This window comes from Lampetra planeri, chromosome 1, assembly GCF_965212315.1.
Source record: "Lampetra planeri chromosome 1, kcLamPlan1.2.h2, whole genome shotgun sequence".
Taxonomy (NCBI): domain Eukaryota; kingdom Metazoa; phylum Chordata; class Hyperoartia; order Petromyzontiformes; family Petromyzontidae; genus Lampetra; species Lampetra planeri.
The window spans coordinates 30,556,184-30,700,362 of NC_136107.1; the positions used below are offsets into that span (position 1 = coordinate 30,556,184).

The 144,179-nt window shown below is 44.1% G+C and overlaps 1 protein-coding gene across 1 annotated transcript; it reads right to left on the reverse strand.

Moving 5' to 3' along the window:
- Window positions 1-10,749: 10,749 nt before the first annotated feature.
- Window positions 10,750-103,180, reverse strand: LOC144721108 (ankyrin repeat and fibronectin type-III domain-containing protein 1-like). The gene is made up of 16 exons (XM_078598493.1): window positions 102,206-103,180; window positions 72,637-72,768; window positions 60,953-61,205; window positions 57,138-57,348; window positions 51,246-51,440; window positions 47,831-47,944; window positions 46,379-46,476; window positions 44,235-44,325; window positions 42,494-42,604; window positions 26,342-26,441; window positions 24,450-24,582; window positions 21,171-21,287; window positions 18,692-18,907; window positions 14,633-14,799; window positions 12,023-12,179; window positions 10,750-11,727 (listed from the first exon to the last, which is right to left on the reverse strand). Exons 1-16 carry the CDS (start codon window positions 102,292-102,294, stop codon window positions 11,488-11,490), a joined length of 2,424 nt encoding a protein of 807 aa, XP_078454619.1. The 5' UTR covers window positions 102,295-103,180; the 3' UTR covers window positions 10,750-11,487.
- Between the last annotated feature and the right edge of the window lie 40,999 nt (window positions 103,181-144,179).

Sequence of the window (144,179 nt, forward strand, 5' to 3'; positions counted from 1 at the left end):
TGTGATTGCATTAATTTCCTTGGTTCAACACTAAATATGGAATAGATACAAGTATGTAGAAAGTAGACATATTACGTAAACTTAATGTGTGTGTGTGCCTGTATACAGCGGTAGTGCAGCAGTTAGCGCGTTGTGCAACTAACCCGGCCACCAGGGTTCGATTCCCGCTCACGGTCAACACCAGTGACAATTATCTGATACAGTCCTGGGCATCCCCTAGGTCGACTCAGCCATAAATGAGGACCTGGTGCGATGTGTAACATCGAAACGAGGGAGACGAAGGCGGCCGGGCGTGCTGCTGGCCACCCACCCCCTTCGTGTGTCGTGCCGGCCTTCATAGGTGCTCGCTAACAGCACTTGCCTCAAGTCTGTTAAAGGCTACACGGGGGATCTTTGTCTTTGTATACACACACAGACACACAGTTATCTCTTACGTACATAATGTATACTGCACACATTACATACGTAGCATATGACTGATCCATTGATGAGTGACAATGTCGGCACCGCACTCTTTATTTATGAACTAAAAACAAAACTAAGGGTTCGCAGTCAACGTTGACCAACTCAGTCGAGAAGAGAGAGAAAAACACATTATCCCGAGACATTCCTTCCCGTAAATATTTTGATATTCCGTACGCAATAACCTAAACGTATTTTATGAATGGAATAATTGACCATGAGAATGAGACAACTGGCGAGTGTGACGAATGTTTGGGTTATACAACCCCCACTCTGTACATGTGCACAAGCTTGGCACGACTTGTGGGACACAACGTGGAATTTTAGAAATTTGGTTCGCAACAGAGGATTGTTTTTGTCTGAGAACTCTCTGACTCGATACAATCACAAACAGTAGGAAATGACAGAGAGGAGGAGGAGGGAGGGAAGGGGTGGACAAGGAGCATGGGGAAACATTCATTCTTGGAGTGCAAGAAAATTGCAATCGTCCCGTTGCACACGAGAGAGATGAGCATTTCGCAGGAACGCGGAGTCAAAATAAAACAAGCGCAATGGCGTTATACTGGCCATGAAGTGGATGTAAAACTTTCACATGTACAATATATATGTGGTGTGTGTGTGTGCATAGCGGGGGGCTACGTTGTCAGCGGAGGGTTAGGTTACTTAGGTAAAATCCATTGTTGCGTGGTAACTGTGCGTTTAACACCTCGTACTGCCCACATTCACCGACCTGCACTGACCATCGTGGCGAGTTATGGTCCGAATAGCCGTCATATGACTCCAGCAGCACCGGGAGGCTCTCATACAGCAGCGGAATGACAAACACAATGGTGTGTTCTCACATCCTCTTGCGGTAAACTCAGAACACCTTTAACTGCCTTGAGAACTTGCACTGGGTGACCGTCGTGCAACTATGTATTGTCGTCAGCTGCAAGCAAAGGCCATCGGAAACATTTTGAGATAATCCAAATATTTGGAGACATGCAGCAGTGTGCATACGACAAAGCGTTGCATTCATTACGAAAATTCGTTTCTTACCCCTCCCAACCCCCCCCCCCCCGTGCCCCTCCTGGTGACACAGGAAGGAGCGGGTTACTAAGGGGCCAGCATCTGGCCACAGGGACGGATCGTGTGACCGCCCTGCTGCTGCTGCTGCAGTGCGCACTCCGCACCTGTTGCTGCCTCTCTCTGCTGCCTCTCTCTGCTGCCGGCTGCTGCTGCTGCTGCGACAAGCGGCCACCGCGTCCAGCCGTGCGGCAAAGAAGCCCAACCCAGCAAGCTGCCGCTGCGTGCGCCGCTCTCATTAGGGCCTCTGCGTGCGCGCCCGCGTCCCTCGTGAAAGCTGATCCGGCACATCGTGACCGCAAGCATCTGGTGGTTTTCACGGGTAACTTCCAGGAAACCTCAGCTGCCCCGTAAAAGCAAAAATCGACGAAAGCAGTGAAAAATGTCGTCCCCACTTTAAAGTTGTTAAATGTTGATTTAGTCAGAATTTCGTGAACGATGTCTCATCACAGTCGGTCACACTTAAGTCTTTGTTGGGAAGTTGTACTCATTATCACGCCGAATGGGTTTCATCCACTCCTTGCCCTCATTGACAAATATTAATAACAAATCTCATGGACAAAATGAACGCTGGTTGTGGGCTAATAGCCTTCGTCACATGAATATTGTGGGATTGTTTTTGGTAATGTGGATTCGGAGATCCTGTGATACACATCAGCGTAATCACACTGGGACAGTAAAGGTCCCCATTAGCCCGGGCAAAGTTTGCGATGAAGAAGATTCGGGGAAACACTCCTTTCATAAATTAAAACTATTGGGAAGGTACACACAGAATGGATTTGCCTTTCAAAACAATGTGTTTTATAGCCAAGGAATATCCACAAATACAAATCTTACTCTCATATGTGAGTTGCTTTATACTCACAAAATGAGGATTGCCCTGATAAATGACATTTGTTACATGACACAGCCTTGCCAGAGACTCAATACGTTAAATTAAAACCGTATGCATTTTAAATAAATATATTTGTTAAATATTCACAAAAAAAACTAAATTCGTTTGATAAATCAAAAAGCTTACATCTCCTTCATATTATATCGCACGAAGCTGCCGGTTGTCAGTATAAGAGTTCATACAAATACTCCAAACATTACAAGTTTCAATCAACCTGCTCAACAATAAATACAAAATATAAATCCTATATATATATATTCTTTTTTATGGGCCATTTTAGGGATCATTCTTACCAAAGAAAATAAAAACAATACGTGACCACGGGTATATGTTTTTGTTCCTAGTGGTGCTAAGCAAACACAAATACAATCGTTGTGGGGGATAAAAAAAAAATTGCATTGTGTAGGTAGGTAGTCAATCAAAATAAATATATCCTTCACTTCTAAACATCGTGATAAATAATAAGTACATGCATGAGGCTTATTTCATGCTTTGTGTCTTAACGCATTTATTTCTATATATCTAACATTTTTTTCACGTTTTTTTTTCATCTTAATCGTTAGATATTCGTTGTATGACCAAAACACACGAATCACAGCCGAGACTGGGCCGACCCACTGTGTGCTTTAAAAAATAAATAAAAACCACCATCAAACTTTCGTGGTGATTTCCTCCAGATATGAGAGTGGCGAGTCTGGCTTGATGCTGACACACAGGGTAGCCGAGTCCCACGGGTGAGCCAGGGACAGAGGGCAGCAGTGCTCCTGCAGCCACAACGCTTCCTCAGCGCCCATCGTCGCCACGAGGCTAAAGTGCTCCACGTGCTCCTCCAGGAAGCCTGGCGGCAGAGGCTCCTGGGACTCCCCGCTCGCGAGCTCCTCAAGCTTTTGCAGTGCTCGCCGCACGATGTCCTTGGCGGTGCACGTGCTCGTCACGGGTATCTGCGGGCGCGGGGTGAACACGTCGCTGTGACTCGAGGGCGGAGACATTGAGACTGCGAAGCCCCCTCTTTGAAGGACAACTTTTTGTTCGCGCAAAATTAACGTGTGTCCAGCCTCGTCGTACGCACGCATGGATGCGATGTGCAAGGAATGGGTTTCCGATTTAAAAATAAACGGTATTTAGCGGTTTGGATGGGCAATTTTGTGTCTTTTTGGGGATTTTCAGATTTTAGAATATTCTACAAAATGTAATAATTTGACATGCGTTCGTGCTCACAAAAGTGACATCACCCAATGCCACATGGTACAACGTTGGGTAGAAAAAGGTGTGAAAGTGACGTAACATGTGAGGTGATGTGATGTTTTACTACGATATCCAAATATCGGGAGCACATGCCTACAGCATACTTTTATGTATGAAACCACGATTGGAATGAAATATCATCCAAAACAACCGACAATTCTGGCCAGATTAGACATTTTAGAAGATCCGGTAAAATAAAACCAAAAAATGTGATTGAAAGGAAAATAAGACGGCACAGGAAGTAATGCCACTAACGTCACATCGCGGCCATGCTTGTCCCACCAAAAGCGACTCCTGTTAGCACGAACATGCTTACATTATCACGATATGTAAGCGACGTAAAAAATAATTGAAAATCCACCCCCCAAAAAAAATCAATAAATGTCCTTAAAAACCCTAAATGTTTAAAACGGAAAATCATCCCCACAATGTAGCGTGTGGACGTTTATAGAGCCCGTCCCCATACACGCAAACCTATACACCGGCCTCGTTATACAAACAAAAAAACAACACCTCACTAGCAGTGGTGGGCAAGCAGTGTTAACGATGAATATGGTGAGTACTTTTATTGTACCTACATACATATCGCACGTTCAAAGTAGGGTTGATGGTTATCTAAATACGTACGAAAACAAAAACACGTTGTGCAAACAAACTTGCCTCGACGGAGTCTTCGACGGTAAATTCAGAGGGAAGCTGGAAGGAGACCCTTTGCAGGACAGCCGCCTCGGACCGTGGGAAGTATTCCATCCCCTCCGCCGTCTCCGCGTCGCAGGCCTCGGCTTCTCCTAGCCGCTCGCACACTTTCCGACCGCCATCGTCGTCGTCGGTGTCGCCGCCGCACGCTTCCCCCGCCGAGGTGGACGGCGCCGACGTCCTGTCACCGTCCGCCCTCTCGTCCTCCGGAGCGTCGACGCAGTTCAGCCGCATTACCCGCTTGTTTTCCCGAGCCGCGTGGAAGGCGGCGATGAGCTCCGTGTCCTCTGCGCGGCTCTGCGCGAACACGACGCTCCTCCATTCCGCCTCCTGCTCCAGGTAGCACGGGCCCCTGAAGGCGGCCTGCGGACCGTCTCCCGCGGCGCCGCCCCGGCGCTCGGCAGCGCCGCGTTGACGCGGGCAGCGGCGGCCCCGGGCCGCGTCCGCGTCGGCCGCCGCTTCGGGGCCGTCGAGGTTCATGCAGCCGAACAGCCCCTCCAGGTCGCGGGCCCGCGAGCCGCCCTCGGCGGCGGCGGCGGCGTCGGCCCGCCGAACGTCGTGCGCCTGGAGGACGTCGGGCGCGGCGTCGTCGAGGTCGTTGCCGCGCCGTGCCGCGCCGCCGCGGTCTGGCGTGGACGCGTGGGCCGCCGGGGCCGTGTAGAGCAGGTCGAGCTCCTTGGGGCTCTGGGCGCAGCTCGACTCGTAGTCGCTGTCCGTGGGGAGGAAGACCTCGGACAGGCCGTCCTCGTCCGACGTGCCCTGCAGGTCTGGCAGCGCGTGGCGAAGGTTCACACGCGCGGGCGTTAATCTCAATGCGGTATAGAACGAAGCAATTGCGGTGCCGGTATACTAAGAGTGAGCACTCCACGGTGCTCATCTCGGTCGGCAGCCGTTAAGAGAGCGGTGAGTTTCTCTATTTCTATCCAGATCAAGATGTCAAGATGTCAACGTGGCCACTGAGGCCAACGGACCTCACCAGCACTTTTTGCCCTCCACCAGACCGACAGTTTCGTCTCATCCCTCTTGTGTTCAACCATCACACCGCAGCTCATAACAACATGCTCGCTCAACACACCGCAGGTCACAACGCTTCCCCTTTATTCTGCTGCGCTCCTTTCCCAAGTTCGTATAATGTTGCTCAAATCACCGACGTATTAGCTGCGTTGTCTAACTATGTCCTCAAAAGTGCCGTTTGCTGGTGGGCAATAGGGAGCATGTTCTCAGCAACTGGGGGCTTTGAAAAAGGGAACCACTTTCCCCAGGTCTGCCAATTGCAGAGAAGGAGTGAGTTAATATCAAACCCAGGGCTGAAACCAAAACCAGACCATAATAATAGGTTTTTACCCTTTCAACTGGTACAAAAACTGACACCTTTATAGAAGGGATCATGTTTGCAATAACCACAACACAAGCAGTCAAAATGCAAACAAAAAGAAACAACTCTGATAATGATAATGATATTCACTGTCCTTGAAGTTGATTGGTCCACATCCGAGACAGCTTTTCTTAGAGCTTAGTCTCCATTGGTGTTGGACCAGATGACGCCAAAAGGCGTACAACCCCAAAACGAGACCGGCGAGGTGGGAGCGCGACGGGCTGTGGCGCTGTGCACACGCGAGGCGAGGTCACCGTTGTAGGTGGTGCGGCGCAGCAGGTCCGGGGAGGGCGACGGCGAGGGCAGGTACTCCATGTTGGACGACGTCGAGTTGGGCTTGGGGATGAGCACCTCCTCCGATGTGCCGATGAGCCAGCGGATCGGGACACCGCTGGGCGGCTGCTTGTAGCGCGCATGCTGCAGGACGTTCATGATCCAGCGGCTCTCCTTCCAGACCTCGTCCACTTGCTGCAAAGAGCACCGTCGCGGATGGCAGTGAGCGGACGCGATGGAGCGGCGTACACACACGCACGCATTCCTGCAGATCGACGTGTATATAACGTGCGCGCTTCTGTGGAGAGGATGCTGCCACGGTGGTGTAATGAATGGTTATCACGCTGACGCCAGTTTGAATCGATCTCCTGGTGTGCGGGCAAGTTGAAACAATGAAGCAAGTTCCACCCCCCCCCCACCCCTTACTGCCTCTATCACCTCCAGCAGCGTAAATGATTTCACCACAGTTATTCGATCGGCAGGTTTCACGTTGTATGGTAAAGTGCGGGACCTCTTTCAAGACATCAAGCTAGCGTGGAAGACAACGGAGCAAACGCACTCGATAGGGACTCTCTCTAGTGAAGGCCCGTCTGCTCGGCAATAGCGTGAGCAAGAAATTGGGGGGCTGAACTTTACCTTTAACTTCAAATGATTGTTTACACGTGCCTTTTGATGGCTCCGTAATTTATCGTATTGCCTGCAAATGTAAGTTTGTATTCTCTCATTGTGCAACGAATGAAACAAAAGTACAAATAGAATCGATGGAGTAGAACTCTCCGGTGCGGTTTCGGGTTGCACCGCGTGTGTGATGCTCCGCACGATGTTCGGCGTTTCGCTCCATGTACTGGGAGCTTCTTCAGGAACGGAAGAATTAGCGAAGCATGGTCAGGAACTGAAGAATCTCCCAGTACGTTGAGCGGAACATCAAGATGAACAACAAGTGGTACAACCCAAAAACACAGCTGTGCCGCACAAACGCGAAAATCTATGGAGCAGTACTAACCCCAACGTCAACTCCCAATCAAGATCTGAAGTTGTAACCTTCAGATTGTAAGACACTATGACTACTGTGTCACTTGGCTGCTCACGGAGTACAACATTCCTGCTGTCCCGTCCGTCCTCGTCGACCCCCTCTATGTCACCTGTCCCCCACCGGCCCCCTAGTGCCCACGGGTCCCCCCAGGCCTTCCTGCACGCGTCTCCCCAATATCTCACGGCGGCGCACGCGACCTGCACAAAGTCCAGCACGGCCTGGTGTCGCTGCTTGGCCACGACGAGCTCCCCGTCGGAGAAGGCCTCGCGCAGCGCCTGCTGCGAGAGCAGCAGCTCCAGGTCGAGCAGCGCCGACAAGCAGCAGTAGCGCGAGATGAAGGCCCGCTCGAACGTCAGCAGGTGCACTGGGGCGACACGGCAGCAAGCCCGTCGTTATGCGAGGCGTGCGCTGCACCGACCGAGGTAGCGCGACGCGGTGACTTGGTGGAGAACAATGCGGTGCATGCTAAGGCAGGTTTAAGCAGTGCCTGATTCTAAGCGGTTGGCATCGATGGCTGAGGTTGGCGTTTGTGGCTGGGGTGGGGGTGGGTTGGGGGGGTTTGGACGACCTCGACATTACCCCCCCCTGGGTTTCAGCATGTGCCCACCAGGCATGTATCAATGTTGGCTATAAGAATCAAGTCATTGTTGTGAATGTTGTGACTCGATGGGCTGCAGGGGTCAAGTGAATCCATGACGTAGGATGCAAAGGACTCCAAAAAGTTGATTCCAGCAAGCGATGGCATCATGAGCATAAAGATTAATTACGATTTTATACATTGTTCCATGCCAAATACCAACCCCATAATTATTATAAACAACAAATAAACCTCCAAGCTGAAGGTTTATATTTATTTTTTATTGAAGTAAGCGTTTCTCAACGCTATTTTGTTAACCTATATAACTGTTTATGTTGTCATGGTAACAACATAATACTCTGGGTACTATATTTAGCAAAAATAAATTGTTGCTATAAACAAACCGAATGCGAAACCTAAACTATAGAAGTGTAATTTATTGCTATAACGTTTTAACTTTAAATGAAGCGTTATGGCTACGAATAAACAAGTCAATAGATTAATTAATAACTAAAAAAAGTATTTGAGAAAAAAAATCCCACCACTGGCACGCCTGACTAGGACTCACATTTCAAACTCACAAGACAAGTTTGTTTTTGAAGAAGAAGACGAGAATGCAGAACGTGTGCTCCTGCCACATCATCGCAAACAAGCCCTAACTCAAATAACACCAGAGTGGTTTCGTTTAAAAAAAATTAATATATATCGCATTTGGCTCATCAACGGGGTAATTCCACGTGGGACAACCAGCGTTTATAGACCACTATTTAGCTCACATTAGAACGCTGTAGACTGTGCAGACATTCCCCCCCCTCTCCCAAAAGAAATTAAGCCGCTGGATGGAACACTGTGCACTCTCCCTGCCGCGAGCAAAGGGGCAATTCAGGGAAACCCAGAGTTTTTGTTGACATCATCTGAATCACCGCTCGTTATCTAAAAAAAACAGCGTGACGAAGAAAGAAAAGCTCTATAGCATTTCTCGATATTTGTGTGTGCGTGTCAGCGGTGGTGCTGTGGTTAACGCGCTGCGCTACGAACCCAGAGACCCGGGTTCGATTCCCGCTCACGGCCAAGACCAGTTGCGATTGTCTGAACCAATCATGGGCCTCTCCTAGGTCGACTCAGCCTCAAATTACTACCTGGTCCGATGTGTAAACATTGTCATTGGGGAGACAAAGACGGTCGGCCACTTCAGTCTATTAAGGCTACATGGAGGAATGTTTGTCATTGGTGACACAATTGTTCGCTGAAAACCGGCGCAGCAATTCGAATCTTTACATGAGAAGAAACCACAATGCATTTCTTCTAGAAAGGGTGGTTTTGCATACTGCAAGAAGGCCACGAGCTGTTTGTATATGGAGTGTGTGTTTATGTGCGTTGTTGAAGCTTCCCAGCGCGCCCGTTGAAAACTCTGCTTTCTTGAACCTCCTTGCCTCTGTCCAGCCAGCAGCGCAAATCGTTTCACCGCGGTGAGCCGATTTGGCCGGACGCATGTGGCGGGGTAACGTGTGGGTGCTCCCCACCCCTTCCAAGACATCTGGCCAGGGTGGAAGAGTAGGCCAAAAACTCTCAACAGTGACTCTCTAGAGCTGCCTCGAGTGAAAGCCCTTCACACATACAGTGGCGTGAGCAATCAATTGCAGATCTGCACCTTTACCTTTATGTGTGAGTTTATTTGCATAATATATGCTTCAAAAACATTATGCTTATACCACAGTTTCAACTGCGTTACTGAATGAAATGACTATTTGAAGGATGAAGTATATCCCATAAAACATGATTAACGTAAATCACACATGACAGAAGCATTTTAAACAATCAAACACCTCTCAAATGTTGATTTTGATGCATGTGCCCAATGCCATGGTGGAGGTTTAGAAGGATGAGACTGACAGTTTATATTAATACTTCCGTGCCTGTGTGTGTGTCTGCGTCTCGTCTAATTAGAATCCTTTAATAACGGAGTATACCTTGACGAGCACACACCTTGCAATTTTAAAATAAATGATTGTTCAAAATAAATAATGTAAAATGTTTAAATAGTGTGGCAAAAAAAAAATTACAATGAAAATTTCCGTGCTGTAAATCGACGGTGGTTTGCTTTGCTCTTGGATGCTAACAAGGATTGTATGTGAAGGTTATCCACCACAGCAATTAACATTCAACAAATTAAGTGTTCGTTTCTGAAGTAACTTTTCATTTCCTTCAAGTGATGCCAGGAACAGCTAGAGTAGAATTGATGCAACTCCCACTTGCATAGTTGAACTGCAATTGTAGGTATACAATTTTATTTACATTGCCACGTAAAATATATACGTGCAGACTGTACGCTCGTGGAAATGTAACCAATACCACGTTTTATTATTCTGTGTGTTTAGACTTTGCCAAAAATAAAAACGAAAAGTGCAGTGGTTTGAAATAGCTGAGATGCCTCGCATAAAGGTGTTACTGTGGTCTGGTTTACATAGCACAAGGTATGGTGTTAGCCAGCAAAAGGTGTGCATAACATTATTAAGACTGTGTTAACATCACAGCCCTGGCATGTAGGGTAAGGAGAGAGTGAGGCCATGCAGGTAATTGTTGCCATGCAGCCTTCGGTAATTTTGACCGAAGAATAATGAATGAAAGAATCAATCGTTGTTCTGCGATGTAATTTGTCACCATCAAAATGTATATTTATAAGCCACCCAATCCTACTGCCACAATCTCACTCCTCGGTGACAGTGACGTTCTCAAAAAAAGTGCACACGCTATGAAGAATGGCAAATTAATTAATCACGTTATTAAATAATATGTGCGCTATTTAATTAAAAAAAATGTGTTTAAACAAAGTGAAGCGTCTATTGATGGGACCGTCGATAGTTCACAGTAGCTGGATCGACCGCTTGCACGTTTTAGGTCGGAAAACAATGAATTGCAATCCACAAACGGAATTATCCAACGCTGAGGTCAACGTTTGGCTCGGCACACTGAGCGCCCGTCTGCCGTCACACCACCGACAGAGGAGGATGATGCAGCACCCGCGAGTGGCTGGAGGTTGCTCGCGCTGAACCAGTGCCTAGGTTACACGCAGCAGAACTGTGCTTCAAAATACAAGATCACCTCCCCCCCGCCCCCTTCTTAAACTTGGTATTAAGCTAATGCATAAATACACGCGCAAACACGCAGATTTGGCAGTCACGGCTCCTTGCCTTGCTCTGAAGGTTTTTAAGGTGAAACACCCGGGGCTCAGAGATGCAAAAAAAGCCCCATTAAATGAGACAAAAGTAACGAGACACGTTCAACGCACCTACGGGCCCCTGACTTGACGATGAATCTCGGATTCTGCCACGTGAGCATATGCGGTGTTTCATCTCAAAAGTGAAATTGTCTCTCCTAATCGACTGTGGAGTTTGGCTTCATCGCCATTGGTCCTAGGGAGCTGGTGATGGGAAAGTCCACGTTGTTGTGGCAGGCATGAGTCGATGAAAGGACACGCACTATTTACTTCCTACGTTGTGGTAACTCATGATATCGACCCTGCCTAGGAATTAAAGATGCAACTTTCTGATTGCCAAGCTGAGCCAGAATCAAACCATGAAACTCGGGCCTCACAAAACAACTGAATCTGGCTCGGGGCCATGCTGGGCCAGGGGTGGAGTTAATAATGCTCGTCGTATGTTGCGAAAGTCAGCACGCTTGAGCGTGTGGCGCTGATGTCAAACGTTGATTGTGTGTGACGTCAGCGGCACATCTCGGCTTCCCCAGTGGAAATCAACAACAACTTGGCGCTTGCGGAGACGTGCCGGGCTGGCCCTGGCATGGCCAGGTTGTGCAGTGGAAAAAAAGAGGTGTAAGCACAGCACCACCAGGCCAGACTGTTACAATCAGATTGGCATTGCGTGGATGGGCCTGCCTGTGTGTGGGCGACGACGCGGTTCGATGGACGCGACCCTACCGATCTCAAAGATCTGCAGGGGCAGAGCGATGAGGCCTGAGAGCGTTGGGTATGCGTTGCTCTGGCCCGGGGCAACACAAACGTCATCCGAGGGAGGCAGGAGGAGCATGAACGACACCCGGTCTCCAAACTCCAGCACCTCCTGGTTATAAATGCGGAACTCCTTGGCCTGCGTACAACAAAATACAGAGAGGCAACCATTTATTACAGGTCAAAACAAGGAAAAACAATCATGCATGCGCATGGATTCCAAAACGCTCTCCGATGCGCGTTTGTCCTCGGAGGTGTTTAATTAGCGAAGATAATGATACCTTCTGAGCCATATGACGTGACAATGTCAACACGGTGCACGACGTGCGATGTCACGAGATCATGTCGTCATGATACACACAATTACATAATCGGGAGACACGAACGTCTAATTGAAGGTTAGAAGTAACCGGAGCCGTGTCGCGCTCGCGCACCTGATGTGGAGATATGTGCAGCTGTTTCAGGAGGGCCGACAGCGCACAGCTCAGCTGCTTGAGGAACACGTCTTGGCTGGAGCCTGGGCCCCCGAGTCCAGGGCCACCTGCGATGTCCACGGGTCCCGAAATCCGGCTCAAACCTTCCCACTCCTCACTGGGACACACGGACGAGGCAAGAAGCTCCCACTGCGTCCGCATTCGTTGAATTTCCGAGCAAAAGTCAAAAAGTGATTTCCTGCTCAGATGAGCGGCGATGTTGAGCTCATCGCCTATTTGGAGGCCTAAACCAGTGCCAGAAATGTTACACTTCTATGGTGGGGGGCAAGTCCATCCATAGGACATCCACTGTTGACTTCTCCCACAAAGTGGTACCTAGTTTGGTGATCCCCAGAGGAACGATGGGCTAAGTCAACCCCGCAACCAGGATTTTAATTCGCAACCTTCCAAACGGGAGTTGCTGGCTCTGTTGCTGCTGAGTCGCTGAGCTGGGTTATTCTTAACATCTCCTCATCAGATTTATCCAGGATAAATAAAGACTCCGATTAATGGGCATGTTCATTTCATCCATTCATTCATTCACGGGTGCATTTGATTCATACATTCACACAGTTGTTTACAGAATTCATTCTTTTTTTGTTATTCGTAATGCAATCCATTTATTTATGCATTGTGTGTGAATGCACTGTGAATGCATTATTTATATCTTGTACATTATTCATGTGTGAAATTACTTATTCATACACACGGCACTTGTTATTTATTCCCTATTTATTAATTAATTCAGCATTGCTTAGTCGTATTAAAATGCTTCGTTACTATCAGATAAACTAACTGTTTAATCATTGTTTACATTGCTTTAATTTGTATGCTTTTTGACCCAAATGTGTAAATTGTAAAATATTTTTTTGTTCATTTCTGTATATAAATATTTCATTATGGCCCCATAAAATATACAGCGAGTATTCTTTGGGTCTTTTGGTAAAGTCATGTAGATAGGTTCAAAGAAAATTACAATCTATCTACGTGACTTTACTGAAAGACACGAAGAATATGAATTCCTGCAGTCACGAGGGCTTTAAGTCAAGATTTATACAGCGAGTGTTCAGCCAGTTAGCTGACGTCACATTACAACACATACAAACTAAATTCCAGGACACGACGGAACATTTACAAGACCGTGGATTTAGTATATTGTTCATGGGATTCTGCCATGGCCTAATGGTGAGCACAATGGACTTGGTGCAGACTGGGAAGATTTTAAATTCCCTCCCCTCTAAACACCAATCAGTGCAAATGGACGGCAGTACATTTAGTCGATCGGCAGATCACACGCCGTGGAATCAAGTGTGGGTACTCCCACCGATTCCCAGATGCTATGGCCATCGTGGAAGAGTAGACCAAATTACCAAGTGGAGGGCCTTTAAGAGATTCCTCGAGTCAGGGCCCCTTTCCGCCAGCACTCGCATGAGCAAGCAAACGCAGGACTGAACCTTGACCTATTATCGATCAGATAAAGTACGAAAAGAGAAAAATGGGTTTCTCACATTCGCCAGCTATAACTGTGAAACGCTGATCCACGGTTTAAAAAAAATTTAATCTGCAATCCCATGCACGGCGGAGGAGCGGTGAGGCTAACAACATTTCTGTAAAATGTCTAAATCGTGCTCCCTGCGGGCTCATCAGCCAAGCATTGCGCACAGCAAGAGCCAAACCCAAATTAATTCTCTTCGACAACTTGACTCAGTGAGGGAGTGGGGGCTAAGATCTCCATATACTCATTAACCAGCTGCTTTAATCTGCAATAAACTCCGTCGAAAAGCAGTTGCTCTGAACGCTGCCACTCAACGCAAAGGAATTGTTTTGCTGTCTCTGAATTTTTTGGTGCTTTTGTAACTGAAGCCCAGACATTTTTGCTCTTCTGCTGTCGATGCCTGGTCTCCAAAACAGCCACCTCTACTGAGCCCGAGCCTTTGGTGTGCATCAATAAATAGGTTTTATTTTTATGCAGACACGGTCCCTTACTTGGATATTTTGGCATAACGTGCGCTATTTATTTTCCAAATATTCAAAGCCCAGTTTCTAGTTTTCAATTTGAAAGCTAAAGCAAATAAAAACCGCAACGAAAATTCCTATAAAAAACAGATTTTTGTTTCAACCCACCCCTACCCCCCACCCCAATTCATTTTGTACCACAATTATGATCTGCGTTCGTATTGAGCATTTCGATGTTTTTTGTACTACAGTTCGGTTCCTTTAAGCCGCCGCCGGACGCCTTGTTGACAAAAGAGGCCCTTGTTTTTTTGCGAAACAAAAATACGAACAGTGCCTCCATTAGTCAACATACACCACGTTCACAAGGGGCGCCTTGTTTCAAAATGACCTCTGTAAAAATCAAGGTTTGCTCCATCAACATACATTGTTGTACTCCGTGAGGGCCAGGGTGGTGTGTGGCCACGTCACGTGTGAATAACACAACAAACAACAACAACAAAAGTTTCCCACCGGATGGCACAAAACCCATCATCGCCGCCACCGCCGCCAATCATCGTCGCTCTTAATTCCTCGTGGAAGCGCACAAGGGGGGGCTGGGGAGGGCGCCGCACGTACCGAGAGACGTGGGGATTGTCGCGAACCTTGAGGTGCACCAGGCTGTTGGGGATCCGCTGTGGCACCAGCACCTTGATCTGGTCCACGGAGCTGCACAGCTTCAGGTATCCCAGGTAGAGGCCGGGCGGCAGGGTCTGTCGGCTCGCCCGGTGGTAGGACAGCTTGTCCTGAAAGGAGGCGGGCGACGGCGTGAATCGGCTTTGTGCGGCCGGCACGGCTGCCCGTACGCTAGCGCCTGCATTCTTTACGCATTAGAGCTTCCCAACCCCCCCCCAAACCCCCCCTCCGCTGGACAAAAGAGATTGTATTGTATGTATAGCTCCTTAGCGTTTTTTTTTCTCCCATAGCAATAGGACGAATCCATCTGTGCAGAATACAAATCTTTATCGGTTTAGTTTGTTGCGATCAACACTATACTCGAGGGCACAAATTATTTTCAGTTTCAGTTTCATTTCAGTTTCATTTATTTGGTATATCCCTGTGAGCCATTCGGCTCTTGAATCGAGTGCAACCGCAACAAACAAAAGACAAAAACATGAACAAGAAAATATCTTAAAGTGACTATGTGACTATGTGCAAATAGAAAATCCAGGAAAAAACAGCAAAATGATGGGACGCTGCCATGGTTGCTATGGTTACCACAATGCACTTGCAACCAGAGGGCCAAAGGTTCCATTCGATTTCGTGGTGAGGCAGTTTAAAAGGTTGGTTGCAGTTTTCTTAAAACCCCCAACCTCTGTCCACGCAGTAATATAAAAATGTGATCCCCATTTAGTTTATAAGTAGGGAACGTATGGTGAGGTAAAGTGTGGGTATACCCAACTCTTACAAGATGTCGAGCTCGCGTGGAAGGGCACATAACATCCCCTCTAGGCCCCGTCTTTGCCTCCCAAACGAATTACAACCTTGGATTATGAAGCCCCTGGCTTTATGTTTGCGTCATCATCACAGACAAGCAGAGTCGAGCTCACGGTGGGCGTGCTGATGACACGGCTATTGTTATTAACGACACATGCAGCCCGTGTGGTTTAGAGCCCAAAGTGGTGTCACTCAGCACCGTTTGTTCACTTGTACAACGTGTGTGTCCAGTCACACAATGGAGCACTAACGTTAACGACACCCCTGCGTGAATGGCGGCAATACATCAGTGTATTTCAATGACACGTAAAAAAGGGCCACCACAGTGGTTAATGAAATACTATGAAAAAAATATAGTACAGCGCTGCTGTGTTCATATGCCAAAAGAGTGCTATTCTAATATAAAATAACCATATCATAATAATACTACTACTACTACTAGTCTTTATTTACCTAGGAAATCGCCCCTGAGTCTTCAGGATCACTTTCAGGAGGGGTCATGGGGAGGTCTTCATTCAACAGTGAATAGATCATGACTGCTGCTGCTGATGATTTAATAAAGCAACCCCCTTTGTTCATCCTAGAAAACCTGAGTCTTAAGGGTCTTATTCAGGAGCGGTGGATGGGTGGCCCAGAGGTCATTGAGCTGAGCCGGCACCGTTGAGGACCTGGGTTCGAATCCACGCAGCCATCTACGATTGAACCGGGTTCTCAAGTGAAGTGAGTTGATGGTGTTAACCTGGATCATCAATGACTGGCAATAGATTTCGTTTGGCCGCTTAATGTGGCTAAATTCCAACGCTGACAATTAAAAATATGACTTTTAGTGTCACGGGACATTCGCGAACACGAAGGGCTGCACTGTTTTGCGAGAGATACAATGCATACTTTGTCTGATGATACAACGCCGATAGACTACAATTGGGGAAAATATTTAAAAACATTTTTTAAAGAGGATTCTACTTCGGGCTGTGTTGTCAATTCCATAAACGAGTGCTTGGTATGTGGGAAGACACCAGAGTACTTTGATATGAATACAAAATATCCAGACATTTACATTCAGGAATCTCTGGCTACACCGACATTTGTAGACTTGCAACATACAAGTCTACACCAAGTGGAATTGTCAGGAGGTCCTCCATCCAAGTACTAACCAGGTTCATCCCCGCATACATTTCAAGGTTTGAAGAGACACGGCACATTCAGGGGTAATTTGGTCAGAGGCTCATAATAAAGTTTTTGGGTTAGATCGCGTTATTTATGAATGTGTCGTAACCCTCCACCACCCGACACGGCCAATCAGTAAAAAAGTGTCACGTTGACAAAAGACAAATAGTTCACTACTTTAGCCCACCGGTGTGTTGGCCGTGTCGGGTGGTGGAGGGTTACGACACATTTATAAATAACGCGATATAACCCAAAAACGTTTATTATGAATACTATTGGTCGCGAAAGCCTACGTGTTAAATTGGTCAGAGGCTGCACTATTCCATCATTCCCCTCTGGGTCCACAAACTGATTATCAAATTGTGGGAAATCAACAGCGGGTCATTGTGTGTAGACGGATACCCCTTGAAGTGGGAATGTGGAATGTTCACCACCGGTTCGGGTGAACCGGAGGAGATGAGTCACACAGCCCCAATCGTTGTTTAAGTATGCGGGACACTTTGACTTTCAGCTCAAGAGTTTCGAGCTTCATGTGACAAAGTAGCCAACAAAAAAGTCACAATACTGAGTCATGCACGAGGAATGTATGGGGGATGTAAAAGGTACGTAATCCATAGGGAAGTCAGTGGTAAACGATAGATTTATTTTTTTTAACACCCATAACATTAAATTTACTGAGATGAACAAAAGCACTTGTAACCGGCACAGTATACGGCAAAGGAGTTAAAGTTGCAAGATCACATCACCCGTTTGGGAGCACATTCCCATGGAAACAAACTGACATCTATTTAAGAATTTTAATTGACGAGTGTATGTTCAAAAGATGAGTGTGTGAGGTTAAACGTGTCTTCCATTTCATTCAATGTTCTGATTTAAAGACCCTGCAATGGCAATAACAGACATTTGTCCTGGTAGGGATAATTGTTATTTGACTCTATGACCCCGATGTGTGCAAATTGCCTTTGACGGGGCCTCTACAAAGGGTTTCCAGGAAAAGCCAGCGGTGTGATTACAGTTTATACAAAAACAAAACACACAATGGCTGACAGCTAGCATCCTCGGTGTGATCATCACTGCGTTTATAGTTCATGGAACACTTTACGTACATTAGCATTTGCTAAATAAAATAAATCTATTGTTTGAAGTATGCAAGCCATGGTTATTCATAAGAAAAATATACTCCGACTGGGCACCACTTTCAAAGGACTCTACTATTAAGTGTTGTGGGTGTCGAATGGCCCAGAATACTTTTTCTGTCTGTTCACAGGTATGTGGTGGCCACGCGTGCGTTCCTCTTGTTGTTGTCGTCGCTGTGCGAGTGTGTTAACTGTGCTGGTTTAATTGCGTGTATGTGCACGCGTGGCTTGTTTGTGAGTACACATGTGTGAGAAGTTGTGCAAATTTGCAAATAAGTTTCTCTTGCTTCAATGTGAGCACACACACTAGCAAACCTGTGCAAGCTTGGTCGTGAGACTCTGCGAGGACATTTGCGAGGACAGTTTCGGTACGCGCATTTGTAGACGTGGCACAGTTCGTCAAGTCAGCAATCGAACACAGGCACTTCTTGGCGTGAGGCACAAGCGTTTGCTCACACCACACCATCCTGAGAGCAGTGCGGAGCTTGCCACGTAACCACCCCGCGTGCCACACCGCACTTGCCCTTACGATCTCGTGAGGCTACTTCTGCTTTGTCTGTGTGTGTGGGGTGATTAAAAACATTTTTTTTTCAAATTTTATTTGAGCAAGTAAGGCCCACGGAACTATACAGCTCTTTCTCAGAAGCGACCTGGCCACAAATGACAGCACAACGAAGTGGCTTGTCACGTGGAAATTTCAATTCCCTGAACGCGTGCTTCTAAACGTGGAGGGAAAAACCGGAGGACCCGGAGAAAAATCCGCACGACCACGGGGAGAGAGAGAGAACACGCAAACTGTAAATATGCAGCAGGCGCCACGGTCGGGATCAAAGCCACGACTTCCTGCATCCCAGGCGAGGTGGTTAGCATCTCGCCACCGTGGCACCCAGGGAGTCACCTGGAGGGTGATGAGCAGGATGTCGAGGGCAGAGGGCTCCTCGGGAGTGGAGAGAGACTTGCGCTGGCTCTGGAGCCGGCTCACGTGTTGCCAGCGCCCGCCCGGCAGCCCCTGAGGGGCCTCGACCTCCCGGAGGGTCACCAGCAGCGCGTTGCCGTGCTTGTCCTTCACCAGCTCGTGGTACGGCTGCCCCAGGTCCTGTGTTCCTATCAGGTGCTGTGGAAATGGGCAGGGCACGTACAACGCATCTATTTTGTGACAGGTGAAAATGAATAAATAAAAACAAGGCTGCACGCAAGACAACCCCTCTGTTTAACTAATGTGCCTTGAGTCGTTTCTTAAATTGTTTGTGGAAGGGGTGCATCAAAATGTATTGATGAGTTGAATAACATGGATTATTGCACGCAGATCACGTGCCTAAGAATTGAGATTTTGTCATTCGAGTACGTTGCAAGTCGTGGGTTCATGTGAGGCCCACATGCTACATTCGCAATGTAAAAATAATAAATTATTCTTGAATCAAATCGCTACCCCTGAATCATGGCAATCCATTAAATCGCTGGAGAAACATGGCACCCAGGGAATACAGTTGTTATTATTGTAACTATACAGTGTCATAGATGTACTGCATAGGTACCCCACTGATCTATAACGACACCTGCCACTTTCTTTTCAATGGGTGATGGCTCCGTAGCTTAGAAGATGACAAATAAAGGAGGGTGGTAGCATGGACAGAGATTCGCAGATCCGTGATTCACACACACACACAATATCTACTCCAATGTTGCAATGTCTTCCTGTTATTTTAACGGGCGGGTATCTATAAATACATCAACGTGTATAATGTTATGTAAATCCACGTTTGACATTCGGTGCCTCGGAAACCATAAATAAATATGTATATAATGAGGCCATATTTAAGGGCACGGGCATATCTTTTTTTTCAGACAGAAAAGTCGCCAACAACACGTGCCTTGCAATCACGCATCGTGCCTTTTTACAAGTGTGGAAGACAGTGTCCCAACATAACAACGCGCCCAACACACAGGGCCAATGCCAAAGGGTGCAAAGGAACGTATTCACACGAATGTACTTTATAGTTTGGGTATATTTTATACATTTACTTAGGCTGCGTGAGTGGCGCTGTGGTCCAGGTGCTGGGCTCGCTATTGGAAGGTTGCAACTTCAAATCCTGAATTGGGGGGGGGGGGGGGGGTTGATGCAGCCAATTGTTTTTACTGCGCAGGTTTCCATGGATGTGCTCTGGCATTCGAAATGTATCGCTGTCCATGGACACCGCATCTAACCTGGACCCAACGAGTCCCCAAAGTATAAGTAAGAAAAAAGTGGCGCATTGAAGAAGACCTGACGATGCAGGTAGTGATGAGAAGGAAACCGGCACTATTTGGACACACACGTGTAGGATGAACAACAATAGGAACATCAAACGTGCGTTGTTGTTAGTGAAAAAATGGAAGGAACAGGAAAAAGAGGAAGACACAAAACAGAGAATGGCTTGACGAGATTGGTGCCAGAATGATGTGGCAGTACTTGAGCATATTGGCACAAGACAAAGCGGAAAGTGGAAATAAATTATGAAATGTGCATTAGAAACCTACGGCTATCTGCACATGGAGTGTGATGATGATGCTCTGATGCAGTTTCTGGTTGTCCCTCGTGCTGTTTGGTACGATGTCCGTCCGGCATATTCAGATCCTGAAGAAGCTCCCGGAACGCGGAGCGATACGTCGGACATCGTGCCCAACGACAACACGCGGTTCAGCCCCAAAACGCAGCCAAGAGAGATATTTCTCTTGGGTTCATGAAATCGTGTGAACTTGTTATTCCTTCTTCCGCAAATCGAGAGAATGACCCTCGCAACGGAAATGTAATAGTTCACAACCGTTCGCTCGGGGCCATCCACGGAAGTGAGCGCCCACCGCTTCGTTGACACCGTGACATCGACAATCAGCTTTGCAGAGAAATTGAATGGATCGTACATGGTTTGAATAACGCTTTTCAACGCGCAACGTTTGCCTTCGGCGGTTTTTTAATCAGCGGTGTTGAAGCTAGGGCAAAAACGCATTTTTCATACTGGACATGAGTCGAAATAGCGAGTTTCATCCTTTTTTGCCTTGGTTTGTGTCTGCAAGTTTCGGGTAACACTTCGATTAACTTAGCCGGTTTTTAATTGGGTAACTCCTTGTTTGCAACACAATTATAAGCGTTTCGTTCCTACTGAATCAGAATCTTAATTTACTCTGGAGAGATCCGCTGAGCTGTGAAGCTCACAGATGTCCAGTAACGTTTGGTTCATCACGACGAGAGTTTTCGTGCTCCCCTCCCCCACCCCACTCGCATCTCAAAACCCGACCGTTACGGTGGCAGGGGGCGAACGGACAAAGCCGACAACGTAAACGCCCTCAACGTTAAACAGCGGCGGAGATGGAATAAAAAGACGACAGTGCTCCAACTTCACCTGCATCTGCGAGATCGCCAGGAGTATCCTCTGGCGGGACTGCAGGGCGGAGGAGGCTGAGTAGAGGGTGTTAGCACCGTGCCGCAGGCCCCGCACCTCCTCCCACATGCAGGACAGCTGCAACGACCGCAACTTGCTTTCGAACCGACCGAATGATAAACGCCGCCGCAAAAGCTCCCGCCCCATCGCAACCACGACACTTTTTTGCTTGAACCACGATGGTTAGTTTAACACGTAGTTGTAGGCTTTCACGAGCAGTAATATCCATAAGAGGTTTTTTTTGGGTTAGATCGCGTAAATATAAATGTGTCATAATCCTCCACCACGCGACACAGCCAGTAAGGTTTGTCACGTAAACAATGCGTGCCAATTAGTGACTACTTCAGCCCACCGGGGTGTTGGAGAGTAAACCCACAACATTTACTATTTGTGTATTTACCTTTCAACACACCGGTGGATATCTCAACAAATCTGGCTGTCGCCTGATGAGGCTGATTGTTATTACCAGCAGAACGTCATATTCGACTTGGAAATGTTGTGGGTTTACTCTCCAACACACCGGTGTTGCTGTACTAGTAACGAATTGTCATGTTTTGTCTACGTGACAAACTTTACTAATTGGCTGTGTCGGGTAGTGGCGGACTTCACGACACATTTATATTTATGAGATCTAACCCAAAAAAATCGCTATTATTGAACCACAATACCTTGCCGATCTCGTTTTAAACCACCACGCAAACTACGGTCATCCTCGCAGCAGCGGCTTTTGGCTAATCATTGAACAAAGACGGTCACCGCATCGCCCGGCTCCAGACGCGCTTCTGCGGCCGTCAGGAACGCTCTACCGTCTGATATTAGGAAGCCACTGAAAGTATGCACAAATCTCGATTGAAAACTCATTTGTTTAGAACTGCTTTTTGTGTTTACTTTGTTGTGCTTCCCCTGCAACTCTGATTAGCATGGTTGCCTACGTAAGGTGCAACAGCAGTTCAACATACATACATCGCATACTGGTATGTGGCATCGTTTGAAAATTTGTATTGGTATTGCAATCAAATGCACAATGCACTACTCTGTACCTATCTAACGTGTCTCCCAAGATGGTTGCAATGGCACCGACATTAAGCCCACGTACTACAATGTTCTACCACGTGGTTAGCAAAGTGGACTTGCAATCCAGAGGTAGCCGGATCAATCTCCCTACTTGACAATTGTCAAGTTTCTGAAACCCGCTCTCCACTGTCCACCCCAGGAGCATAAATGCTGGATAAAATGTGGGTACTCCCATTGGAGTGCTAACACCAATTCACGAACTAAAAGCTACTGTTATAATTATAGAGATGTGTTCCATGACATTGTTTAGTGATCACTTTGACCATGCCAATGGCATATGATGTTCGACTATTACTAAGTGTTTAAGGGGCTCTTTAAATGCTTGGAAGCAGATGGCACAGATGGCTTAACGACTCTCGAACACACAGAGCCCTCTATGAGTAGCAGGCCCCCCCTCCCCCTCCGATTGCTCTGAAAACATCGCAGGAACACATCCTGACCACCGGCACCACTCCCTTCACAGCATCCCAAGCTGCAAGAAGTAAAAAGGAATAATTTACTGCGTCCACATGTACACAGGTGGTATGCTGCACTGGTATAGTGGTTATCACACTGGACTTGCTATCCAGACGTCGCTGGTTTGATCTCTCAACAATGGACGGGTTTCTTAAACCCCACAGCCTTTGTTCCGCCCAGCCGCACAATTGGGTGGCACAGTGCGGCGAGTGGCAAGTAGTCTGTGACACGGTAAAAAGAAATTTAACAAAAACACATTCGGCCAGTGTGGAAGATATGGTCAAAATACCCTCCAGAGGGGCTCTATCTCTACAGGGGCTCTGTAAAGCTCCCTCTAGCGGAGGCCCTTTCGCCAGCAGTGGCATGAACAAATCAAACTCAGGGCTGCATCTTTTGCCTTTTTTATCATCAGCTATACATCCAGCTAGTCACACCATTTGGTCAAGTGGGCCACTCCAAAACCTCCTCCGGATTGAGCAGACATGCTCGGGCTGATATTGACAGTGACTGCTTGAGAATTGAAGGATGTGGGGAGAGGGGGAAGTGGGTGGGGATGGGGGTTGAGGGTTGGTGGGGGGGGGTACTCTGCATTTTCCTGTTTAATGATCTCTGGGTGAGCCACTGTGCAGCATTGGAGTGGAAAGCAATCGCCAGTGAGAGGCAGGCGAGACCCAAGCTCAGATCACTTCAAAGCAATATGATTAAAGCCTGAAAGAGTTTTTGGCATGGCTGCAAGTACAGACTTAGAATAAAACATCTCACTGATTCAGCCTTCAACTGAACTAAATCAATCCCATCTGAGACCACCGTGAAGGCGCGGTTCAAAAAGAAAATAATTCCCCCCCCCACCCGCAAATTTTTTTTTCGCTCCTTAATCACGACGACCTAATTTTCACATTTGACTGAAAAGAGGACCGTGGGGTTCTACGAGTGGGGCATGCAGCCAATTAAACGGAAGCATTTAGCAATCACACAGGGACTCCAAATGAATGAATCACCACCGCGACAGAAAGCAGAATAATCTGTAGTTTATCGGTTCCTGGTAATTGCACGGTGGGTTTTGTTGTTGTTCGTCAGTTTTCTTGAGAAGTGCCCTTGAGGTTTCTTTGCCACCTTTGTGCGTGTGACAGCAGCTCTGGAATGCTCAAGTCTCCAACCGGATCGTTCATTGGAAGGGCACACTTCATTATGTGCTTTGGAGGGCTGATATTGTTTAGAGAGGACCCAGCGTGCCTGCCATGAGTGATGCCCAGTATATAACAAAACAAAGCCGCACACTCTTCATGTTTTTTTTTACAATTAACATACACCACCGTAAAAGAAATATGTTATATATGACATATAAACAGTTTATATGCATAATAGCCAGCGAGTAAATCTCATTGCATGTCTTTCCATAATAAAAAAAAATTATACGTTTGCAGCACGGATTTCCTGGATTGGTTAAGGTATATTTATTTAATCATAAAGCTTCAAATACAACTTGACTCATATTCAGCCTATAGATATAAAATGTGTACACGTATAAAGAGGGACGTGGTGTAACGGTTAGCACATTGGACTTGCAATACTTATGTTGCCAGTTCAATATCCTGGTGTGGCAGATAAAACATAAATAGACAAAGTTTCTCAAACCCCCCCCACCCCACTACCTCTGCCCACCCAGCAGTATAATGAGAAGATCCTTGATATATGAAAACAGATACTCACTTTGGTGAACCACAGGAAGTCTTGGTTGAGCGGGCTGGGGTAGGAGTCGTCGATTTCCACCACCGGGATCTGATCTTCGTGTGTGACGAGGACGGTCTCCCCCTGGTAGAACACCGTGGCGAGGTAAAGCCCCCTGCACGGCAGAAGGACACGGGCGGCCCCGCAAGAAAATTTGGATGCCCGAGGATTTGGCTCGAGTCACGGCCATGCCAACCAAGGAGGTGCAGCGATGATGTCGGCTCGTGTGCAGGCTGTTAGGCATTCACATCGCAGAACCGCAACAACCACGGCGGTAGCTTGGGGAGGGGGCCTTCGTCCAGCAGCAGTAGATGAACTATTGCTGATGATAATGATAACGACAGCCATGCAGCAACCGGCACACTCTCACATTATACCCGCATTTAATGACAGCAATGACACATGACGATGTGATACGTTAATTTACTTAAGAATGTAAAGTTTATATCTATATATGTATCACAAAGTAGGAGTGCATTGATCCGTGCCCAGCCCCGAGCATCCCGCGTTCCTCAATCCCAAGGCTGCAAAGAATTGACAAGATGAATACCGTGGTGAATGGCGGTTTCTCACGTGGCTGCAGTGGTCACGTCAATGAATGACGTGCAACATACGGGCACGCACACCGAAACATACATTGGGGACCGTGACACGGCCTCGCTGCAGCGCGTTCACCGCTGGTTGCAGAAGCTCAATGGTTAAAATCCAGCGCGATGCTGGGGGTCTGGGCATGAACCGTCGCACACTTACTTTGTGATGTGTATAAACTTGACATTCCTCAGTTAATTTAACATATCGCATCGTCATTGGTCATTGCTGTCATGGAATGAATACCCCCGGGTGTGTTAACCGTAAAAACTACGTGCCGTCTGCCTCAGAGTGGACGTTAAATATCCCATGAGGTCACTGCCAGAAGTAATCCTTTGTGTGCTGGCGTCATGGTTCAAATTGACCAAAATGTGAAAAATTACCGGCAAATTGCTCAATTGGAATATATATTTATATTCTGCAATCATCGCCCCCCCCCCCCCCCCATTGCTAATCCTTGCCAGGACCCCATGATCAGCCTTGATCTATCCACTGCTGCACAAAAGCTCCCCCAAGTTTCCACCTTATTTCCTCGAAGCTGCAATGCGACAATCGCCAAGTTCCTGCGCTGATTTCACCACTTGGTCTTGTTGGTGGATGTGGCGCACGCACACAGACGTGACTATTGTTTGAATGTCTCATATTTAACTGTACATCTTGCTACTGTTTTTTTTTTCTTTCTTAAAGAGAGGCACTGGGATAGAGTGTGGCGCTGGGAATGCAACACTTGTGAACCTCCGGTGATCCATTCAGGGACAATGCAGCTGTTTGGATCGTGTGGTCAGCTGTCTCTATGATGGATATAATACCATAGCAACCACAACAGTACAAATCACAGCATTAAACATGATTTTTTTCTCTCTCTAACTAGCAACTCTCCGGTTCCATGGTTGTCTAGCGGTAACGTATTACGATCGTGCGTTTAACTAAATGTTGTTATTATTATTATTGTTCCATGTACTATTGCCGGAACTTCTCAAGTAGATGCGGATGGTTGTGGGGGGATTGTGGGTGGAAGAGAGGAGTGGCAGGGACAGGGCGGTAAGGGGTGTGAGGGGAATGGGCAGAGGGAAAAATAAATGTGAAACAAAATAACAGTTGGAGCACGAGCTACCATACCGATAAACCCGGCTGCATCAGCTAAGGAGCAAGGACATCGGTTGAAACAGGCAGCCTTGTGTAAACGTGACAAAATCAAACATGCACAATCACACGCACAGAGCCAGAGTCAACCACACACCCACGTCTGGGCTTCAGCCTCCAGAGATGTAATTACAGTAGTTTACCTTTTCAGACTCTTGACAAACTTGCTGGTTGACTGGAAGAGATACTTGAGGCTCTTGGATACGGAGTGTTTACGGCTTGGACCCTGAATCTTGGAGTTTTCTGCACAAAATAAGAAAGCAAGCAATTATTGCCTCATTTCTCCCTTTCATTTATTTAATTTTGCCGTGGTTCAGTCGCTTTTTTTAGTTTAACAACTTTGGAGTTGTCGCGCTGCTGCTACTGCTTTTGGCAGAGACAATGCGCTGCTACATTTTCTACTAAGTGATTTCTATGCTACGAGCCAATTGAGTTTTGTTTGGAGGCTAGCACGAGCGATACGTGAGCCGTTAGACAAGGCACTTTAAACTGGGTCTTTTTTTTCTTGAAAATTGGTGAAGCTTGCAGCCGATAATTTAGGTGAAATAACATTCAGCATTAATTACATTGGAAGGAATTAAATTCGCTGTAATAAATACTAATGCAAGTGAACTACAAATGGAATGCACGCATTTAGTGTGTTTTGTAATTACTGCACATTAATGCCACAGCTGTAATAAATCACCTTAATATTGGTAAAAAAAAATGAAAACAAGACATCAATTGAAGGTGTTGTTCTTGGTAAAAAAACATACACTTTTTAATTTGCTATAAACAAAATTGTGCAAGGAACACAAATCAAACGATTAAATACACAATTATCCGAACTTTCATCAACATCGTTGGATTATGGACCTCACACTGATTATGTTCAGTGAAAAGAAAACATGATTACGATTTTATTAAGTTGTAATGAAAACATATAAAGTAGCGCATAGCACAGTGGTTGTTGCTCCAATGTGGTTTTAATTCCCCCCCCCCCCCTCTTGGTCTTAATAGAGTTCGATGACAGATCGTCTTGTTTAATTCGGGCTTCATTAAAATATATTTACAAACATTCACTGCACAATTTGGACTCCTCGATTGGCACAGGGCAAGCGGCGGTGATGCACCTAGCCCAATGTGTTTCCCCTGTGCCCTGAACGAGTCGAACGAGATGGCAAACAAATCCATAAGCAAGGCCTACACACATCGAGCAGGCCTTGGAGCTCACTGGTGGGGCTGTGACCCACGATCAGTGTCCCTTATTTCACAGCGACGAGAAGATAATGCTGTGGCAAAACATCATTCAATACAAAAGTATAAATCGGAATGTGAACAAAATGTAAAGGAATTAAAACATTGGTTACTATGGATATAGTCTAGTCTTCTGAAAAAATAAATGCTTCAAAATATATTTGTTCTTCAAGGTATAGGGTGCAGCCCTGGGATTCCTATGCCACTGCTGGTGGAAAAGCCTTCACGAGAGAGAGCGAGCGAGCTCCAGAGAAGCCTTATAGAGGCTGGCCCGACATTGTGGAATACCTGTGAGAATCCACGCTTTACCCCACCACATATGACCTGCCGGTTGACTTTGGTGTACCCACTTATACTGCTGGGCACGCAGAGGTGGGAGGCATTTAATAAACTCACCCATTGTTTCAATTTGTGAGTGCACTGCGAATGCATTGTGCTCATCATTACAGCATGGCTCAATCCGTTTACAAACGGATTAAACACTCTGAACAATACCACGTGGACAACTTTTCTACGGCACGAACATTTCGGAAAGTTTAGCCCACCAGGTCCTGATCCCATCCACAAGTGGACGAGAGATGAATCATGCCGCGAGGTCACTTCACCGCGGCTGGTGCCGCGCGACGCTGTAACTCAAGCGAGCGGAGGCGGGCACTGACACGAGGAGCTCACTCTGCCGTGATGGATCGCGCTGCTCACGGCTTGCACGAGGAAGGCCGAGAGTCGAGAGTGGCGGCGTCCGCCCCAGCGCCCCGCCGTTTGTTGATTTGTCACCGAGCATCATGATGCGCACCGTCGCTCGAGGCTGACTGCCAAACGCCGCTTGTTGACACTTAGAGGTGTCACTCGTGCACCACACAGATAGCCGTGTGGTGCAGATCGCCTTCCATGAATCGGCGTCGTCATCAACAGCCACGGTCGATCGACTGCTGGATGACGGCCTCTCCAAGCCACGCAGCAGCGGCTTTTGGCTGCCTATCGCACGCTTTCAGACGCGCTTCTGTGGCCGTCTGGAATGCTCTTCCTTCAGATATTAGGAAGCAATTTGAGCTATACGCTTTTAAATCTAGATTGAAAACGCATTTCTTAAGAACTGCGTTTTGTTAAGTTTGTTGTCCTTCCGCCGGACCTCGGATTAATTATCTCGGTTGGCAAAGTACGGTGCGAAAGAAGATCAACATGCATACATCTCAAAATCATTTGATGGAATTATCCACTTAGCACCTGCACACACGCTGATTTAATTGCTCAAACTCCTGGGTGGCAACTTTGTAGACACTTTCCAATCATTGGCTGCCAACTCCATCATTACATTTGACCATCATCCATCATCCCTTTTAGGGATGTGTCTTTCCTAAGCGCACTTACTTTGCTTCAGCATTTCAATTATGTCTTTGGCCTGCATATGTTTTTCGAATAAATGTGTTCCTCTTTATATCACTCGATGTAATTCCAAGCATGGATCCCTCCATGTGTCTTTGTATAATTTTCAGTTTTGTACATTTTTTAGGTAGTCAATTAACTTTGCTTTGTTCATATTCATCCTTAGCCCAATTTTGCAGTCTTTTTAACGAAGTTCTAACATTTTCTGCAGTTCATTCCCACTGGAAGTTAAAATCACTGTTACCGGCAAAATGTGACATGGTTATATAACGTCACAATTTTAATGGCGTATATCATTATTGCTCTTTGGTTCTTTCGGTAAAGTCACGTAAAAAGAAAATAGTTATTTAATTTATTTTCTTCACGTAAAAAGAAAATAATTATTTAACTAATTTTCTTTTGACGTGACTTTACCGAAAGAACCAAAGAGTAATTCTTGCAGTCACAAAAGCTTCAAATCAAGATTGTTTATCATTGTTATTCGTGTAACTGACAGCACGTGTGCTCTATATGCATTACAGGCTGTAATTATTATGAAAACCGATGGCAGCAGTGTTATTATGAGTGAACTGCAGTTGATAATCTTACAAGTAATTTATAATCATAATGGAAGTACAGTGGAGCACAAATAATACAATACTAATGTGAAAAACAATTGCAAGGTTGTGGGAAACAAATTTCATGATAATCATCAAATTGTGATATTTGGTATGGTATTCTATCTTCAGTTTAACATGTAAGCATTCACAACCAATATTATCCATCATAGAGGTTTTGGGTGAGATCGTGTAAACGTAAACGTGTCATTAAACCCGCCACCACCCGACACAGCCAATTAGTAAGGTTTGTTACATAAACAAAACATGCCAACTTGTTGCTGTCCAACACACCTGTGGAATTTTTGTTTACGTGACAAACCGTACTCATTGGCTGTGTCAGGTGGTGGCGGGTTTAACGACACATTTATATTTACGCGATCTAACCCAAAAGACCTCAATCATTATATCTTCGTTGCAACCTGAAGCTAAAATAATGGCACCTTATCTGCATGAGGCTTACATGGAACAGCTCTTCCAGCACTGAGTGTGGCACCGGATTCTTTGTGACCAGAGCCAATACAAAGATCCAGTCACACAAAAACCCTCTAAAGAGAATATAGGGGTGGAGGGAGGGGGAAAGTATATTGTTCGGAAATGCAATGTATACAATTTGCATACCTTCATTTAACGCCATGTTACCTAGTAACTTTTTGGAGCTTTCAAAATGCATGTTCACGTAGTATTTTATTTTATGTCTATTATTACAAAATATTTCGCTGAAGGGATTCGCAATGCGTCTAGCATTATTATACAATCCAGTGCTAGAGTTGTTGCATTCTTAAAAGTTTCACAATTGTGTCTCAAGCAAGTTTCCCAATAAATGTTACAAAATGAATCAACTGTGCACGTTTTAAACGGGCAAGAGTTCTGAAAGCTTAGTTTTCTATATTTTGACATGCCTTCTGGCATCTGCTTAAGAATGCTGCGTTGTTTTTATTTTGCCTCTCCAAACCTTGAATATAGTGCCTTGATAATCGTGCTTACCCATAAATCATGGACTGGTCGAGAAGGAATAAAATTCGAGCATCAACTCACACGTATACATTGGCATATTATTACATTAAAATAAAATGCGTTACACACATACATCAGTTATATGGTGGCCCAGTGATGAGAATAGGCCTCGGCAAGGTAAGGTAAATTACCTTTTTTACCGGGTAAAAGGGTAAAGGTAAAGAGTAAAGGTTTCGACATGCCAAGGGGTAAGGTAAAGGGTAGGGTAAAGGTAGCTCAGAAGAATTACCCGGTAGGGTAAAGGTAGCGCAAATAATTACCCGATAAATACGGTGCCTTGTTTACCACTAAAAGCTCCGTGGTGCAGTCCGTGGCCTCAATTTTAAATTGCGATAATTGATGTCGGACCAGATGGAGACGGTCCACGTTCTTGAGGTCGAGGTACTAGAGGACGAGGTCGAGGATGCCAGCAACGGCATTTTTGGGGTCGCTGCGAACAGCAATCGAAAGAGGCAGCGGCATGCGTTCCCGTGGGAGCACACGCACCATTGGATGGAGGGTGATCCCCATGTACAGCAAGGGCACTGCTGCAAGTGGTTTTCCACCCACACGAACGCGTCGGGGTGGAAAGCCCACTTCAAGAAGCACAACGCGCTCGCCCCAGGCAGCGAGGTCGGGACGTCGGCGTCGGCTGCCTGAAGGTTCCGTCTAACTGGGCCGGAGCGGCGCAGGATCTTATTGCCTGTCGTTCGTCCGAGGACGATGGCAATGACGAACTTGATCAGGTTGTTGATGAGATCGCCATCGACCAAGATGACTGGGACGAGGAGGTTATGGAGGACGGTGTCGTCGACAGCCTCAACGCCCGATTAGAGAGTATTATATATGAATAAAGCGCTCTACCTTATAGCATTTATCGTTATAAACCTTTTTCATGTGTTGTACCCCAGTAATTTCCCTGTAATCGGGTAATTTGTATGGGGAAAGGGTAAAAGGTAGGGTAAAGGTAGGCTCGTTGCTTTTTACCTTTTACCTTTTACCTTACCTGCTGCTAAAGGGTAAAAGGAAGGGTAGAGCGATTGTATTGTGGTAAGGTAAAAGGTAGGGTAAAGGTAGTCTTGTTTTTTTTACCGTTTAACTTTTACCTTACCTTGTCGAGGGCTAGAAGCCAACAACTTGAGTTTGATACCCAGTCATGGGAAAAATCAGTGGTGAGTAAAGTCTGAACTGGTCCTAGGCCTTACCCCTTTCACCAACATGTACTGACCAGTGTGGTGAAGTATGGTCAAACAACCCCCATGACTAACAGTGTGGGGAGGAATTCATCCAATCAGTGGATTGACACGTAATTCTAAATCACCGTTATTATGTGTATATATGTACAATATAATGTGGAAAATGCATAGCTGGACATTCACTTGTGAATAAAATATATCATTTTAAAACTGCTTATATATGTGAGTGTGTGCCTGTGTATGTGTGCATCACCCTCCGTGTTTATGTGTGTGCATGTCTGTGTTTGAAAGCATCCCACACATTTGAGCCCCTTTGTTGCCACAGTCAGTGGAAGTGTAAGAGCTTGCTCTGCAATGTGGCTTAACCAAAATAATGGCTTTAAACTGGACATATGCATAAGTCTCCCAGTCAGGAAAAATTTAACTTTGAAAATAAATCGATGGTCATTTGTCTCCACGCTTTTTTGGCTACGTTTTCCGAAATCGTACATTTCATGCGATTCTGCAGTCACCCATCTACTACAGCTTATCTCAGACATGCCTTAGTAAAACACAGCAATAAAATCGATGATGACAGGTCGTAATAGCCTTGGAAGGCAAAACATACATACATACACACAGCCATGTACAACACACACACACACATGTATACGGCCACTGAAGACGGTTTTCATTATCTTAAATAATGTCAGACTTCCCATAAAAATTGCTTCCAACAGTTGGAAACAGACCAAAGGCAAAATAAAATATCAGCCATTGGAGAAAAATGTAAGCAACTGAATCCAGCGGTAAGTACGTATGCATTTTAAGCTGTCGTTATGATGATCATTACGATGGTGACCGTGATGATGATGATATATGCATCGTTAATGCAACTTGTTATTTAGAATGCCAGGGAAGAAGAAAAAGTGTAAAGATGACTCTCATGGGAATGTGTGGAATTCCTCTTAAGTTTTCTCAAAGCAGAGAACGCATTCCGAATGCATGCTTGCTAATATGGCGTACACTTTTCAACCTCGCTAAGAGTTATGAAAAAAAACGTTCAAAAGGGTTAATAAGTGCTGCATACATATCATGCACATTGATATTTATATCGTGGTTACGGATTACTGTTTGTATAAACAACCTGTATAGGATTTGTTTTATTTTAACCTTTGTTTTCTGAGCAGCTTAAATAACATTATAATATATTTTTTTTGCATTTTTGTAACCCGTAGACAATACCAGAACTTCTAAACCTTAAATGGGAAAATAACAATGTTTGGTGCATATGATCATTATTGAAGATTGTACTCTAATATCCAGTGTGACGAAAACATGATCTAGTGCACTCGCAGATAGGATTTAAGACACTAGTTCAGTAATTTTTGCGACGTTATTTATTCATAATTATTCGGTATACTATTTCATGGTCTCATAATTTGAACTAATGATTGCTGATGCACAGCTAAGCATTCGACTAATAATTGGCTTGATGAAATTGGGGATGAATGGGGTATTGAGCATAACGAAGGTAAACATTTAAAATGTGAGTTTATCACACCGGAGCAGAGCAAAACATATTTATTAACCGCCCGGCTGAATGAGAGTCTTTATGCCAACAAGCAGAGAGCTCGTCGCGCTGCAGCGAGTCAGCGGCACACAAGCAGCCTCCTTACAAGATGAGATTAACAGAAATTGGTCCGCGGAAAAAGTCTTATCATTAAGGAGGGGGGGGGGGAATAAGAAAAAAGTGACAGACAGTGGAGTCTTTTCAAGTGGATAAAACACTCCCTGGTGGAAACGACTGCTGATGAATGCTCCATGGCTGCAGGCCACGAACTGCGCGCTTATTTGCTTTAAAGAACACGGCTCTGTGCAAACACGTTTTTCACCACCTAGGCCAGCAGTTACGCCTGCTGGCCACACAGGGACTCTTTTATTTTGAGCTCCGTCGACAGGAGAAGGAGTTGGGGGGCAGGGGGGGTTGGGTGAGCGGGTTTACGGTTTACGTTGGGGGAGATGTGCTTAGGTGGCTTTGGTTCCTCGTACGGGGCTAGTGTCAGCCCTTGCTTGTTTTCTTTCTCTTTATTTTATTTTGTTTCGCGAACCTCCTGTGTATTGGTGGCATAACAAGCCTCTTCCGGAGTCGTCTTGGCGCCTGCCTTCAATAAGCAGTTGTGGCCAAAGCTACCTCGGTGCTCAGGCTGTGATGATGTCACACGCGACACAACCACGCTGTCAGAAGCAATCTGGCCGCACGGCATTTACAAACTCTAGAACTAACGTTGCATTCAATCAATATTATAGAGCAGTCTACTGGCACGCAAACTTATCCCACCCACGCAAATAAGCAGTTGGGTTTTAGGCTTTTTCCCCCCCTTTCAAATCACTCCCTGTTCTGTGTTTATGGACAGTATGTGTTTTTGCAACCATACCTTGCATTTTCCACTGGCTTAGGACCATTTTTCGTAAATTATATGGATAATCGCTTTTGACATAATTAGATGGCAGTACTACTCGGCCCTTTATTGCTTATTTCTCAAAAAGTCACTGTTGAATTGGCCTTTTGATACCCATAAGGGTTTGTTTACTTAAGAAAAGTTCCATTATTCATGGGGTTACTACAAGTGACCGAGGGAAAGGTGGATATTGCTAGGTGAGCTATTGATCACAAAGAGAGTGTGCATTTGCCTACAAATCAGAGCATTTCATATTCAGTAGCGGTGACATTTCTCTGCTGTCTAAGTCACAGTTTTGTGGTCTAGCAGGCGAGCATATGAAGAAAAATAATAATTGAACACAAATGTATTTGACGCTACGTAATTTGCTCAAGCCGCTCATCTCTCTGTTGTTGGGCTGTACCGCGTGCCGTGGCTGTGCTGTTTGGCACGATGTCCGATATTTTGCTCCACGTACTGGAGAAGCTCCCAGCGTGTGGAGAAAAACGTCGGACATCGTGCCAAACAGCATGGTCTACAACCCAAAAAATACATCAGAGTTAAGCAGCTCAACTCTGAAACCTGTCTACCCTATGTTGTACAATAATACAGTTAACACGACTTGAGTCATATGCACTATAAGAGTTTTAACGTGTATTTTTTATATTGAATAAGCAATATGTTATTTAAATTATAATTATTCTTCTTCTCAAAACGTCAATCAATACCTTTACTGTCTCTTTAAAAGGTATATCTACACATGGGATATTAGAGTGACAGAGTTTAAACCTTTCAGTTGAAAATATTGTGGAATAAAAATCCGGTGTGATTAATAGATTTTTTTTTAGCAACATTTTGGAGAGAGGAAAAGCTCAACTGGCAGACTTTCCAAGGTATTTTGGCATTTCATGTAAAAGTCTAATTAGGAAATTAGGACTACATTTATGCTATTCATTATTTGTAAATAGTAGCAGTAAATACCATCAACTAGGGACAAAAGCCCTATTATTAAAGCACATTTCATTTTTTTTTACTTAGAAATATGAAAATCATCACTGACCCTTATCTATCCACTGCTGCATGATGTCCTCCCCAAATGCAGCCACCCCCCACGGCCCTGTGATGTAACGATCACAGTTCGTGAACGTGAGCTGATTCTTACTCTTTGTTTTTTTTCGGTAAAGTCACGTAGGTAAAAAATTAAAATAAATTAAATCACGACGTTTCGAAGACAACACAAGCTTCCGTCTTCAGGTGGAACCGTCACCTGAAGACGGAAGCTTGTGTTGCCTCCGAAACGTCGTGATTTAATTCATTTACATGTTTTACCTACGTGACTTTACCGAAAAAACCAAAGAGTATAAATCCTTGCAGTCACGAAAACTTCAAAACGAGAATTATGAGCTGATTCTGCTCGCTCCCCTTGGCAAACGTACTCTCACGCGTGTCCCTCTCCTTTGGTTGCAACTCTGTCGTTAGTTTTGACCACCTGGTCGTCATTCCTTCGAGCGACGCATCCTGCCCAAGCATCACTAGTCCTAACGGTCAATGTGATTTTTTCCTAACTCACATATATATTTATATTTTCCTGAATCCACGTAGTCCTCTCCCAGTCTCTCAAAGTTATTCCAAGCATGTACATACTTCTTTAGGCACATTGGTATTTGCCTTTTTTATTGTTAAGTTCAGATGTTTAATAGTGCCAAATATTATATGGTCGTTGGTTTGTGTTGTTTTTTTATATTCCCTGGCACAGTTTATGAAAATCGAAGCAAGTTAAATAGCTCCTGAATATGTTTGCAATTGAAGAGCAATGGAGAAGTTTATTTATGACCTGTTATTATAATCAGATAAACTTGTTTGGCTTTAGGATGAATAAATTCGGTTATAATAAAAAACAAACATATATCTTGACATTTAACTTTTTCATTATTTTAGCGAAATATATTTAAGAGGCTATTTTATGTCCGATTGTAAAAAAAAAACCTACACAAAAGGAAAAAAATTGCGACGACAAAGATTTGGTTCTGTTCGTTTCTCAGACCGCTTGTTCTGGCGAGGGTCGTGGCAGCAGCATGTTGAGTCATTACAACTTGGACAGTCATTCACAAGTGCATTGACAAAGATTTGGTGAAACTAGAATTGTGAAAGGTTCATATGAAAGTGACACTTGTCAGAAATGTTCTACTGTTTAGTGAGAGAGAAATATCCTTAAAATCATTATACCAAAGCACCAAATTGCGTGCCTAAATATACAAATCTAAATCAATAAAGACTTTGTCACTGCATCATCAAGAAATGTAAAAAATGTGCCTTTAATAATTCACATGGTATTTCACAATTCATAAGTGACCTGTCAACAAAATTACCACACTGACTGGGACGGAACTCAAAAGCCATCAATGCCATTGTGCATCAGTAAGCATCCACTTTCGCCATGTCGTGGAATGCCAAGAATGTACACTCATTTGTTGTGAGAACATTATTGGGCGATGTCGCAGCCATTGCGCTTACGCCGAAATGCACCTTGCAGAAGCTTCCTCTTCACTCTGTATCATGCGCGAGCTCAGGCAAGACGACTGCCTTCCAAGCCAGTCCAAACGCTTGCACACACACCAGAGTCGTGTGCCTTGGCATGAAACTTGAAGAGGAGGAGGAGTAGGCGATGGGTGGAGTAGGGGTGCGGAGGGGCTTTAAGGGGGAGCAGGAGGGGTCAGCGTGGCATATCGAAGAGCTGGAGGCTGGAGAACGGGTGGACGACTGCCTTCCAAGCCAGTCCAAACGCTTGCACACACACCAGAGTCGTGTGCCTTGGCATGAAACTTGAAGAGGAGGAGGAGTAGGCGATGGGTGGAGTAGGGGTGCGGAGGGGCTTTAAGGGGGAGCAGGAGGGGTCAGCGTGGCATATCGAAGAGCTGGAGAACGGGTGGAGGGGGGGGGGGTCCCTAAACCGCAACACTCTCGCACTCACTGCCGTCTGGCCATGTCGCGTGCCAGGACAAGACCCTTGATTTGTTGGGTAAATATTATGAAGCAGGAATCAATAGGCCACCAGTCTCGCCTCCAAATTTGAGGCGCCGAGCAGCCGAGCGGCAGCCGCCCGAGGCAGCGTCGTGCGTGCGCGTTGGCGTGGCCGGCACCACGAAACCTTCCTCTGCCCACACAAATGGATGCGGGTGGGGGGGGGGCAGTGGCTGGCGGCCCCATTTCAGCCCAACGTTTCGAGCCGATCGGCGCGGGGCGGCACTTTTGTTTGTCTTTCCCCTCTCCACTCTCCTCTTTGCGCCTGAATGAGCGCAAACATTTGTGCAATGGGCCTGCAGTAATTTCCAAGCTCTGCTTCAGGTTCTGTTTTACTTAGATGTCAGATCGACGCAGATAAATAAACCTGCTATATAAAAAAGAAAAATTTGTTTGAAAAACAAAAAAAAACACGCCAAAAAATATTGGGGGTGGGGGGAAGGAAAAACTAAAAACAAGAAGGGGGGAAACAAATCGAGAAAGATTGCCATCGTAATTTGTATGCTTTTATAAAGATTTTCGTTGTCGGTGCTTTTTTTTATTTTAGGAAAAAAATAAAACGTTAGTGATTTTTTTTAAGGTTCAATTGTTTTCTCTCCTTCACGCACAGTGCAGTGATCGTGGTGGATAGAAGTGGAGTTGCAGCCCTGACATGACTTTCTCGTGCTGCTGCGGGTGGTGGTGGAAGAGCCTCCACTAGAGGGAGCTATAGCGTGTCCCTCTAAACTCTAAAGAGTCAGACACATACAGAATATAAAATACACATTTTTTCCACGAATGTCCTAAAGTTTTACAAGGGAATATAGTAAGGTGGTCAGGTTCCTTCAGATACAGATTCTTGGCATTAAAAAATGCCTTTGTACCTTTTAAAACATCAAAACCCTGCCTACACCTTATCATTGATATTTGGGTAAAAGCCAAATAGTGCACGAGGTGAAGTTCTTACAGCTTTATCACTCGATTTATTTGTTTAAGTTTGAAAACGTGTGCGAATGTACCTGAAGTGCAATCAGGGCTCCGTTTCTCAATGTTATTGGCCAATGCTTAATATGTGTACACAAACCACAGCCATGCACTTTGAAGGGGTGGACTGTTTACACAGTAATCACATCAAATATCATGGAGTAAGTATGTAAACTAAGAGAATTGCATCATTAATCATTCCCTTTGGAGATTAAATAGAAACACACGCGCGTGCACACCGCACACACACACACGCGCACTCCTGGCCACTTAATATTAATAGCGCATGTAAAACTGGTACAGAATGTTGTGGTCATTCCACATTCTAACATATGACTGCTGCTGGGATCTGGCTGGCTGTGGAAGGGTATGTCTGCAATCTAGCATCTTGTTAGAGGTGGCGGGTTTGGAGGATCACACAGGGAGTGTGACAATTATGTGTGAAACATCCGCACAGATCGGTTGGCAGGTTTCCCACCCTATCGGTGTGCAGTTTTCTCCAAGCATTCTGATTTTTTCCCCACAAGAAAACAAAAAAAAACTAAACACAAAAAAAAATTGGACAAACATCCCCCGCAGGTCCCTATTGAAAAAAAAATCTTGGAACACTGTGAATTTTTTTCTGAGCAAGCAAATAAATTGAAATTAATATATGTTGATTCTGTTTCTCTGCATTTTGCCCTATACTGGGCTCATGGTGTGAAAGTTACTGTAATGTGTGTGTGGGTGGGTGGACCCACCACCACAGAGAGTGTCTTTATACAGTCTGACACGACATGACATATTAATAAAGTAATTCATTGTAACAACACAACTCGCCTCTAAAATAAGAACAAGTTATTACTCTACTTACTTGAATTATATTATTAGTTCATGGATTAAATAAATCAATGCACTGTTAAACTGAAAGTTCAGACTTTTTAAAGCGGTGCACGAGAAATGAAAATAATAATAAATGTGGAAAAAATACTTCTGTAATATTTAAAAAGCTTTTAAGTCTAGCAAGGCAGAAACATTGCTGCCTAGATGTCAAAAACTATGCAAATACATCAAATAGGACATGAAATACAAAGTATATGTTTAAATGTTATTGCTTTGTGGATAAACATACCAGTGGTGTTTTCGTAGTGGCTTGAAAGTGTTCGCATTTAAATCGGTTTTGTGCGAGTGTCAGGCATTTCTGAGGCTATTTAACTACTGAGGCCTACTCTAGGCCTCACCCATCCGTGTAGATGTGTCATTTTCTCAAATGTGATGCTCAATATTATCTAAAAGCAAAGCAGATAAAGGGTGTATAATTTAATTTTATTCTCAGTAGACGTATTCGCTTATCGTGAAATACACAAATGCGCAAAGTTTGACTTTGGACTAGACGCCATGGTATGGATTCCCTCTGAAATTATTGTTTTAAACCAAACTGAAACGAGTTCAGGATTGATGTTTTTTTCTGCAGATTTTATGAAAAAAATAACTTATCTGATTGAAAAATACTAAACTTTGTTACTTTCACCGCTTCAGCCCAAAATGCCAACGTTGGTAACCTTTCAAAATAATGGGTGTGCTTCAAAAATATGGGCAAGCATACTGGAGAGGTTTTTTTTTTCTCCAAAAGATGAATTACAATTTCTTTCCATTGCATGTAATAGGTGTGTTGTACGTGCAAGGGGCAGTCCAACTGTTATGAGCGAAGGATATTAAAAGTTTGCACAAAAATACACATTTACCGATTTATTTTTCGATAAAATGGGGGAATTACAAATGATCACTGTTTGATTCATAGTTGACATGAAATACCCTGGGACATCTTGATTCACAAGGGTAGACTTACAAACTAACCTGACTAAAATGGTATTAAGGAATACATTCATAAATGCGCAACTCGAATTGCGCAAGCTTACATTCACAAACAGATAATGCATCTAAACGGATTATCTCACCTGCATCGATAAAGGATTATCAACATAATACAGCAGTCACCTTTTATAGAAAAAAATATGAGTGCACGGCAATCATATTTTTATCTTCAATGTGCAGAAAATGTTCACGTAAATGAGAACTTTGGTTGTAATTTAACTTCCCGTGGAATGACAATTGAATGGAGGAAACAGCCAACGGTGTCCAACCGTGGTGGCGAAATGTTAACTACCTCACCTGATATGCAGGAGGGCGTTGGTTTGATCCCGACCCTGACACCTGTATATTTGGAGTTTGCATGTTCTCCCCGTGGTCGTATGGATTTTCATCCGGGTCCTCCGGTTTTCCCCTCCACATTTATAAATAACGTGCGTTTAAGAGTATTTGGCTGATATAAATGTCCACAGGATAAGCCACTTCGTTCAGCTATCATTTGTGTTCTTAGGTTTTTTCGGTAAAGTCACGTAGGTAAAAAATTAAAATGAATAAAAGTAAAATAAAATAAAAAAAAATCACGACGTTTCGGAGGCAACACAAACAAAAGTGTGAAACAAAAAAAAACCTGGTAAAACAAAACTGGCTGTCTATCAGCAACCTGTAATAGTTGTCTGTCAAATAAGATGGTCCAAATAAGAACAGCTAAATCTTTTTTGCATGGTTAATCACATCTTTCCAATGATTACTCAGTTTGTAACCACCATCACGGTTGAAATTATGTCTGTGTTTGTATTTTTTTTTCACACTTTTGTAGTCACAAACCGCACCTCTCCATAACAAAGGCTCAGTCTTTTGTTATGCAGTCTATTCTTAGCTTTAAGCCTCACCTTACCATATTAATAAAAAGTGTGCCGTTCCTGGCCATTCCCCCCTCAACCATTATATATACGGAGTGGTATCTCTTGTAATTTCTCATTTACTTGATACAGCTGTCGTGGCTGTGACGGTTCCACCTGAAGACGGAAGCTTGTGTTGCCTCCGAAACGTCGTGATTTTTTATTTTTATTTTATTTTACTTTTATTAATTTCAATTTTTTAACTACGTGACTTTACCGAAAAAACCTAAGAATATGAATCCTTGCAGTCACGAAAGCTTCAAATCTAGAACTATCATTTGTGGCCAGGTCGTTTCTGAAAAAGAGCTACATAGCCTTGCTCTTGATTTCTGCGTAAGCGTTAAAATCCAAGTTAAAGTAAGGGAGACCAAATAATAAACAGAATAAAAAAGAGACCAGTGGCTGCCAACCTGTTGCTCATCGTGTAGCCACTACAAGACTCCTATCAACGGTGTAGGTTTAACATTAAATTATTTGAATAACCTCTACATTTTACTCACATTTAAGTGCAATTACCATCCAAGGCGTTTAGGGAACATGTAATAAGTTAATAACTATACATCTTCAATTTAAGAATTACATTTTACCAACACTTAGAAGAACAAAGTTACTGGTACAGTTTATTTATTTATTTATCTCAGTCCCTTATCATGAATATTCACCAGTAGTGATCGCCGAGTGTAGAAGGGTGAAGATATTTTCTCATGGGAATTAAGAATTCCTTCTGTTTCTTTGTAAACTGAGATTTCAAAAGAATTCGAGAGAAAACGCTCGCGCAACATGTGGATGGGTTGAGGCGGGCAAGTGCACGCATTCATTGATTTCTATAAAACGGATAAGTATAACGATTAAGAATTGTTACTGTACACACAATGCAGCAACGCTTCGTATTCCTCTGTGACCATACCTCAGAATTGCCAAGATTTCAACAATAAAAACACCACCACCGTCACCACAAGGCAACAAACCATTTCTAGATAGAGATAAAGCATCTCTATGTCAAGGGAGAATCCCTGTTGGTGGTCCTGAGTCACTGGTAAGAAATTAGAAATTCCCATGGCAGGGGAAAGGATTGCCAGATAACGACAAATGTTGCATTTCTAGAAAGTGGTCCTCAATTCATCCATCCCAGAGGTATGATGGCTGAATTAAACTTAGAACACTTTGCTTTTCAATTGAGCACGCTGTCATATCTCCACCAAGCTGGATTACAATATTCATGAATGGAAGTATATTAGTTTTTGACAATGGAAAGCAACCACAGTGCAATGGCTACCACACTGGACTTGCAATCCAGTGGTTGCCGATGCAAACTCTCCCGGAGTGGCAGCTGAGACAACGGTGCAGGTTCCTTAATTCCCACCGCCTGCGTCCACGCAGAGCGGTGTGTATGAGCACGGCACTGTATGTCACTCGGCAGGTTGCGTGTGGTGGGGTAGAGTGTGGGTACACCCATCTCTTCCAAGACGTCTGGCCACCATGGAAGAATACATCCACACCACCCTCTAGAAAGGCTCGATCGTGCCCCCTCTAGTCAAGACTTTTTCGCAAGCAGTGGAGTGAACAAGAAATTGCAGGGCTGTACCTTGAGCTGTATCTATAAGATACACAGACGGTTGATCACAGTGGAAGGTGGGAGAGCTATATACTTTCCCCTGATTGAAACTGACTTGCTTGTTTATGTATGGAGGCCCCTCAGGATGTGAAACGTGTGTGACCTCCGCAAGGCCTGCTCACCTCGAAAGTCCCACTGCTGCCGGGCATTCTTGACCTGCTTCAGGAGGTGTTCCAGAGCCTCCGTCTGATGTCCGGTGTCCCGGACCTCCCGCCCATCGCACTGCCGCCAGTCTGTGTGTATGTGTGTGCGCGCGTGTGTGTGGGGTGGGCCCAGCGTACCGGAGTTAAAATGCAGCCTTCAGAAAAAACTAGAAAGCATGTAATGATCTGTTGATTCGTCAATTGATATCGATTATTTTGCTCATATGTATGTATGTTGAACTTATTTTGCACCGTACGTAGTCAACCGTGCTAAACAGAGGTGAGGAGGAAGGACAACAAACTAAACACCAACAGCAGTTCGAAAGAAATAAGTTTTCAATCTAGATTTAAAAGTGCATAGCTCCAGTGGCTTTCTAACATCGGAAGGAAGAGCGTTCCAGACGGCCGCAGAAGTGAATCTGAAAGCGCACAATGCAGTGACCATCTTTGTGCGATACTTACACATTATATACAAGTGTTACATTTACACCGATTGAGCGAACAAAACTGTAAGTTTAAATTAGATGGTAAAATTAGGCAATCCAATTAAGTGAGTATTTCATTGAATCGGAATATATCAAATCGCTGGAGGGATTAATTGTTTCATGCCTTCAGACTCGTAAGAACAATTTTCTATGGTGATACCCAAGCAAAAAAGTAGATTAACTCAAATGTCAAATATCAGAACAATACGGAAAAAAACCCGACATAATACGCCAGGGTGTAACAGATAACATTTCAAATTTACACGTGGTTTTCCTGTGAACACCGAAAACCCCCCAACAGATTATGACAGAAACACTATATAGTTACAGAACACATTCGTAATTTTAGACTTACAATTCCATTCAAGTTCTGAGCTCTAACAGTTTATTTTTTAATAAGGGGTAATGTATATTTCTAGGCGTTTTGGGTTGTAAAAATATGATAAAGGTGCAGCTCTGCAAATACTTGCTCATGTCAATGCTGTTAAAAGGGCACTCCACGAGAGGTAGCTCCAAAATATCTCATACTCTTAAGAGTATATTTTGACCTACTCTTCTACGCTGGTCAGACGTTATGAAAGAGGTGGTAATACCCACACATTGCCCCACCACACGTGGCCTGCTAATCCACTGACTGGTGAACCCATTTATGCTGCTGGGTGGATAGAGGCAATGAGGCGATTGGGCGATGGGGAAGGATTTAAGAAACGTGTCCACCGTTTCAACTGCCGCGCCTGGAGGCTTCTGGTTTGCGAGTCCAGCTTGCTCACATTTACAGCTCGGCGAACATCCCTTGGGTAGCGAGAGTAGCGTGAATATAATGCCATGAATGTTATTAAATGCCTTCACTGTGGCTAGTGCACAGCAAATGAAGTGTGGTCATGAGCAATGCTGCAGGGAATTGTTGCATCACAGGGGTTCCCACTAATGTGTGCCTGTTTAATATAGCTGTGGAACTCATCAGAAAAGTTGCGCATACTAGATGTGGCCTAAAGGAATTCGAAATAGGATACTAAAAGTGCACACAGAAGAGTGATTCTTCCTTCATATGGCAACCGTAAACAACAAAGCAATTAATGTATTATGTTGCATGATTAATGCATAACAGGGGGCTTCTAAATAAACCTAACATTAGGTTGGTGTGGAGTTACTGAAAGTGTTACTGTCCCCTGGCTGTACGCTGCAAAAAGAGAATGTCACAACATTGATGATGTTGCTGTTTGTTACCATCTTACCCGATGGGATCGCAAAGACAGGAAGTGAAGTCTGTGTGGGACCCCATCCTTTCATGTTGTAAGCCATCACGCGCACGTAATATTCACAGCCCTGAACAGGAGAAAACGTGAACATTTTATATTTTGATTCAATTATATCTATGTGTGTGTATATATAGTGTGTGTCGTACAAGCGATGTGTATTTAAAACAAATTCAACTTAATATTAAACTATGGCTCTTATCCAAATAAATAATATATACTTGTGTAGTTATTGACAAACATAAATCGTCACGTGACATTCGCCCGAGAAAATTACAACCAATTAAATGTCCCTCATTAAATGGCGTGAATCGCATGCTTCGAGCGCGCACAGTGAAACACACTGCACCGCCTCAACGTATAGGAGCATAAACACCTCGAGCCTGGAGGAGGACCAAGTTAACATTTCCAAAAGTGTTGGCGTGGCGGCCTTTAGCCTCTGAGAAATCGTGGGCGGCTGCGGGACACTACGAGGCTGTGTACGGCGCCCAGTGGCCACACCGTTAGCGTGTGACAAGCAAATCATTTTCTTTGAGCGAGGAACGCTCCCAACAAAAGAGGCTTTCAGGGGCGCTTTCCATTCCGTTTGTCGGGTGTCTCGCCTGCCCGACGCTGCCGCCGCAGGGCTTGTATACCTGCGTCGGCGAAGAGAAAACAACGAGTGCGCTGGGGCCATTTGCCTAACGAGAGGTGACAAACAGGCACATTCGGCCTGTTTGTCGGGATTTAGAACATACTTGGAATTACATGACGGGACTGATTAAAGGAATGCGTGGATAAAAAAACGTGCTCGGGTTAAATACAGAGTTCGTAACCGTAGACATGGGCAGGGAGTATCGCTCGAGGGAACGTTGGTCAAGAACAACGATGAAGCGGCAGCCAAAGGATGGAACACATTCAACAGGATGCCCAGGATGCAATGGAATGGGCTCACGTGTGGGCACGAGGTGGATCACTACACTGCAGCATCTCGAGCAACTGGTGCAGCCTGGAGGGGCACCTATGTCCACCAGTTAAATGATTGTGGCTGATAATGGCGAAAATGCTGGCCCATGGAATAAATGCTGGGATTAGTAACCAATGATGATTGTTGTGTTCATCGTGAAAGAGCTGCTACTGCTGATTACTATGTTCTGAAAACAATGGGAAATTCACCGACGTGTCACTGAAGGGTGAAAGTGTGATGCAAGAGATAGCAACGCAGCTGGAACCAGAGGTTATAGATAACTGCAGAATGTGCACACTGGAACGATGCATCTGGGGTAGAGATTGTCTCAAGACACATCGCCATCATTAATTATTGTTTTGTTGGCCGTTTCATTGAGCATGGAGACTACCTGATGGATTAATGCCAATAGGAATGAAACCATTCTATAATGCAGCTACATAAAGTCGAATTAGGATATAATTGTTTAAATTCTCACGTGTATATTGGTAATGTGTTTACCAAAAAAAATGGTTATCAGTAGTGTAATATGTTCAACCTGTAAGCAATCTGGTCTGGTGGTTAGAGAGCTCAACTCCACTGGAAGGGTTGCAGATCAAATCCAGGCCAGGTGTTGACTTAGCCCATCGTCCCTCCGAAGTAGACTGATCACAGCCAGGGAAACGAGTGCCTACCATTGCTGGTTTTAGCAGAGCCACTTAATCGTTTTATACAAGACAAAGCACAGGTATCGTTCAGCAAATTAAAGTATGGAGTGGGTGTGCAGTGGTTAACTTACTGCACAGTGAGCCTGCCCACTACTATATCATCAGTGGCCAAGATCAGTAAAATCTCATCCAGTCATTGTCCCAGGGACAGCATCAGGGGTGGGAGCACTGGGCTGAGCCCTGCACCATAAAATGCCCCCTTGGTCCCCCACCCAAGTTCACTCCCCGTAGCAGTGAATCGCTATCAAAGTGCCCCGCACACAACAGCTCGACAGGGCCACCCATCCGAGAGAAAGTTGAAGCCGAGGCCCTGCCGTCTGACCACGCCGCACTCACCAGCGTGGTACAGTACGGTCAAACAACCATCATGACCAAAATGACATGGGGCTGCCTTCGTCCAGCAGTATATTACTAGTTATTTCAGTAAACGTAAAACATTTTACGAGGCCCATGTTCTGCCCTTGTCTTACCGAGGTCAGCCCTGTGATTTGGTAGCATAAAGAGTGGCAATCTTCCAGCACAGCTTCTCCTGCAAGCTGTTCAAATTCCTCCATGAGACTCCATTCCACTGCAACAGAGACGATCAGAGAGAACAAATCAATACATACGATATTTTCCACAAATTACAACGATGATGATGACGATGAAACAATTTACAAGCACACAGTTCAGTTGCTAGAAAATAAAATTGACGAAGTACTGCACAAGCAATGTTTGCAGGGATTTACAGGACTTCAGGAATGTCTGCATTTGGCATAGAGAGCATGCTGCATTATCTGTAAACCATCTATGATTCTTAGCTCTGTGGGCTGTTAAGCTATGTCAGAAATAACAAAGCACCGTGTAAACAGTCATGAATGAAGGGTTGTAAAGAGCAAATTATTGTTAACTGTTTGCCATGTCATAGGTCAATTCTGGCCTATAATACCTGTTGCGTAACACAGCCCTTGACTTGAAACATCGATTTATTTCAAGCAGATTACCGAAAATGGGTTTCATTCATTTTTAAAACGACTTTTTTTAAGCAAGTGTACTTGTTTAAAATCTGCATTAAATTAATTGCGAAATTACACAGATCATTTCACTGTAAGAATGGGCATAACGATGGAAATTTCCTCACTCACAATTCGTATTTTCTTCATTTCTGAAAATCCGAATTTTGGTTATCATTATTGGGGGAGCCGTCAGAAACAACGATAATAATGCGAGAGTGACGATGCAACAGCATCAAACCTCAGAGGCTGCCGTTCCGCATTGACATCATCAGGTTGGCGAGACATGTGCGGGTAGCACTGGGCTGAATGTGGAATTCATTTAAGTGGCGTTAGCAGTTATCGCCTTTGACAAAAAAAACTTTGACACAAACAGAGCAAATGCAAAGCAATTTGCGTGAGGCAGATCAAACGCAGCAGTTCGTGCCATGGGCTAACATCGGCGGCAAGTGATGTCTGAACTTGTCCTGGGCCCGCCCACCTTACACCAAACCTTCACTGACCAGCATGGGGAAGTATGGTCAAGTGATCCAACATGACCCCTGCGGCGTGGGAGAGACATTCAAGCAGCAGTGGAATGATATTATATACGTCCTCATGCTGTGCTCATTGGATGGGATGCTATCATAATGCAATGGTTAGCACGCTGGCCTTATAATCCCGAGGTCGTTGAAACAATGGGTCAGTTTATTAATTAGAGAGGTCGCACGCGGTGGAAGTGAACTGCGGTTAATCCCATTTCTTCCAAGACGTCTGGCTGGCATGGCAGAGTAGTCCAACGCACCCTTCTCCCGAGGGGCCTTCTCTCGAGGGACCCCTCTAGCGGGAGGCCAATGCGCCGATCGCAAGGGCTGCACCATTTTACCGTTCGCTCATTTGTCGGGGGGAGGGGTGCGGACGGACGTTGTGCACCGGGAGCGAGCGCGTTACCGCGGTATCGCGTGACGACCGCCGAGTTGACGCTGTGCGGCTCCTGGAAAGTGACGGCAAGGCTGTCGGCCCCCGTGACTGACAGACACACCTGGGCTGGCGCCTCGGGGACTGCTGCTCCGCACACAAAGACAAAGATCCCACCAACCCCCCCCCAAAATCATGTAGTCTTCAACACACTGTTGGGGGCGGGTGCTGTCAGCGAGTGAGTGTCCGTGAAGGCCGGCGCGACGCACGGCAGGGTGGGTGGCCAGCACCGACACCCGACCGCATTTTTCTCCCCAATATTGACGGCTATTGCGCACCGCACACGGATGACTCATTTAAGGCTGAGTTAACCTAGGGGAGGCCCAGAACCGGTTCAGACATTCGTCACCGATGTTGGCCCGTTAGCGGGAATCAAAGTCGGGATTCCAAGTTCGCAGGGCAGCGCGCTAACCTCTACACTACCGCTCCCATGGGCATGGACTTAAAAAGACACGCAGACACATGCACACCGTACATACACAGACAAAGATCCCCGGTATAGCCACAACACACTGTCGGGGCAAGTGTTGTAAATGAGCGTCTAATAAGGTTGTCATGATTCTGGGTAGCAGTGGAATCAGTACCATGTCTCATTCCCTACCATCTTGGTCTCGCTAAAGCCAATTTTATCCGCACTGTAACAAAGCTTGAGCCAACACCATGCATGGTTTGTAGGCATAGAACAATGTGCCCTCATCATTGACCCCCAACACCTTACCGAATTGTCACGATTTGGGGTTGCGATTTAACCCAAGAATCATGTTCATTTGTCGATTTCTCTCCGACTCCTTTGTTTCATTTTTTTCCCTTTCATCTATCCACTCCACGAGGCAAAATTTGCATACGCTTTGAATAATTGATTCTCAAAGCATAATTCAATGCGGGTATCACGAGTGTATGATTAAACGTTAATCAATTAAACTGCACAAACGCCACGGTCCAACCCATTGCCGTAGCTAGTGGTTGAGCCTGGGTAGCTGCAATCATAGCACAATACACGGGCAGCCAATGGCTCACTCTGCTGTGCCTGCCATTTCAATGCCTTCTTTATTCCAAAATTGAAAACACAACTGCAGGTAATGCTATAGCTTTGTCCTGTACAGAAACGAGCTGTTCCATTTGAAAGGATTTTTTTTCCAGTACATCTCTCCGATGTGTTTGCGGGTCGTACCACGTGTTGTTCAGCACGATGTCCGGGCATTTCGCTCCCATATGTGCCGGGGGAGCTTGTGATTCGTTTCCTGAAGAAGCTGTCAGCACGTTGAGCAAAACGTCGGACATCATGTCGAACAACCCGGAAACACATCGGAGAGGTACAATGTGGCACACACAAACAAAGGTGCCCCCTATAGCCCGAACAAACTCTTGGGGCAAGTGCTGTTAGTGAGCACCTATGAAGGCTGGCACGGCACACGAAGGGGTGGGTGGCCAGCACCAAGCCCGGCCGCCTTTGTCTCCATATTGGCGATGTTTACGCACCAGGTACTCATTTGAGGCTAAGTTGACCTAGGGCAGGCCCAGGACCGGTTCAGATAATTGTCACTGGTGCTGGTGGCCGTGAGCAGGAATCGAACTTGGGTCGCTGGGTTCGTAGTCCAGTGCGCTAACCGCTTCACTACCACTCCCCAAAATGTGACACACACACACACGCTCGTACGCACACACTCAGAGGCGAGAGGGTTAAGGCTTGCTGTGCACTATAGTTGGAGTGTTGCATGCATCAGTCACCACCTGCCGAGCCAGGGCACAGCAGGGTCTTGCACGCAAGGCAATCAGGCGGCGTTGGAAACCACATGTGAAAACGTTGTCTCCGCTGCCACGACCTTGCCAAGGAGAGAGAGTTGGGAAGCTGCGTGCCTATTCAGCATGGGTACAAGCGCCGTGCCACGAGGGCTTGACTCACGGAGGTGAACCATGGATCTACATAACGGAAACGATGTTCTGTCGCTCAGTGAAGTCTGATCAGGGTCCTGGGAAATGTGACAAAGCCGTTTACTTTTTTGCATTAAATCTTCATTCAGCTTTCAATTTTAGATGACAGAGTCACTGAGTGCTCAAAAACTTTTGCTGCTCTAAGACTAACAAAACATAAAAACATATATAATGGACATTTGTTTAAGAACATTTTTTTTTGAGAAAAGCCAGGGGGTGTGATGCTGAATGTGAATGAATGCAGACAGCCCTATGCCCTGTAAAATGCGTAGACATTGCTGTGAAGCTGACGTAATTTTCATTGACGTAACACACAATTTGTTACGTCAATTTTCATAATTGATGCTGAGAGCAATATCACCTCCATAGCAATGCACAATGACATTGCAAGATATGCAATCACTGAGGAATATGTCCATGAATGCGTGTTACATTAGAAAGTGTCAAATGCAATGTTTGGGCCAATGTATGAGAACAAAAGTGAGTGTATGGGAATAAGGGGATACCATTTTAACACAGAGGGTTTCATGAGCAATCGTGTCATTGTGTAAATTCTTAATTATGAAGGAAATAAAACGTTTATAATACTCATGGATGAGTCATTATTCACATAGTTACTGCATTTAAAACGTTGTATTTGTGTGTGCTGGTAGAGTATTAAAGTAAATTGTCGTGATAGCTTAACACGTAGGCTGTCGCTTCCAATATTATCCATAATAGAGGTTTTGGGGTTAAATCGCGTAAATGAAAATGTTTCATTAAACCTACAGAAACAGGAGGAGGATTTCTCCACAACTCTGGCTGTCGCCTGATGATGCTTGTTCTAACTACTGGCGAAACGTCACGGTACTCGAATTGTAAATGTTGTGGGTTCATACTCTCCAACACATCGATGTGCTGTACTAGTAGTGAATTGGCATGTTCTGTTTATGTGACAAACCTCAATATTTGGCTGTGACACATGGTGGCGGGTTTAATGAAACATTATATTCATGCGATCTAACCCAAAAACCTATATTATAGATTTTTGTGACAGTTTTTATTTGATATGTAAAGGCGGTTTGTTTATTCAGGGATTAAAATGGTTGAACAGGATATGTTGAGACAAAGATTATCAGCAAATATTCATGTAGTGAAGAGCACGTAAAAGAAATTCATCGTCAGTAGCCAAGTAGGGCCAGGTAGTTAACCTAAATCACCATAATTGTATTTCAGTGTCTTAATCACAGCAAACTCCCTACAGTATGCTAGCGAGATGTTATCTCCCCCGACTGGTACGCAGGAGGTCGTGGGTTCGAACACAATTTTGATGCCTCCGTCTGTTCCGTGACCTCCTGCCTACGACGCTTCGCGTGGCCTCAAAAGTGCACCTAGTCTGGCACAAGCACCATGATGAGGTCACTGCCACTTAGTAGCGAACGGCCGCTGTTGTCATTGTTGTTGTGTGTGAGCATACATGCATGTTGAATGCCGGACACCATTCGCCGGAAAAGCCGCTGCCTCCACTCCCAGGCTCGGAGCTGCTTCTGCCACTCGGTGGCCTCGGCCGAGGCCGGCTCGCTGGCCAGCGCGGCCATCAGCTCGTCCGCTCGCCGCTCCGCGTCCTCCACCAGCCCTGCCAGGTGCGCCAGCCGCTTGCCCGTGCTCGCAACTGTGCAGCAAATGGGGGACGGGGGGGGGGCAGCAGGCAAATTTAGTCAGACAGAGGGCCAGTTAGCCAATCACATGTCACAAAACAATGCTCACCGCTGCGCCGTTATAGAGGAGAGTTTGCAGGTGGGGAAATGAGACGGGGTTAAGAGGAGAGTCGATGTGGAGATGGGATAATTAAGAGGCAATTTAAGAAGACTCCATTTCAACAGGGCATCCTTCTGAAAAATAGTCTGGAGACTCAATGAGACTTTATTGGATAAATGAAGGATTATTTATTTTGAGTGATTGCAGATGTACTGGTTATTGTTACTCTTGGCTGAACATGTTAGGCCTTCATCCAGAAGGGCAATAGATTGAATGATAATAATAATATTAATATAAAATGTATTTAAGATCATTGTTACATATTGTAAAAAGTTAGTTTTGGCACAATTCTATATTTTTTTATTTGTTTGCACATGTCTTGTAGAGCATTTTCATTTTTTTTGTCTTCTATCCACAGTTATTCCAACTGTGAAATTTGTGTAATAACATGGCATGAAGAATTCATTCAGAAATCCCACAGCGCAGTATGCCCCACATTTCAGAGAACTGCTGCTGAAGAGATTGTTCGCAGGACTTCTGAAAAATCTTCCAGGTGACCTTTTTATCTTGAAAACAGAAGGGGTCTATATATTTCCTGTATTCTTCACCATGAGATTGTCTTATGCATGACAGTAAAACTGATACTTTTTATGTTAAGAGCTGAAATTTAGCAATTTGTGCAAACCCGATTTTTATTTAGTTTTTCGAAACCATGAACTTGCTACACTTAATAATCTAATTTAATTGCGAGTGGCCGCCCAGATTCGAACCCAATAATTAAGCAGTGGTAGCTAGGGAATCTGATAAACAAATCACCCAGCCCATCGCCTTAGCATTTTAACCCTTGTTTGTATCCCGTAATACATCCAATTCAACGTTTTTCTACTCCAGACTTCCATTGCTTAATAGACTTACCGTCTAAGTGGGCTCTCACCTGGCCAAAAAACAGATGATGGGCTCCTGGCTGCGTTGACGTCAGTGTATATTTATTAAATGTATTACATTCACAGTTGGGTGAGATCTGCTACACGGCCACCAGCTGCGAAGGGAAACTCATTGGAAATAGTTGTTAATATCTACTTGGGTCCTTGCCCAAGATCCACCATTTAGCATTTGATGCTTGGGAATACGGAAGATAGTATGCGTGCCACTGCGCTTCCATTAGCAGACGTTTCAGTTACAATTATCCTCGGCAACTGCTGAAACGTCTATTTCCAATGAGTTTCCCTTCGCAGCTGGTGGCCGTGTAGCAGATCTCACCCAACTGTGAATGTAATACATTTAATAAATATACACTGACGTCAAAGCAGCAAACAATATTCAGAGGATGGCATGGGTTCATAAAAGCATCGTACAGAATTGGGGAGACGTTAGAAACACAACAAATATTCCAAGCAAATGTGGTAAGCGTTGAGGAATAGATCAACAAACGATCCTCTCCAGAGTTTCCTCTCACGCAGGCCCTTGCACCAAGTGCAAGCGGTCTGAGGAAGCGTTAACCAGCGAAGGATATCTGAAGTGTTTTGCGTGCGAAGCCACTTTACATTGAAACTTCACGAGACAGCAAGTGAATGCTGGCAAGGCTGCGCACTGTGGGTTGCCCAGTCGTACAGCGGCGCGGGTTAATTGTATTTGACAGCGTGGACCTTGCTACTTCGTTTGGTGTGCAAGTGCTGAAGACTTATACAGTACCCAAGATATTCCAGGCACCGGGAGGAGAATCAAATGAGGTGTAAGCACACAGCCCTTTAAAACCACGTTGAGTTCGCATTATCGTAACGAAAGACGTTATTTTTTAGGAGACAAATTGGTTGTTTTTTTACAGTTTACAAAACACAGAATGTGCTTGTTATACACGCCGCTGACTTCATGGAGTAACAGTAAAACGGTGTTAACCACGAGCGAACTTATGACTGATTGTTTTCTCAACTGCTTAATTAAGTGCTGAAATCGAGCTCATTTGTGAAATTAAACTCGTGCAAAGTGATGGTACGTAGGGGAGATACATTACTAAATTGTCACAAAAACTTAAAAATCAACAGCAACTAAGTGGGAACACCGGCTGACTAATTAAACTGTACAACCGATGACAGATTCGAAACGAATTATCACAGCTCACAATAATCTCACATTGTGCTGCACTCACCACTGGAAGGTAGCCGGTAACAATGCATGCTTGTTTAGAACAGAATGTAAGTCCAACATTTGCATACCGGGTGCAAGGCTGCAAGGCTGCACGCGGTATATTGCGACGTGTATCATCTATGAGCTGGTGGGGGAACGAAAAGGTAACCCTGTATGGCAATAATTTGGTGCGCTTGAAATTTGTCGATTGTTAAAATAAGGTCCTTAAACGCCATGATTTGGTCGGGACAGTCCTGGTTTTGCAGAGCATTTGGAGATTTTTCATTTTTCAGATTTAAAATGGGTGGGGTTACATGACAATAGGGCGGTGGTTGTCAGGGGGCAAAGTGATGGTACGTAGGAAGAACCATGATCCCTCAGCACCCATCCCAGATGAGACCTATACTTGCAGCTGTTGTGGCAGGACCTGCTTGTCCCGCATAGGCCTCTTCAGCCACCAGCGTGCCTGCAGAAGACGTGGATGTCCTTCCTAGATCTTCGTTCGCGAAGCCAAGCCATGATGATGAGGAGGGTGCCTATGAGCTGCAGGTGGGGTCACCTAGCCTGGTAGAAGCGCCATTGTGACATCACCGCCACTTAGTGGCGAATGGCTGTTGTTCTTGTTGGGGTCAATGGCAGAGAGGCGGGGGGGGGGCACTCTCTGGGTGGGCAGGGGTAGTGATTGAGTGGGCGAGGCCATGTCAAAGTGGATGTGGCTGAGGTTGGCAAGGGGCAGGCAGCAAGGAGACCTGTTGTGGCACCCAGAGGATTGAATTGGGCAGTTTTATGATAATCAACTCGTATTGCGTGTGACACCTCGCAATGATCAGCGCCTTCATCACACACCCAGGAGTGTAACAATGAATCCTCAGCACCCTGCCAGGAATTAGACGAAATACACCAATTTACGGATGAAAATACATGCTTCCCCTAACAATACATGCATTCAATCACGTGCGCATAAATCGATGTTTGTCAATATGCTGTGCACATAATGGGCTGACATCGGTCATCTAGCCACGAGAGGCTGCTAGATTCGCCATCATTTTAAAGTCAACAAAAATAAGATTCTTGGAATAACATCGTGAGATTGAATTATGACAATTTAGTGAAATCGCAAGGCGGTTGAATTGTTAGGCCCCTTGCGATCCGGCACCGTAATTTTCTTGCAACGCTTTCTGACACAGTCGAGCTGCGGGATTATTGACACGACCGCAACCGTTGAACTCCAACGCGCGGCAGTTGTGTGCTTAGCGAGTGCGTGTCACACCGCTGAGTCGGCTTGCGCGCGTTAACAGCGACATGATTTTCACTAATGTTGCCCACACGACCTCTGACTCCTATCGTCGGCCAGGCGCAAGGACACGTGCGCACTGCTCTCGTACTGCGGTGAGAACACGCGTTAGCGCCTATTCATACGAAACACAAGTCATGTAAAATTCAGGTGCAATAACGCAAAAACGGGCCATGGACATAACAATAATAATGTAGATTCATAAGGCGCCCTTAAACAATTTACATCAGTTTAAAACGGAGGATTTCACGACCAATATTATCCATAAGAGGTTTTGGGGTTAGATCGTGTAAATATTAAAGCATCGTTAAACCCGCCACCACCCGACACAGCCATTTAGTAAGGTTTATCATGTAAACAGAACATGCCAATTTATTACGAGTACAGCACACCGGTGTGTTGTGGAGAAATCAGGAGGATTTCAGAGTCCCGTGTGTGTAAAGAAGGGAAATAGGCGAAGCAATAGGGGGAGAGAAGGCCTCAGGGAAGCAAGATATAGAACGAGACAGAAAGAGGCCTTTTCAACATGGTGGGGTCTTCAATGACTGATAATTCCAAACCTCCAAGGGCAGCGAGTTTTGCGATGCGTTGTAATCAACGGTCACCTACTGCCGGACGACCGCCACCCCACGTTGTTGTCAACTATCGCAAATTCTGTGATGTAGCAACAGTCCACCCACAGCGCCTGCCTGCCTGTAGCCCGATTTCATCCGCCTCCCGTGTCGGGGCATACTCCTGGACTTGTCGCATTCCTCAGCTGTCAATCTATAACTATTCTGGACCATCTTCTTTTGCATTTAGAAGTAAGTGCTTTGGCTAAATTCCGTGCGCACGTTTGTATCTTGAATACCCAGAGGTTATTTTTTTTCTCCTCCCAGTACACCATTTATTAAGTTGTTTACTTGTCAGATATAGTTGCACGCAATGATAATACACCTTTGGAATGCCGATGTGCGGTGCTGGCTGAGCATTAAAAGAAGAGATGACTAGGATATTGGCAGCATTGAAAATATACATCTGGCATGGTCTTTCACGCAGACGTAAGCACTCAGCAAAATGTTGAGTTACGAAAAAAACCCACCAAAAACACATTTGAGCAAATTATGCCAGGGCCCTAAGGGTTCTTCTGTAACTGACATTGCAATGGAACACCTTGACCTGATGTTTGAATTCACACCAACATAAAGTCAAACGAGTGAGCTGCTTAGTAACCATATGAGTACACACTATCAACACCTTCTCATTGTTATTACACGTCAATGTATGCCTCGGGCATAACATCGGCATTGCATCCCACCAATAATTGTAAGTAATTTTAAACAAACCTGCGAATACCGTATGAATACAGAAGCTTTGAAACACATCAGCATATTCCACGTGCATGAAATACTGAATGAAGGCTACTTTCTTGCAAAATTGGTGGCCGCATCACAGGCACAAGATTAACGCACGATTAGGCAAATTGCGCAAGGTAATTTAAATATCCCTTCGGTTGCCCTGTGGAATATCGCCAAATGTACACGATGTGCACGTGGAGTATGATATGGTAAGGCCTCGATATTCGCGAGGGTTATGTTCTTGAAAATCACGCCACTGCTGGCGTCCACTGGAGGACGCTGCAGAGAGCTCCTCGATGTGATCCTTGGCCTACTTTCCATGCTGACCAGATGTCTCGGAAGGGGTGGGCATACCCATACTGATCTACTCGGGTGTACACATTTATACCTCTTGCAGGACAGGGACCCGGCAGATTGATATTCTTTCAACTATCAGGCCGAATTGCAAGTTGAGTATGCTCACCATTGCAGCACGGCAGCATTACAACAGAATAAATGAGTAGAAAAACAACTGGCACGTCGCCTGATTCATTATCAGTTAGTTTAACACGTAGGCTTTTCTGACCAATATCAGCCATAATAGAGGTTTTTGGGTTAGATCACGTAAATATAAATGTGCAGTTAAACCCGCCACCACCCGGCACAGCCAATTTGTAAGGTTTGTCACGTAGACAGAACATGCCAATTCGTTACTTGTACAGCACACCGGTGTGTTGGAGAGCAAATCCACAACATTTACAACGTTTCACCAGTAATTACAACTAGCATCATCTGGCGAACGGCCAGGTTTCGTTTTTAGTTGTGTATGAGCGTGCATGAACATTGGGCCCGTGGGCTAGCAGGAGGCTCAACTCACACTCGGGGCTCTCGTGAGCTCCGGCCGTCAGCAGCATGCGGGCGATGGGCACGTTGTTGGTCATGACCGCGATGTCGAGAGGCGTGAGGCCGTCGCTGTTGGGCGAGCTGAGGTCAAGCTCCTCGGCCGAATGGCGGGACAGCAGGCCCTGCACTGTGTCCATGTCCTGATGCTCCACCGCCTCAAACATTGCCTCGACGCACGACAAGCCCTGCGACCCCCAGTGCACAGACACCCCCCGCAGGAATTTTAGAAAACACGTACAGGTGTGCGATGCGCCCAAAATGATGTTGGCTTACGGCAGCCGCAACGTATAACGCGTGAGAACCATTCGACTAGCAACAGACGTGAATTGATTTGTTTGTTCCACCGAATGTTTGTAAAACTTTCTGCACGACTTTTTCATCGTTGCATCTTTAAGGAGCAGCACAATGTGTGTGAAACATCTTGACGAATGGCGAGCATTAGTTGTAGCCTTGAGTTGATGTTTCGTGAAATGCTGAGTGATCATTTATCACCATTTTGTTGGTACATCTTCCAGGGGTCCCATAACGCAGAGGTGGTCTCCACTTATATTTCACGATAGCAGTGCACAGCTGGTCCACGAGCCATTGACCCAAACATTTCTTATTGGTACCACAAAGGGTGGCAAAAGCGAATGAGTATTTTGTCGAACAATATTATCATGAGATAAAAAATATGGATGAAAGCAAGGTTACTATAATAGCATTTATGAGAAAAGGTCATTCAAGAAAAGTATTGTCGTATTATTGATAGTGAACATCCTTTTGGAGAGAAAAATAAAAGATTATTTGAAACATGTAGGCAATATGAAAATAAAATTTTGATTTAAAGCTTTCGTGATTGCAGGGATTCATATTATTGGTTCTTTCGGTAAAGTCACGTAGAAGGGAAATAAAAAAATATTTATTATTTTATTATTTCCCTTCTACGTGACTTTATTTTAATATTTTATTATTTCCCGTCTACGTGACTTTACCGAAAGAACCAAGAATATAATATGAAAATAAATAGAAAATTGTACGTACATAAAACTGAAATTATATACGCTAACCTTGGCGGAGACTGTCAGCGGTGAATACTGCCCATTTGTGAGTATTGGGAGCGTTTGTCATCCCAAGTGGTACCAATCACCCACCCCTCTTGGCTCATGGGCTAAGCTGGGCAAAAAACACTGGTGTTTCCAATGCCGCAGTGTTTATTGGCAGTGTTTATCAGCGAGTGAATTTCACCAAAACATGTTTTGTTTATAAACATCGTCGAAAAAGCATTAACACGGTTTGTTTCCCCGATAGTTTATGTAAACCTTTACTTTTTTCTCATTAATTTCCATGTGCCACCACATTTCAAAGTGTGCTTGCCTTACATGGATCAAATTAAACATCTATTTCCTCTCTTAACTTTGAAGGTCATTTGTCAAAAACATTGATGCCATTACACTGAAACTGTTTTGTGTATGTACGTTGAACTTTCTTTTGCACCACACCTAACCAACTGCGCCAATCGGAGGTGCGGGGGAAGGATAACAAACTAAACAAAAAAAGCAGTGCTAAAGAAATGAGTTGTCAATGGAGATGATTTAAAAGCGCATAGCTCCAGTGGCTTCCTAATATTGGGAGGAAGAGCGTTCCAGACGGCCGCAGAAGCACTTATGAAAGCACGCGATGCAGTGGTCGTCTTTGTTTCATTGGCTAGCCAAAGGCAGCTGCGAGGATGACCGGAGTTTGCATGATGGTTGATGCTCCTTGACGAGATCAGCAAGGTGTTATGGTTCACTTGTGCAAGCACTTTGTGTGTAATGATTGCGACCTTGTAATGTATTGTGATATAAAATCAAATTATAATTATTTTACAGTCGCAGCTGCATATATGCACACTCCTTGGTAGCAAGTAGTATGATTGTATGAGAAGTTTCCCTGCTGCACCCGTGTAAAAACACAAAATAATCGTTGTTATTGTGAGAATATAACCAACAAATAGGTAAGCAGACAATACAGCGGGCTTTGCTTGCTGAAATGAGGATGGTTTAGTTTTATTTGTGTGTTTGGGTGATTTGTTTACCTTTCTTGTACTTTGTGAGAATATTGTTGTTGTAACGTTCTGACCCGCCCCTACTGGACAAAGAGCTTTACAGCTCATCGGATTCCTCCAGTATAAATACATATTCTGATTCTGCTATATCTGTATCTCCACATAACAAAATTAAAGTATGACACAACCCCCTGGCTCCACAGCCTTCTGGGAGTGGATCATTTCAGCAGCATTGATTCAATGGAAACAAACTCTGGACCGTTTTCAAATTACAGTGTCTTATCATCAGTCAGGCTTGCTTGAACCATTGCTGGCGAATGGCAATTACGCTCAGGATTACTTTGAGTGATGTATTTTAACCCAAATTATTTCATTTTGCAACGAAGCATTAGGAGCACATAGAGTAAACTGTGCTTAGCAGGGCATTTGATCCCTAACCAATGCCTGCGCGTTTTCCAGGTGTTTGACAAATTATGTACGTGTTTTTTTAAATTCCAAACTCAGAAACTGCTCTGCTTTCATGTGCGTTTAATACGCTTTTCATTTATTTATAAGCCCTATGGGTTACCTCCAATGCATTTTATGAGATAACACACACGCGTGTGGGTATTGGGCCACGTGCCATTTTCATTTCATTATTTCATTTTACATTCGCAGGTCTATGTCAATAAAGATAGTGCCAACAGGAAATGGGACTTCAGCATTTTATAATATGAATCATTCACAGCCCTTTGTCAATCCAAAAGTGGATAAAGGCCTCCCCATGCCAAGTCAGTCATGCCATGTCAGTTATTCAACCACACATCCCCATCGTGGTCAGTGTGGTTTAATGAAGCGGTGGTGATGGCAGGATCATTTGCACCGTGTTACACACACATAATCTGTTTAATGATAAAACAAAGACTTTAAGGCCAAAGCCTCTTTTATCATTCAATATCTTGATATTGGCGAAAGGGTCCCATAGTTACATCATATGTTGTTTGTAATTGCCAAGGAAGGCCTTACTGAGTGCCAATACTGGTTTTCAGGAGGGCCCTGCATTGGGACATTTGGCCAGTTCCCTTTAATGAGCATGAGAGAATAATACTCAAACTCCTGCCAGAAACCTACTTATCATGCTGGTTCTCATGGCAATACATTGCCCTGCAGGAGGGCATCTACACCACAGCGTGGCCTCATCTCTGCACGATCCACCTACAAGCTCGCCAGATTGCAGGTGTGCATCATAGGGCATTGGGTTAGGGCAGTGGTAATGCTCCGGCATAACCAAACCAAACATAAAACTTCGGGCTAAAAAAGCAGCTCAAGAGGGCCCGTATTCACGAACAAATGTATGCATGTATGTTGAACGTCTTTCGCACCGAATGTAGCCAACCATGGTAATCGGAGCTGCACAGAGGTGCATCGAATATCACCCCAAATTCGAATTCTAATAACATTACCAGCTATTCGCACAACAAAAGCAATTGCTATCTCTCATCTCTATCGTGTCTGTATCGCTCCTCTCCAATTTCACTACATCTGCATGTTTGTATTCATTTATCTTTTCTCACTACATCTCTACATCTCTATCTATTGTCTATATCTCTTCTGTCATCTCACGAGGAGTTTATAAATTCAGAGGGACGGTTGTGGGGAGGTGAGGGCGCTAATATTTTTGCTAAGGGCCTTCACTGGGCTAGTACCACCACTGTGCTTGGAACGACAGTGGGTCCCGTTTCTCACGGACAGAGCCCAGAGCCGGTTCCCCTCGGGGCACCTACAGTGGACGACTTCCGCAGGCGGTCTCTGTCCGAGCGCCCTCCGCCACTGCCGCCGCCTCCGCTGTTGCCACAGGCCTCCTCGAAGGACGAGCTGCTGCTGCGGAACTTCCCCGAGAGGTTTCGGTAGAGGCGTTTGGCGGCGCTGGGCGACGAGGGATTCCCTGGGGCCCCCATGCCGCCCGCAGCCATCCGGCGGGAAGCGTTCGGCAAGGGGACGTCGCGCAGCGGCTGCGCCATCTTTCCTGTGCAGGACCTTTGGGAGCAAGTGGATGAGGGAAGACGATGTCCAAAATGGTCGGTTCATAAGCCCGCAATGGACCAAAAATGCATCGAATCAAGTTAAAATAAAAACGCCTCTGACAATGTTACTGAAGTAAAACTGCCTTATTGCGATGCTAAAATATAAAAAAGTGGTAGCCCTCTAATGAACGTACGTCTTAATTTCGAATGTATTTTGGAAAATAGCGCTCTTAAAAAAAACAACATCTATCTATATATATAATAGTAAAAAACATTGTGGGTTTGTGTGTGGGTTTGTGTGTTTGTTCGCGTGCTTGCGAAGGATTTGCCTCTCCAACGGTGGGGTTTATGTGAAAAAAAAATAGCCAGGTACCACGCCGTAAGCCCCGCGGTGAGCAAGCACTATTCCTTTTCACATACGTCAACTTAAAATTAGTTAAATTAGCGATTGAGTGCGATTTTTTCGTGCTTTCTTTTTACTTACTTATTTATGACGTATGAATGACCATACCATCTCACGCGCCTTTGGTGGGGGGGACGGCCCATGCCAAGTCGCACGTCTTCGGTGGGAGTGAGGGGGACATTTTCTTTCGCGTTAAAAATGCACTATACAGTCGGTAGATGCTACCACGAAAGGCCATAGGTATTACTGCAGAGCGGCCGAGGAGATCATGGCTGGGGGGGGGGGGGGGGTCAAGGGCAGCAGCCCAGCCCCTGTCTGCCAAGGTGTCATCTCGGCCGGCTGGACAATCTAGGCGAGGCCGAAAGCTCTGCACGGGACTAGGCCTCACCACGCCACTCTGTCAGGTGAGTACTTTTGTGCTATAGAGTCGATAAATACTGCTATAGAGTCAGCATGTACTACTGTAGTGATAGCAGGTACCACCATAGTCGGTATGCACTGCTGTAACCATAGCAGGTACTACCACAGTATGCACTGCTGTAATTAGCAGGTACCACCACAGTCGGTATACACTGCTGTAATCATAGCAGGTACCACCACAGTATGCACTGCTGTAATCATAGTAGGTACCACCACAGTATGCACTGATGTAATCATAGCTTGTACCACCACAGTATACACTGCTGTCATCATAGCAGGTACCACCACAGTCAGTCCCCACTGCTGATAGATTTTTAAGAGTAGTTTTGAAATTTGTTTTTGACCCGGGCAATGCCATGTATATAAACTAGTGATAGAAAGAAGTAAATCGAATGTACAGCTCGTCTTTTATTTTCAGCTGAACTTAGTCTCCACGGCCAACAACGGTGCAGCCCTCAGTGCACCGCTGAACGCTGTCAGCACCAGGCCATGCAGCCCATGGAGGTTGTTTTGACCTCACTTTACCACGCTCGTCAGTGCAGGTTGCTGATACGTATGGAGCATAGATGTGGAACCACATAAGGTAGTGTGCAATATAACACTGGACTCTTGACGCACTGCTTTCTGCTGCTTTGCCACAGAGCCCCCACAGCATGTTGTGCACGAATGGTGCTTGCCCACATCAGCACTGTGCATGACAAACTCTACTTAGCTTCTGAGATCTAACAAGATCGGGTGCATTCGGGGTGACTTGTTCAGAGGCCAATAATGGGAGTTAAATGAAAAATAACAATATTGTTGTATTTTGTTTTATGTATACAGAATAATAATTGCCATATATTATTTGTAAATATATATATATACATGGAAATATGGCAAGGTGACAAAACATCACTTGAAAAATATAATCACAAAGAGACAAATACATAAAGCACATCCAAATTAACATGACAATGATTTGCCAGCTGCCAGGTTGATGTTGCGTATGTTTGTGAGAGATTGCTTATAGGCATTACGTGCTTTTTGAAATTCCAACCATGGCAGTGCAATATTTCTATCACGTGTTTTGTTTTTTCCAATAAGCTCAACTTTGACAGTCTGTTGTGCTTTTGCGGATGCAAATAGTTGTTGAGAGGAGAAAGCAGACATCATTAGACTATTTAATTTCGACGATTGTCAGGCAGATTGACAATCGACGAAGCTGTGCGCTGGGGCTTTTTAAACAGCAGAGATGGAGAGAATGATACTCGGATGTGTCACGAGCAATTACTTGAAAAGCCTGATGGGTGACGCGGGTGTACGTCGTCGAACAAATGAGACCATCGCTGCGCCGCGATGATGTGCAACCACCACATTTGGCACTGCCAACGATTTCTACGGAATGATGGATCACGTCGCACCGTCGTCCAAGTGGAACGGGAGATCCTGCACGACGGCTGGGTGATCTTGGGGATCCGTGACGCTTTGGCCGCTTTATTCTCTTCCATTCATTCATGTACGTGAACTTAATCATCCCTGACAGGAAGCTAGCGTAAGATGTCCTCTCAAAAGGAAAAAAAAACGTAAGATGGCGCATCATTGTCGGGAATTATTTAGCGTCATTATTTATTTGAATCTCATGCTGTGCATCTGCGTCTGGAACAAGACAGGCTTTCGCTTAAAAAAAACGTTATGGCTGGATTTTCTCTATGCATTGCTGATAAACGATTTGATGAGGTTGATTCCCAGAAACAGGATATAGGAGAAATGCAGGCTTCCCAACGAATACATTTCTGCTCATGATCAAATACACTAAAGGCACAATGTAAACGTTAAACTGCTCACTTTGCCTCCACGCCTCTATTGTGAAAGGGGAGGGGATCCCAACAAGGCTGCTTGTTGCTCATGACACATGACCTGTACCGCCCGTTTGTCAATCGACTGCTCGCTGTTGGACCTCCTCACGAGCCGTGAGGGGAGTGAGGGTGCTTTGACCATACTTCACTTCGCCGGTCACTACGGGCTGGATAACAATGGAAGTTGCCGCACTGTCCTCAATGCCTACTGCACCTGCATTGGGGGGACAAGGTGGCTGCCAACGACCTCGCCTGGTATACAGGAGGTCGTGGTTTCGATCCTGACCCTGACGTCTGTATATTTCGAGTTTGCATGTCCACTCTCCCCGTGGTTATTTGGATTTTTCTCCAGGTTCTATAGTTTTACCAGAGGACCCGATTAAGCTTTAGCAAAATTCTATATATTGCATTTCTGCAGAACGAAACCAAACTCCAAACCGCTAACTAATACCAATGCACCGATCGTTATAGCTGTTCGGCAAGATTGGGGGTAAAATATTTTCAAAGTGTGTAAAAAAAAAACATTAATGTTATGCTGTGTACAATGTGATTAGTGCATGTCCAATAGAATGTCAAGCACATTGATATAATCTTACATCCACGTGTATTAGATTGTATGTGCATTTGTGTATCTCTTTGTAGTCAGTCAAAGCTAAAAATGGACTTCCTTGCCTTTAATGCACACGCCTGCCAGCTAGTTATATTTTTTGCAAGTGTCATATGTCATCATGAATATCAAATTCTAGTCATCACCTCCATTCACTCTATGAATGATTTATTGTGTTCCTCATCCACACGAACGGTTGGCATACTGGACTTAAAGGTGTCACCATTTGGATCTCCCATCGCGCGACATGCTGAAACAGTGGGCAAGGTTTTCAAATTGCACCCCACCTCTGTCCATGGGGTCACATGAAGGGGTCCACCCAGTGAATTGATCAGTATGTTGCGTGTGGTGGGGGTAATGTGTGGGCATTGCTACCGCTTCCAAGATGTCTGCCCGTCGTGAAAGAGTAGGCCAAATGCCCGCTTAGAAAGGTTCTCATGAGTTCTTCGAGTGGAAACCCTCCAGCCAGCAGTAGCATTAACACGATCGCCGCATCTTTGCCTTTTGTACACACTTACAGCGGACTCTCGATTATCCGCGTGCGGTTTATCCGATTTGCGGATTTATGTCAAAACCTGAGATTCTGACATGAATGAATAACTCGTGGATTTCCCCTTAGGCCCAAATTAATAATCTAAAAACAGTTGGACATTGCCAACCTTGGAAATGTTCATTACAAGTCATGTGCTTAAACCGAACAAAGATGTGCTTCGGTTAATTCGAATTCCAGGGGATCACCATTACAGTATAGTAGTTGCATATCTTTACAACAGTGGGCAGAGTTTGATTGATTAAGATTGGCGTGGCTCTGCTACCCACTGAGTGGGCGGACTCTTCAGGGCGGGAGCAGGAAAGTGTTACCACTGAGCACGCGCATCAATCCGTCGATCGTGAGTATTCCTTCTAAATCCAAATAGTAACAATCTAAATCATGAGTTGTGCTTCATTTTGAGTGATTTTTATGATCATTTATTTCGTAAGTTTAAATTTATACCTATTTTAGTGTCTTTTGGCACGGAGATCCGGGGGAAAAGGAATATTTTTGGATTATCCACGATTTTGAATTATCTGAGGCCGTCCTCCCCCGTCATTAGCGTGGACAATCAAGAGTCTACTGTCGATTTGAAAGCATATACCTTCTATGAATGGTTCCAAAGCTGAAGGATGCCGGTTTTATATTAACAGGTGTGTACAATGCCACATATATTTCTTTCTCAATTGTCAAGTTTTGCGGCAGTTTCACATTGTTCCTGAAAAAGTTTTATAAACCCCCATTGATGTTTGTATTTTATTGTATAGAACAGCAATATCTACCCCCCCACACCTCTCCCATCTTTAGCAATGTGTTGTAGCCCTTCTTACTACCTTTTCCCTATATATTTATATATTTTTATCATTGATTTCTGAAACGTGGTACGCAGCCGTAGTGGCGGCTGCTCTGACTCACTTGAGTGTGAGCGTGTGAATAAACGATTTATATTTATGTATAAACACAGATGACAGCATTCACGCGAAAAATAATAAATGTTAAGAATAAACAAGAGAAAATACTGCACAATCAACGGCATGTAATGAACTCTGCCACTCTGTGCATGATTTCCGTTCGGGTTCATTCATGCCACCTCATTGTGATAACCTTAACCCAGAACACCGTGCGGCCATTTATATAAAACATAATCGCTGTTAGCGTTATGTCCGCCAGTTGAATGGACACGCATGCATACATTATTTACTCGAGGGATATTTTACCCGCTTTTCCATTCCAGTCGACGCTCAAGTTTGGCAAAAAATGTACTCATCTTCTTGGTTCTTTCGGTAAAGTCACGTAGAAGGGAAGTAATAAAATAATAAAAATAAAACATAATAAAACAATTCTCACGACGTTTCGGCCACAACGCAAGCAGCCATCCTCAGGCGAAGAATGAAACACCCCAAGCTTGGAGCGTATATTTAAGCTGGGTTAGAGGGGGGGGAGGTGGGAAGAAGAGCGCCTAAACAAAATAATTTGCATATCAAGAGGAATTCAGCATATGGAAAATGCGTAGGAGGTGGGCGGGGGGGGTTCCAAATCAATACTATGCCCGTGCATTATGCAGGATTAGCAGCATCAAAGGGGGGGGGGGGAAGGGGGGGAGCATTAACAAAGGAAAGGAATGTTAATAGTATGTAGCTGTAGTTACTAAACAACCACGTAAAAAACTACAGTATAAACTGCATGACAAACTAAAGTATAAACTACATAGCATCATCAGTAAACTTACTATACTCTACAATAAGCTGAGTTACTAACAGTAAGTAATACATGAAAAATTCTACGTTGTAAAAAATTATATAATATGCTTCCATCTAAACTTTATTCTCTTACATCACACGCGTCTATACCGTACTATATACTTCCATAGGCAAAACCAACATTAAATTACATACTGTATTGCTATAAACCACCCTATACCTTATACATTTTTAATATAACACTATGTATTATTCTACCCACCCTAATGTGTATCAAAATGGTTTATTACGTCCTTCCAGTGATTGCTAAGCCAGAATCCATCTTCTCGGTTAAAATTGTCTCTGTGTTTGTAAATGTGGATCGCCTCATGTACGAATCTCTCATGATAGCCAGATGGCTTGCAGAGAACCTCTGTCTTGGAGAAGTCAATGTCATGTGAGCCCACTGAGTTGTAACAGTGATCTGCCACGGCTGAGGTGTTTGTCCTACAGTGTTTCAGGTCAGCTTTATGTTCACGGATGCGGTCCGAGACATGTCGTTTGGTTTCCCCAATGTAACTGCTACCACAGAGGCAACTTAGTTTGTAGACACCAGGGTACTGTATGTCTGGAACCACATCTTTTACAGACGGTACCAGATCACGGATTTTATGTACTGTGTTGAATCGGACCTGGATCTTGTGTTTAATCAGGATTTTGGAGATCTTTTTTGTGACCCCAGCAATGTAGGGTAAGGTGATGGTCTTGAAAGGCTCCTCAACAGGATCCTTCTTGGTGGTTGGAGTGATGGCTTTGCGGATTGTGTAGTCGGAGTAACCATTAGCCTTAAGAGCTTGGCGTACGTGTTTGAGTTCACTGGAAATGTGTTCATGGTCGGAGATGCATTGGGCTCTATGATATAGAGTCTTGATGAGGGAATTCTTCTGGGATGGATGGTGGTGGGAATCCGGTTTTAGATAAGCATCCGTGTGGGTGGCTTTCCTGTAGACAGAGTGGCTCATTGAACCATCAGGTCTCCTTTTGATTAGGACATCCAAAAAGGGTAGCTTGCCATCATTTTCGACTTCCATGGTGAATCTGATGGCTGGGTGTATGGAATTGATATGGTCGAGAAATTGGTCTAGAGCAGGCCGGCCATGTGGCCAGATGACAAAAGTGTCGTCTACGTACCTCTTCCATAAGGTCGGGCGTAGAGTGGCAGTCTGGATGGCGTCCGTCTCAAATTTCTCCATGAAGATGTTGGCTACAACCGGAGATAAGGGGGAGCCCATTGGGGTGCCCTCAATTTGCTTGTAGAAGGTTCCATTCCAGGTGAAGTATGTATTGGTTAAGCAGTGTCTCACCAGGGGGGGTACCCCAGCATTCAGTCCTTGATGAACCAAGTCTTCAATGATTGCGATGGTGTCAGGCACAGGCACCTTGGTGAACAAGGAAACCACATCAAAACTGACAAGCAGGTCGTCTGGGGACAAAAAAAAAATGTACTTCTGATACCGTCATGGGTGGCTACCCAATTCAAAATCTCCCGAACCCGTTTGAAACAGGCGTGCGTGCAATGTTTTTATTTAATCAATTACTCGGAATGCCGTGGCCAGTCCATGCGTCTATAAACCACGCGACACACGATGAACAAAACCAAACAGATTGGGAAGAAGAATGCGGCGCAGAAACGTTCCAGCTTCCGAGGCTTTGATTCGCTTGCCCAGCCTTTGCAACCCACTTACATAAAACCATAAAAAAATGCGTTGTCACCATGTGCACTCGGCACACCAGATGATGATCAACGCACGCAGCTGCTAGCGTGGGACCACGCAACCTGCAGTCCAGATGGTGGGCTCATCTGGTGGTTAAGATAGTTTTGTAGGAGTGCATGCAGTGGGAAGTATGCGATTATGAGGGCCAATGCGACACCGAAAAATAAATAGAGGCCGCTCTTCCGTTCTTAAAGAATGGTTAGTGTGGCTAAAAGGGGGGGGGGGGGGTGTGGGGAGCGGTCACTACCGCTTAATGATTAGCATGCTGTGCTCCGAACACGGCGATCCGGGTTTGATTCCCGCTCACGGCCAACACCAGTGATAGCGATTATTTGAACTGGGCCTCCGCTGGTTCGGCTCAACCTCAAAATGAGTACCTGGTGCGGTGCGTAAACATCGCCACTGGGGAGACAAATGCGGCCGGGCGTGATGCTGGCCACCCACCCCCTCGTGTGCCGTGCCGGCCTTCATAGGTGCTCGCTAACAGCACTTGCCCCCAACAGTCTGTTACAGGCTATAGGGGGGAATCTTTGTCTTTGTGTGGGGTGGGGTGGTGGTGGTGGGGGGTAGGTGGAAGGGGGTGGGACATAAAGTAAATGTCAACTTCTGATAATTGTGAGAAATGATTCATGTTCAGGCTATGCACGTCATTTGAGTCGAACGACGTGGGCCGGCGTCGACTATGACGTCCGTCGCGTCCCATCGCACGCGTCACTGCACGCAAACTCATTGACACGTCGCTCGCGGGAGCCGCCGTCAAGAGCAATATTTTGGCGACGGCTGTTTTGCGCAAGCACGAATATTGTCGGCGGCAAACCGCGTACATTGGCGTATGATGCGTTTGCTTTATTTAATTTGAATCGATGCCGTGGACAAGGCGATGGCGAATTTAGGTCAGCCCACAATGTCTCATTCAGCGGTGAATTTAATGAAGTCCATATCATTCACACCGGCATGCATGTATCCCACTGCGCAATATTTAAGCGGCTGTATTGTACGTGGAAAAATATATATATTATGCTGCTGAAACTGCTTCGCTTTTTTATTTATTTAAAAGATTATGCATTGATGCGTCAAAACTGAAAACTAAAAAAAATATATAACATTTCGGTGAGTGTAATTTAAAGTTGTCAATGGAACATTGTGTCGCTATGTGCTGGTATATTTTTTAATTTTTATTATTATATGCCTGATTAACAGGCGTCACAGAAATGTTATTTTGTACAGTTCGTGCACAAACACACACACACAGGCAAACTACCACTCTCTCCTTGTTGAAGGGCGCATGTAAAGATAACCAGCGTGGCCACGCTGGCAAGTCTATAGAGCAATCATCCATTGAAAGAAGCAGATTTACTGCGGCGGCACGAATGTCACGTCCTGTGGGAAACCGTCCAAACAGTCATCAGTCTGGAGGACAGCTGCGGCGTTTTTGTTGTTGTTGGTGTTGTTGCTGCAAAATCTTCGAGCACAACGCATTTCTGTTCAGTGAAGGAGGATAAGGAGGAAGGATGGCAGCAATTCAAAGGCGTCAATTCCTAACTCCCCATGTCCACTCAAAGCAGTTCTGAATTCTGGCATTGCCTGGCACCTACCAACAAGCCCTCCCCCATCCCTTTACAGCCACCTACCCCTTGTCATCTGCGATGCCTGCCACTGACGGTGGAACTCTTGTGTGTGTGTGCGTGCAGTCAGCCAGCTGCGGTATTAATATGAGACTTGGCCATGTTGCTGCATTTACAAAGCGTTTTTTTTTCTTTCCCTGGCTGGGTGTGAGATCTCTGTTGCACGCTCTGCATTTATTTCCGCTGTTAGCATCAGATAAAGGCAGACGAGGGAGAAACGGGCCGTGTCTGTCGTGTGTGTGTATGCACGCGCATATGCTCCGGGTGCATTTATTTCATTATAATGTTTGCCTACACGACATATCATTGTGCTTCTGTGCATGTGCATATCAGCGGAGGATTATCTATGCTGCGTACATACACAAAGAGGTGGCAGCTGTCCACCCGCTATTATCATTTACAAAATTACGTTGTGCATGTGTCGCGCATTAAAAAGAGCATACCACAAATTATTTGTCAGCGCGATAAAAAAAAACCCATATCCGGCTCGGTACAAACGCGGCGCCGAAATAACGTCGCGCATAGCCAAAGTGTCACACCGACAATCAGCCACAGTTACCAGGATCCATTGATGAAGACTACAGGAGGGTTAGCTCATCATTTATGTGTGTAGGTGTCACCCCTTTTGTTAATCCACGACTGGGGGTTATTGGACCATCGTTCACGCTGGTCCAGTGGCAGGTTGATGAAGGAGCGGAGCTCCGAAGCCTAACAGTATAGTAGAGTGGGGATTTTATTTGCTGCTATCTCTTGCCTATCACGTAGCCCCACAACGCTTTGGGCAACCTGGTTTTGTGAGCGTGTGGTCTCTTATCCGAGCACTTTGCAGGCTCAAAGCCTGCTCAGCTTCCGAGTTCTGACAAGATCGGACACATTCCGGATAATTTGGTGACAGGCACTTGATGTAGATGAAGTACATATCTGTGTGTAGGTGTCACATGCACAAATAATATAATGCAGTTGAGTAACGTCGTGCTCCAGCGAGTGCATACACACAATCGTTCAAACGTCGTGTCTGAATATGCAGTCTTGAGCAACCCGATTAACATAGATATTAACTTATAATAGGAAGAGGATGAACAAGCTTGAGATGGCCACAACAGCTTCTACACATCGGGATAAATATGTGATTTGCAATGTAAAATGTGCTCATTAGTTTACCGCTAAATTGCTTAATTAAGCATGTTACTGTCTGCACAAATGATCACCTCCAATTTCCCGAGCAGTGCCAGTTTCAAGGGGTCATGTAAATCCCTCGGAGCATTGCTTCGCACTCTCTCAAACGTGTTCATTAAACAATTATGAAACCCACTTCCCAGTGGATGGCAATCTTCAAAAGCAACCTGAATGCCGTAACAATGCTGATGGAACACATGGTGTTGTGTATCGGATAAACATATGGAACCATCCCACAAAATCTGAATCAGAATATCTATTTATACTGGAGGAATCCGATGAGCTATAAAGCTCTTTATCATAGATGTCCAGTCGGGGTAGGTCAGAACGCTACAAACGAGTACCCGGCACCAAATATTAAATAACGGTGGTTTCTTGCTTGCTCACTTTCCATTCTACCGCTCAATGTAGCAGACGTGGTATTTGTGGTTTAACTCTCCACTTGGTGAGAATTCACCAGCAAGGACGGCTGCTGCTGCTGCTGCTGCTTATTGTATGCATCTCGAAAGGAATGGGACAATCACCACAGCAGTTTCATTATGACTACAACGTTGTTTAAATTAATGACATTTTGGTTACTCAAGAGCCACTGGTTCCGTGAGGTCAGCGAAGATAGGGTCGTCATTCTCTGAAGTGCCATATCACAAGCTGTTAAGATCAGAGTCTCTAAATAGCAAAGACATTTATCATTCGAATTGCCACAAGCATTTATCTTGGTTTCATCATTATAGTGTTGTGAGAACGATGTTAATGAGGGTGAGATTTTTCGGAAGCCACTGAAGCTATGCGCTTCTAAATCTAGATTGAAAACGAATTTATTTAAGAACTGCTTTTTTGTGTTTAGTATGTTGTCCTTCCCCCGCACCTCTGATAAGCATGGTTGGCTACGTATGGTGCGAAAGAAGTTGAACATACATACACATAGAGCGGAGATGTGACAAGACCCAGTGCAATGGGTTAGTGCAAGGCTGCATGTAATACTGTCCTGTACGTTCATACATTATCCAGGAAATAATTTCGAGGCTTCCAGAATGCCCAGAAAAGACACACAAATAAGAAAAAATGATCACTAAACATCAGTCACACTCCATCACTTCTGACAACCCACTTGCTACACTGCCATCTAAAGACACATCGATGCCGTGCAGTAGGTGTTTAGCACGCTTTGAACACAACTCCAACCCTGCATCTACATTTGTTTGATCGCAGGTGCTCAAACAACAATCCACCGCAGCTCAGCTACGAAAGAAATAAAACGTAAAAGAAGACATATATATTGTAAACGTTATAACCGTTTGTAAGACTGCTGTACCGATAGACGGCACGCATTGCTGGCAGTGGAGATGAAAGCGTGAGACGTGAAGGGTTTGAGCCCGGGGAGGCAAGCCTCACCAGTCAAAGCTGACAGATCTCTGGCGATTAACCTCCGGCAACGCGAGGCGGTCACTCAGCACATTTCCCTGGCTCTGTCGCCGCTCCTTGTGGTTCAGCCGCTGGGTCAATCTCGCCAGGCCCCCCTCAAACCTGTGGGCACACAGAAAGCAGACTGAGATGATCACAAAACCATCAGCAGCAGAAGCAGCAGCAGAAGCAGCAGCAGCGATTCACCCAGCGAGTGGTGGTGGTGACGTCACCGCCACTCACTGGGTAGCAGTGTCCAAGCAAGACTTGATGCTTTGTTATTCCTGCAATTGGTTGCGAAGCCGTCTTATGGGAAATCACGGGACATACACTTTATTTAGGGTTTGCAGACCCCCAGTAAATGGTGTCTACGAAGGATGGGCCTTGCATTGAGTTTGCTTGCTCTGTACGTATGCTTCCCGGTGTATCCATCCCTGTGCCTCAGGCTGTCGTTGGAGGTCAGCCTCCGAAAAAACAAACAAACACGCACATACACGCACACACACACGTGTTCACATGGTCACACATTCATAAGGACGCACGTAAGATAAGCCGGCAAGCACGCACGCAAGGGTGTGGTGTGGTCACCACCATGCCTGGGCTGGCTTTTGTGTCTCCAGTGCACAAGCTTATCATAACAATTTTAGGCTGATTCTAGCTAACAGAGGTTCAGGTCAAATTCTGATAGCAATTGCTACCGGTGCTGTGGATGGCGAGGAATGGAGTCCAAGATAACCGTGCAACGCACACACCACAATGCCCAAACTCCCCGTTTACATGCACGCTCCGTATAGCCACACGCAGACACTCACACAATGCAGAAGCAGCCTGTGTATAGACACACTCAGACGGGCACTTGAACAAATTGTTAGTGGCACTACAATATGGGTGGCCAAAATATGCATTTGTTACATGTTAGTCTTATGTGGACAGCATCGGCTATGAACAGTTCATGGTCTATTTATATTACCACTGGGTTACATGGCTTAGAGCACCTTCCCTTGCTCGTTGCATACTAATGCTCTCACATATTAATCACGTGATAAACATACATATTAATCGTTATATATATAAAGGGTTTGTCTGCATAGGTGACTAGCGGTTGGAGGACGACCATTTATTGTAAAGATTTGCATTTAATTTCAAGTACACATGGACATTTTTTGTAGCAATGCAGAGGTCATAATTGTGATACTGTAAAAAGAGCAGTACACTGATGAAACCTTAAACAAAATCGAAAACACAAAGAGTAAAAATATGGTTACTTAAATTCTATTCATGACAGAGATTTGTTGGGTTAGATTGCATACATATAAATGTGTCGTTAAACCCGTCACCACCCGACACAGCCAATTAGTAAGGTTTCTCACGTAAACAAAACATGACAATTCGTTACGGCATGTTTTGTTAACAAGACAAACCTTACTATTTGGCTGTGTCGGGTGGTGACGGGTTTAACGACACATTTATATTTACGCAATCTAACCCAACAAAACCTCGAAATGAATAATATTACCACTTTAAATTTCGAAAAGAACAAATGTGGCACATTTGTACTTTGATGAGTATGAATCATCAGCTGATTCACCGTCTTATACATTAAGCATGTATATTAAAATGCTGCGTATATCAGACACAAAAAGTAAGCGCGTGAATGACTAATGAATGGAAATCTAAATAAAAATATGAAAAATAATGAAACATTGATTGCATGTTTATATCATCATTTTCATGTTGTACCATGATAAAAAATAAAACTCTATTTGTCACTCATACACATTTACTGGTCTTAAACTAATTGCTGCAGTAAATCTGACCTACGTTTCTCAGAGGTCTTCACATAAAATCTCATTTGTTCCTGAATATGTACGATAAATACTGTCCATCTTTCAGATTAAAAAAAAGACCAGCAAATAAAACGACCTGATTCACGTCTAGCACGGCGCACATTCTAGACGAGTGAAAGTGTTCCTCTGCATGCAGCTCATGCTTTAAATTTACAATCTTAACATCACGTGTGACCTTCCGGCGGGGTTAATGTCGATGTCACCGCGACTCACGCCTAATGCGCACGGCGCACCGGGCCATGCGAGCCGCCAGCTATTTGTGTTGGTAATGAAGCGCAGTTTCCGTTTTAACTTTGGGGGATTACAACTGCGAGTTTAAATGACAGCATTAACCGAAATAGCGCTAATATCCTTCCTTGAAGAAGAAAGAAAAAACAACCAACGGATTTTCAACTGATAGGATCTGACCCTCATTTACGTTACATCAGCGGGACAAATTAGCTTGAATGTGGCTGGCATTGGCATGGCGCTGACAAGCATACCACGTGCTTGGGAATGACAATCTTGTACCGTAAAGCATTTCAGCCATTATCAACAACTGTATGCTATTTCAAAATTATTGACATTTACTCTGATCTTCTTAGAGTTGACTTTCACTGGACAATTTATGTGGTGTTGAACTTCTCACCGTACGTAGCCAACTGTGCGAATCGGAGGTGCGGGGGAAGGACAACAAACTAAACACAAAAAGCAGTTCTAAAATAAATGAGTTTCAATATGGAGAATTATAAACCAACACCGGAAGTGATCAGGCTGGTTCCATGCTCGTCGTACTTCAACAATCTAAATAATAATAATAAAAAACAAGCTAAACAAAATTCATATATCCTAACTTGGTTGAAAATAGGAGAGAAAAAAACTAAAATGTGTGCAAAGAAGCACGGAGAGATGCAGGCTTCTTGCTGTCTCTACACTGAGAGACAGAACAAAAAATCAAATAGATTGGACAACATGCGAAAGAATTATGGATGATATTGGACGCGAAAGCCTCCGTGTTAAAATGCGAAGGTAAATTAAACAGTTAACACGTTTAAGAGAAGTGAGTGCGCTTGGGCACGAGAAGGTACGATGGCCAATGATCAATAATATTGACGGATTGGCATCCAAGGAATACGATGTGTCTGAGTCAAACGAGGAGATGGAGCTGTGACATGAGCTCGTGTGGAGGTGTGAGGTGGGTTATTACATCGCAGGAGGCCTTCATCCAGCATGGAATTCTCAAGGCTGATGATATTGATGATGTGTATCTTCACATTTTATATCTCACTGTACTACCAGATATGGGCAAAGCATGTAATTATATATATATAGTAACGTTGTTGGATATAAACCCAACAGGTATATCAAAATCACATTTAAAGAATACCTGGAAGTTCTACCGACATTGCCCTGTATCCCACCAGGACGTATCTACTACTGGACTCGTTGTGCTGACACATCAAGAAAGCTATGATTGTCAGAGGCTTATATTTAAACAAATAAAACCAACACCGGAAGTGATCACAGGCTGGTTCCATGCAAGTTGCACTTCACCATAGCCAAAGAGAGGGCAAAGCACATTACAGGCAAAGACAAGAGAGTTAATATCCTGAGTGTAAGGTCAGGAGCTAGCTAATTCTACAAATTGTGTTTCTTGCTGAGATCAGCAAAATTATTAAATGGATGTCACTATTTAAAAATGTGGTGGAGGAATTTTCAGGCAGATCTCTCCAGGAACCCGACCGTCTGGAAGGCATTACAGATATTATGCTGGACCATATGGTTAAACTGTGAACATCATCTAAGAGTTTGTAATTTTCATTGTAAAAGAAGACAATGATCAGGCATCATATATATTAAGGTTTATATGCGCTTAAATCAATAGTAATATAACAAATTACCAAAGCATAATTGTTCGCGTGTGCCCATATTTATTTCAAACGTCTGTCAATATTTATATGAGAACATCTGAGATAATCCAGTAAATTCTAGCATCTCTGGTGAACAGATAAGGGACCACGAACACAATATGACATCAACTCTAATTCATATGAAAATAATACAGACAGAGATGCAAAACACAAACAAAGTGTAATGCTCTATTATGTGGTGGCAAATATGATTAGTAACCCCATTTCAAAGCGTGTTTGAAAAACGTGCACACGGACAAACACACCAGCACACACTGGTGTGCAAAGAATGTTTGTCGCTCGCAGAGCTGAGAGATAAATGGCAAATGAATGCAGACAGCATGCAGCGAAAGCATTCCCAAATAATCATCTGCCTTCCGTGCCATCACATTGCCTCACATCTCAATTGCATCGTGCAACATTCATAGGAAAAAAAGCACAATTGATATTACATCCACAAAAAAATTTAAGATATGTTTCCCTGACATATTAGGAGAATGTTCACAAATTTTCCTCCACGTGCAAATGTCTCTGGAAGAATGAAATAAACACCGTAATATTCGTGGTATACACGCTGCGATTTTAGCTTCATCTCGAAAGAGATAGAAACACGTAGGCGAGTTCCAGCGACGCAGAGAATGCAATTTACCAAAAACGGTCTGCGCCCCATCGCAGTGCCGGGTACGGTGCGGATGGCGAGAACCCATGGCTGCCAAGAACCTGTCTGCACTGACCTTCTCTCCCTTCGAGCAACGAGCCACAGCGGCTGCCGTGTCCGTACACGCCGAGCTGACACCCATGTTCTGCGCGCCTCACTTGCCGTTGTTCGTGCTTTAATTCTCTACGCTCCTCACGCCATCAACCACACAACCGCCCTGCCCCCCCCCCCGCCGCCGCTACATTTAAAGCGGCGAGGCTGAAATGAATTCCTTCCTGAATCATAGCACTCGCGTTGCTCCGTCACAGCCTCCGCCGTGCGCCCGGCAACTCATCTCATGATGACCGCGACCCACCTACACCAACACGTGCGTCCTCGGCTACACTATTGTGTAGCTGATACGTTGTTGTGTTTTTTTACTTCATCGGAGATTGCGAGCTGGGGATTAACCCTTTGACAAACGCCTGTAAATAAAAGTCTCAGCCATGTCTACATTGCTTGGACTGCGGTCTGCATTCTGCAGCACAGGTTAACAAAGGGATTTGACAATGGTCGCTCGTATACCGAGACGTGACTTTACCGAAAGACCCAAGAATACGATTTTTTTTTCAGTTACAACAAGAGATGATTGTGTAACTGCTTCCCTCTGAGGAATTGAAAGATATTGATTTTCTTTCCCTCGCTTGGCTAAGTGTGTTTTTCCGACTCACAGGAAACGTAAAGAAATAGAAAACCTATTTGAAAGGCAAAACGAAAGTGGCGAACAATTCTCCTTGAGTGTCCTGTGCATCACAATCTCTTCAGTATCCTGAGGAGAGGTGCGTGTGACGTGCCACCTGCGTTACGTCGAAGGGCATTCGCTCTACCGTATTGTACGTTTTAATTGAGCAAATGAGGAAAGAACATATTCGCCACCACAGTCATGAGGTAGCATGGATGAAATAACTGTAGAGCATATGCATCCACATTGCCCGCACAAGGCGGTAAGATTTTGTTAAAAAAGGAATTACATTTGGATGGAATAGATGTCAGGGTTAATTCTTTTCCCCGAAAATAAAATGTCACGAATGTTATAAATCCACCCATTTGCAGGCACAGCAATATTCTCCTAAAATAATAAATGTCTCTAGTTTACTGTTACTATTACAGTGGTTTCGAATAATATTGCACACGTCATGTTTTATTTATTTTCTCAGGTTTTCCGGAGGTTCACGATTTATGAATGAACATGCACGCCAACACAAAATGATTAACACAAACCGGATCCGTTTATTCCCGTCGCAATATATTGAGGTGCAGTGGCGGTAAAGTGTTGCGATCGTGAGCACCTTTGCACTACGAGCACCGTGAGCCTAGTTCAATTCCCAGACACAGCTCACATCTGTGGCGAGCGACATCTGAGCAAGTCATGGGTCCCTCCCCCGCCTTGCTTCACCAACCCGTCACTGACCAGTGTGGTGAAGCATGGTCAACCTCCACCACTGACATTGTATGGAGGCTTCCATCCGGCAGTAGATTGACAGAAAGCTGTCATGTTGTTGAAGCATCTTGATATCATACAACAAGAGGGATGCTTCCATGTTGTAGCGGTTAGTTAGCATTCTGGACTTGCAATGCAAAGGTGGCCCACGTGATTTCCCAGCATGGCACTGAATGTTACAAGTTTGTTTTTTTATCATCCCCGCCGCCCTGCCTCTGTCTATGAATTGCGCCTTATAATTGTAAATTATTATTGTTGCTAGCAGCAATACATGGATTTGCCTCAGTTGACCGGCAGATTGTGTGCGGTTGAGTAAAATGTTGGTATTACCACCTCTTCAAAGCTGTCTGGTCATGTTGGAAGAGTAGGCCAAATTAGCCTCTGGAAGGGTTTTCTACATCTCCCTACAGTGGGGGCTATTCTGCCAGCAGTGGCATAAGCAAGCAGTTGTATGGCTGCACTTTTACATTTTCCTTACCTTCACAAAATATTTTTGAAAGACATCTAAATATGGGTGACTAAAAATTAAACCGTCTAAAGTATTTTCTTTCCAACAGTAGAACAATGGAAAGAACTGGAAGGGGTGCCATCATTTTTGCCAAACTGGCTCCGACTCAAATGTTGACTTAAAACTTTCGTGACTGCAGGAATTCATATTCTTTGGTTCTTTCGGTAAAGTCACGTAGATAGAAAAACAAATTGTACAAATAAAGTTAATAAAAACCACGACGTTTGGATCGCAACACAAGCGGTCGTCATCAGGAAAAGGGGTTAGCCTCTAAAGGCAAACTGTTTATAAAGGTTTGGAGTTGGGCATAGCCCAAGTGTATCAGCAGAACCAGCAGCATGGACTGACGCCATCCAGGCATCCACTCTACGCCCCTCCTTGTGGAAGAGGTACGTAGATGACACGTTCGTCATCTGGCCACATGGCCTACCGGCTCTAAACCAATGCCTCAACCACATCAATTCCATACACCCAGCCATCAAACTCACTATGGAGGTATAAAAGAATAGCATGCAACCCTTCTTGGATATCCTAATCAAAAAGAGACCAAATGGCTCAATGAGCCATTCTGTCTACAGGAAAGTAACCCATACTGACGTCTACCTAAAACATGATTCCCACCACCATTCATCCCAGAAGAATTCCCTCATCAAAACACTACACCATAGAGCTCAATGTATCTCCGACAATGAACACCTAACCAGTGAACTAAAACACGTACACAAAGCTCTCAAAGCGAATGGATATTCTGACTACACAATCCACAAAGCCATCACCCCAACCGTGAGGAAGGAGCTATCTGAGGATCCAATAAAAATCATCACCTTGCCATACATAGCAGGGGTAACCAAAAATATTTCCAAAATCATGAACAAACACAAGATCCAGGTCCGATTTAACACAGTACATAAAATTCGTGATCTGATCCTATCTGTGAAGGAAAAGATTCCTGACATGCAATATCCCGGCGTCTACAAACTAAGCTGTATCTGCGGCAGCAGTTACATTGGGAAAACTAAGCGACATGTCTCGGACTGTGTTCATGAACATAAGGAAGATTTGAAACACGGTAGGACCAATACTTCGGCCATGGCTGATCATCATTTAAATGCGGCTGGCTCACACGAAATTGATTTCTCTAAGACGAAGGTACTTTGCAAGCCTACTGGCTATCAACAAAGATTAATTCATGAAGCCATCCATATATACAGACACAGACACAATTTCAACCGAGAGGATGGTTATAAACTCAGCAATCATTGGAAAGATGTCATCAACCGCTTTGGGTCGTGACTTGATTTGTGTTTTCTTGTCAATCAACCTCCACCGTCAGCAGTGTGGTGTGTGGAGCGGGGTGCAGTGATTTACTGGCGGCCCTTTGCTGCATTGGAATTTTTGCTGCATTGGCATTCATATTCTTGGGTCTTTCGGTAAAGTCACGTAGATAGGTTCAAAGAAAATAACAAAAATAACAAAAAACTACAACGTTTTTTCTTTCTTTCTCCTGATGACGATTGCTTGTGTTGCGATTAAAACGGCGTAGTTTTTTGTTGTTTTGTTATTTTCTTTGAACCTATCTACGTGACTTTACCGAAAGACCCATTAATATGAATTCCTGCAGTCACGAAAGCTTTAAGTTTAAATTTGCATTCCCATTGTTACTGCATTGGCATAGTTACTGCATTGCCATTGTTACTGCATTGCCATTGTTACTGCATTGGCATTGCTGCCCCACCCATGTTGCTGGTGCTGCTGATACACTTGGGCTACGCCCATCTCCAAACCTCTATAAACAGTTTGCCTTTAGAGGCTAACCCCTATTCCTGATGAAGACCGCTTGTGTTGCGATCGATACGTCGTGATATTTTAATTTATTTTATTTGTATATATTTTTCTATCTACGTGACTTTACCGAAAAAAACAAAGAATAGGCTCCGGCTCATTTTGAACCGAGTCTAATACGTGCCCGATTACAATTCTAGGACGCACAGTTACATTTGTTTTATGTATTCGTATGACGGCAACTGACATCAACATATTTATTATTCAGCATTGTCCAATCAGGTGCACGCGTGCATGTCCAGTCACAGCCTTGACACAAGCTGCTGTAGAACCCGCGTAACAAATGGCATTAGTCATGCTGTATGAGCAAGCAAGCTTCCGGTTGGGGGGTGGGAAGAGGAATAAAAAAAACTGCACGGAAACGAAATCATATTATAAGCCACGCACACACAGCAACGGCTGAGGAATCTATTGAGAAATAATAACCTGCCTCGGCACCGCACAACAGCCGGGGCGAGGGGAAGCTGTGACTTGACACGGCTCCCATGAGGCCGGGTAGAGGCCTCGGAAAAAATTCATTATTTTTCCAGTGCCCCATCTCTCTCCTGTGGGAGGCCGGGAGGCGAAGTGGAACCTACGAATTTTGCAATGGCCAACCCCCCAAACAAGCAGTCTCCCTCTCCATACTCCCCCTTCTCACCTACATCCACAATCACAATTGGACATCGAATTACAATCAGAATATATTCTGCTGTGTCTCCTCCCCCACCTCCCACCAAGGTGTTCTGTAATCTGTAGATGACGAAATGACATCCAAAAGCAAATATTTCCCCCCCCCCCCCATTTACGTAGTCACTTATCAGCACCATGACACCGTTTGTGCACCGTTTGTGCACCGCTTACACCGCTTGCACCATCGAGCAACGAGCACCGCCGTGCCTTTTGAGCAAGCGTTGAGCACTTGGGTCATCGCCGAAAGAATTGCGCGGACTAAAACCAACGAATGTGGTCTGATGTTAAGGAACCCGGGGAGCCCTGGGGTAGTCACAATCCGAACGAGCCAATGGTGAATGTGAAAACACTCAGTTGCCTCCCAACCGCAGCCTTCGGCAAAAATCAATGGGGGATATAAGGTTTTTGTTCATTCATTCAGTTAGTTCACAGTTTATCGACTTATCTGATGATACGTCAACGGCGAAAACATGTCTATACCACGGCACAACACACGTCTTCGGATGTGATAAATATCAAGTGCTTTCTCTTGTCATAGTGCACACAGAGAGTTGAGCCTCGTTGGGCGGCCGTGCTGCTGATTTATACGGACCGTCCTTGACCACACTCATTGAATAAGAAGCTGCAAAATGCAGCAACCGCTGCACAACAGAAACACGTCTATGATGTCCAAATAAAAGCAACCACAAAGTACACGTTGATAACATTCCATCAGATCGTTTCTTTAAAAGTAATGGGAAGCCAAAGACAGATGAATGTGGACTACTGAATACAAGTGGTGCTCAGCTAACAAGGAACCCTATTGCTGCACCTGGTTCTTGGGAAAATCGAAGGGCAAAAGGTAGACAAAGACGGACGTGGTGGTAGTGGAATGACAACATCGAAGCGTGGACCCAGCTCGGCAAGGGAAACATCGCGAGAGCGTGTGGCCAGAGGCAGTGCTGGCATTGGACACTGACCGTGTTGCCCTTCAAAGCCAGAGGTGACACCGATGGATGGATGCATCCTTGGTGAGTGTAAGATGCCTTCTATGGCGTATGCATCGGAATCATGGACACTGACAAAGCATTGGAACAGGAACCGAAGAGTGTGCAAAGAAGCGTGCACAGGCGCATGCGGTAGTAATAACAAGACTGAGACAGAAAGTGGAACACGTGGATCACAGACATTATATTGACTCTTGTGGAAAAGGAAAACGGGAGAGGGAGTGGAATCCAGAATGAAGAGGAAAGTCCACGATTGCATAGGATGAGGTCGTAAAGTAGCATAGATCATCACGCGAAATCTGGTCATCCTAACAGCGGCGTTTAGCTATCCATCCAATAAAGACGGTCACCGCATCACGCGGCGCTTTCAGATGCGCTTCTGTGGCCCTCTGGAATGTTCTTCTTTCCGATATTAGGAAGCCACTTGGGAGCTGTGCACTTTTAAATCTTCTTGATTGAAAACTCATTTCTTTATAACTGCTTTTTGTCTTTAGTTTTGTGGTCCTTCCCCCACACCTCCGAGTAGCACGGTTGGCTATGTATGGTGAGAAAGAGGTTCAACATACCTCCATACAATAAAGGACCTCCCTTATGAAGATATCAAAAAGAAGATCTCTGTCCAATCCATAGATTTGGAAGATTTAATGTGGAGTTTGAGTGTTCTTCCGTCATATATCTGGGCACTATAATTTTGTCCCACTGTACTATCTCAGTGAATCCATTCTAATCATCACTATCCTGAAAAAAAAACTGTCCTGAGACTCACTGACACGTGACACTGGTGGAAAAGAAAAAAGGCAAGCACTAAATTAAGATGAAAAAAAATGAACACGATATCCCATAAACAATATGTCTTAACAAAGCATGCACGAAGCGTAAACAAATAAATATATGCAAATTGTGATTAAGTAATATCAGTGAGAATGAAAAAGGGACATCATGACGTTTAAAAAATTATGGATGGTTTGAAGGTGTAATTATACTTTGAAATTAGTGGCAATGATTATAATAATCACTCGAGCAGAGACAATGATTAAATTATGAAGCGATATATTAGCACAGTATGTTAATAATGATTTTGTCTTTTTATACCGAAATATTAAGGTTTTCATGAATAAAGATTTTTTTGGTAAATACATTCATTCATCATGAAAGAAATTTAGCAAAAAATGTCAATCATAATTTATTATGAAACGTGACAATGGTTTATATCAGGGGGTAATATAAGTTAATCAGACAATTTGTGGGAAGTTTTATATCCAGTACTCTATTTTAATTTACAACAAATTGCTTTATTATAAAAAAGAAAAAAGAAAAAATTTACGAGCATTATGAATGGAGTTCATAATGGACTCGTTTTTTTACAATCCATTGATTATAAAAATGCTGTTTCTTGATGTCAATTTGCATTTCCAATATATAACACATGTTGATTCAATAACGCTGAAGCAAGGCCCAACAAAAGACACCCTTAAAAAGTAAGCCTGTCACAATTGTGCTGACATATTGCGATCGATATCAGGTATCTAATTTGCCATCGGATTATCATCAATGAAGTTAATTTAATTTCAGCTCTCTCTCTCTCTTCCCCGCGAGCAAAGTAACCAGCTCCTTCACTTCCCCCTTCCCCCATGCAAAATGTCCCAACAGTGGCCATCATTCAGATATAGTGCTGCAGACAGCGCTATGAACATTTTAGACCTTTCCAACCTTGTTATAAACACTCTCCTGACACGTCGCTCGCAATAAACAAATAACACGGTTGCTGTGGTTATACGCCGGGTGTATGTAGTTAGTGGCCTGGTGATGTTTTGGGCTTCAGGCAATATGCTGCCAAACACCGGAGACTGAGTGAGGCGAGCGCATCACGCGCCGGCAGTGCGCTAACAGCAGACAGCTCCAATGGAGCCAAAAGCTCGGGCAGAATTTGCTCGAATGCGCTAAAACAGTGCACGCGCAACAACACCAGATGCAATTACGCGGAAATTTGCGTACTGTGATTTTTTGCGGCGAGGATGGGTAAGCCAGCTGTGGGAACAGAACAAAGTGTATCTTTGGCATTTGTCTGACAAATGTGTAGTTTTCACTACGCACATTGCACAAGCTATGCCTGTGCCAACATTAATTTCCGTACGTCGCTAGATAAGAGAGAACGTGCTACGAATGCATCAATGTAACACATTATGTAAGAAATAACCACATTTGTGTAATTTAACTCTTTACATGGAATACCATGTGTTTTCTCACCGATATAGCCACAACAGAGTTTAGCTCTGTAAATTCACGATTTGATTTTAAAATACAAAATACAATTCCCTACACAAATTGTCAACCGGGTCAGAATTGCTTAAATAATGTTATAGGTGGGGTGCAATTCAAATGGATGAAAGGTAAAAGTACAGCCCTGCAATTGATTGCTCGTGCCAAGCTGTTTAAAAGAGCTCTTTAGATTAAGCTCTACGGAACACTTCCAGAAGGCACTTTCAGCTCCTCTTCCATACTGGCTCGATGACTTAGAAGGGGTGGGAAAACCCACACTTTGGCCCACGACTAACTCCCCTTACCGACTAACTGACCTGTCGATCGACGAACCGAGGTAATACCCCTTCATACTGCTGGGAGGATAGACGCAGAGGGATTTAAGACACCTTCCAATTGTCCCAACTGGCTTGCGGTGAGATCCAACTGGTCGCCCCTGGATTGCAAGTCCAGCGTGGTGACCATAACACGACGGCAGCATCTAAATAAATATGTCTACACCTCAATAAACAAGATCGGAATATCAGCTGAGAAATAGCCACTAAAAATTGCTCATTTACACCCCCTCCCTCTCATTAGTGGGGACCCCCATTATGAAATCATGAGTCAGCCGAATGCCCTCCCTCACTCCACCTCGATTAATCACAGATTAGAGCCAAAAACAAAAAAACAAAACAGCCACTGATGAATGGTTGTTGTTCACAGGTCTCTACGTCCCCCTGCGCCCGGCACACACTGAGAGGTGTTGTCCACCCAGTGGTGAGTGCAGTGGCGGTGGATGGGGGCAACAGTGGCTCTCGGCACGAGACGGGACGGAGGTCTTGCACGCTAAACGGCAAGCGGTCTGGCTGTCAACTTTGTTTAGAGCTCACTTTTTCATTATGTGTGCGTGTAAAACTTCCATTTCTTCATAAATTATATGCACCCGCAGCCATATGTCTCCTCTAATGGTTTTGCTGCGTGTGGTTGTGCATGAGATATTGCACATGCACAAGACAGAGATCCCCCATATAGCCTGAGCAGCCTTTTTGAGCAAGTACTGTGAGCGAGCACTTATGAAGGCGGGCGCGGCCGCGTTTGCCTCCCAAGTGGCGATGTTTACTCCACACCGCACCGGGGTACTTATTTGAGGCTGAGTCGACCAAGGGAAGGCCCAAGACCGGTTCAGATAATTGTCACTGGTGTTGGTTGATGTGAGTGGGAATCGAACTCAGGTCACTGTGTTTGTAGGGCAGCATGCTAACCGTTGCATATAAACAAACACACTATACAAGAAACGGTGAGGTGCATGAAAATGATTAGACATGATATTTCCTGGGCACGTCGGCCACATTTGAAACTATATGAGTTTTCAATGTGAAATACAAAGATTGATAGACCTTGGTGTTTTGGGCGATCGATATAAATCACAGATTTGATATAACTTGTAATTATTGCACGAAGAGCAGAATAAATGGGAGGACTTGTGCAAATAAAAAAACAAGTACATTTCCTAAATAATAATAACATTTATATAGCGGCTTTTCATGAAGGATCTCAAAGCGCTGTACAGGACACAGCAAGAGCAATTTTTCTAAAAGAATAATTTACTAAATGAACGAAAAGTTTAATAAGCGGAAGCATATCAGCAGGTTTAAAGGCGCATTTTTTAAATGTCCACAGACTCAGTCTTAGATTTCTTGTTAATTCAACTAATTTTTTTTTAGTAAAGTGAATGTGCTATCACATCAAAGGGAAATTATGAGAAAGCAAGCGACGGGACTTTGTATTCTCATCAAACATTCTAGCCCATGGCACACTGCGCACATTACGCACTCACGCATTTGCATACAAGTAAAATAGCTGAATGAGTGAATCTGCACTGCACTGTTGGCAGATATTGCCAGCTCACAGAATGTCGCTCGAATGAAACGTCCTTGCAGCGATAGATGCACACTTTTTATTCAAAGAAAAGCTTCATGAACAAACGATGCAATCTCCCCCTACACCAACTCCCTGCCAATCACTCACCCACACTAGCACATGCGCTTTGACTAAATATGCTCACAGGGTCGATGGGGTAAAGTGGTTGATTAAATAATTCCGTTGATTCTTTTTACCTTTATCCATTAAAAACTGCAAAAATGTCTACTGATATTTGCTGTGTTGATATAATTTAAGTCTTTCTAAGTGAAACAGTTGGAATATTTAAGAATGCAATGCCAATATAAGGCTTTCGAATTTGCAGTGAAATTACACAATTTTATGTTGGAACAAATCATCATCAGCGGCAGCCATGATCTATCCACTGCTGGGTGAAGGCCTCGCAAACCCATCACAATCTCTCACAACCTTACAATCGATCTCGCGTTGCACCTTATTCCATCCTTCATGCATTTTTGCGCCTTTGGCTGCCACTCCGTATTTAGTCTCAACCAGCAGCCATCGATTCTCGTCGTGACGTGACCTGCCCAAGCCCACTTACCTTTCTTCACAAGCAATGCACGTACATATGTTGAACTTCTTTCGCACGGTACATAGCCAACCATGCTAATCGGAGGTGCAATGTGAATCGCCCTAACTTGTTTTATACCCAGGTGTTCGTCTTCAATGCCTTATTTTATTTTCAAGAACATATCTCTCCACGTTTCTTTGCAAACTTTTCAACTTGAGTTAAATTGTTATGAACATTTCCACATTTACAAACATCACCGCGGCAGTAATATAAACTGATTTAAACACTTTTCTTTACCCAAATTGGCATGCTGATTTTTATTAGCGATTTCCAAAAGCAGTCCGAACCGACTTTCCTATGCCTCTTTATTTCATCATTTTAGTCATGGCCTGCCTTCAGTTGCTGCCTGAAGTAAACACACTCTCATGTGTTTTCCAATTGTGTCCCTCTGAAATCTATGTTCAATTGTTCAGGAAACTTGGTGTGCATGACGTTTTTTTTGCTCGTGTTTAAACATGCAAATAGCAGAGAATATATTCCAAGTATGACAACAAAATGGGAAGGAGTGCCTTATAAACCCGGTGATCTAAGTTTAATTCTGAGCCACTGCTGACATCAGTACTGAGTGACATCTGGACCAGTCCTGCCCCTCAACTCCAACACCCTTTCCCCAGTCCGCGGCTATCCTGGTGAAGTATGGCCGAGCATCCCCGGAGACATACACGGCATGGAGAGTGCTACATCGAGCAGTGGCTGGAAATTATAACAATTATTTTAATGAAGGAATCCAAACATGCGCGTTAAATCGAAGCATTGAAATCCACAACCACTGCTGATGCATCTCTCTTCATGGAGAAAAAAAACGATTATGCAGACAAAAAAGTAGAAAAAGTTCCAGTCTTTCACAAAGTTCCGTCTCCTTGGAACAACTTCAACTCCGCAGCAACCTTTTGGTCATTTTAGGTAAAGGTAGTGAATAAATTCATTCATCCCAGAGGGATCCAAATGTAATTTAAAGAGTGCAGCTTAAGGGTTTACACGTGTGCTCTGCTGTGGCAAATTTGGCTCCCCATACATCATCAGAAAGCAAAACAAAACCACGGAGTAAAAAATACACGCTCAAACAACAAGCTAACTGTCCCTCGGATACTAGTGCTGCACGCTGGGGTATAATGATATCCTTGGAAAAAAAAGCTGTAACAAAACTTGTATTCTTTTTTTCTCTAAATTGAATACTTAGCACCCAAACACGAAACAAAGTTAGTGAATGAGTGTAATTTATTGCCCAAGAGATGTTTGTTTATTTACGCGAAACGTCTTTCTTGGGACTAACACCTCAAAACCACTTCTATTTTGGGACAGTCACGAGTGCCAAAACATATAATCCAAGTCGAGTTGATGTATTGCTCCAGAGGTAGGTATACTCCAACTAAGCCTGTCAACTTACCACAGTTTGTTTTGCTAAAACAATTTTCTGGCCAGAACTTAATGCCGAAAACCCCCAAATGACCCAGTCACCACAAAAAAAAAACGCGACGGCAAACTTATATTTTGCTTTTTTTTTAATTGCCCCATCTGATCTGCTGCCAAAAAGATCCACAGGCAATCGCTTTGCCAGCCCTAAAAAACAAATTATCCCACTGCTGTGAAATCTCATCCTGCTGTGAAGCCTGTGGCTGTCTCCAAAAAAACATTATATTCGAATCATTTTAAGCGTCAGTATGTGCAGTAATGCTTTAGTGAAGTCTTACATCGTTCGTTATTTATCACGGCATTGGATCATCACGCAGTTTTCCCAAAACAATATATTTTGTAGGTAAGAAAATAAAAAAACCCACGTAATGTAAGCACATATTTATTCTGTGGTGTTAAACGCCATGAGTAGCTGCACATCATTAGACTTGTTTGTGTATTAAATACTTAAAAAAAATACTATCCAATGAGGGTTATAAAGGGTGCACAAAACACGCACCCTTGCTTCAATAGCAAGAGAGAACAGACTTTGTGTATACAAAATAACACATCTGCTAAATACATTCTGTGTGCTCCGCACATTTACAAGTTCGTAAGCGCGGGTTACTCTGCCGCGCACATTCAACAATTAGTCCACTGTTCATTCTATTGACACGAATTTTAGGCGGGTTTTACTGCGCGCTGTATCAAGCTATACGCCGGACTGCACACCGCATAGTCAAAGCAACAACGAAAAAAATACGCCAGCCTTATGCTGCTGAACATACAGGGGCTGTGGCAGCAGTCTCTAAAAACAGAGGCACGCTCGGTGTAACCAAAGTTAATGGCAGCAGATCACGACGGCTGCCCAAACACCTTGTGCCACGATTTGAAGGTTTTTTGTTTTGTTTAACACGTATGTGACACGTACGTGATTTACAAAGCATGTTAAGGCACATGGCCGAGCGGGGGGGCACTACCAGACAGAATGTTAATCTGGCCTCATGGCACTACAGCAGAGCACTTGACTCACAGTTTCAAGGTCACCGGTTCAAATCCCGGTCAGAGGTCGACTCGACCTATGGTTGCTCGAGGGTCAGTGCGACGAGTGCCGGTTTGCGAAAGGCCACCGGTTGTTGTTCTCCCGGAGAGACCCCCCCCCCCGCCACGGAAATATGGAATTTCCATCACTGTCCTCATGGTCATCAACAGGGCACTTTGAGTGGGGAGACACTGGAGCTGATTAGTTTGTTTAAAATGTTTCAAAAACATAGATAAGATATTGCCGGAAGCCCCCCCCACCAACACTGCTGTAATGGGCCAATAAATTGTCAAAAATTGTCAAAAAATGCCACTCTAGAGCATCTAAGTGCAAAACTAAGGGGCAGGGAGGAAGCTTACCACCAAACATGGAACATCTTCACGACCTCTCCTCCAGTGAGCATTGATTCTTAAGAGCATTCACTTGGGGCATTTAGGCACTGCCGCCCCCCTCTCCGCAACCACTCCTCCATTTTTAAATCCTTTATATTAAGTTCACTTGCTTGCTTGCTTGCGCGCTTACGACCGTGCAAATCTTTCGGTCGTTTTTTAACCCACTTCCCGTGATCCAATCGAGCTGACATTTTGCACACAGACTCGTTGTGCGTGACAATTAAATTTCGTGAAAAATGTTTTCCTTGGAATTTTTTTTTTATTTAATTACCAATTGCTTAATGGTGGCAGGCAATCATCTGACCCATAGGTGGCAGCCATCTCAAGCCAGAGGACGAGAGGACTCTAGCCACCACACATATAAAGGATTTATAGTGAAAAACTTTGTTTTTACGGGTTAATTTTTTCCCTTCTCTTACAGGGGTATCAGAGCTTAGGAAGACACCAGGGCTGTAGAGTTTATTAAAATAGTTTATTGAAACGTGCGATTTAGACATGTTTCCATCGCACTTTAATCCATAATGTGTGTTTGTGCTGGTGTCAACCCCCTTTTCATATCATCGGTGTTGTGCACATGAATTGTTTTGTTCATAAAATACTTTTAGGGGGAAAAATATATTGCTGGAAGCCTGCTACGTTATCTGTATTGCAAGCCATTACAATTCATTCTGCTTTTTGCATTTATTTTGGTAATGGAAACTATAATCCTCTTCATCCTCGTATAATTCAAGAAGCTGTGACCTAACAACCACAAGCTGCTTACCAGTAACCACATTTCACTGTGAAAAAACTCATGATTTATTCATTTTCAAGGTGAGTGGGAGCTGACCAGATATATATTCAAAGGTCAGAGGTCAACATGAATTGCAGATCAATATTAAACCGAAAGAAGCACTGTAAATGGTGTCTGAAAAGGTAAGAAAGGATTATAATGAGACAACAGTTGAGCTCGGTCACTATATTTACAAAGACAACAACAACAGCTGCCATTCACCAATTTCTGGCAGTGAGGCTACAACAAGAACAACCGCCATTCGCCACTAAGTGGCGGTGACTTCACCACGATGCTTGTGCCAGGCTATGTGCACTTTGTGGCCACGTGAAGTGTCGAACGCCCGCTGGTAGGAGATGATGGGGCAGACCAAGATGCCACAGGTCGACTGACTGAGATGACTGCCTGATGCACCACCTGTGCCCCCTACTGTGCCAACTTGCTGTCCATTAGCCACCCGGCGCTCCGCTCGTTGTTGTGAGTGTCGCTCCTCCGCCCTCCATTGTTGTTGGAGGGCGATTGCCTCCAACTGCCCAGTAGCATCCTTCACGAGCATCCTCCACAGAGGCCGATCTTGACACCGCTGGTACCAGTCATCGGCAAGTCCACTCAGCTTCACATCCTCCTGTACCACATCACTCCATCTCTTCTCTAGCCCATGCCACGCCTGTTTAGCCCCCTCGATCCGGCCGAACAAAAGCTGTATGCGGGCGACATGACCCAGCCAATGCAGCCTTGCCTGCTATAGAGGCTCACCAATGGGACTTTGTTCAGTTCTTTCAAGGATTTGTGAGCTCCTCACACAATCAAGCCTGGTTAAATCCAGGATGGATCGTCGGCAGGCCAGCCTAAATGTTTCCAACTGGTGAAGATGTTCCATTAGGGAGGTCCACATTTCACAAGCATAAAGAAGGGAGGGAATGACCATGGCTGAGAAGACCTGAAACTTCGTGCGGAGCAACAGGCTAGGTAGCTTTCACATGGCGTTACGCAACTGATGAAAAGATAATGCCACTCGACTGATTCGGAGTGAGACTTCTACTGATAAACCGGAGCCGGTCATGAGCACACTGCCCAGGTATGGGAAACTCTCCACTCTCTTCACAACTGCCCTATCACCAATTGGGAGTTGTGGGGGTGGAGTTTCCGATGGTACAAAATACCCAGGCAGGTGCTTAGTTTTGGTGGGGCTGATAGGAAGGCCCCACCTCTTAGTGGCAAGCTCCAGGTTCAGCAGCAGCGCCTCCAACTCCTCCTCTGAGTGAGCAGCAATTACCAGATCATTGGTATACATGACGTGGATGAGCAATAGGGAGCCATCCCTTGACCGCACCCAGGCATCGATCAGCCTCCCATTGTATATGTACCAAATGGAAATTCCTCTGGTACAGCTACTGAAGGCTTCACGAACTACGTGGTCGAAATAGAGGTTTAATAATGTGGGAGCCAGAGGACATCCCTGACACACCTCAAGGTGTACAGGAAATGGCTCCGATTCCCAGCCACGTAGTTTTACCTGGGCCCGCTCACCATCATGAAGGTACTTATTGCTCATGAGCAGAGTGCCAGGGACTCCGAAGCACAACCCAGAGCCCAGGCCTACTGATGGTATCATAGGCCTTGACCAGGTTAATAAAGCAGAGATTTGGTCTTGTTGGAATTCCCTACATCTCTGCTGTAGCAGACGGACTGAAAATATGGCATCTGTGTAGGACCGCCCTTTCCTGAAACCGCATTGGGGCTCCGCAAGCCTCTCCTCAGCGATGTTGAATAATCCTTTCCAGGACCTTTCCCAGCACACTGAGGAGTGAAATGCCCCTGTAGTTGTTGTAGTCTGTGTGGTCCCCCTTTTTAAAGAGGGGGACCACACAGACTTTTTAAAGAGGGGGACCACCAGGGCATCCTTCCAATCCTGCGGAACCCATCCAGTGGTCCAGACTGTTGTTACAATGTCATGTAGGGCAGTCTGTGCACAAACGCCACCCTTCCTCAGCATTTCGCTTGGGAGATCATCTCTGCCCGGTGCCTTTCCCGGTCTCAGACTCTGGATTGCCTTCAGTACTTCCACAACAGATGGCACCTCAGCCAGCCACTCAAAGGGGGTGACTTCTTCTTCCAATATTTGAGGCACTGCAGCCTCGCCAGGGTCATCCCCACTTTGTGTTTTCCAGGCTGAGGGATTTCCCCTCCCCCAGGACCTCACAGAAATGCTCAGAAAATCTGCAAACATGTTCCTGGGGGTCGGAGATTGGAGCACCGTTCTTTCCAATGATGATGGTAACCCCTCCACCTTCAATTAATTACCACTAAACCACAAATGAAATTTTTTATTAATAAGCTTGTGCCAGAGGCCCCAGGGGTACAGGCGTCTATGACGTTTCCTGGCCAAACCCCATGTGGCGGAGCCAGGAGACTGAATCCTTACCCTCGGGGCTCCTACAGAACAACAAAAAACCACGACGTGTGGCTACGTGGAATGTTCCAACGCTCACTGCGGAGGAGAGGCTGCCACTCCTCTGTCGGGAGCTGGACCGGTACCACCTGGATCTCTGTGGTATTCAGCAGGTCCGGTGGACTGGCTCTAGATCCTGCCACCATGAGGGGTGGACAGTCCTCTTCTCGGGGCAGGAGACTGCCAAACAACAGCGAGTGGCTCTTCTTCTGAACTAAAGAATGAAGAGGGCGTGGGAGCGTGGCGGTGAGGTTTGGGAAGCTGTAAGCCCCAGGCTACTTTGGGCTCGCCTTCCCATCAACCAGAGGTGGGGAGTGGTGGTCGTGGTTACTTATGCCCCCACTGAAGACGAGCATCCGTGGAGGGATGCAGGCAAGGCCGATGAGTCAGATGCCTTCTATGACCTCCTGTCACAGGTGCTAGCTCAAGTGGCCCCTCGGGATAGAGTCATCTTATTGGGTGACTGCAATGCCCGAGTTGCTCATGATGCTAGCATCTAGTCTGGAGTGATTGGAAGGCATGGGCCAGATCAGCTCAATAACAATGGCAGGAGGCTGCTAGATTTTTGTGCAGCCCATGGGCTTGTAATTACCAACACATTGTTCCGGCATTGGCGCATCCACACAACATCATGGATGCATGCCGGGTCTAAGCAAGAACATCTGCTGGACTACATCGTGACGGAACAGCGGAAGCGGGCCCATGTCCTTGACACCAGGACCTACCGTGCAGCTGATCTGCTCACTGACCATTGACTTGTCATCTGTGGGTGTACACCCAGGACCCCATTCAAACCCTTAGTGGCATGGTCTCAGCTAGCTGATGAAAGTTGCAAGCGAGAATTTAATCATCGCTTGCGGCTGGGGTTGGCATCGTCCCCCACTCCTCCTGATGTCGAGGGGAAATGGGCGAAGTTTAGGACTGTGGCTCATGCAGTTGCAATGGCTGCTTTGGGTACATGGTCCAGACCTCCCCAGAGACCCTGGCTGACAGAGGAGGTGTTCAAGTTGGTTGGGAAAAAGCGACAGGCCCACTCTCATCGGCTACAGCATCCCACGTCGGAGAATGAGGAGTGAGGCTACAAACACAGACACACGCTAGGTGACATGAAGATTTGATGGTATTTCATCCCTCTGAACCTCCACATGTCCACTACGGTGTTGGCGTCACACGCAACATCAAGGTTTGACTGAGTTCCAGGCGTTCGCCAACATATCGGCTATGATTGTTTCAAACGCCGCTGTTAGGAGCTGTTGAAGATCAATCAAGCCTTTTAGGGTTGATTTGCCATTACAGTTGGCATTCTCCAACACTCAACCATGCGGTTTAAACTGCTGTCTAATTATATTCCTTTAATGATGGATGATACCTTCAATGGACAGCCCGCTTATTAAGTGGTTCCAACGGAACTACGCATTCTTTGAGTATCATACTGAATGCAAAGGGACTATGGATGTTACAACTGAGCATGTTCTTGGCAAGGAAGAGGATATTATAGCTGTGAAGTTTGTCATCACAGTTTTTAACGTACACATTTTTACAATGACATTCGAACCACAATACATCTCACAATTCTTGATATCACGTGGGAAGGTGGCAGTAGCCGAATTGCAGAGCTTCCATTACAAAAAAATACGTGAATTGGCTTTTACTGTTATCCAGCGAGCTGCTGGAAATAGCAATATATCAAACAAAAGTGATGTGACAAAATGTATGGCCATAACCTCATATTCCACATATTTTGTGCTTATTCAATAATTTTTTTATGGAAAACCTGGTCACTGTAACGTACCGCAAAGAGTATAGATATAAACAGGTGTCCTCTGGTCCAACACCGTTTTGAGACTAGGCTCAAAAGAAAGATGAGAATAGGTTTTTCCCTTTTTTCTGGCAACAAAACAGTTGTTAAGATGTTACAACATCAAACTGAAACCTTTTACAAGGAATCATGTCTGCATTAACCACAATACTTGTGTTCAGAATACAAAAAACATACTCTGATAATATATGCATTGTCATGGAAACTGATTGGTCCACACCAGAGACAGCTTTCTTTTGAGCCTAGTCTGAGTCTTATGTACTTTATGATTTTCCAAATGAATACAAAAAAATACATGTCTCACCCACACAGAAATGTGCATACTGAAAATTATGTATGTATGAATTATGTAAACTACTAACTAATGAGTGTATAGTTAACTGATATCTAGCAGAAATTAAAGGATTACAACAAAATACTATGAGGTAATGTCCAGTGAAGTTAATATTTGTGTTTATTCATAACATGTGAATATCCCCTACACAAACTCTGGCCATGACCATTAGATCCAGCAGCATTTTCCCCATGCCAGTAATCGATTTTGAACCATCCTAAATCATGTCTCGCCATTAGAACGGTCTCTTTACATTTGTGGAACTGCGATGAAATGAAACGGAGAACATTGATTCACAGCTGTGCAGGGCAAGATACTCTGTGGCACAGAACTTGTATTACTTTCTCTGGTTGAGCAATGCTAATAATGATTATAATCACTCTCATTCATTATACCCCCTGCCTGAACCTGATAAGCAATTCACTGGCACATAAGTTCAAGGGATATTTTCATTTTAATATTACTTTGACAAATAAATATATTTTTTAAGCCCAGTAATTTGTTCTTATCAGACAGCTCCAGCTATGACAGTACACGTTGTTCACCCTTCAAGGTTATATTGCTAAATAATGTACACATATCAGAGTGAAGGTCTCTTGCATGGCTGCCTGTCTGGCCTTCAGAGCTCAGGCATCAGTCTGCACAACTGCTACGGTACTTAGATGGCCATAACGACATCAGCCATTAACATGAAATTAAAAATATTTTAGATAAATTCGTTCAGTTTGGCTCAATATAAAAATACAGCTGTCTCCCAGCGGACACGCACACACAAGCGCACGCGTACGTGCACGTACGAATTTCCCTTAAAAAGCAACGTATTTCATTTCACGTTCACAAATTAACAAAACTCCTGTAAGGCTGCGTGCGTTGCCAATGACTAATGAGGTGGATGGCATAATGAGCACCATTGTTATACAATCCGTTGCAAACACACGATGCCAGTAATACATTGGGTGTGCATTTATATTATAGATTTTTTTCCATGCCCCTATATAAAGTACTTCTATTTAAAATTTAATGAAAAAAGTAAACTATTTTACACAGTGGGTTTGGAAAATACCCAGTAGCATAAGGGTAAGTTATGAAAGGTAAAATAAAATGTCATGAAATTTAATGCAGATGCGAAAACAGTTATACCAGGAGTTCTCTAGCATTAAACAAAAACAATCTAATTGGATCTCAAAAGAAGTGAACAAATTATTAGAGGCAAAAACCTCATGAACCTGCAGGTATTCCAGTCTTATCTTTCCTTCAGAATATTTTATAACAAATGACAGCACTTTGTAAACACATTTAACAGCCAATTAAATGGAACAGCAGAGAGGTGACACGTGTCATGTTTGATCAGGCACCAATCATTAATAATCCATCCACATGTAATCATTGACGGATGTCAAACTGAACTGACGGAGCTTGGCCTCTTGCTATTATCCTCTAATCAAACTTGGCTCAATTCTCTAGGCAACGGAGTTGAAAAAAATGTCATTTACTAAATTACACCATAACACACACACAACATTGCTGTTCAGCGAAGAGGTATCTGCCAAGACATCAGAGGGATTTTCCCAACTGAAGTCGTATTAAGCCACGTTCAAATAGACCCGTGCACAAAGCAACAACACGACATTGAGGATGATGATGATGATGAGGCAAGGTAGGTGCTTTGCATGTGTAGTCTTTCTGAACTAATATGACAGTCAGTGTCGTTAGAGATATTTAACAATACACGTTTTTTTGGGGTTATATCGCGTAAATATAAATGTGTACGAAGGTTTGTCACGTAAACAGAACATGTCAATTTGTTACTAATACGGTACACCATGTTGGAAAGTAAAGCCAGATTTGGCTGTCGCCTGATGATGCTCGTTGTAATTATTGCCGAAACGTCGTACTCAGATTGTAAATGTTGTGTATTTACTCTCCAACACACGGTGTGCTGTACTAGTAACTAAATGGCATGTTTTGTTTACGTGACAAACCTTACGAATTGGCTGTGTCGGGTGGTGGCAGGTTTAAATCATATTTAAATTTACGCGATCTAACCCAAAAAAAAAAACCTGTATTATGGATAATATTGGTCACGAAAGCCTACGTGTTAAACAGAGCCAGTTAAGTTTGTCTTGAAAACTTACCTCTTTAATTTGGCCTTTATCCCACAGTTCTGGCCGTTTCACCTTGGTTCTATTTATTTCATGATTTCTGTGCACGGGGTGCATTGGATGAAATGTGCCTTACAAATGTAAAGTATCATTATTATAAAAAAATAAATTTACTTTTACGCTAATGAGTGCAGCACAGACCGCCAATATTATTTGAGGAAATACATTCTATAAACATTAAACATAGTTGTGTAAAACTAATAGAAGTTTTAATAAATAAAGAGTAACATATGTATACTATGCGCAAATTACATTTGTAAATAATAAATGCATGCACGTGGACAAAACATAACATGAGGCACAGAACCTTTCAGCTGCCAGAGTCCTGGGGTACAAACACGAGTTTTGTATTGCCATTTTGTAAATAAAGAAAACGTTTGACAAAGGTTGCAACGAATTTGCAGGTTAATTATTGCCGTAATTAATGAGCGTGTGTTCGTCACGTGGGCGACACGCTGCGTGGCTATGTAACTCGACTTTTGGGCACAATGTTTGCTCACGGAAAGTCGCCTTTCAGGCTCAGGGGTTAAATTTGCCTCTGCCAGCGCTGCTCAACTCGACTGTCGCAGCAGCCCCGTGTAACTTACAAATACAATCGACTGGGCCGTGTGCACTGGCATGCCATCGTTGCATTTCTCCTATTGATGTCGGAAAATACGGCCCAGTGTTTACATTATTACTGCTAACACACGGCGCTTCAGAGCGTTGGCCACATTTGCATGTAACAATTGCAATTTTAATGCGCCATTTCCTTTCCATGTCACAATTATGTAAAGTTCATGAAATACAAGAAAGAGCATCGCTTTCGTTTGACCTTCTATTGACGGAAGATTACAGTTGATTTGCAAAATATAACATGGTATGAAATTAAAATGCTTCGGATCGGCTTACCGATTACAGCATAATTCGATTCAAAGTCAAACTGTCTTCCTGCTCAAGCAAGTGAAAGGTCACCAGCCTTCCCAATTGACGGTTCTGAGCCAGTGGTGGAAATTCCCCATTCCCATAGCAGGGAGTCACGGACAATTTTGAAAGGTGAATTTTTTAAATCATAAATTATCATGTCAAATATTCACTTAGAATAAGGAGAACTTAATGAAATAGAAACGCCACTGTGAATTTTAACATGGAATATGATAATCTAATTTAAAATTTATCAAAACCTTCTAAATCTTGTTTTTATTGGGGCTTATATTTTTTAGAAGAGACTAATGTACAACGTGTGAGTGATTCAATTTGTTATATTTGGAAGTGGCCTATGATAAGCTTTGACAACACTCCAATGTTCTTGGAGTGTAATGCTAACAAGATTTTGCAAATCAAATTTGAGAGAGAGAACAAAAAAACGGCACCGTTTGGACTACATTTTCTGGAAAATAGTATTTTTGGTTAATTTAGCATGACAGCCTTTTTCCAACTTGGGATATTAATGTCTCTTCACAATTTCCAGAACTTTCCACTCAGATTTACTGGAAACAATTTCTGGTTAATTATATGCATTTGTCGTGTCATAATATTGCATTTAAGAAATTCTGCTTTACTGCAAACTTAAAGTAAGCTAATAAATGTTTAAGGGTGTTTGGAATGCCAGCAATTTATATTTTAAGTTGTTTGCGCAAGAAGTCTTATTAAAATGTGTCTTACTGAAACAACACCGACTTAAAAACCAGACTGTTAATTCCACAGGCAAGTGCGTGGTGTGCACAAGCACCCTATGCATGAAACATTTATGCCATCAGTTTAAGGACATTAAAGATCCCACATTGCAAGAGTAGACCATTGTGTACTGGCGTCATGGCCAAATTAACCACCCTCAATAAGTAATAGATCCCCGACTACTTGAAAGACTGCTCCTGAAATAATGCGGGCCATTCAGGGCGTGCCAATGAAAATTTGCGTTACAGCCCACGTGATGAATTTGTTTTTCCATTGGAATCCGTGCAATTTTAAGTACATTTTTACTGACCGAGCCTAATAACAAACTTGACTGTGGGGACAACGCATAATGACCAAGGAGTCACCTTTGGTGCAGTGGAGAAAAGCGAGTGAGCTTCAGAAAAGATGACAGATTTAGTGGGGGCGTGTATCAACATCGGCAAGGCGCAAAATGTGTCCATCACTCGGTTTCCTGTCTCGTGGAGATCTGTGCCAACTTCTATACCAAGCCAAGCAGTGTTCTTGTGCCAGAGTGTAAGACAGTAAACAAATGCATTTATGAACAACAAAAATATATATTACAAATACGATTTTCAAATAAGAATTAATTAATGTGCTCAAATCCCCCCGATCTAACTTGGGTCAAAGGGCTTTACACAGCCGTTTAGAATTGCAGCAAAAGTTGTATTTCATCAGTTTTGTGACGACCCCCTGCCACCCTGACGAATGATTAATGCCCCCCACCCCATCTCAGAGCGCTGCTTCCCAGCTCACACGCGGGCAGTGTTTACGCTCAAAATATTGCAATAAGCGCCCTGCAGGAGGAGCTGTGAACTGCCTCCCCCCGCGCCTCAAAAGCTGCAGGGTGCACCCAAAACACTCGGCGGGGAAGGGGCTCCATTGGTGTTCGCTTACTCGGTTGAACAAAGAAACCGGCTGACCTCAAAATTAATTCCGCTAATGCTGGTCAACATGCGCTGGTTGCATGCCAGGTATTTGCAAAGCACTTTGAGACCCGTCAAGATTTAGATGATTACAGGTAGGACGAGGTGACTTCGGCAAGTCTTGCATTGGCTTTTGATTCATTGTATATTTGCTGAATTTAATTTAAAAATTTGCCTATAATCATTGTTGTGTGATTAAAGTTTCGTCGCGTGTTTAACGTTTTTTTAGAGAACCAATAAGTCAATTAGGTTTTGTGAGCTCTAGCACGGCTAGCAAAGCACGGCTAAGTGCTGCAATGTACAAGAAGTTCAACATACATACATGCATTGTTGACGATTCATATGTCTAACTCACTTGGAAAAGGCGTGTGCTAAAATATTACTCTGGGGGAGCGGTGGTGTAGTGGTTAATGCACTACCCTATGAAACAGGCGACCCGAATTTTACATGGGGCCAGGGCGAACATCAGTGGCGAGTGACAGTTGCATTCCCTTGGCCCTGAAGCGTCGCGTCGATTACTAAATAGCGACATTTGTTTAAAGGAATTTCACCGAAACTTTAAATGAATTTAAATAAACATTTATTGCAGCTCACAAGTGGAATCGGGTCATTTCACGAAGAAGAAGAAGAAAAACCCCCAACCTTGTCAAGCGAGCGAGGTAAAGTGAAGGTTGTCCCAGCATGAGAGAAGAAAAATATTGAGCACTATTGCCGACTACTTTCATGTGGAATCTCCATAGATTTTCAAATCCATTTCCTTTCTACCACCTAAACTTATGCAGTGAAAGGTTACAAATTCCCCAACTGTCCAGTAAGTCTCTTTTTTTTGCTTGACATTTACCCTTTAATTTTTATGGGGTTTTTTTTTGGGAGGGGGCTGGCAGTGGGGGGAGAGGGTGAAAAAGGATTTGTTTTTAATTGTGTCCCTATGCATAGAATACAATGCAGGGCATTGTACTCTGCCATTGGGTCACAGCTGTGTGGGGATCATCACTTTGATAGCTGTTAATGCCTCGACTCCCAAGTGTCATTAAATGGCAATTCGCAAATTGGAGAGAAATGTTTAGCGGGTTTTCTTTTGTTTTTCACATTAGCCGCATGCAGCAAAGATCCCCCGATAGCCATAGAGTGTTAGGGAAAGTGCTGGTGAGCGAACACCTATTCAGGCTGGCATGGCACACGAGGGAATTGTGGTGTGATTGTCATCAAGACCCCCCCCCCTCATCCCAGTGCTGATGTATACACACTGCACCAGGTACTAATTTAAGGCTGAGTCGACCTAGGGGAGGCCCCAGCACGAGAGAATACAAATATCGAGCACTACTGATGTTAGCCATGAGCGGGACTGAAACTCCTATTGGTCAGGTTCGCAGTGCGGTGCGCCCACCACTGTGCCACCGCTCCCGACTCCCAAGTGCCATTGAGAACACAATTAGCGAATTGGGAAAGAATGTTCGCGTGATAAAATGCACGTGAGCTACCATACGCATCCCTGAACACACACACATACACGCGCACACTCATAGGTGCATCGACTGCCTAGAGAAGAACACAATGTTCTAGACGATGTGGCGCGTGCTCGTGGCATTTAATTTTGATCGTGCTGCCACTGATGCCTTGTCCCTCCAGGAAACACAGATTCTGCATGGATTTTAGTGCCGTGACAGTTGCAATTGCTTTGCTGCAATGCATCACATCGTACAAGCTCGCAGAGACCTATTATTTGCATGCAATTATTAAAGACGAATTTAATCTTTTCACTCAGATCCCATCTTTGCAGCAACAATAACATTATATTGATTGTATCAATTAGGGCGAAATCTAAAGGCTGGCGGCAATCCTTGCTAGTTGTGCACGCAGAGATGAAATCCGATGCATGAATGCATGCATGCATGCACACCGATGTGTGCACGCTGACCACTTAGTATTCCTGATGAATGCAAAAAAAAGCATCGCTTACCTCTTTAGCTGACTATCACGGCGATCCACTGAACCAAGGCTCTGCAAAACAAGAGAGAGGGAGAAATACTTTGCATTCACAAATTGCATGCTCCCTCATGTGCAAATGGTTTCAACGATTGCAATCCCTCTGCACGTCACCTGTTGTTTTCGCAAATGCAATTCTCGCGCGTCCGGCGTTTGTATATGAAAAAAAAAGTTTGAAAGAGACACGAAGCATCAAAAGGACCTTTTGCAAAAATCTTCGTTTTCAATGGGCAACAAATTTACACGCAGACAACGTCCGCAGAGACGCGTTATTTTTGCATAACGGATATGGCTCTGCAGCCTCACAGCAATGACCCGTTCGACAGCCGTCGCCCGACCGATGTCCTTTTATGGACACACCGAGCCTCAATATCCGCTATTATTTCTCACACGAGAGCAGGGAGAGTGCAGCGTTAACCCTTGGCAAGCCCCCGCTCAGCGATGAACCTGGCTGCTGAGGAGCGTGGACATGGCCGTGCGACGATTGCCATCCTCTTTAACCCACGCCGTGCACCGCCAAGTTTAATGTGCATTCCTCAAAACATGATCCACTTAATTGACTGCCAATGACATGAGACATTCGATGTAGAATAAAAATGCAAGCATATTATTGCGCATCTACATCTATAGCTGGGTGGCAGTGTGGTAAAGGGTGTCTACTCAACTCATCACACCTATGGGGCCAATAAAATGGTGTACTCATTTGTGGGAAGTCAACGGCGGTTCTCGTAGATTAAAAACTGACCCTCGTCATAAAACTGTGGAATTCCCACCGCGTGGTTTTAAAATTTGAAATGAGCACAGAGCGGCACTGATTTGACCGTGAAGGTATTTGGAAGTGGGATGATCGCCGCTGAATTGAGACTGGCGATGGAATGGTGATGAAGGAGAAAACACGTCCAGAGTACGACAACCACGGAGATGGAGCGACAAAGTCAGCTCGTGGTGCAGCAGTGACATGGATTATAGCAGCACTGGGCCGTGAAAAACGCCGACGGCATGTGGATAGACGACGGCTGACGATGATGTGTATATTAAAAAAAAAAATCAGCTAAGCTTTTTTCGAAATAAACCCATTACGTTTCAGGGGGTCTGATTGTTGCCCACGGAGCTATTTTTGGGGCCACTGAGCGATATGGGATCTGATGTGGCCAATCGGTGGACGGTGAGCCATGTGGCTGGGGCAGTGTGGTCTACGCCGCACGTCCTGCCACGGGCTCAGAGCTCGTGCCGCCGCCGGCAGCAGCAGCAGCAGCGACGGCGGCCCAACCACGCGCGCCATCGCGGCCGTGAAAGAATTGATGACGAGTGGGACACTGCCTGTCGAGCCATTCTTCACCTCACCGGATAAATCCGGCTCATGCTCGCCATCAAATTGGCCACGAGGACCCTTAAAGTAGCGCGGGTTTGAATTTAACGGGAACCGCGGTTACACCGCCAGCCCTGTTGACCGCTGACGGTGCCGGGGTTGGTGGTGGCGGTGGTGGTGGCACGCGCTTGTGTCGATCAGAGCACCAGTAGAGCCCACACGGCTTGAGAAAGCTCTCAAACCGAACTGGGCTCTGGGGTGAGTGGACTGAATCTTCCTTAAAAAAATTTTATCCTGAAGCGGAAGATCGGCGCTGGATACAATGATGTTTGCGAATACGATTTGTATCTCTGATCCTTATCTGTATATGATAGCTCAATGTTCGTGTGCCATTTTTGTTGAGGGACTACTACTGCGTGGTGTTATATTGGTGTGGTCTGGGACTGTGTTCTTGTTGTTTTGTTGCCTTGCCCAAGCTTGAGAAATCAGACTTCAATAATCAACACATTTATTACGTATTTACATTTTGTGACTTGCTTACCTTTGTCTCTATCTTGCACTCCTATCGCGTGTATGTTTGTATTGTTTGCTGGTGTCACTTGCTGACCTGCCCATACTGACCATCTGTGGAAAGAGCTTCAAAGCTCATCGGATTGCTTCGGTCTGAATAAAGATTCTGAATCTGAATCCACCTGCGTAGAGCCTTGAGGTGGTATCTGCTCGTGAGCATGGTCTTCCTCAATCTACCTGTGTAGAGCCTTGAGGTGGTATGTGCTCGTGAGCATGGTCTTCCGCAATCTACCTGTGTAGAGCCTTGAGGTGGTATCTGCTCGTATGCATGGTCTTCCTCACAATACTCTGCTCTCCTCCAACACGCCACACTCGTCAATGAAATTGGCCAAACATCCAAATTCGGGACCCTGATCTCGTCAGATCTTGGAAGCTAAGCAGGGTGGACTCTGCTGAGGACTTGAGTGGCATAAAGAGCCGGGTGGTGGTGGCTATGCACGTGGCCTGTAGTCTGGCACTGTGGAGGCAGCGAGGGTTGGTGAATTACCGCAAAAAATACACGGCAAGGCTCCCTTCCTGTGTGCATCGAGGAGGTGCCATACCCTGGCTCGCCAGGAGAAGGCAGTAGAGCAAGTGGTCTAATTGCCATCTATTTCCCTCTGTATGGGAGATAGATCATTGCCCCCTCGCATGCGTGGGGTTTCTCCGGGTGCTTCAACTTCCTCTGACACGTATAAAAATAAACGCTCATTATTCATAACAAGTAAACCCGTAAAAACAAAGTTTTTCACTATAAATCCTTTATATGCGTGGCGGCTAGAGTCTTCTCGTCCTCTGGCTTGAGATGGCTGCCACCTATGGGTCAGATGATTGTCTGCCAGTATTAAGCAATTGGTAATTAAATATTTAATTTGTTTTCCCTAAACAGTGTAAAATTTTGGGAATTTTTTTCACGAACATTAATTGTCTCGCACAACGAGTCTGTGTGGAAAATGTCAGCTCGATTGGATCACGGGAAGTGGGTTAAAAAACGACCGAAAGATTTGCACGGTCGTAAGCAAGCAAGCAAGCAAGCGAACTTAATATAAAGGATTTAAAAATATATTCGCCTGTGGAGGACGCGGGGATCGATCCCGCGACCTTTGGCATGGGATGCGAGGGCGCTACCAACTGCGCTACTCCGCCACGGCCTGTGGAGGGGTTACGCTCTGGGCTCTTACACTCTGACGTTCAGCCATATATATTTGAATATATGTAAAATAATTTTCTTTCGCCTAAAAGTGTAAAATTTTGGGAATTTTTTTTCACCAACAATAATTGTCTGGCACAACGAGTCTGTGTGGAAAATGTCAGCTCGATTGGATCACGGGAAGTGGGTTAAAAAATGACCGAAAGATTTGCACGGTCCTAAGCAAGCAAGCAAGCACGCAAGCAAGCAAGCAAGCACGCGCACTTAATATAAAGGATTTAAAAAAAGCTTTTGGGTTAGATAGTGTGAATTTAAATGCGTCTTTAAACCCGTCACCACCCGACACAGCCAATTAGTCAAGTTTGTAACTTAAACAAAACATGCCAATTAGTTACCAGTTCAGCACACCGGTGTGTTGGAGAGTAAACACACATTTACAATTCGAGTACTCATTCAAATATTTTAATATGAAAGCCCACTGCAGGACCCTCCTGAAACCGAGTTCTACAATTCAGTGTGGCTTTCCACGATAAATAAAAGCAAGTAAAAATAAGTAAGAACGGTGATGATGATGATGACCACTAGGATAGTGGATCAAATTCACAGACATTACATTTCTCTTTTTTTGTGTCCGTGTATCACAGAGCTAACACATTTACAAGACAACATGCAGGAGATCGTATGACTGAAATTAGCATTAAGCATTGTGATATCACTACCTTTCGTTTATAAGGTGACAACTGTAAATGTGTGCCGACCGCGATAGACCTCGCATCCAGAACACTCAAAATAAATTGTAAATGCTTATGCGGGGTTCAGATTGTATTCTGTGCCGGGAAACAGAAGTGACTAAGCCAGGTCACGTGAGTCATCTCCTTAGATGTGACCAAGCTGTCGATACATTTACCTGTGAGTCAACCCTCACTTTGGTATGGAGTTTGTGTAGGATTCTTTAAAGTTATTTTTGTTAGCGATGACACGGGGCTTTTGACGGTACTGACCTGCCCTTCTTTTCGTGAATTTGTGTTTAATGCTGACATAATGGGTTAAGAAAAATAAAGACTCCCAATGCCGTCATGCGTCCATGCCCCATCACAATCTGACCCTGGGCTTTATAAATTCCGCACAGACGTGAGTCATCCGCTGCATTCTCATTTCAAACCCGGTGGGGGGTTTATTTTTGGGGTCCCACGTCTCTGCTACTGCTGCGTACGTCCCAGACATGCGCATCTCGAAGACGGCAGTGACACAAACAGGGAGAGAGAGACAACGTGAGTAAGACACGTATTGCTCTGCTCACGCAGCGCCGGAGGCCGGAAGCGCGCACGCGAGGCGAGATGTTCATTTCTTTCATTCGGTCTACAACTTATTTTCGTGATCTAAAAGAAAGCTTGGCTCCCTGCAAATCTTAACTGTTGAACGCCGCCGTAACCAGCACAACATGGCTCAAGTTTAAAGGGCAGTGATTATGATAAAGCCGACGTTCAAGTACACAATTTGTGCTGTCGTAATTCACCGACTCGCTCATTCAACATATATTTGAAACTGTCGTTATGAACATTGTTCGTAACGATGAAATTGCGAAAATAACAACGGGGAACTTTTACATATATAAAAAAAACTGTACACGACTATATATTCTTATCAAACAAAGTGACTTATTAGGCAGTGTATTACAATGTGTTATTTATGGAATGCTGCTGCGGTGTAATGGTGAGCACACTGCACTTAATCCAGAGGTCGCCACCTCGATTCGATCTCCTGGCGTGCCAGTTGACACAATGGTGCGAGTTTTTTAAATCTCCCCCCCCCCGCTCTGTCCACTCAACAGTCTTAAAATAACAGAGCACAGTGAGTCGATCGGCAGACCTGCACGTGGTGGGGTAAAGTGTGGGTAACGCCAATTTCTTCAAAACATCTGGCCAGCGTGGAGGAGTAGGCCAAGGAACCGCAAGAGGTGGGCTTTCTCGAACCCCCTCTCGTGGAGGGCCTTCCGTCGGCAGTGGCGTGAGCAAGCAATTGCAGGGCTGCACCTTTACCTAACATACATCTCTCGAAAAAAACTATATATTGATAACGCTGGCAGTGCTTTATATTTTGTTTAAGGAGACAGCTTTTGAACGTACACGGTTATTTTTGGCATTCAACTCGCAACTGACATGCGAACGCATTTTTGAAGAGACACGCGCGCAATCGCACAAGCTGGCAACGCGGCATGCTGACGTCTTTGGGGATTATTCAGGAGCCCATTGTCAAGCGCCCTTCGGCGGCGTTTCGTTTCTCACATTGTTTTCAGGGACTTGATGGGCAACCGCGCCGCTGGGCGAGTGGCTAATTTTGGAAGACTCACATCGAGTCGTGTCTTGTGAGGCTGGTGTTTTGCAAGACGGTTGGAACCCAGGCGAGGTGATGCTTTTGTGGTGCAATGGTCAGCGCGCGCGCCTGGCTTGCAAGTCAGCGGTCACCGGTTCGATTCCATCGTCTGACAGGGCAGTTGAAATTGGCAAAATTATTCAATCTCAACCGCCTCTCCCGCTGCCTAAGTTCACCCACAGCCAATGGGCAGGTTGTGTGTGGTGGGGTAAAGTGTGGGAACTCCCACCTTTTCCAAAACGTCCGAAACGGCATTGAATAGTCATCCAAATATTGTTCTCTAGCTCCCGTCTAGAGGAGGCTCTTCCGCCACAAGTGGCTTGAGCAAGAAATTGCAGGACTGCACCTTCATCTGTTACCTTGGCCAACCTGATGAAGCCCATGCCATCCCTGGTTGAAACCCCAGGCAACCCCAATTGTTTTTGGAAATCTCTTATCGACTTCCGTGTTATGAATCGTGCACGATGAGAGTGACAATGATGCTAAAGACAATGATTTAGGAAACAGTGTTTCAAACCATGCACATCATCGATTGTGTTTTGGGAAAACACAATGCCCTATATTTAATGGCTTGTGCGAGTGCACGCGACCATGATGACGAGCATGAGAAACAATGGACAGCGCCGATAATTGCATTTGCCATCACTTCTGAACCCACGCTTTGCTCTCGCATCAGAGCAGTCTCCTTGTATGATTGGGAGCAGGCAGGAGCAGGCATAGGGCTGTAGGCAGTGAGAGTAAGACGTTGGGGGAGGGGGGATGAGGGCAGGGACTCTGAGACTCTGAGTGCAGGGAAGTTCCTTGGGATTCTGCCGGGATTTCTGGCATGCGTCGTTGCTTTCATGTGTTACCACCCTACCTTCCCGTCAGCTCCCTCCCCCTCCACAAACGCCACCCATTCACTGCCCCATCCCTCTCCTCTCACCCCCACCGGCAAAGCGCCGGTCACAAGTGGACAATCGAGAAACACGAGCCAGAGCACTTTTTGCTGCAAAGGAGTAATTTCATTCGAGAACCTCTCTCTGAATTATGCCATTATTGATGCATACTTAATGTATGAGTGCAAGCACTTCGCATCTTTTAACCTCTGTTATCTGTATGGTGGTCTATTCAGGGGTGCCGTGCTTGCGAAGTGTTAACTACCTCTCCTGGTATACATGAAGTCATGGGTTCTATCGCAATCCTGACGCTTGTATATTTCGAGGTTGCGTGTTCTCTCCATGATCGCGTGGGTTATTCCCTGGGTTTTCTGGTTCCCCCCCGACATTTAGAAACATGCATTTAAAGTATTTGGCTTCTAGAAATTTCCATATGATAAGCCACTTCATTTGGCTATCATTTGTGACCAGGTAGCTTATGAAAAAGAGCTACATTGCTCAGTGGGTCTTACCTGGTAAAATAAAAAAATAGTTTTAGTTTAATAGATTTTAAACGTACGACTGTATTGGTGAGGAACGCTGTGATAAAAAAACGCTCCTCATGTTGGTGTTAACGAGTTTAAGAGGAACAAACATGTGAAACGCTATTAGAAATTATACTTTTTTTTATATGAGAACGCTGCACATTTTTATGATGATCATCCGCAACTATAATCTATCCACTGCTGGATGAAGGCCTGCCAAAGTCATCACCATCCGTCATTGTCCAATGAGATAAATACATCGACTATCATGTTGGAAATCCGCAAGCATAAGGCAAAAACCATCAGCGGTTCCTGAAGAATGCCCTGTGGTCCCGTCTTAGGAAAGGCATTGGCAGTGTTGCAAACAGAACAAGCCCACTAAAACCTCACTACATTCATCTTCAACACCGCCTCAAAACAGAAGAATGTAGGAAAGGCTGATGTCTCGGACCGGTGACCCTTCTCCCAAAGCAGAGAAAGCGAGAAGGCCGAGTTAGCGATCACACGTTGCAATGTCGAAGCCTGAGAAATGTGTGTTTTTCAAAACAGGACATTTTAAGAGTTTTTTTTTTACTGAAATGAGAAGAACCCTAACCCCTAAACATTATAAAAGGAACACGTATACATTGATACAAACTATTACATATTAAAGTAGAACCACATGATGGCAAATTCAATAATGTTCCGTGAATATATTTCTGCGTAAAGTCATCTGCCACAGATCATTAGCAGCCAAGTCCCCAAGTCACCTGCAGCAAAACAACGTTCTGGGCAGATGATCCTGCTGGCTGGAAAACAATTCAAAACGGAGTGAAAAAAATTCCAATTATCTCATCGCTCAGATTAGTGCAGAGTGGGACTCCTCGCTGCCGGTGACCCTGAGCAGCGGTGTCGGACATCCGCTGATGACAGCACACAAAGTGGTACCCATTTTATTACCCGCAGGGGGAATGATTGGGCTGACTTGACCTCCGACTGGAATTTGAACTCACAACCTTCCCCATTGTGAGTCCGGTACAGTAACTCAAAAACAAACTGTACTCGCCCCGCTTCACACCCTGCATCCGCCCACCCCCCAAAATATGTGTGACCACATCAATCTTGATATCGATTTTATGATTACTATAATTGTTGTCATAAAGGTTGCACAATTGCACGCAACGTGACCTGGCGGAGGGCGGCGGGGGCAGCGACGGAGCCAACAACAAGGCGCGCGCTCAGCGCGGCAACTCGTGGGAACATTTTGGCCATTTCTCAGCGAGACTTCCACGCAGATTCCTGCCGCGATAAGGAGGAGCGCCACTCGTGTAGAGGTCTTTCACACATACAGGGGCAGAAGCAGTCTGTCATTGGTGCCAGCACAGCTGTCACAGGCCCCGCGTCACAGCCGCCTTTGGGGGGGGGGGGGCAGTCTCGTTGTGACACTCGCCTCAACCGCACCCACACGTGGCACCGCATCCACGCTTCAGGCGTTCTCGCGCATAGGGGCTCGGAGTGACCCCGATCGCTAACCCTGGCTCCAGGTATGACACGTCCGGGGAAACAAAATCGCAGTGCCATGGAGATGTTCCCTGCACACTTCATAACAGAGAGGGCTCAATGTGGGCTCTTTTACCAAGCCTCCTCCCTCTCGTAGAACGACGCTAATTATACATTCTTCTTTGTCGCACTTGTGAAGACGCGTTGGGGGGGGGGGGGTCGTTTTTAATTTAACCAAGAGGCTCGTCGTGTTTGAATAACACTGGAGCTTGAGTTTAAGCAACGCTACAAAATAAACCTCGACACGTGAAATGTAGATCTACTTTGCTAGCCTACGGGGAAGTGTTGAAAAAGTGGCATTGCTTAATTTTGCGCAAAGAGGGTTCAGTAATTCAGTAAAACATGATTCTTTTTTTTATGTTGAAATAAATGCTACGTTTAAAGCATAGGTATAGAACGAAATTAATGTATTGCTGCAATAATGCATTTCCATTATCATCACAATTATATTAAATATTTTTGGCATCGTGGAGTGAAAAAAAATCCCCCAGCATGCAACTGGGAAGAATGTGGAATTCATCACTCAGGTGGAAGTCACCTTTTTTTATCTGGCACCGAGACAAAAAAAGTAGATTTTGGACGGGACCACGGACAGATAACAAGATAACTACCTTCTTGGTGCTCTCCCAAACGTTCAGCCAAAAACATAAAGCACACAAAAAAGCGAGAGAGAAAGAGGGAGAGAGGCGGCCTAAATCGGCAGCACATGTGCGCACAATGAGGCAAGGAAACCCAGACAAGAGGCCGCCAAGCCTCAGAGAGACGGCTCCAGCCATGCCTGAGAGGGTGCCCCGTTGGCCCCAACGCTGAAAGGCGCTGCCAACAATTTTCAGCGCGGGGTGTCCAACAAAAAAAATCGCTTAAAGTCCTTTCAAAAAAGCTCGCAAATCCAGCCCGTTAGCCATGAGGCCGCCCCCCACCCCCGACCCCCCCCCCCAGAAATTCTTGCCCATATTTACATTTTAAATATATAACTAAACATCTCACCGACACCAATTGTAAGCCACCTACCGCCTCGTTTGATATTGTTTGTACACGCGCCGTTGCGCGATGCGTGCATCACTTTGGCCGTCTGGACACCCATGCAATCCAAGGTGTGCCACCTCAAGACATTACCCAGGTAAAGATGTGTCAGTGCATCATCAAATACATAAACTCTTCCTTTTATTGACATATTTGTATGCACGGTATTCTCACCTTAACATAATTACTGCGGGAAATGTGCAAAGCACAATCAGAGTGCATGTTGCATCTGGTAAGGGGGTGTACACGGAAAGTCCTTCATTCCTGTTTGTGATCGTCTTCATCAGCCATGCTTCATCTACTGCTGGACAAACGCAACAATTCGTCCAGCTCCTGCGCATGAGCTGACCTGATTGCTCCCTCTCCAAAGCGGCCGTCCTTGCGGGGCATCTTCCCTCCTTTGGCTACCACTCCACTGTTAGCCTCGACCATCTGCTCGTCACTTCTCTGCGCAGTTTTCATGTTTTGTTTCATCTTACTTGTCAGTGTCCACGTTTTCGTTTCACGTCATAGAAGGTCACGTACATTTTGATTAAAAATGTCTCTCTGCCTTCGGGACATTGGTATCTTGCTCTTCATTATTAATCTCAGCTTTCCCAAAGTACTCCGCCGTTCTCTCACACAGAGCACAGAGGCCTTCATCCAGCAGTGAACTGACACATGGAAACTTTACCCAGCACACTCTCACACTTGTCCATATATATATTTACCAATCCAGAAACATGCCGTTGAGTGTGTCTCCAAAACAAAAGTATAAGAAGTGGACACATGCCCAGATAATTAATATTGATAATGCCCCTAATTTATCCAGCAGCGTATAAATATTTTTTTCCTCAGGATGGCCCTCGAGTCTTGTGTGTGTAGGAGGGAAGTGGAGTTATGAGCGTAAACCCATGCAAAAAAGGGGTAGCATTCAAAGGTATGTGGAAACAACCCACTTGCTGTACTGCCATCTCTGGCTACCCTCGCAGCCCAGTGAGTTTTGGTGGTTCTCAAAGCTTCGACGCTGTCCACTAGCCATCCATCCAACGCTCTTGACTGCGGGTCTATACCACAGTGCCCAGTTCCTAAAGAAGCAACACAATGTCCCTTGAAAACCTAACAAAACGGAATTGAACATCTGCAAATAGAGTACGGAAAAAAGGCAAAGGTCCAGCCCTGTAATTGCTTGCTCTCACCACTGCTGGCAGAAGGGTCTCCCATGAGAGGAAGCTCGAGTGAGCATCTGTAGAGGGTATTTGGCCTACTCTTCTATGCTGGTAAGACATATTGTACAAGTTGGGAGTACTTACACTTAACCTCACCCACATGCAAACTATATCAATCGATGTACATATGTAAAATAAAACACTAGGGTAATTATGTAATACGCTTGAAAGGTTACAAATGTCAGTTTTTTTACAATAATAGTTCTTTTTTAGATCAATTTACACAGGAAATCAATGGGAGAATGAAAAATGTAATTAGCAACAGAGTAACAGGCGTGCCATTTGTATACACTACATTTCTGACAAAATTAAATTGCACGTAAAATAATTACAGGCGAATTACAATAACGCACTGTCTAGGTCCGGAATGCACATCGTGCCCAAAGATGTCGCTGAAATTGTGTAGCACTCAGGGCACAACAAGATCATTATTGACATGGGCACGCAAAAGTGGCCCCTTTGTAGTGACTCCTCAGAGCAGCCTATTTTCGAAGCAGCGTTTCCATCAGCAATGCGAGATGATAACTGTGGAGCTCTCCCATTTGACTTCGCTGAATAGCTCCGCTTATTTGATGCATTCCCACAGGGGGGTTTGTGGGATGCTCTGGAAACCATAACACGAGAGCGAGAAGACTTGAAATGCTCTGACAGCAAGCCCTAAACCAGAGGATCACAGAGTGTTTAAAGCAACTGGTATTTTTAGCCTTTCCTTCTTACACGCATATATTAGAGACACACAAGGACAAAGATTCCCCCATTTAGCCACAACAGACGTTTTGGGCAAGTGCTGTTAGCAATCACCTATGAAAGCCTGCATGGCACACGAGGGGTTGGGTGACCGGCATCATGCCCGGTTGCCTTTGTCTGTCCAGTGGCGATGTTTACCAACTTCACCTGGTACTCGTTTTAGGCTGAGTCGACCTAGTGGAGACCGATGTTCACACTACACCGGGTATGCCTTGCATGTTTCTCATGGCTCGGAATTGAAATAAAGTAGCTGGGATCATATCGCAGTGTGCTGCTACCCACGGCACCAAAGACAAAGATCCCCCGTATAGCCTTAACAGACTGTTGGGGCAAGTGCTGTTAGCGAGCACCTATGAAGGCCGGCACAGCACACGAAGGGGTGGAAGGTCAGCACTACGCCCGGCTGCCTTTGTCTCCTCAGTGGCGATGTTTACACACCGCACCAGGTACTAATTGGAGGCTGAGTCGACCTAGGGGAGGCCCAGGATCGGTTCAGATAATCGTCACTGGTGTTGGCCGTGAGCGGGTATCGAACTCGGGTCCCCGGGTTCGTAGCGTGGCGCGCTAACTACTACACTATCGCTCCCCAAAAATACACACACACAGACTCAAACAAATCTGTAAATAGTATATACAAATAGTTTTGTATTAAAATGCGTTTGCTACTATTACGCAGCGCGTTTAATGAATATACTTTTTATGTTACACATTTAGCAAATTAAAATGATGTACAACCAAACATTGGTCACGTTTTTATTTACGTAAAAAACCATGCAGAATTTCTGTCTTACAAAATATCATAAACACTCTGTGATATGGAACAATACGACAACATCATGCAAATATTAAAAGGGATACTCTGGGAGTCGACGTTAATTGAACATTCCTCAACCCCACGTTTTGAACTGGAACGTTACTTTTGTGTGCCCATGGTGTACGCCTTAACCATTGCCTCAAAGGAGAGCCTTCAGCGTGAGCCCTAAGCAGGTAACCATATATAGAAATACCACGTGTGTACTAAACACACGTAAACACGCGCAGCGCGGGCGAGCGCTTTGCACCCACATGCGTACACATATATAAAGAACATTTTTGGAACCATACCTTGAAGTCGAAAAAAAAAAGGACAACCTGCCAACAGCGCACACTGATATATCAGCCCTGATGTGGAAAAATACTCGTGTCAAGCCATATTCATGAGGAAGAATGATCTGCCTTCGCAGCCAGCCAAATGATCAATTGCCATGTATGGGTTTTATTTTTACTCAAAGTGTGTTAACCCTTTCTGCTGCAGTTGTCCAAATGGAAGACGCTTCGTGTACATTCACGAGGGCTCATTTTGCGTATTTTTTTCGAGAACAATCTACAGAAGTTGGCCTTGCACAGTCTATAATTACGTCAGACACTCCATCCATTTCTTCAATGAGGCAAAAAAAGAAAAAGCTGGTCTAATCTAAATGGTGTGTGCCTATAAAACAAACAGCTTCAATTTGTAATTCATAGCGCAATCATTAATTTTACTGAAGGCCAAACCCTCATTAATGTTAGTGCCCAAATAGCCAAATGTATCAGGACCCTGCTGATAGAAAGCATTGATCTCAGCCACGGTTTCCTGGATAAATAAAGGACATTCTTATTATTCCAAAAGAAACCTGACAACATGGATAATGCAAAAGTATAATGAGAATGACAAGACTTGCATTACTGGCAGCCTGGCATCGAGAAGCTATGGGTGTTTACACATCAGCATGTTTGAGGCTTGCCGTGTTTGTTCTGAAGACATATGTTACACACTCACACCAATGCACATGTTTGTACAAAGACAAACAACTCTCCACGTAGCCTAATGTAGAATTTTGGGACATTTACTGTTCGTGAGCACCTATGAACGTCAGCACAGGCTGCATTTGTCTTGCCAGTAATGATGTTCACACAGAGCACCAGGTACTAAATACACAGCTGAGTTGACCCAGGAGAGGCCCAGGACCGGCTCAGATATCACTCGCCACTGATGTCAGCTGTGGCTTGGAATCGAAGCCAGGTTGCCGTGTATTCGTGACGCAGTATGCTAACCACTACGCTTCAGCCCAAGACAAAGATCCCCCTCACAGCCTTTAACAGACTGTTGGGGCAAGTGCTGTTAGTGTGGAACACCTATGAAGGCCGGCATGGCACACAAATGGGTGGGTGGCCAGCAACCATACCTGGTCACCTTTGTTTCCCGAGTAGTGATGTTTACACATTTTACCACGTACTCATTTGAGGCTGAGTAGACCTAGGGAAGGCCCAGGACCAGTTCAGATAATCTTCACTAATGTTGGCCATGAGCGGGAATCGAACTCAAGTTACCAGGTTCAACGCACTAGCCACTACCGCTCCCCACAACGCTACAGTCCACATACATGCACACAGACACTCACACATTAAAAAATTGGATTCAGCCAAAGAGAAGTAAAATAAAGACCTTTGCATGTCATTAGTTACTACCCGCTGATTGAGTTGTGCACCCAGGAGTTACATAGAAGTAGCCTCAAGGGTAAGTTTCTGCTTTTCTTGGTTATTTAATACACTTAAGCCATCAATGTCAAGGTCTACAACAACGTATACCTACTGCAAATCTTCGAGTGTATAACACTGCATGAATACACTGGATTTGTGCTTATTTGATGGGCCATGCCTTGACATCTTAGTTTACATTGTTGGCCACATACAAACAAAAGAACGATTCCCCCATTTAACTCGGGGACGAGTGCAGTGTAATGGGCTAGCTTGGTGAGCACTGGGAGCCAATGTTCACACACTACACCAGGTAGCCCTTGCATGTTTTTCATGGCTCGGAATTGAAATAAAGTAGTTGGGATCATATCGCAGTGTGCTGCTACCCACAGCACCAAAGACAAATGTCCCCCTATAGCCTTAACAGACTGTTGGGGAAAGTGCTGTTTGCGGGCACCTATGAAGGTCGGCACGGTACACGAGGGGGTGGGTGGCCAGCGCCACGCCCGGCCGTTTTTGTTTGCCCAGTGGCGATGTTTTTTTACACACCGCACCAGACATTCATTTGAGGCTGAGTCGACCTAGGGGAGGCCCAGGACCGGTTTAGATAATCGTCAATGGTGTTGGCCGTGAGCTGGAATCAAACTCGGGTCGCCGGGTTCATGGCGCAGCGTAGCGCTAACCGCTACACCACCGCTGCCCACCACAGCTCCACACGCACGCACCCTCACACACACTAACCAAATGAAACTTTACTTTGCGCGCCGTTAGAAATTAAGTAAAAAAACAAATACGTTTAAAATTCAGGTTCGCCGTGAATTGCGGCGCACGTAAAAGTGCACTGCCCATTGCGTGTTTTATTTTTTGGCTGAGCGACACCTCTCGCGTATTCTTTGATTCTTTCGGTAAAGTCACGTAGATAGAAGAAAAAAGAATCATAAAAATAAAGTTAATAAAATACAAATAAAAATGTAATAATAAATAATAATAAAAAGACTAATGTAGACTGCAGCCTGGTTCTTAATAACCAGGCTACAGTATAAATTATAGACTGCCAGTACACTCACTCCGATTAAGAACCAGGATACAGTCTACATTATTATTTTTAATTATTTTTATTTTATTCACTTCATTTTTTATTATTATTTTTCTATCTACGTGATTTTCCCGAAAGAACCAAAGAATATTCATTTCTGCAGTCACGAAAGTTTTAAGTCAAAATTTTACCTCTCAAATAGTCAGCAGGAATTGCCCCCCCCCCCACCCAAAAAAAAACCCATCGTGCTGAGAGGGCAACTGGGGTGGCTCGTGTGTCTCGAAATCATGAGCCCCGCAGGTTCATAGGCAAGGGTCAAGGGGGGTGGGGGGGGGGCAAAGTCAATAGCAAAGGAGGATCTGAAGAATCGTAAGAAACCAAAGAGCGCGCGAAAAACAGTGGCAGGGCAAAACAAATGGCGTTCTTTGTGAGCAAGCCTCACTGGTAGCGGTGCACTCTGCATGAGTTGTGAGGCCTATCTTGACACGACACTTTACTCAGAGCGATAGTCGGCTCTGCGATGTCGACGGTGTTCTCAGCTGAAACCCAACGAGTGCAAGGGATCTTCATTTACACCGCAGCCCACCGTGCGCGTCACACAAGTGGCCACATTTGATTTAAACTCGGAGGTACGAGCGCGCATATTTACAGGATTATTACTAAAGATAGGGCAACTACAATATGTCTGGCGTTGTCTTAACAATTAATCCTTAACATATTTTGAACCCTCCCATTAAAATACGATATATGAACGTGCATATCTGTCAAAATATCTATAATTGGGTTGCCTAAATTGCGTAAAATATATTTCATTGGTTTTGTTTGGAGAGAAAGATATGTGAAAGAGAAATATTGTCTGCCTATCTATGTTGCTATTCATATTTTCCACAGCAACGCTAATTATTGTTTTGTGTTACGATATTCATCATTGTCATCATCCTAATATTATTTAAATCCATTGAGACAGCAAGCCACATTTTTGAGACCCGCTGAAACAGAATACGAACTCAGATTTACATAAAAACAAGGTAAAAGGTTTTGTCAAAATAAAAATTATGCAAATTTATGGTGGAACTTTGCCATAATTGTTGTGCTTCTCCAACACAGGCCAAATGACTACCTGGTGCTCACTTTGGGTCAAGCCAACCCAGGGGACTCACCTACCCACGGAGACATTAATTGGAATTGTTATTAAAAACACAGAGCCTTGGAGGCTGGAATTGAACCCAGATTCCTCTGATCGTGACGCACGAGACGTCGAAGGGGCCGTACATAACCCCTGGCAGTAATTTAGCGCGCAAATAGTCACGCGAACTTCAGGGCTCGTGATTAATGTAACGCCCAAGGATGAGCAAGAGAAAGGAAGATGTATGACGTTAACGTAACACATGTGCACGCGCCTGAGTGTCAACGAGACTCGGTGTGCAGTTAGGTCTTTGAATTCGTATGAAGTGGCGCCTGATGATGACAATACCATTTTTATGTCGTGATAAATTCCACATGCTGTGAATGCCTTCAAGTGGCCCCAGATTGCACAACGGATCCCCCCCCCACCACCCCTTGAAGATTTTACAGTTTAACAATTTTTCCCATAAAAAAGGGCTGGCACTGGCAAAATATGCATTTGTGATACATGTAGTTTACAGTGGTTAAACCTGCTATTTAAAAAAAAAATCTACTTAGAATCAATTGAAAACTATATGGAGAAAAGGAAAATATTAAACGGCTAATTCTAGTCGTACAAGTTACATGTCGGATGTTTATACCTGGGGATTTTCACAAGGGTAAGTCGATGGTCCACGAGCCACGATGGCTTATTGCATAGAGTAGCCATGTATTCTATGTCCGGGGCCTCTACTCTGGAGTCCCTCTTGAGGTTATTTTGACTTCGCTTCGATACGAGCCAGAGGTCTTGGTAGAGGTGAGAATACCCGCACTCTACTAAAACTATTAAATAGCGTTTTTTTTGTATTTTACCAGGTAAGGCCCACTGAGCTATAATAGCTCTTTTCCAGAAGTGACCTGGCCACAAATTATAGCTCAACGGCAGTGGCTTATCGCGTGGAAATTTAACGCAGCAAAATACTCTAAAACCACGTTTCTAATTGTGGAGGAAAACACCCGGATGATCTGGAGAAAAAAAAAACCACGCGACCACGGGGAGACCATGCAAACTCCAAATATTCATTCAGGCATAATGGTCAGGATCGAACCCACGACTACATGTCTATCAGGCGAGGGAGTTAACATCTTGCCACTTTGGTACCCCCTTACCCCACTATACGTGACATGCCGATCAGCTATCTGTGGTGTGCCCGTTTAGACTGTTGGGTGGACATATGTGGGGGGAATGGAACCGGTGACCTCCGTATTGGCAGTTCAGTGCGCCAACTATTACATGATGGGAATAACCTGACTTTAAATATGTATGAAAAGGTACAGACACAGATGCATGATGTGTGTGTGTGCGCACACATTCATTGGTGATTAGATTATTTTGAATAATAATTCTGCAAACAAAGAGCCCCAAACTGTAACGGCGCACACATAAATGGCACATTGTGTGGATAAAAAAATGGAATATATTCTTTGGGGAAAAAACCCCATCTTTCTCAGCCCAAGCTGAAAAGACATTTTAATATTCAAATATTAGCAGATGTTGCCGTGGTGTAACAGTCAGTGCACCAGAAGTCGACAGTTCGATCTTTCGGCGCGGCAGATCAAAGGACGGGCCAAGTTTCTTAAATCCCCCCCCCCCATCGCCTCTGTCCACCCAGCGGCGTAAACGGGCAACATCACAGCGAGTCGATCAAGAGACTCACACGTGGTGGGGTAGAGTGTGGGTACACCCACCAATTTCAAGACATGTGGCCAATGTAGAAGGGTAGGCCAAGTCACCCTCTAGCGCTCTGCCTCTGGAGTTTTGTCTAGCGGAGGCACTTCAACGAGGTGTGGTGTGCGCGAGCGATCGCAGGGCGAGCACCGCTGCCACGTTCTCTGCACATAAGCCGGCATGGCTTCGCATGAATGGGCGCTGTAGCACTCCCTTAAAAAAAAGCGCACAAAACCAGAACATTTCATGGCACTGTGTACTCTTTGACGTAAACAATGACCTCCTATTAACAAGCAACTGTTGTGAAATGTAGCAATGAAAGAGAGAATTGCAAATGAGGCGGCAAATATTGCACACGCAAAAAACCGCATGCGACGAGCTCTATTATTCATATATTCAATTAGGCCTTTACATTTCCTTGTGAATAATTTTTTCATGATTTGATATACTGTGTGTATATATATTTTCCAAATCAGTTACACTATGCAATTTAAAGTTGGAAACTTGGTAACAATTTCAATGGCTTTTAATGTTCCTGGAATACATTCTTTCTATATGGTTTTAACAGAATCTAATTTTTTTAGTTTTTTTTTCTTGGCACACGCATTTTTAAGAAACGTTTGGCACATCAGGCAAGTGTAATAATGTTACCGGTATTAGAGTTAAATAAGCCGGCATCCTTTGTGCATTTGATTTTTTTTCCTATCCAAATATTACTCAGTAGTGAATTTTGAAAACAACATGACATTCTGAGAGCTGCATATGGGCCAAGCGCATACCACAGCGTGTTTTTTCTTCCTCCCCCTCGTGAACAATAACACATTGCATCATTGCGTGGTATGTCTTGCCATAATGGTGGAATGGATACAAATTGTGCCATCTTTCAAAAAGCCTCTTGAGCTAACATGAGCACGAGTGGAATGACATTGTCCTGTAAAAAAAGAATATGAACAAAAAGTAATATCTGGCTCGAGACTTCATCTTCCAAGGCGTACATTGTCATGAACTGGAAGTAGATGAACCATCTTTGCAAATCTGCTGAATGACTGTTTTAAAGGATATCTAAAAAGTGTCACCTTGGACTAATGCCATAAATTAAACCACAACAATAAACATCGTCTGCTTAGGATAATCGGGCTGCAATGTTGCACCCTAACCAGGATGAAAGCTATTTGGCTTATTTATGGTATAATTTGCAACTTTCTTGCAACCCCGTTATAACACTTTAATGCAATTTGAAGTATGGCAAAATAAAATGCGGCCTATTCTTGACACCGATTAATACATTTGTAACGTGTTTAGACAATTCACAAGCGAGTACCAAAGTTGATTTTACTTCGGCAAGCACAGCACGAAACGTGTTTTTCAAAACAATATAATTATGAGCCAGTAGTCAGGGAAGAGATGCTCATAAGGTATCGATGTTAATATGAAAAAGCTAAATAGCAAATAAATTGCACATTGGGGAGGAAAACAAAAGTTGCGATGGTCCAGTTGTGTAGTGCAGTGGTCCTTACCGTTTACTGCAGCCTCAATCGTAAATACATGTACAATGTTAATAAACACATATGTGTTGGTGAATCAAAGCACGTGTAATCACGTGCTTCGTTTATGTTTCGATGATTTACCTTCTAAAAAAAATCTGCCCATGTCTCGCACCCGCTGGGGGTGCGTGCAGCCCAGATTGGGAACCACTGGTGTAGTGCGTGGCGGTTAGCAGCGCACTGCGCCGTGGAGCTGGAAACACTGAGTTCGATTCCAGGCCACGGCCAGCATCAGTGGCGACTGATATCTGAACTGGAATCAGGAGTCTGCCCCTTCACCACCCGCATACAGCGGCATGGAGAAGTATAGTCAAACAACCCCAAAGACCAACACAGCATGGGGAGGCATTCACCCTACGCTGGATAGCTAAAGAGATATACAGTAGTATTATTATCGACTGAAATCGTTTTATTTATTTTTGCTACACATGCAGTCCAAGTGGTAATAACCCGGCCCATAGCATCCCGAACGCACGCGACGAAATCATGCGATCCACAAGAAAACAATTAACAAGTGGGTGTTGATTAAACATTTAGCACCGCGGGTTTAATGTAAATACGAAATAAATAATGAAAAGCCCCTACATAGACTGCAGTCACTCGGCTCGATGCGCTTAGCGCATTAGCGGCTCGGTGTGCTGGGGGGGGTGCGGGGGGGGGGGTCTGGCGCTGGAGGGGGGGGGGGCGTGTAGTTAATCAAAGGCCGCAGTTCATTAGGTGCGGGCAGAGAGGAGGGGGGAGAGAAGTGCAAGGGGAGGATCATCCATCACGTGCGCACAACCACTGCCGTGATGGAGGCGTCTCTGCCCGGCCAGGGCGCAGCCAAGGCGGCTGCTGTGGCGGGTCCCTGCCACCGGGGCAAGCCTCCCAGCAACCGCAGCAGCAGCACTGAGGGCCCCATTGACGCCGCTCTAAAACACGCACCACTAATCCCAGGTACGGTGTAAGGTTTCTTTGATTTGCTCAGTCCTTCAATCAATACGTCTTATTTAGCCGGCCCATTTTTTTTTTGGGAGACTAAATCTCATTAAAAAAAAATTGGTGTAAGAGAAGGATTCTGGCGAATGAGTTACGATTTCAAAGATTGAATGCTTTTTAATTTCCCCCCCACCCGTCCCCCCGTATTTTCGAACTTGTTTTTCAACTTTATTATGCTGTAATTTAAATTAGGTGATGAAACGCGCCTGACGATTTCAACCGTTTTGACGTTTCACAAATGCGTTATTGTTTCCAGCTCAAGTAACGTCCTTCAATGATAATTCTTAATTAAATATAACTGGTATTTTTATTCGCGCCATTTAGCTTTTTAGTCGTTGCATAATCATCAAAATTGGCACAGGTTAATGTTTAAAAGCTATACGCATTTAAAGACAAACAATTAAATGAGGTACATTATTTTAAAAGAGTGTAAGCTGCATACATTGTGATTTGTTTTACATAACTTCATCGTGCATTTAATATGTTTTTTTGTGACCACCACTCTTACATAACCAGCAGCATGAAGTCTATAGCATTGTACTATGCAGCACATGGCTCCCTCTGTGGGCAATGCCTTCTAATGCACACTGCTGGAGAAACCACACAAGTGCTGGCAGTAATGTGAAAATTAAAACGTGCACCATAAACATTCATCTAGATTCCCCAAAGGCTTTAAACACACTGAACCCATAGCCTGTCAAAGGTCTCTCTATCCAATGAACACACGCACACAAACAAGGCTGCTCACCAAATGCAACGCCAAATTGAGCAATGCCTTGTGTTTTTTGTTGTTGAAGAAAATATACAAAGAATACTGTACATTTCGACGAAAGGCACTTACAAAATAAAACTCGTAATTTAGTTAAAATGTAATGTTTATTCCAATTAACTATTTCATTATAGAGTCATAAACTCATGTAAAGTGATACCTTGATGTGATTAGCATTTGGATTTCATCCCACTTCATTGAAAAACTGGTGATTATCCAAGGACTTTCGCTGTGACTCTAATTAGAGGCATTCATCCACAAACATGAAGGTGAATTCATAGGAATATGAAGCCATATAAACAAGACGTTTAAATGTGCTGTACCTCCGATTAGCACGGTTGTTTATGCACGGTGCGAAAGGAGTTCAATATAGATACATACATATACATTGCTGTATGAAAATATAATGTGACTTATATGCGATTGGTATGTTAATTTATATAAAGTAGCATGTAAAAACGTAATACAACACAAGTCGTTAAGTTTTTTTTCTACAATAAAAATGATAATCATAATCAGCTGCACACTTATTATAACACAAAGCCGAATTTCTGTGGGTTTATATCGATGAGCCTATTTGACAATATTACGCTCATGATGAAGGATCGCCACTGTGTCTAATCTATAATTTATGGGTAAGACAGGACCCTACGACATTAGGTTACAGAGAAGTCACTCTAATTGTGTCTTAATGGGCAGATCCCCAACATTTGGTTAAATCAGCATCCTCAGCAATATATCACAGCCAGCATCTGTTCGAGCAGACATAACCCTGGCACAAAAGCACACATTTGGCACAAGGTCGCTGCTAATTTCTTTACAAAATATCAACGTATATTTTACATCACAATAATTGGGTCTCCAATGTCACTTTCTAGTTCCAAGTGCCCTACGCTGTTACATTTGTAAAAAACTAAAATCCTAGTGACAGTAAACACATATTGTGGATGAAAATAAAAAAAGTAACAGGTTAACTCAAGATGCAGCAAAGATGTATGCATGTATGTTGATCTTATTTTGCACCATACGTAGGAGGTGCAAATTGAATGCAATCAAACAAACATCACTTTCAAGTGGTACTCTTGCAGGAGTTCACTCAACCCTCCCTTCCCTCTCGGTTCCCTAAAGTTAATGCCACTTCGTGGAATGTGAGAAATGGTTCCTCGGCTTAGCAGTGCCATGAGAAATGAGCATTACCCAGCTTTCATTCGGGTAGGCAGACGGACTCCTTGGCTTTTGGCTTCCTGCGAACATATATCTCCACAGTAGACGCACTGGAGGTCTCTCTCCCTCCCTCCCTTCACGAGTGAGTGAGTCAGGTCAAAGTGAACGAGCTGTCAAATTAAGGCCTCGCAGATGAGTGTTGTGAGGAATGGGTCATCAGCCGAGTCTAAGCCAGTTACAATAACATGGCCCAGCTGTAAACAGGCCTACCGCCTGCAATGAGATCCCAGGTATCTGATCAAAGGGGTGTGGGCTCTTATTTGAAACCGAAAAAAGTGAACACCTGAAAGATTCATGCTTGTAGCCCCGCAATTGCACAAACATGCACGTGTCCCACATGTGTTTCATTTATGTTCAGATGAGAAAAAAATATTCTATATTTAGGTTTTTACAAAGGAACTAGACAAATTGGATTTCAAAAATTTAATCAAACGAAGCTTGAAGCTTGTTAGCAGGCAGAACGATTACGGACCTTCATTTAGCAAGAATATTACTTTCAATACTTGGGCCTACACTTATGGTATTAGCCTATTAATGAAGCATCAACTCTTGGGCAAAGAAAATTCAGTGTTCGGTAATTAATTTTCTTCAGTGCAGTACTGTAGTGGAATACTTCGTGATGTTGTAAAAAAGGTGGAATTTTTTTTCAATGCAACTGCAAAACACCATCTCTTTACTTTAATGCTCGTGCTTGTGTTGATGCAACTTAAACTCGTACCCGTTTCAGCGATATTATTGAGTTACATATGAGATTTTTTTTTGTATCTAAATATGCAAACGCTATATTCTTGGTTCTTTCGGTAAAATCACGTAGAAGGGAAATAAAATAAAATAAAAAGAAAACATAATAAAAAATGCAAACGCTATTTGGTTTTATAAACAGCGTATGTTGTCGGTAAATTCTGAAAAAAAAATATTCCTTTTAAATGCTATCGATGAGAGTTGATGATATGTAATGAAGAACGTAATAGTCCAGCCGTTTAAGAAATTACGATCAACAAACGACGTGCCATTGTGGCAACGTGTCACCATGGAAATTGATCATATACATAGAACGGCGGTGCTTTTCAATGTTCTGCTTATACCTCAGTTCAGAGTTCTGAATATAACCGATCCCCGGTGGGTCGGACATTAGACGTTGTGCCAGTCACAACTCGGCCACAGAGGCGAGAGCCCCCTGTGGCGTGAGCTCTCCCATTGCCCAGCTGTTGGCCTCCTCTGGAGCGAAGGCTGCCACCCAAGACGGCGTGTAAATGGGACAGCTCGCTGATGTAATTTTGCACGGGCAGCCCTTGTTGGGCTGTACGATTGGGGACGATCTTTAGCCTCATTCTGTGACACCATGAAAAGGTGTCCAAACTCTCTCGGGACCACGTTCTCTTACACACGCTCGCAGCTATCCAATTAGCGGCGCTCGTAAGGGAGAATGGAATCGATCACCTTTGACGTCAATTTAATTGTGTTTTTTAAATTAAATTATTTGAGCACGCTCTTACGGGAAACAATTGCCAGTGCTTTATGCCGGAATTTATAAGTTGTTGAAGGAAGTACACGCAAATTACACACACACGCACACACGATCGCAAATGGTGACATGCCCTACTTGAAGAACCCCATGGCTAAATCGTAATTAAACTTGTCACCATAGTATACGATTCGCCCTATAGAGCATGGGTGTATTTTTAAATTACTATTAGAAAAGCTAATTAAATACGTTTTTATTATGGGTTAGTATCAAAAAATCACATTTTGCGTAAGCTCCAAAACGGTGATTGTGTGCCATCATTAAAAATACGTTTTGGAAAGATTCAGATTATTTAAAACTAATTTTCACTGCGAATGAAGCCAATGGACTACTCGAATTATTGGTTCATTTTGACGTGCGAGCAAGAAGGAAGCAGTCTTGTCCAATCGTAAAGATGTCATGCACATTAGTTGGCTCCTATGAATTTCCACGTAACCCACTTTTTGTTGACCTATCACTTGTGCCCAGGTCGCTTCTGAAAAATAACTATATAGCTCAGTGGGCTTTAACTGGTAAAATAAAACATAGTTTAGTTTTCGGATATTTATTTATTCATTCATGTTTTGGTGGGATTTGTTTAACTTTCCTATACTTTGCACTCCTATCGGTTTTTTTGTATTGTTTGTTGTAACTTTCTGACCTGCCCCTACTGGACATCTTTGAAAAAAAGCTTCATAGCTTGTCGGATTTCTCCAGGATAAATACAAATTCTGATTCTAAAATTCCATATTATGCACCCATTGAATACAGGTATTTGTTATGCAAAGAGTAGCATGGAATCAATCTTGTAAACGAGACTTAGAAAGCACTAATTAGAGTATTCCACAGACTTAACATATACAATCCAAGACAATAATGACCGAGCAATTAATGAGTTTGTTTACATACTTCCACGACATCTGGCCAGCATAAAAAAGAGTAGGCCAAATACCCTCTCAGAGGTGCTCTGTTTTATTTTATTTTTTACTTTCTTTACCAGGTAAGGCCCACTGAGCTACTATATAACTCTATTTCACAAGCGACCTGGCCACAAATTATAGCTCAACCAAGTGGCTTGTCATGTGGAAATGTATAGCAGCCAAATACTTTCAATGCATGTTTCTAAATGTGGAGAGGAAAACCGGAGGACCCGGAGAAAAATCCACGTGACCACGGGGAAAACATACAAACTCCAAATATAGAGCAGGCGTCGTGGTCGGGAACGAACGCACGACCTCCTGCACACCAGGCGTGGAAGTTAACAACTCGCCAACGTGGCACCCTCTCGCCATCGCGGAGACCATTTCACCAGCAGTCGCATTAGAAAGTAATTGCAGGGCTACACCTTTACCTAGAGTATGAGTTTAAATCAGTTTGGCACTCAGGAAGCATAATTGAAACCCGCCAGCCTTTGGCTGAATTTCACGGAATATGTGAGAAGATAAATTAGTCACCGGCAATTGAACGCAACAACAACAAAAATCAGCTTGGCATTTGCAGTGAGGCTGCGAAGATGACGTGTGTGTGTGTGAGTTCAGAGCGCAGGTAAAACGGGACAAAGTTAGGATGCTGAGACTAAATAACACCGTGCTTTGCCCCTTGGCTCATCTTCACGAGAGAAGCCACAGGCAAGCGAAGTGAGAGGTGACCACCCTGACACGTTAACTCTTCCCAGCTGCCCTCCTCCACTGCAAACCCCCCCCCCCGCCCCATAATTTCTTAGCTAGCCTGGGATTTTTGTCCCCCATGCAATTGTTAAGAAGTCTCCTTTGAACAAGCTGTCAAAGATAATCTAAGGGTGCTTTTCTGCGTGCTCCAAGGCTGACACTTTGTTCCCCCTGGTGAAATTAGGTCGAGAGTGCAGGGGAAATACCGTGAGGTGGAAGACCTTTGGATGATGACCGATGGATCTTGACATTTTATGTGTGGGGGAAAAAAAGATAATTAGTTTTAATCTACCGAAGATGGATGTAAATGTAAAATAGCAAGGGCGAAGGGAGCCGCTATCCGATCTAACAGCCGGCTTCAGAGATTTGCTCCAGTTCCAAGAAGCAATTCACCAACACGAATTATAAAAGGGACTTTTCATACCAATGTGCAGCACTTATCAAATATAAAAAACACGCACGTTTAAAGCAACTTAAGATATCATATTGAATAACTCTGAAAATAGAATTCCCACTACTTTACATGTGTATAGTAGTTTCGTTGGAATGTATTTGTAATATGAATACCTATGATGTCATTACGGTTAGTCTCTGGAAGTAAGACTGCTGGTGAGACACTGACTACGTACAAATTAAATGATTAACCAAAATATTCGATGATTTTTTTTCATAAATAATAATATTCGACAGGTGTGGTTATAATGACAAACATTTATATAAGATAACCCCTCACATATATTTAATTTTGTTTCACAGACATTCGCTGTCATATACAGTATATATTTAACTGACTGGGTGTTGCTAAGCTACACATCAAACAAATAGCCACGTGCTGACAGAAGGACATTTAAATAGCAATCATGTATACACAGCGGATAGTTAGTTACTTACAACGCGTGGGCATGATCATTGGACAGAACAATTATCTGCTAAATGCAGTTCCCAAATTAGAAGCCCAATACTAATTGCTTAAGCAAATAAATAAATAGACGTCGATTTTCTTTTTTCAATAAGAAGAGGCATGCGGTTATGCGACGACAGCGCTTAAAAGTGTTTGCAGACGCGGTTTCAATATTCGTACTTTCCCTTTCTCTCTCTCGCCCGCATTCCAGAGCTGCGGGTTTTAGCGCAAGCCATTCCCGGCGGCATACCGGCCCGGCCCGGAATCCCTGGTGGGGCCACGGGCGCATGCGGCAGCCATGCCAAGCACTTGCCCCGGTCACTTTCCCCCCTCTCGTGCTCGAGTGGGCGACCGAGTAGGGAGGTGGGGGAGGGCAAGTGGGTTAAGGGTAGATGTGAGGCAGCGCAGCAGAGCCGAGGCTCGTCGCCCAGTGAACGCTCTCTGTCTGGCTCTCTCTCTCTCAACTACCAATTCCACCAGCACCACCTCTTCCTCCTCCCCATCATCACCACCACCACCGCCAAAATCTCCCCCACAGCAGCTCGTCCCAACGCACTCTTTTCTCACTCTACCCCCCCCCTACCCTCCCCCACACGGTCCCCTTCGCCTTTCCCCCAGCCGACCCAAAATCTACTCCCTCCCCCAAGCCTCCTCCTAAACACGAGCTTCTCGTGTTACACAGCTCTCCTTGCTCCTAAAAATACCCCTCGAATGAGGAGGCAAGCGTATCTGCTGATCAGCCCACAGCATAAAACCATGGGCCGAAATACAAGTGGCTGCATTGATTAGAACATATATATCTGGTATTTATTAAATTTTGAAAACAAAAAAAACAATGCATCGCTAAACACCAACACTTCGGCAATTTTTTTTTCACAAATTACGAATCAGATTTGTTTTGAAGTGATAAGCTGTTTTGTTTTATCACTATGCATGTGTATTCTAAAAATCAAGCTCTTTGAGTTTAAATTGTGCAACTAAGTGATTTAGGTCAATGACATTACTGAGAGGACATTTAACCATATTCTACATAATTATTGGCAAGCTTTTAAACATAATTCGCTGCGATAGATGCATACTATAGTTGTATACCGTACATTTAACAAACGCATCTAAAATATTGATTCATAATGCAATTAAAGAATGCATATTAAATGAAAGCATAATTATAATGCAGTTTATTTAGTAATAATAAAGGTACTGTATATAAATGTTCAACGTTTTTATCTTACGGTGCTTTATTACTGAAGACAACTGAATCAGAGGATGGTCACAGTTTCATCTGTGCATGCACGTGTGCACGACGACTAACACGTGCTGTTCTAGCAACAATCGGGTTAAACAAATGATCAGAATTAAAACGTAAGTAAAATTCTACTCTGCTTCAAGGGAATTCAGGGGTTATTTGAGCCTGCCAATGGAAATTGTCAACTTATTGTACTCATTATAAGTGGTTACCAAAAAGTTTATGCAACATTGGAATTACTGTTAAGTTCACATTTTTCAATATCACGCGATATCACATCAAGTACATGCATATAAAGTGTTTGCACTTTATATGTACGATATGCGGATGCTATCACGGACTTGTAATCTAGAGGTCGCCATTTCGATCTCCTGGTGTGGCATTTGCAACAATGGGGCAAGTTTTCTTTGTATTTCAGTGCCTCTGTCCACCCAGCAGTGTGAATGGTTGCACATCACAAATAACTATAACAAAGGTTTATAGATTTGTTGGGTTAGCTAATTAGTAAGGGTTGTCACGTAAATAAGCAACATTAGTAATTGGCTGTGCTGGTGGTGGCAGGTTCACGACACATTTGTATTTACGCGATCAAACTCAACACACCACTTTATTACGGATAATATTGGTCGCGAAAGCTTACGTGATAAACTGATCACATATAACTGATCGGCAGAATGGGAGCGGTAGGGTAATTTGTGGACACTCCCCATCTCTTCAATGCAAGGCCAGTGTGGGAGAGTGGGTAGTCCCAATACCCTCAAAGAATCTCGAGTCGAGAGCAGCGATTACCATCATTTTTGGAGCTGCGGGAAGCGCCGTCAACCCTCAAACATGTCCACAGACTACCGTGCACCAACAGCTTATACATTAATGTAAACATTAATACTACTCCAAATCGTAGTGCAATATTCCCTCGTTAGTCACAAACTTGCTATCTGCGATTTTGGCTATTTACGAATCGCATCTGGAACTCTACACAACTGCATTCATAAACTAATGTTTCATATTTTAATATGTATTTTTATTTACTTTGTGTTTTATTGAAACCATATTTTTATTTCGTGTTTTGATAATTTCCATGTATTTAAGAGCTTATTTACTAATGTATTTAACGTAAATTCATTGAAATCGTTATCCGCGAAAGTTGCCATTCACGAGCATGGGTCACATGCCATGGGTGCATGTGACCCTTGCTGCAGTCATGAGTGGTCACCACTTTTGGCGTGCATAGTTACAACAAGAAGAAAGAGTAGATCCTGGCATCACATTCACATTCCCTGGATTATGAGGCTTCACAGAAATGGCGGTGGGGGTTGGTCAATCTATTTACACATTTACTACGACGCATGCACAATATGTTGCATGGGGGAAGATATTTGACCATACTTCATCACCCTGGACTGTACCGGTCGCATGCATAAAGCAAAATAAACATTCGAGCAATTACGTAAAATATAATTAACAAAGAAGATAAGCAGACCATATGCTTCCTTCGTATTTGTCTCTCCACGTAAATATTTGAAAGTATTTTTTTATGCAACCCCATCGGCTCCACAGCCTTCTGGGAGTGCATTATTTTTAGCATAATTGATTCAGTCCAGTGAAGTTGTGTAATCGGCAGTCAGGCTCGCTTGAATCAATGCAGGTGAACTGCCAGGTGTTTAGAGACAAAGTAGACGTGATTGAAGAATACAAGTCCAATAAGCAGACGATGTCTCCTTCATGTATCTCTCCACACAAATGGTTTGATAAATTAAGACGTTTTGTCCGCTTCTTCTTTTTATTCACTCGCGTTCAGGGGATGAACTCACCGTAGAGTTTGGCCAGAAACAGTTAGCACACAGCCAAGCGCACACTTCAAGTATTTGCAATGGTTACATTTGAATGCTTAATTACATTCTAATACTTGATTTCCCGCAACCCGCGATTAGCACGGTTGGCCACATAGGGGGCGCGAAATAAGTTTAACATGCACACATAATGCTAACTACCTGATTATAATCTACGCCTCTAAATGAGGAACGAAACAGGAGGATTTGTCCACAAATCTGGCTGTCGCCTGATGAAGCTAGCTGTCATTACTGGCGAAACGTCGTACTCAGATTGCAAATGTTGTGGCTTGGCTCTCCAACACACCGGTGTGCTGTACTAGTGACGAATTGGCAGGTTCTGTTTACGTGACAACCCTTACTAGTTGGCTGTGTCGGGTGGTGGTGGGTTTTAACGACACATTTATATATTTACGCGATCTAACCCAATAAACTAACCCTAACCCAATAAACACCTGATCATGTTAACTAGTTTACTCTTACTACCGTTATATTATTCTTATTATTATAAATATGCTGCAATGGTGATGGAATCGCTTCGTGTGCAGGTGCAATGCGGCTTATTGCACTGTTACAGGATCATCGTGACTACGTTGAGCAAAAGACAAAGATCCCCCGTGTCGCCTTAATAGACTGTAGGGTCAAGTGCTGTTAGCGAGCACCTATGAAGGCCGGCACGGCACACGAGGGGGTGGGTGACCAGCACCACGCCGCCTTTGTCTCCCCAGTCACAATGTTTACACACGCACCAGGTACTCATTTGAGGCTGAGTCGACCTAGGGGAGGCCCGGTTCAGATAATCGTCACTGCTGTTGGCCGTGAGCGGGAATCGAACCCGGGTCGCCAAGTTCATAGCGCAGCGTAGCGCTAACCACTACACTACCGTTGAGCACGCACACTGCCACCGACGAACGCGTCGCGTTTTTGTTTCGTCTTCTGTTAAGTGTGTTTTGTGCATTCCCTGCCAATGCAACAGCAGCAGCATCACTATTAACCCACTGCTGTGTACCATTGCAGCAGTGGATAATGGCTGATGTACTGATCATAACCCCGAGATGATTGAGTAGTTTGTAAGAAATAAATAAACGTTCACATAGCTACATACGCAAGGCACCCAATAAATGCGTGCGACTCGCGGTGTCAAAGCGACACCACCACCACCACCACGGAATGCTCAATTGTGCATTTGTGGCATTGTTTTTATATTTAGACTCGAAGCCAATGCTGAGTTGTTGTTTTTTTCCTCTTCTTCAAAAGTCGCGTCTCAGCAGAGTGGCATTGTGTTTTGGCCAAGGGTAGGAGGGGGGGGTAGCGAGGGGTGGGGCGCAGCCTGCGTGGCACAATCCATCACGCGAGCAATCACGGCACCGAGGTGGCCCCGCACGCTCCAGTGGGGCTCAGGAGCGGATGTTGCCCGTACCAGGCGGGACACGCATACCGGGACTCCTCGATGCTACGGTGGGGTCGGCGCGGGGGTGGTTAAAGCACGAGCGACTTTGGCTAAATTTGACGGCTACGGCTGTGGTCGAGGCGCAAACTCCGCCGCCTTCGGAGGGTGAAAAAAAAAGGCTCAGCCCTGTAGACCGGAGCAGCTCGAAGCGTGCAAATGATTGCGAAGAGATACACACCCTAAATTACCTTACACGTGCTACATCACGGGTTGCCGAGGCCCGAAGGCCCAACGTCCCAAGTGGCCAGCAACAAACAGCACTCTTTGAATCTGTGCTAGACGTTGAGTTATTGCATTTCTTTGATTGAGCCAGGTGATGTGAACTTCGGGAGAGAGACGACGCGAGGATATTCCAGTCGAACAGCGTGAGAAGAGGATGTGTTACAGTAATGTGGCAATTGTGTTCATGTACACGACACTGTGTCAGACGAATATTGTTTTACTTGTTGATTTAATTGTCAGTATTTAAATATGTAAATCCATAAAATGCTTATTACATGGAACTACATTATCATGTGCCAACATCGAGGCAGGCTTTCAGAAATAAAATCGGCAACATTCATCATCATCATCATGACCAGGAGCCATGATCGATCCTCAGCTGGATGAAACCCTCCCAAAGTAATCTCCATCGCTCTCGAGATCCTCAGATGCACTAATATAGCGAGCGTTTTGCACACAAGCTAATTTCCTCTCGGACGCGTTCCATTCCTTGGCTGTCACTCCATCATTCATCTTGACCATCATCCCTAAACATGCGTTTAGATTAGTTTAATTATTTGGTTGCTAAAATTGTCCACGTGATACGCCACTAAGTTGAGCTGTCATTTGTGACCAGGTCGCTTCTAAAAAAGAAGCTAATAGCTTAATCGGCTTTACCTGGTAAAATAAAAACGGGTTTTTTTGGTGAGTTTTGTTTACCTTTGATATACTTTGCACTCCTATCGTGTTTTGAAGTATTTGTTGCTGTAACGTTTTGACCTGCCCCTCTGTGAAAAAGAGATTAATAGTTCGTCGGGATTCCTCCAGTATAAATACATATTCTGATTCAGTTAAGTGTCCTGCCCAAGCCCACTTATTTGTAACAGTTTGAATTACGTCATTAACCTGTGTTAACGTAGCCATATCCCACTGTACGATTTGCGTATTTAAAACTTTATATGACAGGGGAGTTTGAGTGTATTGGATTGCCAATGCATTTAACCGTATTTATTTACTTCACACACATTGAGAATAGCTGTGGTCTGCGAATAGAAGAAGCGACGGGGCCCCCCTCATGCAGAAAAACAACACCAGGAATGGGAACATGGAAAAGTTAATCCACAGATTAATAAGGTCACAGAAGACTGACTTGGACAAGGGTATACTCATATAAAACATCAATGGGATATCTGAGAGATTACAATAACTGAAATAAAATTGGTTTGGCACTCATAGTAATGCTATAATAACTCTTTGGACAGGACAGCATGAGTGCATCTTAAGACACGGTTTTGGAATATTTGGCCAACTACCTAAAGAGTATTTTAAATGTGGAGGGTAAGAGGAAACTGGAGTGCTTGGATAATAATAATAATGCCACAAGCGTCACTGAGTCTGGAGACCCTATCATGAGGGTCATGCATTGGGATGTTCAGCCAATAACACGGAGTATTTGGCTTCATGTGGGAGGAGAAACCCCACCACACATAACGAGGGGGTGACCCTACCATCTCTTGGCCACCTTCTAGCCCCTTGCCTGCAACATCTGGCACGCCATGGCATTAACCCATCCAAGTTGTAATCAGGCTCAACCATGCCGGGCAAATTCAGGCACATCTATGGGTCACAGGGACCAATGATTAGCATGGTTGGCTACATACGGTGCGAAAAATAAGTTCAACATACACACATTCATAGGCAATATGGGAATCGCACTCTAAAATCTATACAAAAACTGACTACCTTCACCAATAACATTGCCCTTAGAGGAATAAGATATAATAGGTGCCGTTGTCAGGCAAAGGTGTTTCTTCACAGTACATAGGTGAAAGAAGGGCTACTATCCAAAACATAACCTAATATGTGTGTCCTTCAGGGCAGTGTTATTGACGAATATATTGCATTGTTTTGTTATCTGTGCTTATGCACCAATGCCGACGCAGTACTGCAACAACGACCAATTGTAGAAATCCTGACAGAAAGGTCAATAGCTCATTTGCTGTACTGCAAATCCCTATGTGGTCGAGAGGTTCGAGCACAATTGCGTCCGTGCGATCCGCCGTCACATTCCAAATGAAGATCTCAGGAGCCTTTGAATGCCCTGTCCACCTGTAGTGCACGTTCAGGGAGCCTTGTAATGAAATATCACATGTAACAACAAAAAACCCACCAATCACAAACCACCCTTAAAAGCTGGCCATTTTACAAACTGAGGTGGTGAGTCTATTTTACATGCAAAGGCAGCTGATGCAACACTGAACTATGCCAAGCGCTCGGATGGCAGGGGAGGCACTGGTGCCAGACAGTGTGCAGTCAACTCAGAAATGGGCAGCTCAACACGGCAATGCACGTGCCCACGCTATGCCAGCAATGTCGCTGCTGTTGCTGCTTCAAGCGCATGAATCAAGCAAGGCTTCAGCAGTCCCTCGTTGTCCGCAAGTTTGGCCGTTTCACTTTTCGATCGTGTTATATGATGAACGCAGCCTCTTCTACACTTCGCCCCCCCCCCACTCATCTTTCCTATTTTGTATTGACTAATAACCACAATGATCTAGTGTATTTAGCACAATGTATCACATAATTTATATGTTGTATGCACATGCGCACCAGGAAACATTGCTTACCAGGGTAAGAAGAATTTCTGATTGGTCAAAGTACCATAAGATAAAAAATGGACTTTAGCTGGTGACGCAGAATGTGTGCGAGTGTGTGTACCTGTGTATTTTGTCTATTTGTGTGTGTATTTACTTTTGTTTACAAATGTGCGTCTGTCCGATCTGACTATCTTTGTTAAAAGTCTGCAGGCTTGGCTTGTGGTTTGCAGTATCTTTTTAAGACGAGAAGCATTATCGCTCCCATGAAGATTAACTTACGAATATTTTTTTTATTATGCTTCAAACAATATAATTGCTAGTGGGCTCCTTGAGCAGGCTTGACTTTAAAATATGCAGTCATTTTTAGCAAGCCAGCATGCAAGGCAAACTGATCTGACACGGTAGTAAATATTTTTTTCAAATGACATATGATCTGTAGCCGTATGAGCAATGGAAAATGCCTGTGCTACGCTGCAGCAATACAACCAAAGTGCAGTAAAGGATGTTGTCTACCTTTAGAGCAACCGTACAGCCCAATTTAATCTCCAATAAGCATAAATCAAGGAGTAACCGCTTTAAATAAATGTTTTAAATCAAGAGACATTCTATGATCCACTGCTCAAAATTGTAACATTTTGGAACGTGACCTTAATTACGTTTACATTTTTGAGTTTATTTTGAACGATTCTTGATTTTTGTCTCATGCATTGTCCAGCAGAATAGGGAGAGGGAAAGAAATATTTAAATGTTCTGACTGATTCATGTACTTGTGAAGCAACACTTTTACAACGGCATAAAGCAAATCTGCATGGAATGATAGCGTTGGAATATATCCCACCCCACCCCCCCCCCTTACAGGAAAATAAACCATACGGCTCATAACAACAATAAAATGAGCACCGCATTTATTTTATGGCAGCAAAATAATATCGGAACCTTTTCTTGAGTTTAATTAGACAGCGCTGGGCGGCACTGCTCAGTTTCAACTTTCCTTGGGGCCACGCTTAAGGTGGGGTAGGCGGGGGGTGGCGAGGGTTATGGGGGACAGGGTTATCAGCGCGGTGTCACAGACTGGCGCCTGCGTGCCCACACTCCCAGCGGCAGCGGCAGCAGGGGCTAGAGCATGCGGCTCAGCAAAGTCACGCGTCTCCAATAATGGTGAAGGGAGAGTGAAATAATATAGTGCTAAATGGGGGTGTGGGACTTTCAACAACTCGATTTTTTTTTTTACGGAACATCTGTACAGGCTTATATAATGATCATACTGAAGTGATAATTTACAGTGGAATATTGAATATTTTGTTACTTTACATTAACGTTGGACAGCACATTTATTTGGCCCTCGAAATGGAAATTCAAAGTAGCAACACGACCTTACAATTTTTGCCAATTCTAAATATGCATGAATACTTCAATCGGTTCACCTCTTCCACCACACTTCGCAACAAGGACCAATACATTTGCTGGCAAATGTGGAAAAGCATGCTAAGTGTGCAGTGCCCCAAATATGTGCCCTAAATGTCATATTTTTTTCCCTTCCGGCACTCAATTTATATTCACTGCACCCACAGCCACCCAAACCTCTTACTCCCCAATGCATTTTTCTCCATTTGTGGACTTGTCTTTAATTTGCCGAAGAAGCCGCCTTCAATGTTCACGAGACCAGCTGATGTGCCCATTTATGAGGCGCCAAAGAATATCGCTGAATGAAATTAAAAGCACTGCCAAGGGACACGTTTTGTCTGCCCAGTAATTGCAGACAAACATCATCACAATCGTCCATTCAAATTGTCCAGTCTGGTCTTAATGAAACTGTATTAGTTTAATGGTCCTCGCCCTCAGCATAACCATCCCAAGCCGTCTATGAAGCAATAAGAACATCGTGCATATTTCACTTCAAGATTTCACCATCAATAATATTTCTTTCAACTACTAGCACACATCTTCTTGGTTCTTTCGGTAAAGTCACGTAGAAGGGAAGTAATAAAATAATAAAAATAAAACATAATAAAACAATTCTCACGACGTTTCGGCCACAACGCAAGCAGCCGTCCTCAGGCGAAGAATGAGAACATTATCAAGCTAGGAGCTTATATAGGTGTAGCGAGGAGGAGCGCCTTAACAAAAGAATGTGCATATGAAGAGGAATTTAGCATACCAATGGGCAATGCATAGGAGGTGGGCGGAGGGGTTTCAAAGTCGCATTATGCCCATGCATTATGCAGGATCAACAGCACCACGGGGGGGCGCAAGGAACAGCGTTAATAAAGGAAAGGAATGTTAGTGATATGTAGCTGCATTTGCCAAACAACCACGTAGAAAACCAAAGTGAAAACTACATAAAAAAAACTAAAATATAAACTGATACTTACTATACTCTACAATAAGCTGAGTTACTAACAACAAATAATAAATTACAATTCTACGTCGTAAGAAGTATATAATATACTTCCATCTAAACTTTATTCTCTTAGCATATACAGTACTATATACTGCCATAGATAAACCCAACATTAAATTATATACTGTATTGCTGTAAACCACCCTATACTTTATACATTTTAATATAACACTATGTATTATTTAACTCACCCTAATGTGTATCGAAATGGTTTATTACGTCCTTCCAATGATTGCTAAGCCTGAATCCATCTTCTCGGTTAAAATTGTCTCTGTGTTTGTATATGTGGATCGCCTCATGAACGAATCTCTCATGATAGCCAGATGGCTTGCAGAGAACCTCCGTCTTGGAGAAGTCAATGTCATGTGAGCCCACTGAGTTGTAACAGTGGTCTGCCACGGCTGAGGTGTTTGTCCTACCGTGTTTTAGATCAGCTTTATGTTCACGAATGCGGTCTGAGACGTGTCGTTTGGTTTCCCCAATGTAACTGCTACCACAGAGGCAACTTAGTTTGTAGACGCCAGGGTACTGTATGTCTGGAATCACATCTTTTACAGACGGTACCAGATCACGGATTTTATGTACTGTGTTGAATCGGACCTGGATCTTGTGTTTAATCAGGATTTTGGAGATCTTTTTTGTGACCCCAGCAATGTAGGGTAAGGTGATGGTCTTGAAAGGCTCCTCAACAGGATCTTTCTTGATGGTTGGAGTGATGGCTTTGCGGATTGTGTAGTCGGAGTAACCATTAGCTTTAAGAGCTTGGCGTACGTGTTTGAGTTCACTGGAAATGTGTTCATGGTCGGAGATGCATTGGGCTCTATGATATAGAGTCTTGATGAGGACAAACACCTCAGCCGTGGCAGACCACTGTTACAACTCAGTGGGCTCACATGACATTGACTTCTCCAAGACGGAGGTTCTCTGCAAGCCATCTGGCTATCATGAGAGATTCGTTCATGAGGCGATCCACATATACAAACACAGAGACAATTTTAACCGAGAAGATGGATTCAGGCTTAGCAATCATTGGAAGGACGTAATAAACCATTTCGATACACATTAGGGTGAGTTAAATAATACATAGTGTTATATTAAAATGTATAAAGTATAGGGTGGTTTACAGCAATACAGTATATAATTTAATGTTGGGTTTATCTATGGCAGTATATAGTACTGTATATGCTAAGAGAATAAAGTTTAGATGGAAGTATATTATATACTTCTTACGACGTAGAATTGTAATTTATTATTTGTTGTTAGTAACTCAGCTTATTGTAGAGTATAGTAAGTATCAGTTTATATTTTAGTTTTTTTTTTATGTAGTTTTCACTTTGGTTTTCTACGTGGTTGTTTGGCAAATGCAGCTACATATCACTAACATTCCTTTCCTTTATTAACGCTGTTCCTTGCGCCCCCCCGTGGTGCTGTTGATCCTGCATAATGCATGGGCATAATGCGACTTTGAAACCCCTCCGCCCACCTCCTATGCATTGCCCATTGGTATGCTAAATTCCTCTTCATATGCACATTCTTTTGTTAAGGCGCTCCTCCTCGCTACACCTATATAAGCTCCTAGCTTGATAATGTTCTCATTCTTCGCCTGAGGACGGCTGCTTGCGTTGTGGCCGAAACGTCGTGAGAATTGTTTTATTATGTTTTATTTTTATTATTTTATTACTTCCCTTCTACGTGACTTTACCGAAAGAACCAAGAAGATGAATCCCTGTAGTCACGAAAGCTTTAAATCGAAATTTACTAGCACACAGTTAATACTGATGGAAATTATACAATATAATTGTATCATGGGACCTCCTTTGCCAGTACCAAAATATGAAAATAGGTTTTCCCCCTTTTTTCTGGCAACAAAACAGGTGTTAAGTTGTTAATACACCAAACTCTAGTTAATGCTTACATGATTCATTGTAAAAGGTTTCAGTTCGGTGCTTTAACATCTTAACACCTATTCTTGGTTCTTTCGGTAAAGTCACGTTGATAGAAAATAAAATAAAAAGAATAAAATTAAAATAAAGAATAAAATAAAAAATAAGAGCAAAAAACCCATGACGTTTTGATCGCAACACAAGCGTTCTTTTTTTATTTTATTTTTCTCCGCCTGATGCGATCGAAACGTCGTGGGTTTTGTGCTTTTATTTGTTATTTTATTTTTTATTTCTTATTTTTATTTAATTTTATATCGACGTGACTTTACCGAAAGAACCAATAATATGAATTCCTGCAGTCACGAAAGTTTTAAGTAAAAATATTAACACCTGTTTTGTTGCCAGAAAATAATACCTCAATATTGTCAGGAGAATGTTGCCCATAGTGGAGAACAGAAAAAAACGATTTCAGGCACAGTACACCCAACGCATGCTTTATGATAGAGCTCATTGCAAATTCATGAGTTTTTTTTTGGGTTAGATCTCGTAAATATATAATGTGTCGTTGAAACCCTCCACCACCCGACACAGCCACCTAGTAAGGGTTGTCACGTAAACAGAACGTGCCAATTCACATTTACAATCTGAGTACGACGTTTCGCCAGTAATTACAACTAGCTTCATCAGGCGACAGCCAAATTTGTGGAGAAGTCTACTGTTTCGTTCCTTATATCGAGGCGTAGATGTGTTGACCACGCTTCTGCGCTCTTTCGCCACGGGGGGGGGGGGGGTGGATTGAAATATTTACGCGATCTAATCCAAAAAAAAACCTCTTATGGATGATATTGGTCGCGAAGGCCTACGTGATTTCACGTAACGTAGTTTGACACGTAGGAGACTTTCACGACCAAATATTATCCATAAGAGGTTTTTTTTTATGGGTTGGATCGCGTAAATATAAATGTGTCGTTAAACTCGCCACCACCCGACACAGCCAATTACCTTCTATAATCACCCAAAAATGTCTGTCCGTCCCGCGCGTGACGTCACTCCACGAGGCCCACCCCCTCATTACACTAACGCAAAGGTCGAGCTGAATTAAATAATTTATTACGCAAAGTCATTTCAAATGTGACATTTCTTTACAGAAAGTGACGGTAAAAAATAAATCGACGCAGCACAGTGCTACATCCGTGCGTGACGTCACTGCAAAAGAGCCCCCCCCCCCCCTGCAATTAATATTTATGCCGGCGTGGAAATTTACACGAATGCACAAGAAGGTCGCGCACTCCACATGGGGCACCCCCCCCCCCTCCCATTAATAATCATGAGCTGAATAATTTTTCGATTGAATATTTAAGATTTACTGCAATATACACCCGGTTCTTGTGCTTAGGCCTCGGCAAGGTAAGGTAAACGTTAATAAGTAAAAACAACGAGCCTACCTTTACCCTACCTTTTACCTTACCACAATACAATCACTCTACCCTACCTTTTACCCTTTAGCAGGTAAGGTAAAAGGTAAAAAGCAACGAGCCTACCTTTTACCCTACCTTTTACCCTTACCCCATACAAATTACCCGATTACAGGGTAATTACTAGGGAACTACTACACATGAACAAGGTTTATAACGGTAAATGCTAGGTAGAGCGCTTCATTCATATAGAATACTCTCGATGATTCCAATTTTACACGCTTTCTTTGAACTCACTGTTGTTGTCGTTGTTGTCGTCGTCGTTGTTGTATCCTCAAATCTTGTAACTACATTTTTACCCACTTCCTAATGTGGTATCGACTGCAAACTTGTTATACTTATGTCATACTGATGACAACACTATATTCTATCATAAAAAAACAAATTTAATCATTATTTTGTATATGTTATGTTTCGGCTTGGGTATAATTGTCCACGGTAAACTGACGTTGGCTGTAATTGGCCACGGTCCCTTACGTTGTGGCAAGCTTCGGGGCCACTTCCTGGAGTTGTGGAGTTCTGCCAGTACTAGTACATTTAATAAAAGCGTGTTTTTAAGAAAGTTTTTTTTAAATGTTACTTATTAAATGGAGGCCACGGACTGCGCCACGGAGCTTCTAGCGGTAAACAAGGCACCGTATTTACCGGGTAATAGTTCGCGCTACCTTTACCCTACCGGGTAATTCTTCCGAGCTACCTTTACCCTACCCTTTACCTTACCCCTTGGCATGTCGACACCTTTACCCTCCCTTTTACCCGGTAAAAAGGGTAAATTACCTTACCTTGCCGAGGCCTACTTGTGCTGCCAAAAAAACTAGTTAGTAATGTTTGTCACGTAACGAAAAAAAAGGCCAATTCCTTGCTAGTTCAGCACACCAGTAGTGTGTTGGAGAGTAAAACCCACAACCTTCGAGGACCGTAACGTTTTCGCTGGTAATTCCACCCAGCCTCATCCAGTGACAGCCAGAGTTGTAAGATACTCCTGTGTACTAGAAGCATGAATCGACTATAACTGCAACGGCATTGGAACTATAATTACAACCACTAAATAAAAATATCGTTTTCTTTGGGTCTTTCGGTAAAGTCACGTAGATAGAACAATAAAATAATAAAAATAAAGTGAATAAAAAAAATAATAAAATATCACGACGTTTCGATCGCAACACAAGCAATCGTCATCAGGAGATTGTTTTAATTTTAATTTGTATTATTTTATTGTTCTATCTACGTGACTTTACCGAAAGACCCAAATAATATGAATTCCTACAGTCACGAAAGCTTTAAGTCAAGATTACAAATGTCATATTTCACATTATTGGGCTGCAAAATCGCAGGCTCCCTTTCCATCAGGGACATCGAATTCAACATTTCACACAAGGCCAATTTCAATCTGGTTCTGTTAATTTGAGGACAATTGGGACCACGTATAATTATATACTTTTCTTACTACCTTTCCAAACAGTGCCTTCATTCCAATGTTCACATTACTTCCTTTCTAAGGCTTTGTGTTAGTAATGTTGACACTGATCATTAGGTTTGAGTTATATGCATATGCCCTATTAAACATTGCCATTGTTGCTTATTTGTGACATTTGTTAATGTACGTTGTTCCGTGGATCTTAGCTCACCCGTACATGATTTAAGTTCCCAGGCGTAACATTGCTGACTTGTTATTTGGGCCTGTTTTTCTCCCACATGTTCAGAACGAATAATAATTTCAAAGAGCGACTAATTTCTTTTGAAGCTCAGAATAAAGAACCAGCATTTATGAATTCACGTGGTTGATTTATTTGAAGTACTACTTATGGCTAATGGTGCTGACAATGGACGTTTGTGAGTATATGTCACGTATCATTAACATGTACAGCACCGTTATCACAACTTAACCGCACAAAATAAGGTGTTAAATTACACATACATGTCGTAATATTGGTAGAGTTCATGTATCTTGCATTGCTGCTCTGGAACTCAACAGTTTCGCAACTGCAAAAAATATCTACTACGACTACCAACCAAATCACCCTGAATGTACAATATCAGATCTCAGAAGCTAGGGGTTGAGCCTGGCTGATGATTGTATGACTGATCTAAGAGGCAGATACTGCAATCATGAGGCGGTGAGTTTTGCCAAGAAGATGCAGGCTGAGTGTCCCCCTCCTCTGGATATCTTGGCTGGAGCACCATCAAATCCATTGATGGTGTTCAAGTCACCATCAATGGAAACACAGCAATGCACAATCCTTCTGAGGAAGAGTTTCGAATCTCAATTGGAATTTTCTTGGGTAAACCATTGTCAATGTTGTCATTCCCATCATCCCGCACAAATAAGCACGGTGTGTACAAACTTGTCTACCTTTTATAAATTTACAAGATTCTTTCCACACACCACACATCTAAACGTACACAAGCAATGTGCCTGTATGCTAAGCATGATCATACTTTAAATACATGCAGCGTGGGATATAAATACGCAATTTGGATTCAAACTCAGCTCTCCCTTAAAATAAAGACTTCTGAGAAAATGGGCTCTGACCTGCACGAAGGTCATCCATCTATTTAACTTAATACTGTTAACATTAATGCATTGCATTGTTACGGCGACAAACTTACTCAACTG

What these genes read in the sequence shown, in the direction of transcription:
- LOC144721108 (XM_078598493.1), bottom strand. Translation starts at nt 102,294, where the DNA reads ATGCAATTTGTGAATGCAAAGTATTTCTCCCTCTCTCTTGTTTTGCAG. An exon ending in AGCTCACGAGAGCCCCGAGT is followed by an intron (nt 51,441 to 57,137) that starts GTGAGTTGAGCC and finishes TTTGCTGCACAG; the next exon opens with TTGCGAGCACGGGCAAGCGG. An exon ending in TTTGTCAAGAGTCTGAAAAG is followed by an intron (nt 24,583 to 26,341) that starts GTAAACTACTGT and finishes TCTGCCGTGCAG; the next exon opens with GGGGCTTTACCTCGCCACGG.